Raw genomic sequence first — 144,179 nt, 5'->3', positions numbered from 1 at the left:
GACAGACAACATACTGGAAAATGAGAACTGGACAAGGAACTTAATCTTGTATAAAAGATTTGTAGACTACATATTTGTCCTTTGGAGAGGTACTGAAGAGAGCTTAAGAAAGGCTTTACTCAATTTGAACTCAATAAATGAGAGGATTCAATTCACATTCACCCTGAGTAAAAATGAATTATCATTTTTGGATGTGTTACTAACCAATAAAGATGGAAATATCACAACAAGTGTTTTTACAAAAAACACAGACAGGAATAATCTACTACATTATAACAGTTTCCACCAGGTTCCGTTGAAACATCATTTACCATTTTCTCAACTACTTAGAATAAAACGCATAGCGTCCACCAATGAACTATATGCGAAACACAAAAGGGAAACATTACAAAAATTCAAAAAGAGAGGATATCCGGAACCAATTTTGGAATCAGCAGCTGAGAGAGCAGATAAATTACAACGCCACCATTTATTGATACCCACAAACAAGCAAGAGGAACAAAGAAGTGTATTTGTATCTGAATACTCAACACGCAGTGCTAATATTAAGAGAACAATTAGAAATCATTGGCCATTATTGGCCCTAGAAGAAGACTTTAAGGGAATATTCAACAAACCACCAATCTTTGCGTATGAGAGAACAAGAAACTTGAAGGAACTACTCAAGCAATTTAACACGCAAGAACAAGCAAAATACACTGGTACATCACCGTGTTACAATTGTGGCAATTGTTCAGCCATCATCAGAAGCAACATCATCAATCACCCAACTAAAGAAACGCCAATAAACTTGAAAGTATCAGGCACATGTGATTCAAGTAATGTAATATACATGCTACGGTGCCCGTGCGGCCTATCCTATGTGGGTAAAACTCAAAGAAAAATAAAAACGTGCATTATTGAGCACAAAAGCAATGTCAGGCTCAAAAATCAAAAATCAACGGTGGCAATCCATTTTAATCAAGCTAACCACAATGTAAGTCAGTTGAAATTTTGCATTTTGGAAATGGTGGCAACCCTTCCAGGAAGAGACAACAATAACTATTTGCTAAGAAGAGAAGTATTCTGGATTAATTATCTGTGCACCATACAGCCAAAGGGTCTTAATGAGCGGATGGATTTAAATTGTTTCCTTTAACTTGTTTCCTATAAATTCAGACACAGATAATTCAGAGGACAGCATCAGCAATGATTCATGGACCGTTTTTTGATATGTCATATAAATTATAAATGCACTGATGATAATGTCAAAAGGTGTTACATACAAAGTATACCTGTTGGTTATATAATAAGATTACAATAGTGAGCACAATTAGAAATGGAAGACATCATCCACACAAGTAGGAACATAAACGCACCTACACAATTTCCACACATCGCAACTCATATTACAAAAAAACAGTAAACAAAGCACGCAACTGTCGTGGTCACGAGAGCAGGAGAAAACCATAGAGCTGGGGAGACAGCGCGTAGGGATAGAGCAACACACGCCGAGTTAGTGAGGAGATGAGAAGCACACCATCATCGGGTAAGGATACGGCTCCTAAAATATCTAAAATCAGTTAATTTAATACTGATCGAGACTACAGCGGTTTACCATATTGTTAATTTCTTCATTTACAGCCTGAAAGAAAAAGCAAATCTTTCAAGGTCAGTACGAAACGCGCGCACATATTAAATAATGGGTTATAAGGTGTAATAGCGAACCACGTTCACATAAACGGTACAGCGTGAACATCAGTTCCACTATATAACACACTGAGCACAACCATGGTATATAAGAGGCATACACACCAGTGAGAAAAAACGTATGACAAAAACATGCATGGATAAAATATGAGTATGAGTTGTTTGTTTATTAAGTACAACATGTTAGTATGGTTTACTATGTACTCAACAGGATGTATAATGTTTTCAGATAAAAGAAATACCCTGAGGAAGGGCTTTACACTTGAAATGCATTGGGTCTAAATAACCATGTGAAATGAAATGCATAGAAAATGACAAATGAAGAATGAAAAACTCTCTAATAAGCAACGTTTGGAAATGAAAATAAAGTTTGCAAACAGCAATTGAAAAAGTGGAGTAATATTTGAGTGAAAATGAAAAGGAGTGCAAGGAAGGAGTGGGCCCTGTGGTACAGGAAACACATGTCAGAGTATTGCTATTACTAACCCTAAAAGCTCAGCAGGGTAGCCTACCTATGCACCACCGACAATTGTGAAAAGTACACTACCAATTACAAAAACATTAAACAAAGAGTGCGTCACCACACCCCAAGGATTTGAAACTTTAGATGGGAACATTTTCTTCTGAACCAACCTGGTCCCTGTATCTGGCCTACTCTCCATCGCAATTGATAAACTCAAATGAGGTGAATTTTGGCTTCTGCTATGCAAAACTCAAATGTCAATACAGTTTTATACAGATTAACAAATAATGCAGTGCCCAAAATAGAGGGGATGCTCACCCAACATCCACATTCATAACCCTAAGATTCTACTTAAACATTACACAGCATTTGGCAGACATAAAGATTTGAAAGAACTTAGTCCTCAGTCATTGTTTTTAATCTTGACTCCTATTGCTTTATTCATGTGTAGCCAGCACATGTTTTATTGTAATCACGACTTCATTAGGGCTATAGATACCAAAAACATTTAAATCATAACCTAATATTATGACCTCAGTTATTTATACCATGTATAAAAAACATAAGCTCGTTATTAAAAAGTGAACATTTGGATGCATACGAACACAGTGAGCATTGTGTGAAAATCCTTGCTGCAGGAACCAATACCACAAGACTCGTCTGCCAGTAGAGCGCAGCAGAGAGCAGAGAGCTGCAATCTCCACGAGCCGCAGATCGGTGACCACTGGCCACGAGCAGCCGTGCAGCTGAGAGAGAAGGGGATTTGGCTCCGGAGGCTGTGGAGCCTAAGCGCCACAACTGTAGCCGGGTTTGTGCCGGAGTGTGGAAGCTGCCTGAAAACCGGCTCGGAGCATCACGGGTGGTAGCCACGATACCGGCTCCCCCGAGCTCCCCCGAGTACGGGGGGAAAACAGCGGCCATGGTGACCCTGAGCACCCTGTGAAAAGCAGGGATCAACCTGTGCTGCAGGGGTGCAACTAAAACTGCAACTGCCAAGCCGTGCCGCTTGTGTGACCCTCGTCGGCCGCGGCCCAGCAGGATGCCAAGCGAAAATAGCAAGAGATGTCTGGTCACAATGATAAATGTGTGTTGTTCTAAGACTAAATGCACAAAGGGATCATGAGACAACAACATGAAATTACACTAGGCTGAAAAACTCCCATCAGCCCACCATAGTGGCGGAATATCATCACGTGGGATACGGATGGTGGATCCAAATCTCGCCCAACCCATCTAGTGATGGTGCAGAGATGGATTTCCGAGATAGACCTTTAGCCACAGTGTATTTCAAGTGGTGCTGATGATGTGCAGTGCTGTGAAAAAGGTGAGTGATAAGATAAAATTAACTAGTAGAGCAGAAAATATGTTTAATAGGCACTGTTCTAGTGTCAAGATTAAAATAGCGCCTGATAGTCTGAGAATATGACTATATAATGGCGCAGTGCAGTAGGGTCAACATGTTTCAGCTGTATGGAATCAACTGTCCAGCTTTCTTCAGGACCGAGATCTAATAGCGACTGCAAAGTGATTAGTACCGTGAAAAAATAGTAATAATACTGTGCACTTTTAAATCAAAATACTCCTACCAGGAACTTGGATCTCCAATGTAAACTGGTGGAAAATGAATTATTTGTCCTTTCCTACAAAAGATGAAAATAGTGCACAGGATATGTGAAAAAAAATTGTCAACAATGATCCCTAAGTGACAAAGAAAACAGTACAGAAAACACATAGATAACGAAGAGCAAAGTCTCATCATTCCACAGAAGGCATTAGTCCTCCTGGCTTATATGACAATATTCACAGTGAAGTTGTTGACGTATCATACTCACCCAGCATTATGTGGGAAGTAACCTCACCTCACCCGGCACCCACTCTGGAAAAATGAGGCCCCGCTCTGTTAAAATGGAAAATAGAGAAATAGTTTGAGAACCACCGCAAAAAAGTTTTTTGCGGTGTATAGCTGAGTCGCTCCCTCATTTCCAAATAATTTAACTTAGCCCAGTTGTTTTACAATTCAACACTCCCTCACCAAACTGCTTGTCCAAGGCTACGCGTGTTTAGGAAGGGGGATTAAGCAAGAAGCAATTTAGCAAAAGTTATTGCAACCAGAGTAAATTCGCTAGACATAGCTTAATGCTGAATCCTAATAAACTCGGTGGAACATAGTTCACAAGTATTCTAGGTGACCAAATGGCGGGTCTATCAGAGGTCTGCAGGAGCCTACCTGTCCGTCGGTACCTCTCACCGGCTTCCGAGTGGGAGTGGAGGTACCGGAAGGCGAATCCTGGCGCCTTTTTGTACTATCATTAATTGTATAATTACCGTAACAGGCGCGCTGATTATGTAGTCAAATATCTACGCTGATGTTTATCGCGGTCGAGTAGTGCATGTGGCCGCTAGTCCCTTAACGCATGCGTCAATTATTCCTGCACCAGCGCATGCACGGTAGAGTGGTAGACTGATTTTCAGCGCATGTGCAGAGTGAAACCGCGTGTTGCGGTAGAATAGAGTGTAAGGCGGTTCCTCCGTGTGGTTATCAAACGTGGGCACAACCGAGCCCTGATCTCCGGGCTTGGGAATGATTCATGTTACTGGTTGTGGAGGAAAATAATGTTGCTAGTTTAACCTACGGAGCGCCACAGGACACAACCTTTAGATTGGAGTGTTTGCGAGATGTAGCCTAGTGATACATACTAGTTATGTTCACATCAAACAAAAGATGTTAATGTAATCTCAGATACCAGTAACTTCGAATGTACTGCCCCAAGGACAACCGTGGCCTGCGTATGCAAACGCCGTCACGTAGTACATTGTTGTGATTCACATTGTCAGGGCTCGCTCCACAGGATCCGATTGATGAATAAAGGGGTCCACCTCCTGATGTTACCAACGCCCTGAAATGGTACACAGGGGGTTCGAACCATCAGGTGAGGGATAAATAATGAAAATAGACCGGGGACGGGTAGGGGTCAGCAGGGACAAGGGATCTGAAATGACAGAGCATAAGATTTATAACACCAATCAAACTGCTGCTCTCTCAATAATTCTCGCTAGAACACTGAATACCTTAAGAGGCTGTACACATTCCTCCAACTTGCATAAAAGAATACCAGTCCAATTTCCTGCAATGAAACACACAGGTTATCACAAGAAACACCAAACAGTCTTATAAACTCAGAAAGAAAACCCTTTTAGGATACACACCATATAATGTGGAGGTGGACGTTGTAAATTGACCCATAACGAATGACAAGTTCCTCTTAATTATTCTTTAAGTAATTTCACTTGTTATTAGCTCAAAAAACCTTAAAAGAGTTTGTAGAGTAAATGCTCTGTTGGCACTCGATCAGGTAATGATCCTTTCACAGTTATTAATAGTAATTCATCTGCTCAAAACCGAGAAGAAACAACGTTGGTGTACACTTTTACTTTATCCTTGCTACTGAAGTAACGGTAATGTGTGGTTGCGACCACCTCTATGTTCCGCTACCTAAATATGTATTAAGCAATTCCTATCGCCGGTAATAGGTAGATGTGGCCACCACACTACTCCGGTCGTTGCAGCTACAGAAAGAACACACGGGGGTATTTCCTTATCCCCGTTCTCTGCAGTAGAGTGTTTCTAGATCTAACGAAGACCTGAACGGCAACTAGCAGCAGCCGCCGCGTAGTTCCGTGTAAACCGAAACCCATCTCAGCTGGTTTCGATAACGGCACGCATCAGCCGATGGGTTTCCTCCGAACAAAGACTCAAAATACAAAGCGAGAATGCGCGCGAGTATGATACTCCCAGCGGCTTTCTCATTTTACAGTACCTCATAAACAGCGGGCGTGCAGTCTTGGAAAGTTCCCGACAGCGAGCAGCAGCAGCACGACGCTAACAGCCCGGTCTTCCACAACACGAAGCAAAACCAAAAACGGACTCAGAATTACGTGCAACTTCCTTCCTGTCACCACCACCCATATACTTCCCCCAGCCAAGGTTCATGGGAGTTGTAGTACCTAACAGTTAGGTAGGCGCGGTGATGCAGAAACCTGACAGTATGCCCCCTCTCCTAGCGCCTCCTAGGCCCAGGCTTGGCAGGGAACCTACGATGAAACGATCTGACAGCAACAGGAGCATGCACATTCGTAGATGGTTCCCAGGAGTCGTCCTCCGCAGAGTAACCCTTCCAGGCCACTAGGTACCACAATGCGCCTCTGCGACGTTTAGAATCTTTTATGCAGCGTACCACATACTCCAGACCATCATCGCACTGCACCGGGGGAGGTGCCTTCCTTCGTGCAGCCAAAGCCGGTTTTAACAAACTGCAGTGAAACACAGGATGGATACGAAGAGAAACTGGAAGTTTCAGTTTATAGGCCACAGGGTTGACCTGTTTCAAAACAACATACGGACCAATGTATCTAGGATGGAACACCGAACGGAGTTTAAACCTGATGTTCTTGGTGGACAACCACACTCTGTCCCCCACCCGGTAAACAGGCCCCACACCTCGATGCTTGTCAGCCCATTTTTTGTAGTCTTGTTTAGCTTGGACCAAATGCTTAGACACCTTCTTTTGGATCGTATGTAAACGGCGGACCAGACACAATACAGAAGGCTGATTTCCCACATCCCCAGGAATGGTTATAGGCAGTGTTCGGGCATCAAATCCATAGTTGGCGTAAAAGGGAGACACCCCCAATGAACTATGCCACGTGTTATTGTAGGCAAATTCAGCCAGCCATAACAGGGACATCCAGGAGTCTTGAGCCTCAACAGCATAGCAACGTAGATATTTTTTCAGAGTCTGATTGAGCCGTTCAGTCTGGCCATCCGTCTGGGGATGGAAACTGGTTGACAAAGAGGCTTTGATGTTTAAGGCCAAACACCATGACTTCCAAAAGCTTGCAATGAACTGAGGACCCCTGTCCGATATGATGACTTCAGGGATTCCATGAAAACGGAAAACGTTAGACAAGAGCAGCTGTGCTGTTTGACCAGACGTGGGGAGATTTCTGCATGGTATAAAATGACCCATTTTCGTGAGGCTATCCACCACCACTAGCACAGCTGTATGGCCATGATCAGAAGGCAACCCTGTGATAAAATCCATGCTGATGCTTTGCCATGGCTTCTTCGGTGTGGGTAAATGCATAAGTTTCCCCTTGCTCTGACACTGTAAGGACTTTGCACGTGCACATACCTCACATTGACCCACCCATAGAGACACGTCTCTGGACAGAGTATCCCACCAGAATTGTCTCTGAACCAAAAGCACTGTTTTCTTTATACCTTGATGACCAGACATTGGCGAAGAGTGACACCACTCAAAAGCCTTTTTTCTGCTTTCAATGGTAGGCAAGAATAGTTTGTTCATTACAAAAGGCAGACCACGGACAAAGGATCGTCCTGTGTCTTTGCTACTCCACAGCCTCCAAGTCGCCTCGGTCTTTTGTCCTTTGATTGTCTCCAGGAATACATCCGCATTGAGCACACATATCACCTTGTTGAGTTCGATAATGGGATCCATTGGCGGATCAGCCTTTTACACCATTGTATCACCCAAGCGGGACAAAGTATCCACCTTTCTGTTTTCTGCGCCTGGACGGAAGGTAATGAGGAAATTGTATTCCGCAAAAAATAGCATCCACCTCATTTGCCTCTGAGACAAATGTCTAGCTGTTCGCATATATTGCAGATTACGGTGGCCTGAAAACACGGTCACAGGATACAAGGCCCCCCAAAGGTACTGTCTCCATTCCTGGAAGGCCTTTTTAATAGCAAGTAGTTCTTTTTCCGCTATCGTATAATTTCTTTCGGCCTGACTCAACTTTTTTGATAGGTACGCCACAGGGTGGAGTTCTCCTGTTTGTGTATGTCTCTGGGACAAGATAGCCCCTACTGCCTCATCCGAGGCGTCTGCCTCTACAATATACGGTAACTCCGGTTGCGGGTGTGCCAAAATGGGCGCGGTAACAAACGCGCTCTTGAGATGAACAAAAGTAGCTTCATGCGACCAGCAAAACCCCACCCCTTTTCAAAGAAGACGAGAAAGAGGTGCAGCTATATGCGAGAATCCATCTATAAATCTCCTGTAATAGTTCGCAAAACCCAGAAAACATTGGATGTCTTTCACTGTTTTAGGTGTGGGCCAGGACTGTACTGCTTGCACCTTTCGTTCAGTCATTTGTAACCCATCAGGACAGAGCATGACTCCTAAAAACTCCACAGTATTCACACCAAACTCGCATTTACTGAGCTTACAATACAATTTGTTCTCTCTCAGCTTTTGTAGAACCTGTGTTACATGTTCTTGATGGATAACTACATCACCAGAATAGATCAGGATATCATCAATGTAGACAACCACACTGATATCTACCAGGTCCCTCAACACATCATTTAGAAAGTATTGGAATGCTGCTGGGGCGTTACATAGTCCAAAAGGCATGACGGTATATTCGAACAATCCGTAACATGTTTTAAAAGCCGTCTTCCATTCATCACCTTCCCTCATTCTCACTAGGTGATATGCCCCCCGTAGATCCAACTTAGTATAAATGCAGGCCTTCCGTACTTGGTCTAGCAGCACAGGAATGAGGGGGAGAGGATACCTGTTACGAACAGTGTTTTTGTTCAGCATTCTATAATCAACACAAGCCCTCAATTCTCCATTTGCTTTAGCTATGAAAAATAAAGGAGAGGCTGCCGGGGACTTGGAAGGACGGATAAAGCCTATAGACTGGTAATTAGTCAAATACTCCTTGAGGTGCTTAGTTTCAGGCACTGACAATGCATATACACGACAGGTGGGCATCAGAGCTCCTTCAACCAAATCGATGCAACAGTCATATGTACGATGAGGAGGTATTTCGTTAGCTAGTTGTTCACTAAAGACATCTGCAAACGACTGGTATTCATATGGTAATGTTACCTCCTTTTCTGCAGCAGTAGCCACCTGAAAAGGAGTAGACAGCTCTCCCGCCTGAGTGACTTGATGTACTGACATGTGTGCTTGACATTCTGGTGATGGAAACCTTAGCCTTTTCTCCTTCCAATCAATATCGGGGTTATGATATGAAAGCCAGGGCATGCCCAGAATAACCTCATATTGTGGGGCCTCGATTATATTGAGGATCAAACTGTCTCGATGTTCCCCTTCTGGCAGTTCTGCAACCAGCAAAACCTCTTCTGTCTGTTCTGTAATCATCCCAGATTTCAAGGGTTTCCCATCTACCGCCCACACTTCTTCAGGGTGTTGTCTGGGTATGCGTTTCAGGTTTAGTAATGTCACCAACCCACTATCAATAAAATTGCCCGTGGGCCCTGAGTCAATCATCACCAACACCTGATGGACCAACCGCTGACTCTCCAGACACATGGACAATACGATGTGAGATACGGAATCCTGAAGAACTTCACAAACCAAGAAAGGGAGTTTCAACGGAGCTTGGTCACCCCTGTCTTCTTTTACTTCTCTGTCAAATTCGGTACTAGAGACCGCTAATCTTTTCTTAACCCAACTCCCTGCAGTTTTGGGCTTGGAAGGACATTCCCAACATAATGACCTTTTCTCCGCAAAATACATGCACATCCCCTGGTTTCTGCGGGTTTCTCTCTCTTCTCTGGTTTAGGGTGCCCTCACAGCTCCTATCTCCATAGGTTCATGGCTTTCACCTACTCCCGATGGCCCCCTCTTACTGATATACTCTGGCCTAGGAGGTCCTCTGTCCCATCTTCTCCTATCCCCTGATCTCTCTGACATCCTGCCATTGAGCCGTAAAGAAAGGCTGATCATCCCAGCACATGTAGTGGGTTGGGGATCTATTTGGGCTATGACATCTTTCATCCCATCCCGCAGCCCTTGGTAGTAAATGGACATCTGTTTTTCTTCTGGCCATGATGACTCTGCCACCAACCTGTTAAAGGACGTCAAATAGGTAATCAGTTCATTACGTCCCTGTCTTAACTCAAGCAATTCTTTGTCAGCACTGAATGCAGTGGCCCGCCTATCAAACACCCTCTCAAACTAGGCTCTAAAAGCCCCCCAATCTGAAAGTATAGCGTCATCTCTCCTTACCAACGGGACCGCCCAACTTGCGGCATCGCCTATCATGTAAGAGATGGCGAACGCTACCCTTGAATGGTGGTTGGGAAAAGATGCTGGTTTGCAAGAAAAATGCATCATTATCTGCGTAAGAAAAATCTGTGTCTTAGATGAATCCCCCGAATATCTCTCAGGGCTTGCCAAAGGTATAGGTGGGGGTACCGTAACTTTTATTCTGGGATTAGGCGTAGCAGCATCAAAGGGATTGCCAGTCAAACTATCTACTCTTTCTCTTAAAGCAGTAGCTTCTGCTCTAGAGGCTACCAACTCCTGTTGTACTAACACATGAGCCTGTAACACTTCCTCTAGGGTAGCCATGTTTATCCAACAATCGTATCAGGTGGAGCATTTAACATGGGCACGTAATTCTGTCAGGGCCCGCTCCACAGGATCCGATTGATGAATAAAGGGGTCCACCTCCTGATGTTACCAACGCCCTGAAATGGTACACAGGGGGTTCGAACCATCAGGTGAGGGATAAATAATGAAAAGAGACCGGGGACGGGTAGGGGTCAGCAGGGACAAGGGATCTGAAATGACAGAGCATAAGATTTATAACACCAATCAAACTGCTGCTCTCTCAATAATTCTCGCTAGACCACTGAATACCTTAAGAGGCTGTACACATTCCTCCAACTTGCATTTTAATGAATACCAATCCAATTTCCTGCAATGAAACACACAGGTTATCACAAGAAACACCAAACAGTCTTATAAACTCAGAAAGAAAACCCTTTTAGGATACTCACCATATAATGTGGAGGTGGACGTTGTAAATTGACCCCTAATGAATGACAAGTTCCTCTTAATTATTCTTTAAGTAATTTCACTTGTCATTAGCTCAAAAAACCTTAAAAGAGTTTGTAGAGTAAATGCTCTGTTGGCACTCGATCAGGTAATGATCCTTTCACAGTTATTAATAGTAATTCATCTGCTCAAAACCGAGAAGAAACAACGTTGGTGTACACTTTTACTTTATCCTTGCTACTGAAGTAACGGTAACGTGTGGTTGCGACCACCACTATGTTCCGCTACCTAAATATGTATTAAGCAATTCCTTTCGCCGGTAATAGGTAGATGTGGCCACCACACTACTCCGGTCGTTGCAGCTACAGAAAGAACACACGGGGGTATTTCCTTATCCCCGTTCTCTGCAGTAGAGTGTTTCTAGATCTAACGAAGACCTGAACGGCAACTAGCAGCAGCCGCCGCGTAGTTCCGTGTAAACCGAAACCCAGCTCAGCTGGTTTCGATAACGGCACGCATCAGCCGATGCGTTTCCTCCGAACAAAGACTCAAAATACAAAGCGAGAAAGCGCGCGAGTATGATACTCCCAGCGGCTTTCTCTTTTTACAGTACCTCATAAACAACGGGCGTGCAGTCTTGGAAAGTTCCCAACAGCGAGCAGCAGCAGCACGACGCTAACAGCCCGGTCTTCGACAACACAAAGCAAAACCAAAAAACGGACTCAGAGTTACGTGCAACTTCCTTCCTGTCACCACCACCCATATACTTCCCCCAGCCAAGGTTCATGGGAGTTGTAGTACCTAACAGTTAGGTAGGTGCGGTGATGCAGAAACCTGACACACATGGGGGCAGGAGTAGAGTACACATACGTGTGTGTACACAGAGCATGATTATAGTGATGTCCAGGGTATGTCGTCCTTTAATCCCTTACTGTCACTTTTGAGTGAAAAAATCCATTTCTGTTCTTTAATAAATAAGAACCTGGAAATGTCACTGATGATGGGTGGGATAAATGGCTGTCCTAAAATCACCCACCTTATATCTTCTGCAGTGTGTTTATGGGTCAAAAAGTGATCGGTCAATCTTGTCGATTGTTTGCAACACCGGATCGTGCTCTTGTGCTCTCCGATCCTCAATTTTATTTTACGGGTGGTGTATCCAATATACCTTAAGGAACAACGACAAGTAATCATGTAAATGACTCTCTCAGTGTTACAATTTGTATGTTTTTTGAGGAGCCACATTTTTCCCATTCCTAGATCGACCTTGTCAGTTCTGAACGTTTGAGGGCAGGCGCTACATGAACCACATGGGTAGTGGCCCTGGACCGGGAATAAGGTCCCAAAGTGTCGTTGGCCTGTCCCTCTCTTGTGTTCTTGGTCTTGTATGGACCAGGCTGTCACGCAGACTAGGTGCTATTTTGAAAGAGAACAGAGGTAATGGAACGTTAGTATCAGTTATGTTTAATATACTCCAATGTTTACATATTGTTTTCTGGATTTTGTTGGACAGAACGCTAAATGTACTCACAAATGTAAGTCTGTCCAGTGGTGGTTTTTGGGGTCGCCTTTCCAAAAGTGCCTCCCGGTTGTTGTTGGAGGCACGTTTCCATGCTTTCCTGACTAGATATTTGGGGCATTGACGTTCCTGTAATTGATGAGAAAGTTTGGTTGCATGTTTGTCAAACAGTTCTATAGATGAACAGTTTCTTCTGATTCGAAGAAACTGACCTACGGGTAAATTTGCCTGTAGTGCTCGTGGGTGATGACTATTGAACTCGAGAAGGGAGTTCCTCGCCATGGGTTTGGTGTAGAGCTCACATTGTAATCTCCCTGCCTCTGGAAAGATTAACACATCCAGGAAAGTGAGTCTCTCATGGCTGAACTCAACAGTAAACTTAATATATTGTTTTTGATCATTAAGCCATTGATGAAATGATTGAATCTCTGCAGGGGAACCTCGCCAAACCAACAGGATAGATATCATCAATATATCTCTTCTATAGCACCACTTGATGGAAATATGGGTTGCTATGGTTGAGAACGTGATCCTGTTCAAATTGGTGGACATAAAGGTTGGTGAGGCTCGGGGCAAAAATACTCCCCATAGAAGTTCCGGAGATTTGGAGAAAGAACTGGTCTTCAAATTTGAAAAACTTCTCCATCATGGCTAACTTGGCACATTCCAGAATGAAATTGACGGGAGTGATACTGTCCAAGTCTCGCAGGGACAGAAGTTGGATCCCAACCTGAGCCTGAATCGGCTGATCTGGAGAATCTGGCGCGGGAAGTCACGGTGCGGTGTAGAGCTTGGAAGCAGAGCTTGGAGTAGGAGTGGCCGAGTGGCGGAGGAGCGGAGCAGAGGTGCCAGCTGCATTGGCGAAGCATGGGAAGGTGAGCCGCCTTGACCCCTGCCGCAACCCCTGACTCGCGACCAGTGAGACTCGTGAGACTCGTGACTCGTGTCTCGTGTCCCTGCAGCAGCAGAGAGCAGCAGAGAGCCACTAGACCCACCAGAGTGACACCAAAACGCCGGCCACTAGCGGTAAAGCATAGGCCCATGGACGGAGGGTCGCTCCCTGCCCCTCACCATATTTACTGCCCTTCTGCCTGCTCAACAGTCAGCAGCTAATAGCCACAGCAGCTATAACAGCCACATTGGACATCAAATTAAATAGTCGATCCAGCCAGCCTGCCGTACTAGCCAGCAAGCTCAGCTAGTCAGTCAGTTCGTCTGTAGCCCCGCGGTGAGCAGAGAGACTGTGGTAAGGGTGCGACAGCACCACGAGGAAGGACTGGAAGAGGAGAAGGAAGGGAGGAAAAAGGCAAAAGGATCGACAGGAATAGGAGCACCACAAACACTGTGACCTTTTCATTCTCTCTGTGAACGGCGTGTGAGCATCCAAAATAACCCTGCCAAAATCAACCCAAATCTTTTGCAGCTGCTGTTACAACTGAGCTGATTAGAGCAGAGCGGAGCAGAGTGAATCGGAAGACCTGAAGAGAGAGGGCCAGTGGCACTGAGGCTTGAGGGCAGTGGGGGAGGTGATACCTAGAAACTGGTGCATTGGGAGACTGCGTCCCTTCCCCTGCACCTCGCTCTGTGATACCAGCCACTGAATAAGCTTTTTGGAGCAAAGCCTGCACAGCCAAGTGCGTTTCCTAACTTACTGGCTTAACTTATTGGCTTCAATTCAAAATGAGGTCAGGCAAGAAAAGGGTCCACCTCGAGAACAAGCCTAAAATCAAGGCGAAGGCAAAGCAGAACGCCGCAGTAATCGTCAACAAAAAGGAAAATGTAAATGAAGCCAGCGGGAGTTGGGATTCATCTCTAGGAGAAATCGGAGCATCTAGCGATCAAGCCCCACTGGCTGCGATTTCTCTCCCCAACCTTCGACAACCAAAAATCTCTTCAAATTCAACTTTCTGAAGGATCCATTCTCCACAATCTTTTTATCCACTGGATAGATCCTGGGCCTCCAGGACTCCTTCCACTATCCCCTTGTGAACTGCAAAAAGACCAATCCTTGGGTCAAGTAAGCGGTATCACGAACCGCTCTTCCACAGCAGATGGCCTACCTGTGAGGTTCCGTGACGATTTGAACCCGTGTTTTCAATATTGTCGGAAATACATAATATTGGTATCAGCGAACCGCAAATGATCCATTTAGCATATCCTGGTGTTTTCGCTACGCTACGAGCAAGAGTACTCCTGTAACAAACGCATTTCAGATCCACCCATGGCATCCATCTTAGAACATGGCAGCCATTTTGTGTTTCTTGCCCTCACATACGCAATAACCTCTGATCATTTCATTTCGATTAAGGACACGTAGCCTTAGCCGGAGATTCACCTCTCTAGTGACACGTGCACCTTAGACCAGATCACGCTGTAGCTGCATGACTCGACAAAGGCTGCCTCCTCTGCCCGAGGCCAGCCCTGCTGAACTGGTTCTCGTGTCCGTTGGCCTGATCACGATTAGGCGGCCGAAGCTGGTAGCCTTGCCCATTTACGACCCACAAACACCTCTTATCCTGCTTTTCTATCTTCTGCACCTGGCTCTGCTCCTTTCCTTCTGGGCCTTTATTAGGGGGAGGTAACGAAATTTACGATGAGGCGGTCCGGGTCCTGAATGAAAAGTTGACATGAGATTATGATGCAAAAGTGGGAACCTCTCATTCGTAATGTTGTAGCATCAGATATTGTCGACGATTCCTGTGCAACGCCAAATATTTATTGTTTAGGACACAAAGGTATGGGAATGTACTAACATGCGAAGAATTTGCCCGAAGCCCTATTTTTAGTATATAAGGAGCAACCCTCTTTGTACAAATCGAACAGGCTCCTAGATACTGCCCATGCGTAGTTTCTGTGACTTCTGTGTCCCTGCAGTAATAAACCTTTGGTCTTTGACGCCACCATCGAGAAGCCCGTGTTTCTGTTTATTTGTGCACCAAGGCAGGTGGAACTCCGGGGTCTTCGGGTGTTGTTCCCTGACACCTCTGGATGGAACCAAAAAGTCCAGAACTCCAATTGGCGCCCACGTGGGGCGACGTCATTCGGTACCGGTCCAAAAGCCTGAAGAGTTCGAGAAGCTTCGGTTGAAGATTCCTGAGGGAGGCGCCCCACTTCATCGATCCCGGCATATCGCAAAAGTGGCCCGAAGTTCTCTTCCACGAGGGTTCCCGTTCAGGACGGCTGCAGTGGGCCGTTGCCTTGACCGTCTCCCTGTCTTGGACCCGAAGTGCAGTCATTAGTACGGCGAAACGAGACGGGTTTCTCCTTGGTGACGTCTTCAGTGCCTCAGTTAAGTATTTAGTGGTTGCTAGTTGGCTAATTCGTGAGGGTTGTTAAAATCCTTTTTGGTTCTTGGTTTGGTTTGGTTTCGTAAGATTATCACTGGTTGTTCTGGTTACGATAATCTATTTGGTTTAGTTTGGGTATCGATACATCAGTTCGCTTTTGGTAGGCCTAAGTTCTTGGTTCAGGTGCGCATATCTGTTTCGTGTTTTGTTTGTTCTGTGTTCCGGATTGCAAAATGGTAAGTCGGAGAAATTGTATGTTGGCGTGTTTTGGTTGCAACAGTGATTCACGATTGGTGGACTCATGTCTGGTTCCTCCGATTGGGACTCCCTTATATGATCTGTACTGTAAGCATGGTGTGGGTCCTATATCTTATAATGAGGTGTGGGTTCGATACACTGAAAAGGACGGTGTCCTTAGTTGGCCACTGCATGGTAGTTTTGAGCCCGAAATCCTCGATAATTTAGAAGCGAAATTATTTAGGAAGAAAGCCCGGCCGGCAATGTTTGATTCTTTCCGTTACTGGCGAAAAGAATCTAAACAGAGAGAAATTAAAAGGTTGAAAAAAGAACAGAAAGAGCAAGAAGAGTTGACTTTGGAACAAGCGGCTAAACAGCTGCAAGTTAACGAGTCAGAGAAGGCCATAGAGGTGGCCATTAGAGAGCATAATTTAGCGATCGACAAGTGCTATCCTGCCTTGCCATCGAAAACAGCTAAGATACTGGAGGACCCCGAAAACGATCCTCTGTTGTCTTATCTGTTACGGTCACCTCCACCGTATGCACAAGGTTGCCGGTTGCTGGACAACCTGGTATTCCTGCTCCTGTCCCTCAGAATCAAGCTCCTGTACCTCCTGTGGTCAATGTGAATGTTCCTACGGCACCTCCTCTTCCTGGGTTGCCGACTTCTATACCCGTATCTGTGTCGCTTACCCCTACTGTTCCACAAACTATCTTCCTCGATACTCCTACTGTTCCGCTATCTATTCCAACTGCTACTGTGTTCTCTGCATCTGCCAGTATGTTGACTCCGCTTTCTGTTCGTCGAAGAATCACTGATTCTGTCTCTAGCATTCTGTCTCCACTCTATAAAACTTTAATCAAGACTCCTACTTCTGACTCTGTGCAGAGGCGTAGTCAGCTTCCGAGTACTGAGGAACGGGGAATATTAGATTCCACGGCTCTCAGATGGATTTCGAAGAGTAGGAGATATAGCACGAGAGATGTGCTAGATACATTTATGCAGTGGAATGAACCAACGCAACGATATGTTTTTGATGAGATGTGCTCTCTTTTACGTGATGAGTTAGAAGAAGATGACTCTGAATCAAATTTAGAAGACTTAATAAAGGTTCAGAAAGAGTTTGCTGCAGGAATGATAGTAGGTCAAAATATAAAAGAAGCGATGGAACTGATTTTAAGTTATAGGAATGGTCCATCACTTCGTTCACCGAGAGACTTAGAGAAAGGTAGTACGAAGCAGACTCGCCAATATCCAATGAGGGAGGTTCCTCCAATCTGGCGTGAAGCTTGTCAAGCTAATGCAAACCTTGGTATTGCAGCTGCTCCAGCGCAATTCCAGAGAGTGTGGATACACATTCCGTGGAAGCGAGCCGAAGTGTTAGCAGTGAAGCAGGCCTTGCCAGATCCGCGTAAAAATCCTGCTGGGTACTATAAGGAGTTAGCGCAGACAGTTGAAGCTTGTATAATGAACCTAGCGGACATCGATATGTTATTTGGGAATGTAGTTCCGCAACCAATTTGGGCTAAAATTCGTAAAGAGAATCATCCAGTTGCCCTAGGTGGTGATTGGGCAGCCATCATTGCAGCGGATGGTCAGCAAATAGGTGGTGCCAAACCTGAACCTCTAATTGCTAATCTTCCAGGCAGAATAATCGACTTAATGAAGACTCTGATGCCCGCATTACGTGTTAATTGGGACAAGTTATCCGCATGCAGGCAAAAGAAAGACGAAAGTGTCTCCGGCTTTTTCACGAGGTTCGAAGAGACTTTTGTAGATCATAGTGGTCAGGATATGAGCACAGAAGGAGGACAGAGACTGTTTGTCGATAAATTCATACATAATTTGTTACCTGAGTTATGCAATAAATTAAAGGATTCCGAGAGTGCGTGGGCTGTCTCTACAACTGCGCAAATACTTGCAACTGCACAGTATTATGAAAATAGGGATAAAGAGGAGAAAGAGAAATCAGATAAGAAAACGAAAGACTTAAAGACTAAAGTTCTCTTGCAACAGGCGTATCCGCCTCGCATGAATCAGACTAATACGCAGCAAGGGACATATCAAAGGACAGATTATAGTTCACCTAGACCTCAATATCAGTGGAACCAGTGTGCGTACTGTAAGAAAGAGAGTCACTACAAAAATGAGTGTCCAGTTTTAGCGCAAAATAACGCAGCAGCAGCTCAGAGAGGTCGTGGTGGTTTTGTGCAAAATTCTAGAGGTTGGGGACGAGGTGCTATGCCTCCACAGACAAATGATCGCCCTTCCAATCACTTTGATCAACGAAATGGACAGTCTGCCCAACAAAACAGATCTCAACAGTATCTTGTTGAAGACTATTGTGAAGCGGATGAGGGATTTCAGCAAAATGGGTACTAGGACGGCCATGGACAGAGAGAGGGAGTAGTATCAGTTCCAGTGGATCAGAGTGGGCCTTATGTCGCAGTAGCAACATCAGGTGTAGTCGAACCGTTTCTGTTGGATACTGGTGCAGCAAAAAGTTCTATCATTCATGCGAAACTCCCTGGCGCACCTTTGTCCGGCTCAACACATGTTTCTGTAGGTTTTTCAGGCGCCCCTGTTTACAACCCCATATCTGGTCCTTTGTCTATTTCTGTTGGACCGTGTCAATTGAAAGCACCCCTGATTTTGACGACAGGTTGTAATGAAAATCTGCTTGGTTTAGACTTGTTAAAACGCCTATATGCGACATTGTATTGTTCTCCGGAAGGAGTACAGCTTACATTGGGCAAAAGAATCACCTCTCCGATGTACTTGTCAATGGATGCACTCCCGCCAGAGCTGCGTTCACTCCCTGATACTCTTTGGGCGACTGGTCCTAACGATGTAGGCCTTTTAGAAATACCACCATATATAGTCACTTTGAAAGCAAATGTAAGATTTCCACGAATTCCTCAATACAAAATGTCTAGTGAAGGTGAACGAGCACTTTTATTGATTGTACAAGATTTGATTAAAAAAGGTGTGGTTGAAGAAACTAGAGGAAATGTCTGTAACAGTCCTATATTACCGATTTTGAAACGAACTGATCCTACAAAGCCTCCAGTGTATAGGTTTGTCATCAACCTCAGAGAAGTTAATAAGATTGTGATCCCGCAGTTTCCTGTAGTTCCAGACATTACTGCCTTGTTAACATTGATTCCTGCGACAGCCACATGGTTCTCAGTCATCGACTTGAAGAATGCCTTTTTCAGCATTCCGATAGCCGAAGAAAGCAGAGATATTTTCGGCTTCTGTCTAGGAGGTCGAAGTTTCAGATTTAAACGCGCTCCACAAGGCTATTGTGAGAGTCCATCTATTTACAGTCAAGCACTAAAAAGTCAGTTAGATTCCTTTGTCATTCCTCCAGGTTCGGCTTTAGTGCAGTATGTAGACGATCTTCTAGTGGCTGCCGATGACAAGGAAACTTGCAAAGCAGCTACGATTTCATTATTGCATCATTTGTCTAATTTAAATCATAAGGTATCACCTTCGAAAATGCAATACTGCTGCCAAGAAGTGACCTACCTAGGTCATCTCTTGTCAAAGGAGGGAAGGAAGTTGACCCCAGAAAGAATAAAAGCAATTACGCAGATGAGTGTTCCTCGCACGCAGAGAGAAGTGCGTGCCTTTTTAGGTATTACCTCTTACTGTAGGCAGTGGATCCCAAATTTTTCTCTTTTAGCAAAACCGTTGGTAGCTTTGACTGGGAAAAATGTTCCGAGTCCGGTGCCATGGTCTGATGAATGTCAGGAGAGTTTTTCTGAGTTACGAAAAGCATTTTGTTCAGCTCCTGTGTTGGGTACACCTGATTACAGCAAGCCATTCACGCTCTATGTGCACGAGAGAGAAGGTTGCGCGTTGAGTGTTCTGACGCAGACATTTGGTGATAAACAACGCCCTTGTGCGTATTTTTCATCAACATTAGATCCGGTAGCCAGAGCGTTACCTAGTTGTTTGAGAGCTACAGCGGCAGCTGCGGCTTCCATTCGACAATCTGCTGGTTTGGTGATGAACAACATGCTAGTGGTCATGGTTCCTCATGCAGTGGATACACTCATGAATCGAACCAAGACACAACACCTTACCAGTGCGAGATTATCTGGTTATGAGCTGACATTACTAGCAAGTCATATTCAGATCAAAAGATGTAATGTATTGAATCCAGCAACGTTGTTGCCGGCTAATCAAGAGTCGAGTGATTCCGAGCCCCATGATTGTTGTTTTAGAACGGAGGAAGAGACAAAAGGACGAATTGATTTAAAAGACACCCCATTGTCAGATCCAGATGGCACGTTGTATGTGGACGGGTCATGTTTTAAATTGGAGAATGGTGATGTGACTGCTGCCTATGCAGTAACGACTTTGAAGACGATTGTGGAGACTGCAAGAGTGAGTCAGAATTCTGCCCAAGCTGCAGAATTAATAGCTCTAACAAGAGCGTGTGTTTTAGCTAAGGGAAAGAGAGTGAATGTGTTTACAGATAGTCAGTACGCATTTGGCGTGGCCCATAGTTTTGGCCGTTTGTGGAAAGAAAGAGGTTTCATTACGTCCCATGGGACTAAGATTCAACATGGTCAGCTAGTTAACGATCTGTTGGAATCTCTAACCTTGCCGACTGAAGTTGCGATTGTAAAGTGCAGTGCTCATAAAGCAATCACGGATGATGTTGGTCGTGGGAATGCTTTTGCTGATGAGACCGCTAAACAGACAGCTAGAGATATGATGAGTAGAATGTATGTTGCTACGTCTGCAAGATGGATTTCCGAGTCTGGAATGTGTGAGGATACAGTGGAAAGTGTGAAAGAAATTCAGAAAGAGGCAACTGAGGAGGAAAAACGTGTATGGAGAGAAAGTACGGGCAAGTTGGATTCGAGTGGGTGTTGGATTGATTTGACAGAACAACAGCGTTGGATGTTGCCTGATGCGTATGTGCTTGCAGTGGTGATGATGGCGCATGGAGTAGCGCATATAAGTTCTAAAGGAATCTGTAAAATGTTGGCTCCAGTCTGGAAGAATGATGGGATCAGTAAATGTGCAGAGAGAGTGGTGAAAAATTGTATGGTATGCCTGATGCATAATCCTGGCAAGGGAACTCCAACTCCTGCTGGTCACTTCGCTCCACCTTCTTGCCCCTTTGAAGTATTCAGCTAGATTTCATACACATGGATCGGTGTAATAATTTGAAATACGTCTTGGTGGTAGTCTGTGCATTTTCCAGATGGATCGAAGCATATCCACTAAAGGACAATACTGCCCTATCAACTGCTAAAATTCTTCTCAAAGAATATTTCCCTAGGTTTGGAATGCCACGGATTGTATGGTCAGATAACGGAAGTGAGTTTATAGGGAAAGTTATGCAGAGTGTGTGTGTCGGTTTGGGCATCAAACAGAAGTTCCACAGTGCAAATCATCCCCAGTCTGCTGGTTTAGTTGAGGGTTACAATGGCACCCTCAAACTCAAACTAGCTAAAATACAAGCATCCACGGGTTTATCCTGGCCAGACGCACTACCCTTGGCTTTGTTATCAACTAGAGCAACTGTACATTCTAGAGTAGGGCTCAGTCCCTACGAAATTGTCTTTGGCCGCCCGGCAAATATTTGGGGTGTGCCTAGGCCAAAGGAGTTTTGTTCTCTAGAATATCCTATGTTGATCGATTACCTTTATGACTTGACTGCTAAATTGAGTCTTATTCACCAACAGGTTTTCGATGCATTGCCAAAGCCTCTGGAGAGTCCAGGACATCAGCTGAAACCCGGCGACCAAGTTGTGGTCAGAAACTTTGCGAGGACGAAGAACCTTCAACCAAGATTCGTCGGCCCCTTCCAAGTGCTGCTTGCGACAAGAACCGCTGTTCGTGTAGCTGGTCGCAAGCACTGGGTACATGCATCTCATGTCAAACGTGTACCTTTGCCACTTCCTTACGATGACTGGGTGAAGAAGGGAATTGGTGCCTCCGAATTTGAACAAACGCCAAAGTTCATCCCTTTCAGCGATGCCGAATTGATTACCGACACTCCGAACTCTGACTCTCCTCCTGAAAAGACTCCTCCGAACTCTGAACATTTGTCCTCTGCATCAGAAAAAACTCTGTCATCTGCGAACCTGAACACTGCAACAGCTACCAGTGATACGTTATTTGCCGATCAAACAGTTCCTGCAAAATCAAGATATAATTTACGATCTCGTAATATGGACAAATAAAGCAGGCAACTGCCTATTGTGATATTTTGATCTTTTGAACTTTTGCCTTCAGCCAGGAAGTTTGCTACTATTTTATTGTTTTTAAAAATTGCCTTGCCGTCTGGGTAGCCGTAGGGTCGTGGCTGTGTGCCTAGTTGAATCTGCGGGGGTCTGACACAAGGTCGATCTTTCTGTTGGTTCTGGGAACTCCCAGGGCTGATAGAGGCATTTTCATCTACGTACACATCATCAGTGGTCACGAGCGGATTGTAGAAGATGGAGCTTCCTGCGCTGCAACAAGAAAATGTGATATATGTTCGCAGAAATAGACTTTACAGAATTCTTCACAGCAAATGCTTTTTGATACAATGTGCCATTACATTTTTGATTGTTTTGATAACGTTGGTGGGTGGAATCGTCTTTGGTATGAGTTTGATTTTTGTACCAGTAACTACAGTACCTCCCCTTGATCCTGCTACTTCTACTGTTTCTTCCATACACTCTTTTCACTCGTTTCCTGAACATGAGCAAGCTCGACGATCTGAATTCATCAATAACACCTTTGTACAGCTCTTGCACCAACACCAAGTGGTAGTTAACACTACAGACTGCTGGGTGTGTGGCTTGATACCCCACACTATGGATAAAGGTATTCCCTATCTGGTTTTGCCTTTTAGCTATAATGGATCATTTCAGGCCTTTCAAACCATCTTTGCTTATGCCCTTGAAACCTATCCTCCGCGTCCACCACGTTCCACTAAATATAACTCTGCCAACAAAGCCTTAGTCCAGGGAATTATTGACATGATCAAGGACGTCAATAATACTCCATCTTACCCTAGAGACGAATTACGAGTATATTTAAGTTGGAACTCTTCAGAGTATCGCCTTAGTTTGGGAGAAAGCAAGCGTAAAAGCTCAACTCCAATCTGGGTCGTACCTCACCGGGGTCAAGTCTGCTTGCAAGGTAATGGGAGAAATCCGAGAGCTCAGCTAGGGAGGAGTGAATGCGTAGAGACTTACATGTTTCCGTCTAACTCTTCCCCTGCTTTTCTTACTGCTAGGGGTACCTACTTCATCTGTCGAGACAGAGCGTATACATGGTTGCCTGCTGACTTTTCAGGATCATGTTATATTGCTCGATTGTTACCTCCAACATACACTGCATCATCCGACTACCACAAGACCAGAGTAGCAAGAGGTGTCTTCAGCAAGGAAGATACTGCTGGTCAGGAAGCTGGAGACTTCTTCAAAGGTTTCCTTCCGTTCTGGGGGCCTATGGCCAATAGTAGAAACATACGTCAGCTAACACGGGTAGTTGAATCTACTATTACCGAAACTGCTGGTGCCCTTAGCAATTTGACAGCTGAGCTTCAGGCGGATAGACTCATGACGTTGCAGAACCGTATGGTTCTAGACGTTATACTTGCAGACCGAGGTGGGGTATGCAGAATGATCCAATCGAGCTGCTGTGTCTTTATTCCTAATAATGCTCCAACAGTCTATGAGGCGATCTCGAAGCTACACAAGATTTCCGACTCTATTCATGTAGACAAGGGAAACTGGTCCTTCATGGAGTGGTTTTGGACTCTGATATCAGCGTGGGGATGGAAGGTTCTAATGGTCATTGGTGTCATCTTAGTATTCCTATTCTCATGCTGCCTGATTATCCAGTGTGGTCCTGCTTTGTGTAGTCTCTGTGCTGCAACCTGTTTTAGGAAACCACCTGCGTTTGGAGAAAAGGCGCGAGAAAGGATGATGATACAACAGCATGTCACTGACCTGATGAGCATAGAATTAGACTCTGACATAGACTGAGTAATTGCCTATGTAAGGGCAAAAGGAGGGTCTGAGGTTCCGTGACGATTTGAACCCGTGTTTTCAATATTGTCGGAAATACATAATATTGGTATCAGCGAACCGCAAATGATCCATTTAGCATATCCTGGTGTTTTCGCTACGCTACGAGCAAGAGTACTCCTGTAACAAACGCATTTCAGATCTACCCATGGCATCCATCTTAGAACATGGCAGCCATTTTGTGTTTCTTGCCCTCACATACGCAATAACCTCTGATCATTTCATTTCGATTAAGGACACGTAGCCTTAGCCGGAGATTCACCTCTCTAGTGACACGTGCACCTTAGACCAGATCACGCTGTAGCTGCATGACTCGACAAAGGCTGCCTCCTCTGCCCGAGGCCAGCCCTGCTGAACTGGTTCCCGTGTCCGTTGGCCTGATCACGATTAGGCGGCCGAAGCTGGTAGCCTTGCCCATTTACGACCCACAAACACCTCTTATCCTGCTTTTCTATCTTCTGCACCTGGCTCTGCTCCTTTCCTTCTGGGCCTTTATTAGGGGGAGGTAACAAAATTTACGATGAGGCTGTCCGGGTCCTGAATGAAAAGTTGACATGAGATTATGATGGAAAAGTGGGAACCTCTCATTCGTAATGTTGTGGCATCAGATATTGTCGACGATTCCTGTGCAACGCCAAATATTTATTGTTTAGGACACAAAGGTTTGGGAATGTACTAACATGCGAAGAATTTGCCCGAAGCCCTATTTTTAGTATATAAGGAGCAACCCTCTTTGTACAAATCGAACAGGCTCCTAGATACTGCCCATGCGCAGTTTCTGTGACTTCTGTGTCCCTGCAGTAATAAACCTTTGGTCTTTGACGCCACCATCGAGAAGCCCGTGTTTCTGTTTATTTGTGCACCAAGGCAGGTGGAACTCCGGGGTCTTCGGGTGTTGTTCCCTGACACCTCTGGACGGAACCAAAAAGTCCAGAACTCCACCTGCATCGTGTCCACCTGCAGAGGAGAAAACAGGGCCTGTGGGTGAAGGTGAGCTTACAAACATGGCCATTTGTAGCCCACCAGCCCCCCGGTCAGGCGACAGGGGTGGTACGTCTTCCCCACACTTATCTTCCTCTCTCATGTACACCAACTCCCCACCGACACCAACTACTTTACCTTCACTTGAAACCAGTCAGAAACCAAAGCATTTTTCAAACAACCTCATTACCTGCAGCGGCAAGGACTTCTCTCAATGGCAAGAAGCCCTAAGCAGCGATAACCCAGACAATCCAAACAACTCACTGATCACGGACAGAAGCCTTCTGGACCAACTAATAGCTCAAAATCTCACCTACAGCCAACTGAAGAAACAGCAAAAGACCAGAGCTCCAATGACCATCGGAAGGAGGACGTGGTAAACATACCAAATCTTGGGAGCGACGGCCCTGCCAACTTAACCTACTTGGGTTCACAGGAGTGGGCCGAACTAGTTGCCTCTTACATTCCGAACACGCTGGCTAAACCATCTTCGCCTATAGAGGAAACAATCAACAAAACCCAGCCTACCAAAAGGGGCTCCGACCGGGAGGGCATCTTCTCAAATTCAACCACTTTACCGAATTCTTCCCTGTCATCAACACCCAACAAATTGACAAGCCAACAAAGGTCCCTACCCAGGACTCAAGCATCAGACGTGTCAAACACGTGGGACATCCTTCTAAACACCATGCAACGAACTGTAGACACTCTCCACTTCCAATCTGATAAAATGGATCTACAGCTGACTCTACTTGACACCTTGGCTATCTTTGTTGGGAGGATAGATGCAAAACTTGGCCAATTAAAACTCTCTAATCAGCAGAGCCCAGCAAGAGGCAAAGCTGGTATGCAGCTGCGGTCCAATCGTCGACAAACTGGCAGCACTTCCAGAAATAGTATCCTCTCTGATAGGAGGGTTCCCAAAAGAGCTCATCGCAAGGACCCAGCACATCAATCCAGGCGAAACAGCCTTCCTCGTACCACTAACAGTAGGGCCTATTATAGCCAGCACTGCAGACAAGGCTGCATTGGTGCCGCCATCGGGTTGTCAGGTGCCTCCATCGGGCCACCTGACAACATGCGCCTCTCCACCTCCTAAAGTTAACACGCCGCCCCTGAATGCGAAAGGGCGGCGGCAGCAAAGGAGGAAAGGTCGCAAAAAACGAACAACTATCAACACGCCAGAAGTTTACCCACTTTTTAAGCCAGGAAAAAGACAGGAGCAGCAAGACCTGGACCTAATTACAGTAAACAACGCCAGTGGAGAATTAATCTCTACAGGGCACAGATCTCCCTCTAATGGAGTACACACAGAAGCTACCATAGGGGCATCTACGCAGGAGGATGTGAGGGTTCCGCCTGGCAGTGACACTGGAAACCAAAACACGATGGATAACGGTGGCCCTGATAAAGAGAACGATGCTAGACCCGTCAAACTACTATCAACATTCGAACCAAGGGGGGTACAGCCAAACCATAGTACGGAAACGGCACGAGAAATTTCTATCATCACCCACTGTGAAAGATCCCGAGCTCAAGAACAGAGGGGAATAGGGCTCCCGTGCCCCCGTGGACGGAAATTCCACCATAGTGAGTTTCCCTACAGTTCCCTTTGCCCCCGCTTCCAAGAATCTCTCCTCCGGGGACACTCTCATAAGAATTTTACCTCAGTCCAACAACAGCGACCTAAGGACCCAAGTCTTTACCAACCTGCCAACAGCTCAGTCGAATGATCCAAATAGGAACTCTACCATTAACCTCTTCACTCCAGAGTACGAATCAAGGGGCCCATTCGATATACTGAATAGAGGCAACTTACTATGGCTACTTAGCACCATACCAGCGTTAAACGACTTATCCTCAGCCGACCTTCTTTCTATAGAATTCATAAAAACTGATGAAGCGACAAAAGCAACATGGATTTCATCCGAAATCGCAAATAAAATTTTAGAAGAGCAAAATCTCCTTAAAACATGGGGGATTAAATCTGCCTTACACCACAACATAGGATACCCGCTCCCCTTGCTCGAGAGACCTAAGCAGTGACTACCTACAACAACTTCGAAGACAAGGTCGGTGCTGAGGGGCGCACTGGGTCGATCACCTACAACCGCTCAGGAGACACTGATTAAAAACAGCCCAACAATCGCCAATTCGTACAGCGCAGTCGAACACCGGCTCTTCAGAATAAGCAACACACCAATCAATCCCCAATGACAAGGAAATCTAACGGAGTAAAGCCTGCGCTCGGCCGCGCCACACCTGGAACTATGCTCATGGAACCTAAATGGGCTCAACAACAAAGCAGCAGACACTGATTTCCCACAATACGTAAAATCATTCGATATCATCCTCCTCCAGGAAACATGGCTGGAGGAGCCGGTTCACATAGAGGGCTACACCTGCTACCACTTCCCAGCCACAAGTAAAAGCAAGTTCGGATGGCTGGCAGGCGGCCTAGCAACCTACATCAAAATTTCAACTGTTGGCAATGTGCAGGCACTCACCACCAACTCTCCGGCTATAAACACAGTTGGGATTTCATTAAACTTTGGGGGAAAGAAGAAAGAGGTGCAGCTGATTAACACCTACATAAATCCAAAAAAGAAGAAACAAGAGGTGAAACTCCTAATGGACCACCTATATTATGTCATGACTACGCAGACCTCATCCAATGTAATTCTTTCAGGAGACTTCAATCTATGTATCGTAGGGTCATTCTCAAACAGTGACATTCAGGCCCAGTCTTACCACTGGAATATTCCAATCCAATCATACAGCAGCCATGGTAAAATCCCCAAGCTTGCAAAGGAGCTGGTGGAAGATTTGGAACACACGGGCCTGAGGGTTCTAAATGGAAGATATCCTGAAGATTCTCCATCTGTGGCCTTGTTCAACTCAGGCAACGTAACCTCTACAATAGACTTCACGTTAGTCTCTCTTCCACTTTTTCATTACGTACTGGGCTTCAACCTAGGGGACAAGGGTGTTAGTGACCACCTCCCCCAAGAAGACTCTTTTTGTGCCCTTCCGGACCTAATCCTTTCAAACCCAACAGGACCACATGCCAGTTACACCATAAACCTTAAAAAAATTAAAACCTCGGTCGCAAACACAGTGGAGGTACTTCAAGCAGCAAAATTTCAATTAAACAGCTTAAACTATCCTTCAGGCAACCTAGTAGCAGGATGGGAAAAATTCATGGCCAATTTTGCAAACAAATACTCAACAACTGTACGGCATTTTCCATTTTCTGGCTCTGGTGTCACAAGGAAGACCTCAAGCACCCAGAAACTAGCCTTAAAAATCCACAAAAAAGCGATCAACAAATCCTTAAAACTGTTGAGAAAAAGCCCAGGGGACGGTGTTCTTCTTGCACAGCTTCACAAGCACCGGGCGGACCTCAAAAATCTGAAATGGGCAGTCAAAAGATCGAACGAAGATGACTTCTGGGTCAAACTTCACTACGACTCTAAGGGAAACAACGGCGCCCAGTTCTGGTCCACAATAAACAAAATGTTAAATCCGAAAAACAGCGGAATAACATCCTACACAACCAAATCTTCATTGGAATCTTTCTTAGACACACACTTTAACCAACAGGTCACTATAACAAGTAAGCCCCAGGCTGCTCTAGAGGGCCAAACCCCACAAATAACAACACCATGGGAAGAAGTCAAATTTGGAACTATTGCGGCTTTACTCAGGAAATTAATCTCCAAAGGAAGAAAAGATGGCGCAGCAGGGCCAAACGGAATTCCCCCGGCCCTTTTTAAACTTGAGCCGGAATACTGGGCAGAAACGCTGACCCCCCTCTACATGTCTGTTAGCCACTCCGGGAGCCTTCCTGCCTCATGGAGAGGCTCAATCATTTCACCAATAGATAAGGCGGGGGACAGATCACTACCAAAAAACTACCGCCTGAAAGCACTTTTGGACGTTGAGGCTAAGTACATCGCGGGGCTCTTACTGACCCAGCTGTGCGAATGGGCAACAAACCGCAACTTAATTCCATCTAGCCAAATGGGATTCTGCAGAGACACGGGAACAACAACAAATCTGCTGGCAATTTCACTACTTATCGACAAGGCAAGGGTGAATAAACAGGCTTTGCTTTGTGGATTTCAAGGCGGCATTTGACAATGTCATCCGGGGCAACCTTTGGAGAAAACTGGCCTCTTGGGGGATCCCGAGCCTCTACTAAACCTTTTGATCAAATTGCACACCAACACGTGGGTTCAGGTAAAGCTCGGGAATGGCATACACCTCTCTAGGCGCATTCTGACCACAAAAGGCCTAAAGCAAGTGTGCGTTTTAGCGGCAACCCTTTTTAATTTATTTACAGCCGGCCTGCCACCTGCTCTAGAGGCTTGCAACTCGCACGCACCCTGTTTGGGGGGCAAAATGCTGCCTAGCATAGCAGACGATGTGGTCCTGGTTAGCCACACGACAGTAGGTCTCCAGAATCTAATCAACACGCTGAAGAAAATCTACTAGAAGTAAACATCGACAAGACCGAAGTTTTGTCTATAACTGGGAATAAAAAGCCGCACACTTGGTTCCTTGGAACAAAGGTACTCGCAAATTGCTCGGAATACAAATATCTTGGAATCTTGGTCGACAAAGGAGGGCGCTACTCAAACCAACTAGAGGCCATAAAGAGGAAAGGTATGCTGATAGCTACGACACTTAAACAACTAAAGTCAAACTTGAACAGTCCCACTATTCTGCCACTGCTCCGCGTGGCTCAAGTGAAAATAGAGTCATCTATCACGTACGGCAGCGAGGCTCTAAGAGGTACAGACACGAAACTGCTCGACATAATCATTTCAAAGGCCTACATACTTCTCTTTAACCTGCCAACCTACACCTCACAAGCCTAGATCTGGTTAGAATTTGGACTGACCCGCCAAATGCTCGCATGAAGAGGGTCATATATAAAGTGGTGGCATAAAAAAAAACATTCACCTGAAAATACATTGAACCATCAGCTCTGGCAAGACTTGAGCAGCTTCTCCAAAATACCGGCAAAAATATACTTAGAGGAGTCCCTGACTGTCACAGGACTGGAAGAATTATGGAAAACTCCACTATCGCATGCGCAATTTAAGAATGTAGTAAATAAGTGCATAAAAAGACATTTGCCTGTGGAAGACAAAGCCACCTTTTCCCACAGGCGTCACGTCTGGATGACTCTGTGCACATACAAATCACCGGGGGTACAAGCATACTTTGGTCTGGGGTATGGCAGGAAAACTAAAGAATCCTTTTTAAAACATAGGCTAGGAATTCTACGAGCCATACCACATCTACAACCATGGCTGAGAAGGAACTGTGGGACAACATGTAGGCTGTGCGGTGCAGGGAACGAAGACTTTGAACATCTGCTATGCACCTGCCCGAGGCTAAAAGAGGAAAGAGCAGCCCTGCTAAAAACTGCCTTTAATAAACAAAGAATTTGCACATGCAGACAAGCAGTTCTCGCTTGTTTTGATCCAGGTCTTCCGCCACTAAATGGGAAGTTAGTGAAATTCCTGAAACTAGTGGAGCTGAAACTAACAAGCCATGAATTCGGCCCAGATTAGACCTAAGGAACTATGGCCAAGACCAGACTCAATGAACAGCGCTCACCTCCCATATCACACTGTTTTTAGCACTATTACTTTTATAACTAAAGTTTTCTTGTTTTTAAACTTTTTCTTTTAAATTTTACCTGAGGATACGTGCTTTCAATGTATTTTTTGTAATGGTTTTAATTAACCTGAAACAATAAAAGTTTACTTACTTACTTAATACCGCAATCTATTTCACAACATAACATTGACTAAGCAAAGTTCGAATATTAAACAAAGGTTTATACTTAATTATTCCAAACGGAAGGAAACTTGAACTATGCCACTTTAACACGCCAATGATCTGAGCTTATAATATACATCCAAATGCAATAACAAAGTTCTACCAGTTATCACTAGAAAACCAGACACATTGCTCCAACATCACAAGATCTTCCCTGTTTAAAATAACCATGATTCAACATGCATGTGTCAGAGTAAAAATCATATTTTGTGTCTGTTACCTCCACATTATCAAAAAAGCACTCTACAATCAGTCCTCTTGATAATATTCTGCTCCAATAAAACCAATATGATCCTGCAAAACATTACTATATCAGCTCAACTTTCCAAAGCCCATAACTTCAAGCCCATAAAAACAAAGATCTCATGTGACTCAAACAAATTTCCTTGCACTTTACTAGTGCTGTACATTTTTACCAATTCCTGTATTAGGGTCTGTGGATCATATCTAAAATAATATATAACAAACTAAGTACCACTGCTGTATTCAGATAACGTTATATGTGTACTTTACAAGCAAGACTGATCCATTACCTGGTACTCACCCAACATATCTTGATGTATCCCGCGGCGAGTGCGCTGCGGTAAATGGCATTCCTTTTAAGTGCCATCTTGGAATACCCTTTTATAGTGCAAGTTTCTAAACTATGACAACTCGCCCAACTATCACATGCACATATCACCTGACAAGAGGTTTCCACCACCAAGTAATATTATCATTCTGGAGTGTCCAAAACTTCATATAAACATTACATATATCTGCATTTTCAAGTTACTAAACATAACTAATCAAAACACGACGTTCTGTTTAAGTACCACCTTGGGATACCCTGTATGAAGTACACATTTTGGAACTCAAATTGAGCTAAATTACAACTTGCCCAACAGTCATATGCGCATTTCTCTAACATGTGATTCCCATTGTCCAGTAATACTGTCATGGACACCATTTTAGAGTGCCTAAAACTTCATATAGACATTAAGGGTATTCTGATGTTACAAATCAGCAAACACATCTAAACGAAACACTGAAACTGGTAATTACACGTTTGTTTCATCAGGCGTGAAAGGTGAGAATCATTACGATCATGAAACCTCTTGGACTATGTTTGTTGATAAATGCACAAACTATAATGAGCATGTGTGGGAAAGTGCCCCTTTTTGCATGGTTGCACCCCACTTTTTGTCTCATGTTGATGTACTTTGACTAAATGCGCCCTTGGATCCTGCCAACAAGTTACCCAGGGTCTATGTTCTTTCCCTAAACTGTACTGATGCAAAACCCAACTGGCACTGTCTGGCCACATGTAACTCCCTTGTAAAAAGTACCATGGGTACCAAGGGTACGGTGACCAGTGAAGGGCTGCAATACTTATTGTGCCACTGTTGTAGGCCCTGTAACTCTACACAAACACACCATTATTGCAGGTTGCGTGTTTGGTGTGGTACAAAGTGAAGAGTCAATATGGCTTAAATCCCTGTGTGCCATGACTGGAATCCACTGCCCTGGAATAGGTAAGCCACCCCTTTAGCTGGGTGCATTATACCAGTGGTGAGGGTACAGGTGCATGAGCCAAATACCCTTATAGTGTCTAAGTCAATTCTTAGACATGGCAGGTGCAATAATGCCATAAAGAGTATATGGTCTGGGAGTTTGTCATTATAAACTCCACAGCACCTTAATGGCTTTACTGAAAACTGGGAAGTTTGGTATCAAACTTCTCAGCATATTAAACCCACACTGATGCCAGTGTGGGATTTAATGAAAAATGCACTCAGAAGGCCTCTTAGAGATGCCCCCTGAAAAATGACCTAACTCTAATGTTCTGGCTGGGTGGCTGCTTGCCAGCTGCAACCAACGGACATGTTTCCGGACCCATGAGTTGAAAGCCTGCTGCTCTCGGGGTCCTGAAATAAAGCACATACTGGGAATAGGTGCCAAGCCTCCTCGCCCAGGATGGGCAGGATTCATGAAGGGGAAGCTTCAAAGGCTTGCTGTCTTTCTAAGCTACCCCAGCGATTTGCTGCTCCCAGCACCTGCCCTCCACCAGTTCTGACCCCCACTTTGGACAGTAGAATCAGCAGGAAAACTAAGTTAGGAAGAAAGGTGTGCCCATATTAGCCAACCGCACCACTCAGGTGGGGGAGGTGAGATGCAGCACAACTCTCAGTTCCCAACATCTTGCAGATGTGGTATCCAGCAAATCAGAGTGAGACTTATACCCCCCTAACACTGCAGGGTGACATAATAGGGTGTGTACTGACCCCAAGGAAGGGGTCCATTGGTCCTGACAATAAGAGAGAAGAAGAGGGACTGAAGAAGCAGTGCTGAAAGAAGAAGAGGAGGACACCAACTGACTTGGACCCAGCCCTACCAGCCTATCACAACCTCGAACTTTCTCTAGCGAAATCCTGATGTGTCCTGCCGCCAGCAGCCCCCAAGAACCTGGTGAACCTTCCCTGCCTTCCCAAATCAGATTTTGTCTCCTGTAAGCACTAGATTTGCTCACCAACAGATGCTGGTTTCAGCCAAATTTGCGAGTCTGCACCACTTAGCACCTGACGCTCACAGCCAGAGTTTGAGTGGACCAAAACCATGAGGAGGTCTCCCCGGCAATCCTGACCTGGGATTTGGGGATCGCTGACCTGCCTCAAGTCTCCAACTGACACCTGCAACCCCTTTTGGGGGATGCCCTGAATGGTAAGAAAAACCTGATGCAAAAATGCACCCCTGCACACGATGTTCCATGGCCTTGGGTGCCCCAACAAACAGTGTCTCAGCATCCCCAGGCATTACAACTTACCTCTCCAACTGGTGGTCACCTCCAGAAGATCTTCGTCTCAGAGCCTGCAGTGTTTTTTGCAACTGCTAATCCCCAATGAAATCAACAGTGCGCCCGATGCCAAACAGTACCCTGAACCCGAACGCCCATGTGCTGCTGTGGGTTCACCTTGTGTGCTAAATCGGATCCCCCTTTGCCCTGATCCTTACACCAGGTGCTTTGCTCCCACAACCTTGTGGCCTACTCGTGAGAAGCCACCAACCGAAGGTCCCAATTAGATAACATTGGGCCTCAGTACTCTGCACCCGGCCGCCCTAGTGCCGCTGAAGGTGCTCTGAGAGTAGAAAAAGTTACCTAAAATGTAACTAATAAAGTAATCTAAAAAGTAACTGTAAAGTCATTTTGACTGTTGACTCACGTGTAACCAACCCAATTTCATCCAATTGCATTTCAATTGTATTTCAACTGCAATATACTGACAAAGTATTATTTCACCTACCTGCTCTAGGTCTGGCTTGATTCTAGAAATAAAATAACTAAACAATATTTTTATACAAACAAATCGGTCTGAGTTCAGTCTTTGAACTTTGAGATTGTGAACATCATTTCTTGCCTGAGTGTGTACAGTAAATGCTTAACATTACCCTCTGATGAAGCCATACTGCTCGCCCACACTACCACAAAGAGAGAATAAGGTATTATCTCCTTTTCCCGCTGCCTACCTTTGGGGTTCCACTAGACTCTGTGCACACTATACCTTACTTTGGTATAGTATATACAGAGTCAGCTTCCTACAGCACGCCAATATTATTTACAGTTTTTCAATTATTATCGTGAAAATATTCTCTGTGACACTTGTGTGCCCACAACTTATTATATTCCAGCATACCAAATCTGAGACTTTAGCTGATCATATTTGCTATCAATTGAAACCAAGCGGGTCCAAATTCCAAATGTTTTACCTAGTTGATTATAAATCATTAAGTCATATACCGTAATACCAGGCCAACTGACCAACTCAACCAAATCCACTTTCTACCTTACCAGAAAATGGTTCAAGGGGAACATATTCCTAATGTTACACTGGTCACATATGGTTCAATGTCCACATCAATCAAACCCCAGTACAGTCTCACTCAACTGGTTATTCAAATCAATCATATATATATATATTCCCAATTAAAATAGCCCCTATTGAATATATGATCTTGTGGTGGGAAAGCAAGTTATACATATTCCACATAACATCAGTCCCCATAAAAATATTGTAATTCATGATCATTGTTGAGACCTTTTTCAACTGCCTGCAATCACTTCGAAGCTAATGGGGATATTGATAGAAAATGCAGGGAGGAAGGTTGCAAAATTATTTCAGGAAATCCAGGCATTGGAGAAGGAAATCATCGATTTAAATTTACCAGAGCCCATGTAATAAAATTATGATATTTTGAATGACATATTGTTTATACATCTGGAAGATATAAAACAGAAGAAGGTCAGAAAATTAAATTGAAGATAGACGAGGCGGACTATGATACTGGAAGGGTATTTACCTTTTAAAAAAAACATGATCAATTTGTAAGGAGGGCACTGACAATAACCAGAGCATCATTCTTCAATTAGCCATAGTTTTAAAACTGCAGAAACCAGGCTTTAGTGGTAGGCCTGGAGTCATGTTTATCTAGTCACACTGCTGGATGGCACAGTCATGCTATATTCCATAGGTGACTTTTAACTTTCCATGCCATGAGTATATTTTGTACCTCAGAATCAGGTGGGTAGGGATCACTTGTCCTGCATAACCTGGGTATGCAGGCGGCGTACGGATTTGTCCCAAATTAAAAACCCTCATACACGTGCTTGATCTTACTTTTTAACGGTATATCTTGATTCTCCATTACTTAATCACATGTTTGCATAATTACAGGGTTAGTAGTTATGCATCTTCGAGCCGGAGGTTTACCCCTGGTTAAAACAGTAGTGATCAGTGATGTGTGGGGTATGTCTTATTAAAAGTACTCGTACAGCCAGAAAAATGTCTTTAATGGGTCTGGATTCGAGTTGGTATTAAAAAGTTCGTTGGTGTGTGTTGGAGAGTGATTTGGGCTCTCACACACTATGATTAGTGATTAAAAAAGGTGTGAAGACAAATATACTAATCCTTCTCCTGATTAGGTCTCAAAGTACCTTTGTGGATTTAAATTCGTGCACGACTTGTGCTGACTCTAACCTCCCGGGCCCTGAATGGTAGAGTCAGCACAAGCCGTGCACGGAGGAAGATCGCAGTAGGCCTCCTCGACTCACTGAGGGACCTGTTGAGGCACAAATTTTAATCCACAAAGGTACTTTGAGACCTAATCAGGAAAAGGATTAGTATATCCGCCTTCCCACTTTTCCACATGAACCGCCAAAACTGTTTATAGGATATTACACTCACTGAGACGCCCTTGGTCTCTTTACACCCTTCACTTGGTCCTGAAGAAAGCCCACTTGACCACACCAGGCAACCAAGGGCTGAAACATGTCGACCTTTTTTAATCACTAATCATAGTGTGTGAGATCCCTAATCACTCTCCAACACACACCAACAAACTTTTTAATACCAACTCGAATCCAGACCCATTAAAGACATTTATCTGGCTGTACGAGTACTTTTAATAAGACATACCCCACACATCACTGATCACTACTGTTTTAACCAGGGGTAAACCTCCGGCTGATTAAGTAGCGTAGAATCAAGATATACCGCTCAAACCTGAGATCAAACACGTGTATGAGGGTTTTTAATTTGGGACAAATCGGTACGCGACCTGCATACCCGGTTATGCAGGACGGGTGATCCTTCCCCACCTGATTTTGAGATATTGAATATTAAGGAAGCTGAATGGATCACACCTTCCTTCTCCCTCCACAATTGATTTTCTGTATATTTTGGTACACCCTATACTATGGCCTTATATGAAAGTTAATTAGTTAAAATAGGTAGTAAGCCAATTGCTAAATGTTTTAGTAATCAGAGCACGTACAATGGAACATGGCCAGCAGTGTTCCAGTGCAGAGAGGCATGAAAATCAGTAGCAACAGTCAACAAATAAATGGGAGTGGCCATGCAAAAAGAGACACTTTCTCACACTTTCTCTTTTGTCTGGCTGTTGAACTTGTAAATACTGATTCAAATGGATTGTGTTTTCTCCTGATGACCCAAAATGCATTGAGCGTGAAATAATATAAGTATATTTTCCAAAGTGGACATTAATTTAGAAAATTGATTTGATGTTCAATTGTAAAATTAATACATACATTTCCATTGAAGTGTAATGCCTGGATAACAACTAAGGGGCATATTAGCAAGAAGCTCGTTAAAATTATAGCCGTTTTCGGGGTAGGAAACTGCCGCTAAAGCAGCGATAATGGGCTTGCTAATATGGCTTATAGAAGCCCAGGTTAGATGTGCAGGACATCTAACCTGGGCTTCCATTGGAGTTCTATAAAGCATATTAGCAAGCCCAATATCACCGCTTTAGCGGCAGTTTCCTGCCGCTAAAATGGCGATAATTTTAATAAGCTTCTTGCTAATATGCCCCTAAATGCATTAATACAATCGGGCAAAGGTTTCTTTGAAGCTATCAAATGTGAATATAAGAGATAACCGAACTTATGCAATTAGCTGTGTTCAAAAAGTCACACAAAATAATTTGTTGCATAAAAGCAGTTGGCCCTTGAGTCTGGTATCTGACAACCCTTGTGTAGTGAGACATGTAGACAAAAAGTATTGATGGACAAAATCTTCTAATGTTTATTGAAGTATTTCAACATTTTTTTATAGAATAAATAATGCATGCTTATAGAGTCTACAGCCAGTCTGGCCATTGCACAAATGTGACATATGACAATACTTCAGTATAAAGGCATGGCAAGATGCAAGCAACAATTGAGTCCAACCTAGGTGCATAACCACATAATACTTCAATTAGTTTCAGGTTTAGAACTGCAGCCCCTCTTGTTTCTTGTAGGCTAGGCTGGTGGTTCTGATCTCTCATTCAGTTCTCATGTGTTGATCACACTGCCATTGTCTATCAACCAGAAGTACATAGCATGTTGGGAAGTAATATCTATGTTTTCACATTATAACTGTAGCATTAGTGCAGGGTGTTAATAACACAAGGACTGGCTGAAATTACCCGTTGTGGCAGGGGGTTCGCTGAGCAGCTTTCTTCTAATGTTGGATGCATAATAGATGCATAATAGAATGTCAGTTCTTGCGGGAGATGGTCGCTGCAGTCGAATGTGCCAATTCTAAAGGCTTGTACTAATGTGAACATTGAAAAAGATAGGAAGGTGTAGTCGATCGCCGAGCTGGCCATGGTGTTGCGGAAAGTTGCCGCCTGGGGTCTGTCCCCCAGGGACCGGCCATTTATCGAAATCATAATAGAATGTCGAATTTCTCAATCTGTGACTTGCTTCAATAACGTTTCACAGGTGTGTGACTTCCTGATTGAAGAATACTTGGCATAATAATGAATACATTTTCTGCATAATTTCTGACTGTCGTGGATACTGAAAAGCTCACAATGCATGAGCTTTTAAGGTTGGAAAGCTTGTCCTCATTTTATGCTGCACGACTGAAAAGCACTCTCTGGAGTTCCTTACAGAGAGTGAAACAATGGCATCTAACAGGAAATGACACCATGCACTTTCTAAACCACATACATTACCTGCTGGCACATATTTGAGTGGAAAATGTAGGCCACGCATAGCACTTCAAAAAGAGGCATGGTAGTGTGCAGGAGGTGTCAGAACTGGAAACGGATGGATGTTGAGTCAGACATCTAAATTGTAATGGCTTACAGCTCTGTTGAAAACTCATTATGCTGCCATTTTCCCTTGATTTAAAATTTCCAGAAACAACAGCAACATGCTGCTGCTAGAAAACGGCCTTAATTGCTGTGCAACAGCACATTGCCTAATTGTAATGGATGCAGAAGTGTTAATCAATGCTTCCTGTGATCAGCTTCTCATTGCTGTGCCATTCTTAAGAAAAAAGGTTCTGAAATTCTTTGTTCTTCTACATGCTGTTCCTCCAAAGAAAAACGAGCAAGCTATTTACTGCAAACATTCATAAATTTAAATATTCTAATGGCAATGTAGTTTGATCTTCTTCCATTTAGAATAACATAAGATTTCCAATTTGCCTGATTCCAATCAATGAAATTTGTCTTGCAAGTTCAGAAGCTGATCAAGCTTTGGATATCTGATTCACTTCTTCCTGTATGATGTCAACATATTTACACCTGTGAAATCGGGTAATTAATGAACTTGAAAGATCCCTCAGAGAAGGCAGCTACTTGTTCATGGGTATTTATTACTTTTAGGTCATGTGAACCTTTAAAAAGGGAAATATTGTTATAATAAAGCAGGGCAACTATGCAAACAATTGATCACAGATGATGGCCCCTTTGCAACTGACCTATCAACTGTGGCAGTAGTTATATGAAGAGGTCCAAACTTTTTTGCTGGTTCGCCGAAATAACAGGTTTACACTACATCTCTATGATTCTCATATTCAGCCATAAGAGGGTCATGAAAGAGATCGGATTCGGGAATATGATCATATGTTTTAACCCTGATGGGGTACTCTAAAAGTTCTGATCCCCACCATACCTAATCCCAGGCATGGTCAGGAATAAGAAATGAGGGCTCACATTGGCAACTGCCTGCTCATAAGCCAGCCTTGCACAAATTAATTTGCTTTCCTTAATTTAGGGGTTACAGCTCCCGGCTTGTTCCATGCAACTCCTTGCACTGACATTATGGTCCCTTGCCTCAGTAGTTACAAAATCAGAACACAGGGGTAACAGAAACACTGGTTCCAGACGGGTACTGTGAAGAAGAATAAAAATATCAAGAGAGAAGTGAATGATTCAAGAAGCAGCCAATGTTACCTGGTTAGCATACAAAGCTTGTATTCAATTCCACCACCCCCCATCCTTTGTGCGTTATTGTCAATGCATTATCTTTTCTAGTATTTTTTCTATTTTTGTTTTCACATGACATGAGTAGCCATTTTGACAGCTCGCTGGCTTCCTGCTCACATATAGACCATTGCTGTTGGATGCCGAACTATGTGGCGGTTCAATACTGAATGACGTACAGCCTTGTAAGAACATCTGGCAATCCTATTGCCTTGTAGTGCTTTTTGTTCTGTGCAAGTGCAGTTTGAATGGGTTTCTACCTAATTCTAGGAGTTCCTGATTAGTTGGTACTTTCTGAATGGACCATTCATGTTGTGCTTTTTGGTATCCGGCTATTTTCAGAGTACAGTAAGGGGCATATTTTCAAGACCATTGCGCCTCTGTTGCATGACATTTTGAAGTGCATTGGCGGAGCACTGCCAAATCATATTTATGAGACTGTGAAAAACCACTTTGCGTGGCTTTGAATGGCCTGGTAGATATAGAGTAAGGCCTGGCAGTGCAAATTGCTGTGTTGGCTTACTCTGCATCAGGGAGGCATTCCATGGACATTGCGGTGGGTATTCTCAGGCAACACCCATGGATTTGTATGCATCCCCAAATTTACAAGACCATGTAAATCTGGGGATGCGCCAAAACCTTACGCCTCCCCAACGGAGGCGCAACACGAAGAAATAACTCCCAGTTTTTTCCTCTTTCTATGAGTGCTAGATTCTGTTTTGGCCTTTCTGCACAAAAACAATTCTGCATGCAAAGCAGGTACCCTTGCACCTTGGTGCAGGGAGGCCTGGAATGAGAATAGGCTGCTAATTAAGGGTAGCACAGCAGGAAAGCTCAGAAATGTACTATATGTCATAGATATAGCACAGTCCTGCCCTTTCACTTTGATGCAGGGCAGCGCAGCAAGGTGACTTGCTGCGCTGTCCTGCTCCAAATTCCCATAAATATGCTCTTTGACTTAGGCTCTTGGGTGTGGTTTCCCCACTATCCACTGACACATGGGTTGCACTTTTTCTTGATTTCTTGTCCACACGCATTCCTGGTCAGTTATTAAAGATTCACTGTAATGTGGTTCCTTCTTTAAATTTTGTAGCTTGTTCCTCAGGACCTTTACCTATATGAGCAATTCCATTCTTGGGTGAGAATTGTTGTTCGTCACTTGTGCAGGCTGTTATATGATTTTTAATTCATGGTCCTTCATCTTTCCTCCCATTCCCTAACCCCCTTTTACAGATTTCCATTCTTTCTTCAGTTATCTCCTGTCCTGATGATGACCCGCCAGTTACTCTGGGTCGAAACACCGTCAACAACTTAGGCTATGAGAAAAACATCAACAAGTTGCAGTGGTGTCTGATTGTTAGGGACCCATTCTTTGTGGCAACTCATGTACTCTGTTGCACGTACATTGTTCTATTATTGCCTTGTATTATGTAATGTACACACTGGCTCATGGCCTTTCACAGTTTGCTCAATTGAGCCCATGCACTGAGCACGTATTTATGGAAGCTATAACTTTGTTTGAATTGAATAAAATCTTTGTATATTGACCAGGACTTGTTGCCTGCTTTTTGAATCATTCATTACTCTCTCCATAGTTGTTTTTCTTCTTCTCAGTACCAATCTTGAACCATTGTTTAAGTTATTCAGATACCCCCTGTTCCAGGTGGTTAATAGGCTGCACCTGTTTATGACAAAAGAACAAAGGGGAGGTACGATCATCTGTTATTACACCAATAGTGAATATTATTCCGTTATTCACTAATAATGTAATACAAATTAGAGCACCGGAGCTGGAAAAGGGCATTCTCTGGAAACTAAGGTACCTAAGAAAATGCATTAAATGAATATTGTGTGTAGTTGCTTGTGCATGAGAGAGTGTTTGTGTAAGATCTGTGATTTCTGGTCTATGGGGCATATTACCAACAAATAACGATATTTATCGCTAAGTAGGGTTAGCAGCAATATTTTTATCGCTGCGCATCACCAGTTTTTATCGCTGAGATAACTTGCTATTAGCAAGGTTTATCTCAAAAGCGATAAAAATCAGGCGAAATGTGTGTATATCGCTTAGAATACAGCGATATTCATGCATTAGCGACGAAATGCTCTTAGCCATGTTATCCACCTCCCATTGGATAACATGGCTAAGAACTGGTCAGAGCAGGCGTTGATTTTTGGCGATAGAGGGAAAATTGCCATCGCTACACCTGCCTTGGTAACAGGCGATAGCGACATTAGCAACTGCTTTCAGTCGCTAACAGGTTGGGTACGCCCACTTTGCATGTCATAAGTGATAAATATCGCTGACATGCAAAGCGGGCCCCAAACCGTTCGCTATCGCCTAAAAGCTGTCGCTAACATCAGTTAGCGATAGCTTGCTAATAGAGCGATAGAATTATTGCCACTTTGCGGCCGCTAACCTGGCGATAATTGCCTATCGCCACCCTTGGTAATATGCCCCTATATTCCAGAAGTCTGTCTGAGATAGGCTTTCTAGACTCACCAACACTAAAGACTTTGGCGATGTACCAATGCGACACAGAAAGACAGTTGAAATGGAACCACAGCACAACCACTGAACACCACTATATGGGTGACATGCATTTCACTTACCAATCAATTCTTTGAGATATCAAAGAGATGATTAGTGGAACCCAGACTCTTTTCACAAGAGAAAGGCATACTCAAGAACACACATGAAACAATAAATATATTTTAAAGATTCATTAATAAAATTAAAATCTTATCTTTTTATACAGAAAGAATAGTAACTACAATAAAAGCAAACAGAATACTGGGTGCAATGTTTATGAGCAGTGCAAAGAGCAGAAACTATTGCAACATTTGTTAATGCATGGAGTTTTCTTTGTGCTAATATTTACCATCCCTGCCTTCAATTTTTAGTTAACTAGGCTAATATCAGCACCAAAGCAAGACCCTAACTCACATTTCAAAAATTAATAACAATCACATTTTTATTTTCAACAAATACACTAATGTTCAATGCAATAGCATTGTCTGCTATTCTCATCTGCGTTGGCATGCAGGCTGATAAGACCAGCAAGCGAAGGCTAAGTATGCCTTCCAATTGCCTTCAGCAAACCTAGCAGATATGATTTAGCATGGCCTGTCTCAACCTTCTGTGAAGAAGTTCCTCTCTAATCAATCACCCTCTGGTTTTAGGTTAAATAACATAATTGATAAACCATTTAAAATAAACAATTAACTGAAAAAGCCCCTGCTAACATGTACTTATTTTCTTTCAATGAAACTGTGTCAGAATAACAATAACAATAGCAATAATAATAACAATAATAATAATAATAATAACAATAATATTAATATTACTACTACTACTAATAATATTAATAATAATATTAACACCGTAGCTGCTTCGGACGTTCTGCGCCAGTGCGGAACGTCGAAGAAACGGGCGGGGCCGCGTCAGCCGTTGGCCGTTCGCAGCACCAGCCAGGTAGTGCACGCAACGGCCAATGGCCGACGGGAGCACTTAATGGAATAATAATAATAATTAACTTTCATTGAACTCTTGTTCATAACTAAAGGCAATTATTTCTAGTGAAAATCTCAATTCAGATTAAATATTGTGAATAAATATAAGAAGATTTGATTATCACTTACAATGAAAAATTATGTGAATAGATATTCATTTCATATTTGACATTTGTATCTAAATATTCACCATACTTAGTTCAGAAAAGGGCGTACCTAAAAAGGAAAAAAAAACTTTGTAATTATGAGAGAGTATGTGTCAGCTTGTGTGTGTGAGTGAAAATGAATAACAGTGACAGGTCTTGAGTGAGAATGAGTAAGACTGATATTCACTAAGTAAGCATGAGTGATTCAGACTGGGCGAGATTGAGTGATTCAGAGTACCTGTAGGAAGCTGGCTCTCTATATAGTGTACTAAAGTGAAGTACACTGTGCAGAAAGTCCAGTGAATTCCTTATTGTTTATTCAGAGGCAAAGGTAAATAATACTAACACTCTATTTGTCGGTGAGTAGTTAGGCTTATCAGAGTGTAGTGCTAAGCATTTATTGTACTTACAGAGGCAGTAAATGAGGCACACACTCAAGAATCAATCCAAAACCAATTAAGAAAAATAATATACATTTTTATATAATTTTTCAGAAAGTACTTTTAAAGTTATTAATTTTGTGATTTCGCAAAATCAACTACATTTGTGTGTAATTGCACGCCATTAAAATTGAGAGGGAAAAAGACAAAACCGCATGTATCATCAGACATTCGATTTTTAAGGTTCACCTCTTAGACTTCGGTAGTTAGGAAGCCCAGGTACAAAGTTCCACCTGCGGATTCTCAGGAGCATCCTGGATTCGGCCGGGAGCAGGGTGCTGAGATCGTTTATAGGTGGTGCGCTATAGGAGAGGGGAAAATTTAAAAAACACTGCCCAAGAAGACTTACAGGTAATTTGGAGGGGCAGTGTTGAGGGTATAGGTTACAAGGGCCATGGGAGCACAGTTGGGTCATCGTTACTGGGGCAGTTTGGGCTTGGTGCAGAGTAGATAGGTCAACCAGGAGGCATGCGTCAAGAGAGATATGGAGAGGTGATTTCAGGATAGCTAGGCCACTCAAGATGTGGGTCTTAGGGGTCTCGACATCCTTCGATGGGTTCTTTCTTCCGGGGTAGTTGGAGTCTTGATGGGACTCTTCTTCTCCATGGGGGTTGCAGGAGATCTGGTACCCTGGGTACTGATGCAACACGGCTCTGATAGAACCTAGTGTCCCCAAACTTGGTTGGGGGACAGATGTGACGTTTCAGAGCTGATGTACCACTTTTGGTTTGGGTGCTGCGTTCGGTTTAAGGGAGAGTAGAAAGTCGGTAAGTAAAGAGTCCGCGGTTCGGTAACTGCTGTCGCAGGGGAGCAGAGCTTTTGCTCCAAGGGAAATTCTTTGGCAATTTGTCAAAGATAGTAAGTACTTTGGGGTTCCTGTAATCCTCACAGTGGCAAGGCGAGGTAGCAAACCATAATTGTCAAGTCCTTCAGGAAGCACACAATGGGGTCCAGTGGATACTAAATGACACAAGCACTTACAGTGCATCTGTACACATATCACTGTTTTTCATTCCTTGCTTTTCTTCACTTCTTAGATACTTGGACACTGTTTTCTTTCTTTATGGTCATAAAAGTCACCGATGATGATAATGTGGGCAAACTGGTGAGTATCAAACAGCAGTTCAAGTGGTGATGCTTACGTGAGGTATTTTCTGACCTCTCACCCACTTTTCTAATTTTTTTCTCTTGATTTTCACAAGATAAAATGTAATGTGGTGTATTGACGAATATTTAAAATTGAACAATTGGACTGGGAGGTGAATAATAGTGAGTCCATCCCGTGAGCAAATTTTAATGTTTTAAACTGCTCCTGCTATCCTAAAAGGTAATTGTTCATAACTAATCAGGTCTTATTGGATTTATAAGTCATTGAGTGGGGGGCAACCTGATTTGTAACTCCCTTGTGCTCCTTTTTTTGTAAATGTGACTTCTCATTGCAACAATGACTTAAAAGATACTCTTTCACATTTAAATTGTAAAGCCCTTGGGGGGGCGCTAGAGGGCGCGCTTGCGGAATGGCTGCCTAGACCTGCAGCTCCCGCTCCTTGGACACTAATCCTGCCTTAATCCTACACCACGGGGTGCCGTGTTGCCTCCAGGATTCCGGATCCTGCATCCAGAGAGTGCTCCCTACACTCGTCCCAGGTTTGAAGTGGCTGCGATCCTCAGGGCCGGAGATACGGGCTCCCGAAAACTGCCGACACCCGCCCTGGAGCTGCATGAGGAGGGCGCTCGGCCGCCACAGCTACGCGACCCCGGGGCCTGCCACGAGGCGCCCAGGCCGCACTGAGACCTCGCCTGCCTCACCCATCTGAGCCGGCGTGCGGTGGGAGCTGAGCGGGTAAGCGACTGCTGCAATATTGCGCTGGGTCTCCTCTCGGACGACGCCTCACCGGTACAGAGAGAGAACTGCTCCTGCCGGGACGCCTGCTGCCACGGCCCCGCCAGATCGCCGTGCCTGTCCTCCATAGCACCGCAAGCCCGGATCTGCCCGGCGCTGCCCACCAGCCTCATCGACCGGGGACCGGGGCGGCCCCATCTATGCAGGATCCCCCTGTCGTTTCCCGCTCTGCCTGCCTGCACGGCGCTGCGCGACCTTCAAGCGCTGGAAGCACTGACGGCTGCAATCGAGGTGACTGGCTGCCATACCTCAAAGGTGCTACCCGGTGAGTCGCGTTACACCCGATGGTGTCTAGTGGGGCACGCTTCCCTGGATTTGACCCTGCAACTCGTCGAAGTGACCGGCGCCTCGACTTTCACCTTACCTGGCAGGTTCCTGAGGCTACGGCTGGGTGCCCAAGACAGAACGGGCGGCCGCTATCATTGTGCATCCGGTGGACATGTGGCGCTACCGGTGGTACCGTCCATATTGCGTGACACTGCAGCGCTCCGAGCCTGAGGCCCTTCTGACCTGCAACTGGCTGCTTCTCACCCGCATTGCTCTTTCAACCTTCCATATTCTGCCTGAACTCTCACTTGCCTCTGGTCACTACCATGGGACGTCCTGACACTCGCCAGCCTAAGCTGAGCTTTGACAACTCACGCAAGGGCACTACATCGACGCAGATGAGCCCGGGGCCCAGCGTGCCGCCCCCACGACCTGCCCCACCTATTGCCCCTGCTGCGGACATTGCCAACCTGATACAGGAAATGCGTCAAGGATTCGCTACCGTGGTGGAGAAGGTGGACGGCGTCACGGCCCGACTGGACGCCCTGGTCCATAGAGTGGACCGCCATGAGGAACGCCTCACAACTGCGGAACAAAGAATCTCCGACAACAAAGACGCCGCCGCGTCCCACACGACACAGTTAGCGAGAATGGATAACCTCCTCCGCATTATTGCGGCAAAGAATGAGGACTTGGAAGCGCGAAGCCGCCGGAACAACATTCGCATTACTAACGTGCCGGAGTCCACTGCCACGGGCAGAATGGAGCTCTATGTGGAGAAATTGCTCAAGGGCTCAATCGGAGAGGAAGCTTTCTCATCCCAGTTCATAGTGGAGAGGGCCCATCGCTCGCTGGCGCCTATGCCCCAACCTGGCCTACCACCGAGACCTATAATTGCTCATCTTCTGAATTATCGTGATCGCGACACGGCCCTCCGAGCAGCCCGGACACAAAGATCACTGAGGTTTGAGGGCATCACATTCTCCATCTATCCTGATTTCACGCCGATGGTTCAGGATGAGCGGCGCAAATTCCTTCCAGTGAAAAAGAAACTGCGGGAGGCTCAAATAGACTATGCACTCTTGTACCCGGCGAAGCTGGGAGTTACTCACCAGGGCAAGCAACGCTTTTTCACCAACCCGCAGAAAGCCGAGGATTACCTTAAGTCGATCCGGAGAGCACGCAGGGACGACCAGGCACCTGTGGACGACCACGACCACTCTCTCGGCCCTAGCCTCCACCGAGGGCGGTACAGATTGGAGCTATGGGCCGGATAGTGGCAGCGCGCACTTTCAGATGTACCCCTGTCGGGTATTCTCCGCTGACTTATTGTTTGTTTGGCTGTTTGCCACTCTGAAGTTGGGGGGGAGGGGAAGGAGGGGGGGTCGTTTTTGGGGGTTTCATGGCTGCTGGCATGTTTGGGATGCTGGGGTGGGTGGGGGGAGGTTGGACTACATGAGGTTTCCATTGCATGGACTGTGCATATATTTCCTGGCCTGGTGTGTGACTTGGCTCTTCGGGTGAGGGTGTGGATTCATGGTTTGGCCCGCTTGGGCGCTTTCTTCTTTACTGTCGCTATGCCCATGGCCGCTGTGAACTTGACTGCGCGATTGACATGTCTTTCATGGAATGTTCGGGGGTTGAACGATGCTAGGAAATGCAGGAATGTTATTGCCTATTTAAATAGACATCATATACAAGTAGCTATGCTGCAAGAGACACACATGCCCATACGCAGAAACACCCCATTTGGACTGAAATGGGCAGGGACCCGCGCATTTTCCTCCTATTCGTCATATGCAAGGGGTGTGGCAATTCTTGTCGCCCGTGGCGTACCTTTCCGCCGCTTTGGTGAGGAGGTGGACAGGGAAGGGCGGTATGTTTTGCTGTGGGGCAGGGTGGGGCGTGACACTTATCTATTTGTCTCAATGTATGCACCGAATATTGACTCACCTGTCTTTTTTTCCACACTGTGGGGTAAAATTGTTTCAATCGGAGCACGACATGTCATCTGGGGTGGTGATTTTAATCTGGCGCTGGCGCCCTCCCTGGACAGAGCGGATGGTGTTAGTTCCTACAAGCCCCGAGCTAGGGAGGTTTTGGAGGGAGTGATGGAGGAGGGTGGTCTGTTTGATGCCTGGCGACAGCTGCATCCCCATGGACGGGAGGGCACGCACTTCACACCTCACACCGGGACATGGGCGCGCTTGGATTACTTTTTGGTAAATCGAGACATCACTAAGGAACTACTGGGAGTTGACCATTTGCCCAGAACCTATTCGGATCACAGCCCTGTTAGACTGCAGTTCCGGACTCCTGGATGGGACAGCCCGAGACCACAGTGGAGGCTAGGCCCAGATATGCTTCTCGATGAGCTTTTTCGCACAGAGTTGGGTGAGGAGATTAGGGATTTCTTCCCTAGGAACAGGGGCTCAGTGGAGTCAGTGGACCACATATGGGAGGCTTTCAAGGTCACTATAAGGGGTTTCTGCATTTCTAAAAGCCACGGGGTCCTGCGAGATATCCTACGCACCATCACCACACTAGAGGGAGAGCTGCGTACACTAGAGGTCCAAATGGCGGCGCGGGACGACCCACACCTACAGATAGCCTTTAGAGACACACTGTCCAAATATGAGGAGGAGGCTGCCAGGGAGGCGAAATACCGGGGCAAACACTGGGTGGCCCGGAAATACTGTGAAGGAGATAGGCCTGGTAAAGTGCTGGCCTCACTCACACGTACACCACGAGGACACAACACCATCTTAGAGCTCACTGATGAGACTGGCGCTGTCACTAGAGAATCGGATGAGATACTTACTGCCTTCACGACACACTACTCAACACTATACACATCCAAGGCGGAGGCGGATGCTCCATACGCTGACTATTTGAACGACGTAGCGCTGTGCTGGCTCAGCGATGGCGATAGGGAGTTCCTTGCAGCGCCTTTCGAGCTCGATGAGGTTTGCGAGGCTATTATGTCCCTCCAAAATGGAAAGGCCCCGGGGCTCGATGGCATCCCAGCCGAATTCTACAAAGCTTATATTGATATCATGGCACCCGTGCTTAGCGAAGTCTTCACCGAATCGTTAGCTGATGGGATGTTACCCCGCTCTATGCGCGAGGTGGTTATCACCTCTCTCCTGAAACCTGGTAAGGAACCTACCTCCTGTGACTCTTACCGTCCACTCTCCCTTCTAAACTGTGATTTGAAGATCCTCGCCAAGGTTCTTGCCACGAGACTCTCCCTGCTCATGACTAGAATTGTCCTGCCCGACCAATCTGGCTTCGTGGCGGGTAGATCTACTTCCCATAATCTCCGCACCCTTTTCTCCCTACTTCGCTCGGTCCATCCTGATGTCCCCGTGGCGGCTGTTTTCCTAGACGCTACCAAGGCGTTCAACTCTGTCGAATGGCCCTACCTCTTCTCGTCCTGGCCCGCATGGGTTTCCCTAAACTGTTCTTAGCCTGGGTGCGCCTCCTATACACGGATCCCACGGCGAGAGTACTGATAAATGGGAAACTGTCGCCATCCATCAGCCTTACGAGAGGCACCCGCCAGGGATGCCCGCTCTTGCCTCTATTATTCGCTATTGCGGTTGAACCACTAGCATGCCGCTTGCGCCAGTTACACCGAGCGGGAGCGGTACAATGCTTGCAGCGGCAAATCGATGTGTCCCTCTATGCGGATGACATCACACTATACGTCAAGTTCCCCGATCTACACCTTAACCCCCTTCTTCGTGAGTTCGTCCTTTTTGGAGGAATGTCGGGTGTTCACATCAACTGGTCTAAATCGCAATTTTTTCCCCTCACGAATGCGATACGCGACTTCCCACTAGATTACCCGTTGGTGTGGTGCCGAGATGATCTCCGCTACTTGAGGATCCGTGTGGCAGGAGATATGGATAATACACTCCGCTCCAATTATGGAGTAGCCATAACCAAATTGGCTGCCTCCGTCGATAGGTGGATCACGTTGCCACTCTCCATGGCTGGCAGGGCCTCCCTCATAAAAATGGTAATATTGCCCCGCTTCTTGTACTTTTTCCTCAATATCCCCTACTACCCTGGTGCCTTTTTTTTCAAGACACTCCGCGCGGAACTGCGCAGACTCTTTTGGGGTGGCAAATCTCCCCGATTAAAATGGTCCACATTGACCCTTCCCTATGACCAAGGCGGATTCGACATCCCTGATTTCGAAGCATACTACCTGTGCGCGCAAGCGCATTTTGCCTACCACTGGATGGCTCTTACTCCCTTCATGCCACACATAGCAGTGGAAGACTGGATAGCGTACCCACTTCCGTTGAACGGCCTGATACACTGTCCCGAGACTTCCATCACTACTTCGAATACCTCGGTCTCCTGCACACTGGATGCGTGGCGACGCATCGCTCGGCGGCTGCTCTGCACGCTGCACTACTCCCCTAGACTTCCTCTTGCTTATCACCCACAGCTTGCCTTGTTATCGGAACTGGGGTTCAGGCAGCTCTGTGACAAGCTCCATATCACCTGCTGGGGAGATCTGTTTCACAACCGACTTTTTAAATCGGCGGATCTTTTTTTCAAAATGCAAGCACACACGCCCCTTGAACTCTTTTACTATATTCGACTGCGCGCTGGGATGCAGGACATCCTTCCCGATTACTCTACTGAACCCGCGACCTTGCCACCGCTACACTACCTTTTGGAGTCACAAGATGGGACCCATTTGGTCTCTGGGCTCTACCGCCAATATCGCGGAGCTGCTCCTTTACCGAACTCTGCTGCCCAATTGCATTGGTCAGCGGAACTCGACACTGAGGTCTCGGACGACCAATGGAAGTACTGCTGTACATTGACTTCCCGCATTTCTGCCAGCTGCAGGTTGAAAATTATACATTATAAATTCCTGCAGAGGATTTATTACACACCGGTCCGGAAATACAGGTTCGGGCTGGCCGATAGTGACCGCTGTGAACGATGTCGAACCGAGCATGCTGACTTTCTCCACTTGGCATGGTCCTGCCCCCAGATTGCTGGCTACTGGCGACAGGTCATCGAGGCTGTTGCGGAGATGGTGGATGAGGAGATTCCTGCGGACCCTCTGGTAGCCATCCTTGGATATACGAAGCACTTATCTAAGGGATGCAGAAAATTTGCCGACATAGCATTCCTCTTGGCCAAGCGACGTGTAGCTTGCCGTTGGAGCAGAGGCAGAGCGCCCAAGTTCAAAGACTGGCTAACTGACTTAACATATTGCCAGGATCAACATACCACCTTTTCTGAGTTGTTGCCTCTCACAAGTAGACCTAGGAACATTTGGGATTCACTGGTACACTACTTGCTTAAATGCTCAGACGATGATGCGCTATCGGGCGATGAACCTACCATTTCCCAATCGCAATGACATTTTTCACTACATTTTGATTCTTGACTATGGAGGACGAGTGCTGCCTTCCTCCACTTGACGGCCTTCTCTGCCCCTGCTGTCTTCTCGTGGAGCGAATGGCCCCTGCCACCACAGTGCTGCCCCCTCGTCCCTCCCTGCGCCTATGCTCCCTCCCTGCCATGTAGACGCCCCCCCCCCCTCTGGGGAGAACTATCCTGCATACCCCTGTAGATTCTGGCACTGTCACCCCACGGACTGCCGCTATACTAGGAATTTGAGCCTGGGACATTCACCTCCCCACGCAGTGGCACCTAGCGAAGCCACCACACTACACCACTACCATACATTATCGTCACACAGTCATACACTACCGCTTAGTTGTAACCTCGTTGGGATGTTCTTTTGGTTCTTATTTTCCATGCTAAAAAAAAAAGGAGTGAGACTCTTCTCTCGCTCACAAAAAACCTGTTCGACCGCTGCACATCCTTACTTGGCCTGCTTCACCGGACGCTGCTGAGACGCTATTTATCTCTGTAATGTGCCGCCGGGCCCCCGGGATGCCGGCTACAAGGCTGTGTAATGTTACTCCTCTATTGCTGCCGGCCTCCGGGTTGTGGGCGCCTCAAGCTGTGTATCCTACTGTACTTTTATCAATAAAGCAGATTTGAACACCAAAAAAAAATTAAAAAATTAAAAAAAAAAAAATTGTAAAGCCCTTTATAGTCATACACATTGTTACCTGTTAACCAACCACCCAGTGTTTTCAGTGAAAGGTCAACAAATTCTACCCAGGACTGACTTTGAGCTTTTCGAGTCCCTCAGAAATGTATCCTGTATTCTTCAGTGGTGAGTTCAAAGCCTTCATTCAGGGCACCCTTCATAAGGTCATAAAACTCAACATCTTTCTCATTCATGTCAGGAGTCCCCCCTCGGCCCAACACTGTTCAACATATACCTGGCTCCTCTCGCCTACGTTGCCCATCCGCACAACCTCAACATCATCTTCTACGCCTACGACACCCAGCTGATCATCTCCCCCACCAACAACCCTCACACCGCCAAAACCAACCTCCACGAAGGAATTAAGGCCGTCGCCGAATGGATGAGGAACAGCTGACTGAAGCTGAACTCGGACAAGATGGAGGTCCTCATCCTCTGCTCCACCCTTTCAGCCTGGGACAACTCCTGGTGGCCGACATCACTGGGAACAGCCCCGAAACCCACTAACCACGTATGCAACCTGTGGTTCATCCTCGACTCCACCCTCTCCATGATCAAACAGGTAAACGCCGTCTCCTCATCCTGCTTCAACACCCTACGAATGCTCCGCAGGATCTTCAAGTGGATCCCCACTGAAACTAGAAGAACAGTAACCCAGGCCCTCGTCTCCAGTAGGCTGGACAACGGAAATGCCCTCTATGCAGGAGCATCAAAAAGGCTCATGAGACGGCTGCAACGCATCCAGAACGCCTCGGCACGACTGATCCTCGACATCCCCTGCCGCAGCCACATCACACCCCACCTGAGAAACCTACACTGGCTCCCCGTCAACAAGAGGATAACCTTCAAACTCCTCATCCACGCACACAAGGCCCTCCACAACGCCGGCCCAGTGTACCTCAACAAACGACTCATCTTCTACGCCCCTACCCGCAAGCTCTGCTCATCTGGCCTCGCCCTCGCCACAGGGCTGAGCATCCGAAGAGCAACTGCCAGCGGCAGATCCTTCTTCCACATCGCCGCCAAGACCTGGAACACCCTCCACACCAACCTACGGCAGAACCAAGACCTCCTGAACTTCAGATGACTTCTCAATTCCTCTATTCTAAACTTTCAATCTGTTATGCTTCACATCAGGGACTGGATGAACCACAACCACCTTAAACTCAACCCTGACAAAACCGAGTTGGTGTTGACAGGTGGTACATCCAGCCCCTGGTCCCCTCTTTTCTGGCCCCCCTCTCTTGGCCCTCCTCCTACTCCCGCTTCCTCAGTTAAAACACTTGGCATAAAACTTAATTCTCAACTCACCCTTCACTCCCAGGTTAGCTCTGTGGTATCTTCTTCCTTTCTTTCACTGCGCACTGTTCGTAGGGTGTCCCGTTTCTTCACTTTCTCTGCTCTAAAGCTCATCATCCTGGCCATGGTGGTATCCCGCCTGGACTACGGCAACGCCCTGTATGCCGGCATCCCCGCCTACAGTCTGCGTCGCCTGCAACAGATCCAAAACCAGGCGGCCCGCCTGGTCTTTAAACTCCCCAAATTTCACCACTCTACCCCGCTCCTGAAATCACTTCACTGGCTCCCTGTGCGAGCCAGAATTGAATTCAAGCTTGCTTCCATCACCTTCCGGGCCCGACACGGACTCGCACCTGAATTCATCTCCTCCGAGATTGTTTCCTATGTCCCCACTAGGGAACTTCGTTCGTCCTCCCAGTCCCTCCTCACCATCCCACGCTATCGGACAAAGAAGTGGGGAGGCTCGAAATTTGCCACCCTCGCCCCTACCCTCTGGAACTCTCTTCCCCTTGAACTCCGCACCATCACTCTTTACCCACAATTCCGTAAACAACTTAAGACCTATCTATTCACGAAATCTTTCGAATAACTACTCTCCTGTTCCCCCAGCTTTTTAACTAGGATCCGGTCAGTAATAGCGCCAAGAAACCGCAGGTATATGAGCGCTCTATAAGAAATTTTAAATTCAAATTCAAATTCAAGACCTGCTGGCTCTTCGATCAGTAGCAGCACCCCCCCCCCCCCCCCCACCACACACACAGTACCTTGCCTTGAGACCCTCATGGGTATGTGGCACACTTAACAAATGTCCTGATTGATTGATCCCTGCATTTTCCTGAGAACAGTTCCCGCAAGAGAGAGCCCCAGTTCTTCTTCTTGGCTACCTTCCTGGCTATGCAGGCTCTCCCAAAAGCAGTAAACCATTTGGTGATGTCATTACCATCTGACTATGTATGACAATCTATTTAGGGAGTTTTGAGTCAAAAGAATCTTCTCTCTCCCTAGTTATAAAATTGCTGCCACAGGAGATAGGTCCTAGACCCATATCTTTTCTTTATCTTTCTATGTCCAGAAGCTAAGCTTCTAAGTTCAGTCTCCTGGACAGCCTTTCCAGCATGAGTCCCTCCTCTGAGGGATTCTCATCAGTATCTGAGTGGAGGGACCTAGCATGAGTTCCAGTTTTGATACCATAACCTCTATAGAGCGGCCTGCAGATGGCATAGGCCAGGTTCATATACGGGGTCAGTTTGAGCTCTTAAACCTGGTTATCATAATCACCCATTATTGTTGACTAAAGTTAGGATTTTTTTATAAAGTTAAAAAAGTTAACACCTTTCATTGTCCTAAGTGTAATAAGATTTTTAAAATCTAATAACTGGATACAGGGACTTAACCAAGGTCCCAACAGTTAATTTACAAATTTAGAAAATTAGTCCAATCAAAAAATCTAACTTTCTGAAGGCAATTTATGGATTTATTTATGTGCCCACTTATTGACAGAATGTTAACAGCAAACGCAAAGTCATAGACCCCACCGCTGATCCAGGAATGTAGGAATCTGGTTCTCTATATAGTGTACTAAAATAAAGTACACTGTGTAGAGAGTCTAGTGGAACCATTATTGGTTTACAGAGGCATAGAGTAGATAATACAAACTTTTTATTTGTGGTAGTGTGGGTGAGCAGTTAGGCTTATCAGAGGGTAGCGGTAAGCATTTGTTGAACTCACAGAGGCAATATATGAGACACAGACTCAAGAATAAATATGAGACCAATTTGCAAAAATTATATTGATTTTTATGTAATTTTTGAGACTATGAATTTCGATAAACAGTACGTCCTTTTAAACTTACAAATTTTTCAAGTTTGCAAAATAAATCATTTTTGTGATCAATTGCGCACTATACAAGTCAATGGAAAAAAACACAAAAATGCATATCAAATCTACATTTGACTTTCAAGATTCAACTCTTGAATCTCGATAGGTAGCAAGGCATGGTCCAATGTTGCACCAGCGGAAAGAGTGGTTGGCATCCTCCACTATCTGGAGCCACTTGGGTTGCATTTCAAAGGTGGCACCACCTTTGATGCTTCCTGCTCTGGAAGGCCATTACGGCATGGAGGAGGTGTGAAGCACTTCCGACCAGAGCAGGCTTTGTTCCTGGCCTCTGAGAGCCCGAGCTCTCACCCCGTGAGGTCAGACACATGTCTGGTGGTGTCAGGTTGGCTAAGACCAATTAGAGACCACACCAATGCTTGGTAGGTTTTCAGAGGACACTCTGAAGTGTCCCCTGTGTGCATTTATTAATAAATACATTACTGGCATCAGTAAGGATTTATTAAGATTATATGCTTGATACCAAACGTCTTAGGGTATAGTGAAGCCATCATGGAGCTAGCAAACTTGAAGTGACAAGTACCCAGCCCATGCACTCTCATTGGCTTCACTCTGTTCTTACAAAATCCAATAAAGAACTATATACTGCAGGGTCATAACTGCTCTTGCAGATATGTATCCACATGGACTATAGTGTACTCTGCCTTAGGGCCATAAGTCCTGCAGTAGAGGTGACTTACCTATATTTCATGCAGTGTCTGTGGGTATGACACATACTGCTCTGTGGCATCTTCACTTTTCGTATTTCTCTGCACTAAGACACGCAGCCTGCAATGGCAGTGTGCATGGTCTTGGTGAGGGGTCCCTAGGTTGGCACCATTTATTCTGCCTAGAGGACCCTCTCCAGTACTAATGCCCTAAGTACCAAGAGTACCATTTACTATGAACTTATAGAGATGAGGGAAGTGGTTCCAACTGCGGTTTAGTTATGGAAAGAGATCTGGCACTCGGAGCCTGGTTAGCAGGAACCCAGTGCACTTACAGTTCAAAATCCCATCAAGGATTAAGTGAAATGAGGGGGTAACCATGCCAAAAGAGGCACTTTCCTACAAGTACTACTTGTTGGGGCTTTGTTTAAGAATAGAGGATGTCTTAGGAGACAAGTATGAAGGTAAACACGTATTTATTTAACAACTTGAAAGTTTCTGGTTGAGTGGGGCAGGAAAATTCCTCTTGGGTTTTTCTGGTTAGCATGCCAACACAATAGGGATTCGGATAGATGCACAGCGGGTTGTTTAAGTAATGAATAAAGTTTTGTTGAAATCTTATAGTGCACCGAAAGGTGACGTCGAGGATCCAACGGCGTCTTAAACATAAGTTGAGAAGTGAAACTAGAGGGTCTCTAGGATCATCCCTTTACAGGCACACATGTTCTTGTCTTTCCATCAAAAAAGACTTCCACATGTTGGTTTTACGTGTTGTTTTTATTTCATTAGAATTTATCGTTATTCAATTTCATAACATGGTTTCATATCCTCTAGGGTTATCAAACTTATTAGCTTCAGGCAATGTGATTATAACGGATCCAATGCATTTCGGGCATTATGGTCATGCCCTTCATCAGGGAATCAACACTGTAAGCAATAATATAATACCATTACTGTGGTGTAAATCAATATATAAAGCACATTATTTTGTAACATCATACCATCTTCAACATGAGCATATAAACTGTAAATACAACACTGTGAACTGAAAATAGTCATTGAAATGTCCTGTTTACATGTGCGGTGGTGGTGTGTTTAAAAAGTGGTCAATAACGGTAAAGGCGAAGATTCACTTACATGCCTTTCTCTAGGTGGATACTGAGATCTGTCAAAGGAAGTGAGTAAAGTGCAGATTAGAATAAGGTTGACGAGTGCTAAGTCAAAGCGCTCATGAGTTGAAATGCTGTCCCGTATCCCGAACTAACCTGAAAAGAGGATTAAGGCGGGTTCAAGTCCGTTGCTTGTCTTCGGAAGCGCCGGCACGGAAATGTCCGGCCGCACTTTGGTGTTTTGAAAAAGTTCCGATCATGTGCTGTGTCACGTGGTAGTAACCACGGAAGATAGACTATGACGATCTATGTTTAGTAACCCTGGGATCGGGGTAAAATGGAAAAATCACCAGCGGGTGAAATAGTAGAGGAATGAGTGTTAATATGTTGTGCTGTGAGGAATAGTGAAAAAGATAATAAAAATGCGGTGGATAAAAGGCTAACTCGTAATAAATAGCGGGATGGAGGTAGTTTATGTGTGCATGTCCAGGAGAGAACCCCTGGTGAGAGTATAATCAAGCGGTCTTGCTTAGGAGGTAAAGCCATTGGTGATTTTTCCATTTTACCCCGATCCCAGGGTTACTAAACATAGATCGTCATAGTCTATCTTCCGTGGTTGCTACCACGTGACACAGCACATGATCGGAACTTTTTCAAAACACCAAAGCGCGGCCGGACATTTCCGTGCCGGCGCTTCCGAAGACAAGCAACGGACTTGAACCCGCCTTAATCCTCTTTTCAGGTTAGTTCGGGATACGGGACAGCATTTCAACTCACGAGCGCTTTGACTTAGCACTCGTCAACCTTATTCTAATCTGCACTTTACTCACTTCCTTTGACAGATCTCAGTATCCACCTAGAGAAAGGCATGTAAGTGAATCTTCGCCTTTACCGTTATTGACCACTTTTTAAACACACCGCCACCGCACATGTAAACAGGACATTTCAATGACTATTTTCAGTTCACAGTGTTGTATTTACAGTTTATATGCTCATGTTGAAGATGGTATGATGTTACGAAATATTGTGCTTTATATATTGATTTACACCACAGTAATGGTATTATATTGAAGTAGTGTGGCTCACTGGTTAGAGGCGGCAGACCCAAGAGCAGAGGACGGCCCGGGACCAGGGTTCGATTCCCGGCGCGGCAGGTTTCTGGACCAGGGTCAGCGGACTCGATAATTCTCTCGCCTCGGTGCCCACTCTGATCAGCGATCACACTCGGCAACTCTGGGCATTAGCTTGCCTCATCTTCACTAACGGCCCCACAAGACCGCCGGGGATGCCTGGTCTCACCCTGGAGATACCCATTAAGGGACCATCTCTCAGGGAAGCCAGGAAGGGTTTCGCAGCGGTCGAAGCGCCTTGGGACCCTACGGGTAAGTAGTGCGCTATATAAATGCCAATACATACAATACATACATACATATTATTGCTTACAGTGTTGATTCCCTGATGAAGGGCATGACCATAATGCCCGAAATGCATTGGATCCGTTATAATCACATTGCCTGAAGCTAATAAGTTTGATAACCCTAGAGGATATGAAACCATGTTATGAAATTGAATAACGATAAACTCTAATGAAATAAAAACAACACGTAAAACCAACATATGGAAGTCTTTTTTGATGGAAAGACAAGAACATGTGTGCCTGTAAAGGGATGATCCTAGAGACCCTCTAGCATGCCAACACGACATTTGTTGGATTTGGGGGGATCAGAAGGCGTTGAACACATCTCATGGAAGTCGGGGATATGTTCAAGGAGCAAATGAATGGATTGGCCAAAGGTAACTAGGTGTGTTTATTGTGACATCAGTGGGTACAAGAGTTGTGTCACAGGTTTGGAGGTGAAGGGGAGAGTTTAGAGAGAGAGGCAGGGAGATTTGATAATGGCAGGTGGGTTAGGAAGCTACAATGTATTAGTAAGGTTGTTTTAGTTTTGTAAGGCATTTTGCCTAGGGATTTTGATATTACAATGTGTTGCCAGATCTGTTCTTGTAAAGCAGCCTCTTACTCTTAGTTGGTGTGGAGTGTCCTCTATGCCCGTCATCTCATCCAATTTCCCCTGTTGCCCAGCAATAGGGACACAATATTTCAATACTCCTGAGAGACCACTGGCATCACGTATTGGACCGGTGGTCTTGACAACAGAAAGGGCCGTGCTTCTCCCAGGAGAGCTATACCTGCATTAAAAATTTTAAAACAATAGTGTATCCACAAAGTGTAAGAAGCTGCCCCACTGAACATTCATCTCCACCATAGGAGTTTAGAAAGGAGAATACACTGCTGATGGTTGAACCAAGGCGTAGCCTTTTATTGGATAGTAAGCAGAGTGACGTAGTCCTTGCTCAGCAGACAAGTTGTCATAAACATACAGGATTCAACACAGAAACACACTCAAGTATTGAACATCATCTACCATATTTGGGACACTTTACTTGTTATTGGCCCACAAGATATGCTGAATACATTGTGTAAGAAGGCCCTAATAGAGATACATCTCCCCGGTCCTTTACCAAGGACATCTGTAAACTATTTGGTGAAGGAAAGATTTAGTTTGCAGACTTTAAAATGAACATCAGCATACCCCCTCAATCCCAGAGGGGTACCATTCTTACCATTGCAAACATACACCATGGCACTGCACAGCACACTGGCCCTTCTAGGGACCTGTCCACAGTCAAAGCACCCAAAAGCTCCACTTAAGGCATCGTGGGGTAGGGCAGAAGTGTCCAGGACCACCAGCAGGTCAGTCCCCCCTCCCTCAGAACGGTGCCCAGACAAACATTACCCGCCAAGATCCAGTAAAAAAGTCTGTTTCTCTGCTGCCAGTACCTCTGCCATAATGCGTCAAAGAATTCATCTGTGTGGATCTTTTACATGATTTTTGCTGCACCAATCCGCATGATCACCGAAGAAGGGGCCAGAGTGGGTAACTGTACGCTGAAGAGCATGTGACTGATGGAGAGAGCTGGCTGACCTGTGCTGCAAACACTAGTGAAAGTAGAGATCGCCAGTTGCTCCTAGACTTGAGGGGGGGGGGTACCGCTGTGCCCACACTCCAAGGGTACCTTATCCTGTGCAGTTGCAAGTGTGGATACTACACCAATCCCCCTTAAAGGAGCAGATGAACCTATGGGTGGGCGAATTGCCATGGCCATTGGAGAAGTGGAAGGCTGCAGTGATAGGGACACCAATGCTGCTTGTGAAATAGTAGGGGCTCAGTCAGCCAAGGGGAGACCATCACCTTGGGATGCTGGAAAAATGACAAGGTTACACTTCCCCACTGCTTCCACATTGGCACTATAGACAGGCTCAATGGAACCCGGCTCTCAATGGCAGGGAAAAGGGAGTTGCACCCTTAACTTACCCTCCACTGTGGAGGCAATCAGTGACTGAGAACTGTCTTTGCTCCCCGGCATAGGGAGGGCGTCCTTGTACCATGCTGTCACTTTTCTCTGGCACTTGAGGAGTGGCGTTGTTGGCTGCTGATCCTTGAAAAAACCTTCCGACACTGTTTTGTGGGCCCAATTGATGCTATGAGCTTTTGCTTCCTTCCACAGCTCGCTGAAGGAACATGAGCTTTTCCTGCATAGCGGGGCCATCCATGGACATGAGTGCAAGCTTTGGGGCCTTGCTGCTGATCCACCGAACCAAGGGGTATTATGAAGAGCAACAAATTAGTATGCTGGCAATGGTCAAGGGAAGACCACCATGATTACTAAATATCTGTCTAGATATAAAAACAGGTTAGAGTGGGCTAGCATTGCCAAAAATAATCAGAGTAACATTACCCTGCCCTGTACAAACCGAGATGTACCTAATGACCCCCTGGGTACCTAGATCCAACATGAGCACAGCACCTCCTCATGGACTTAATAGACGTGAGGACCCTGTGACATGACGGGTGAACCGTACCAAAATAAAGTCTAACACTTTATTCGGCCTCTGGGCGAACAGGGAACCAAAGTACATGTTGATGCTCCCCCCTACAATGGTCCTGCAGCGTTATGGAGGCTGACCAAGAAAACAAAAAGGGGTTTGAGAACGTTACCCTGGGAGCTGCAGGAGTTGTAGCAAAAATTAACAACTGCCATTAAAATATACAAAAAAGTAGCTCATGTCACATGGGATAAGAACGAAATAGGGAGAAGTAGCCAAGAAGGTCAGCCTAGAATGAATGCCAACTCATCGCTGCTCTGATGATCGTTTTATAAGGCAGCACAGTTATAAAAGCACAATACCGTAAGGCAGACATAAAATAGCATATTGCTCCTTTATAAATGTTGGTTAATGAGATTTAGGCTTTGTTCAAATACGATTTTTGAAATCAGGAATACGTGCAAAGGACTTATGTTGAAAATATCGAGTTGCATCATACTTTAAATAATGCAAGACATAACTTACAGTAAGAGAATGGCAGCAAACCCATGAACAAATGTTAAATGTTTGCTGCAACCCACTGAGTCTTACCACCTCACGGTTGCTGTTGTGGAGAAAAACCCATGCAAAGCCACACTAGCTGTTTGCGATGCAGCCCTGCACAATGCAGCCGTTAAACACAAAACACACTGTGCCTGGTGAGAATCTCTAGTTCAGTGATACTCAAAGCACGGCCCTAGGGCCGCATGCGGCCCTCCTGACCTTTACATGCAGCCCCCTGGGCAGCAGCAGCCGTGGGCTGCCGTTGCCTCGACTCAGCACTAACATGAAAAAAAGTTAAATATATAGCAAAGGTTAATTGCAGCTAGAGAAAGGGAGAAACTAGGCACTTGCCATTAGGAAAACCGTCATTTGTATTTTTATTTGTATTGTATTTGTAAAGACAGCCACTAGATATATGCCTTGCTTCCCCTACACTCGCTTTACACCCCGCTGGCATCATTGCGGCTGATCCAGCGTAACTATAGATATTCCGTCTCTACAGCACCATTTACTATGCACCATTCACTACCTAATACTCACCTTACTAATTAACAACAAGGCCCATATAACTGAGACAGAAAATCTTGTAGCTGAATCATGTGGCCTAATTATTCACACTAACCTAACAAAATAGGTACATTATATACAACTGCAGTATAACATTTTAATTATAGGTATTATAAAGAAATCATTTAATTAGACCACTATGGCCAATGGATTAACTGATGGTAACGACTAAATTAATCAAGACCAGCTTGATGTTTAAGTCTTTTATTTAAAGGTTCAAAGTTTCGGTTTCAATCATTTTATTAGCTCTTTTAATATTAGCAATCATTTTTATTAAATCAGTAACATCTATCAGTTTATTGGCACAAAGGTCTGGCACTCTAAGAATTGCTCAAAAACAATGTATTATAATAAACATTTACCCTAATTCCCTAAATTAAGCTTTCTGACCTGTAGAGAAAAAGACATACAGAAAAACATTTATATACTTACGTGACATAGCAATCATTTACATTCATTACTTTAACATATTCAGATAAAAGCCTAGAAAATGAATTGCTAGAAAAATCTCCAACAGATCTATCCGTGACAAACGCGGCAAGCTAGGCTGCGGTTGTGTGTATGCTCTTGATGCTGTTTATATTTTAAAACTGCTGATTTTAATAGCACTTTTGAAACTTTATTTTTAAAATCCTCAATTTTGCATTTATGTCGTGCATACTGTAGCGCTATATACTTACTTGCATTTGACACGCTCGTGGCCCCGTTCCGCCCCGGCATTGTGCCGTTTGTGCGGAGGGTCATCTAGAGGAGCGTCACTTCCTGCACCTTCTCATCGCAGGTTAGCGGTCTAGTGTTGCCGAGCCTGCCTCTATTTATTTCACGAATCCAGCACCCGCCCAGTGACAAACGCGGCGAGCTAGGCTGCGGTTGTGTGTATGCTCTTGATGCTGTTTATATTTTAAAACTGCTGATTTTAATAGCACTTTTGAAACTTTATTTTTAAAATCCTCAATTTTGCATTTATGTCGTGCATACTGTAGCGCTATATACTTACTTGCATTTGACACGCTCGTGGCCCCGTTCCGCCCCGGCATTGTGCCGTTTGTGCGGAGGGTCATCGAGAGGAGCGTCACTTCCTGCTTGTGACACTACTTCCGCCCTGCACCTACTCATCGCAGGTTAGCGGTCTAGTGCTCCCTCACCTCTATAATAAAATGGCGGTCTGGCGGAAGCACAGCGGACGAGCGCAGCGGGAGCGCCGACTTCGCGCCGAAGTCGCGCATAAGTCAAGCCCGTCTGCGCCCGTCCGCGACTGACCGGGCCCAGGCCTCAGTCGTAATGCCCAAATCATTACATATTCCTCCGCCGATCTCCAAAGACTCAAATGCCCAGGGCCTCTTTTTGCTCGTGCTGCCAGGTTAGCCCAGGATTGTGGTATCTTTGTCCCTTCCGATATTCCTGTCCTGGAAACCCCTTCCTACCATGATGAACCCTCGCCATCCCCCCCTCTTCCACGTCCCTGAAACCTGTTCCTTTGATGGTGTCATATCTTAATACCCGCTCCCTAGGGAGCCATCAGTTAGAAATTTTCCAATTATTGCACGAGAGTGCCATCGATAATCTCCTCTTAGCCTAAACGTGGCTAACCGAGGATTCAGCCCCTGACATCCTTGCAGCAATCCCTGTTGGTTATTACATCATGCAAGTTAACCGCCCTGCTGGGAAGATCGGTGGCGGGTGGCGGCCATTATTCGTTCCGAACATAAATTTACAGAGTTGACTATGACCCCTATTCCCAAAATTGACTGTCTTACTCTTCAATTTTCTTCACTCAAGTCCGCCTTTGTTTGTGTCCTTGTTTACAGGCCCCCTGACTACATGCCCCTCTTCTCCCAACTCTTCGGTGAGCTCATCTCCCAACTCACGATCAATCATGCTAATATCTTGATCATTGGAGATTTCAATTACTGGCCATCTGACGCCCGCGAAAGTCATCTTTCTGCGGAGTTCACTGACCTTTTAGCAGGTATGAATTTTCACCAGCACATCAATATTCCAACTCACTGTAAGGGTCACATTCTAGACCAAGTCTGGACGGCCAATCTTGATATCTCCCCTCCCTCCGTACTTCCCTGTCCTTGGTCCGACCATTGCTTTATATCTTTCTTTCTTTATCTTTCTATATCCCGTCCCCCCCTCCTACAAACAACCTCTCCGCTCGTAATTGGAAGAAAGCCAACATGACTGATTTTCATGCCTTATTGGCCTCCACCGTTCCCACACCTTCGATTTCGGTGGCTGACCAGGCTGTCCATCTCGAAGAATGGCTGTTATCCGCCTGTGACAAAGTTGCCCCTTACAAAACTATTAAAGCCAAGCGTCCTCATGACGCTCAGCTGTGGTTTTCCGATCAGCTTAAGGTGGATAAACTTGCTCTCCGGCAGGCAGAGCGCCGTTGGAGGCGCAATTATGACCCCCAGCTAAGACTTGTTTATGCAGAATCTTTGAACACCTACAAAAAATCCATCTTATCAGCTAAAACAGCCTACTTCTCCCAAAAAATACTGGACTCCAACACTAAAGCAAAATATATTTTCTCCATTGTTAACGAGCTTTCCCTGCCTGATAGGGTCACGCCTCAACCCCAACCGACCCAAATTTTGTGCGATTCCCTTAATTCTTACTTTGTGGACAAAATTACTACCATCAAAAATAACATCCCTTCCCCTTCATCCCCTTTTCCTCCCCCTCTTCCTTCTATGAACCCTAGCCGATTTGTAGAGTTCCCTCCAATCTCTCCAAAAGAATTCCCTTCGCTACTCCACAAAGTTAGATCAGGTTCCCCTAATGACTGCTGCCCCCCTCAGATTCTGAGGGAGGCCTTTCTGGCATGCCCTGACCCCCCATTAGCTCTGCTCAATAACTCTCTAGCCACTGGGGAGGTCCCGCGCTCCTTTAAACAGGCAGCTGTAATACCTATCCTTAAAAAAACTAATGCCGATCCCACTACCTTAAGTAATTACTGGCCTATCTCCCTTCTTCCCTATCTGGGAAAAATCTTGGAGACATATGTCACCCACTGTCTGAGCACCTTTATTGAGGATTCCTCCTTCCTGGATGCCCAACAAGCGGGCTTCAGACCCCTCCACTCCACCGAGGCGGTCATTGTGGCCGTCATGGATGCCCTTAGGAAAGGTGCCGATAATAACATCTCACAGGCCCTTGTCCTTCTGGACGTGTCGGCGGCCTTTGACACGGTCGATCATACAATTTTGATAGACCGTGTCAACAATGCCGGCATCCAGGGGGTGGCCCTCGATTGGCTCAGATCCTTCCTGGACCACCGGACTCAGGCGGTGCACCTGTCTACTTTCTCTGCACCCTACTCGTCTTTATCCTGCGAGGTCCCTCAGGGCTCCGCGCTATCACCCTTACTGTTTAATTTGTATCTACAGCCCCTTTTAGCCTCTCTCCGCAATACCCCGGTCACTATTTTCAACTATGCGGACGATCTTCAGGTAATTTTTCCCATTGATCCACTTCCCTCCTCCCGTTCCAACTTTCAGTCTACCATGCTTGGCATCGCAGAGTGGATGTTTCATAGCCAACTGAAACTGAACCCCACAAAAACAGAGCTTGTACTGGTGGGGGGTTCTACTAACCCGTGGAATTCCACTTTCTGGCCTTCATCACTGGGGGCGCCACCTAGTCCTGTTAGCACTGTGAAGAGTCTGGGGGTGGTCATCTCTGACGACCTCTCCATGAGGCCACAAATCAACGCAATCACCTGATCCTGTTTTTTCCAACTAAGGAGGATCCGTAAAATCAGTAGGTTCCTCACCAGAGATGCCTTGATTCTTGTCATCCTAGCTCTTATTACCTCCAGACTCGACTATGCTAACTCTCTGTATGTCGGGATTCCAGCATTCCATCTTCACAGGCTACAACTGGTGCAGAATCAGGCAGCCCGCCTGATCTTCCACCAGCCGAAACATCAGCACGTCACTCCCCTTCTGCGTAGCCTCCATTGGCTCCCTGTTACCAAACACTGCACCTTCAAGCTTGGATGCACTATCTTCAAAGCCTTATCAGATCTAGCCCCTGCCTTTATCTCCCCTTGCCTGACACGTTATGTCCCCCACAGAGATCTCCGCTCAGCATCACTTAATTTACTTGTCGTCCCCAAAACCAGACGGAAAAAACATGGAGGTCTGAGTTTCTCTGTCATGGCCCCCACCACTTGGAACTCCCTACCAACTGCACTTCGTCACTGACCCAGCTATGATTGTTTTCGCAGTCTGTTAAAAACCCTCCTGTTTCATTCAGCATTTGAGTAAAACCTCCGCCCAAGCTTTCCGTCTTTGTCAGGAGCGCCATGAAACCGCTTGGTGAACGTGCGCGGTAAAAATGCTTTTAACATAACATAACATAACATGAACGTGTGTTTTCCAGCTAACACAATTTCTTCGACCTTGTGTTTCCTAACACATTTTCTTTAGCCTTATGCCAGGAATATAAAAACCCTTATCTAAAAATTAAACAATTTCAATCATTGTCACTAGCTTCTTCCAAATCTTCTTCACTGCTGCTTCCTACCTCAACAATTGGCGGGATTATAATATATGTCCACTCTGGGAACTTATATTTTTGATTCAGCTTTATCACTCTCTTTGTCTTACGAGTTATTACTTCAATTTTCTTATTTTTCTCGATTTTCTTATCAGAATCACCTCCCTGACTAGAGATCTCGTTGATTTGTTCTTTAGATTTCTTTACTAATTTGAATTTCAGGTTATCTTCTGGCCAAATATCTCCTTTTCTCAAGATCTTTTTCGTTGGCACTATTTCATTGGATTCAGTTTTCCTAGATCTTTTCCTGAAATTTCTCACTTCAGATTCTTCATCACTTCCCTCTGTATCTGTTTCTGAGACTTCAAATCTGTACCTAGGAACTCCTTTACTCGGCAGCTTCACTCCATTAGGAACATCATCCTTACAGCTGGTAATTCTTCCTCTTCTTCAGGGATCACCTTTAGCTTCCCAGTTTCAGAATTTTCTGCTTCTGAATCTTCCTTTTCTTTTTGAGATTATTTTTCTAATAGATTTTCATCAACATCTTGATCTTCTGTCACGATTTCCAGATCTTTTTAATTCAAGACCTGAATCGCATCTAGATTCTCCAGATGTTGATTTTCTTGCTGCTCATCCAATTCTGGATCTTCAGGATCTATTTCTGAATCTGAGTCAGTTGTTGTCTCACTTTCTTCATCACAATTATCAGGAGGCGGTACACGAATGGTGTGACTTGCATGCACCCACCTTTTCAAACCTCTACACTTTATAGCATTCGTTGTTACAAGAGTTACTTGTCTTGCCTTCTGCCATCTAGGTACTAAACAGTTTCTCCTTCGATGTACTTTCGTTCTGACCCAATCTCCGGGTAACAGATCATGAGCTTGTTCTTTCTCTTTAGTAATCACATCTGTTCCCACCTGGTGAAATACAGAATTAACTACATCAGAAAGATTCTGACAGTATTCAATGATTGCACCATCATTAATACTCAAAAGCATGCCAACTGGTACAAATGCTTGACTCATTACTCTACCCATTAAGATATCATGAGGACTGAGGCCTGTCTTTTTCTCTGGAGTACTTCTCAAAGACATTAGAACAAGTGGAAGGGCATCCGTCCATTTCACTCCTGTGGCTGGACACATTTTTGAAATTCTGTTTTTGATTGTTCCATTTATCTGCTCTACAACACCTGATGCTTCATGTCTGTATGCACAATGCAGCTTCTGTTCAATGTTTAAAGCTTCACAAATCAGTTTTAACAATCTGTTTTCAAAATGCGTTCCACGATCACTTTCAATAGTTACCGGAAAACCATATCTAGTTATGATCTCCCTTAAAAGTAATTTTGCCACAGTGACTGAGTCATTATGACGCGTTGGGAAAGCTTCCACCCATCTTGAAAACGACAAACAAACACAAGCACATACTTGAGCTTGTTGTGCTTTGGAATGTCAATGAAATCCATCTGTATCCTGGTAAAAGGACCACCCTCCCGTCCTATGGTTCCCAAACTTACAACAGTTTTTCTGTTTGGATTCATTTGTTGACAGGTCAAACATCTTTGGCAAAGTGACTCTGCTATTATTCTGAATTTTGGACTGAACCTTGTTTCTCTGAATAATCTGATCATGGAATCTCTTCCTAAATGCCCTGGACCATGGTACATCCGTGCCATGTCCGCAATCATGCAATTTGGCATTACTGGTCTGCAATCTTTGTAGACCCAAACTCCATCTTCCTCTCGCTGTCTGCACTCTGCTTTTAACCATGTGTTTTTCTCTTCTTCATCTGCCTCATCTTGTAATTCTTTTACTCTCTGCCATGTTTCAACTACAGATATTAGCATGAGAGAGTTCAACATGTGACTTTTGTCTTTTTCCCGATTGATTGAATAATTATTCTTTGCACAATACCTTGCAATCTCATCTGCGTAAGCGTTACCTTTGGTAATGTAATCCTCACCCTTTTTATGAGCTGCACATTTCACGACAGCAATTTGTTCTGGTAACTGAATGCCATCGATCAGTCTTTTGATCAATTTTGCATTCCTGATTGGCGTTCAAGCAGAGGTCAAATAACCCCTTTGAGACCAGAGCTGACCATAGTCATGAACTACGCCATATCCATACTGACTTTCAGTCACTATGGTTACCTTTTTACCAGCTGCTTTTTCACAAGCTCGAATTAAACCAATTAATTCTGCAATTTGGGCTGAACGAATTCCATCAAGAGGTGAACCCTCTACAACATCTGAAACTGTACATACTGAGTATGCTGCTCTCAGAATTCCTTCGTCGGTTCTTAGACAGGAACCATCAACAAAGTAAACCAAATCAGATTCAGGTAAAGGAACATCTTTTATGTCCTGTCGAGGTTTAGTGCAGTAATCTACAACATCCAGGCACTCATGATCAATGTCAGTTTCATTATTAGCCTCAGTAACAACACCGTCTGGCAACTATGTGGATGGATTTAAATTCACACATCTTGCAATAGAAACATTATCTGATCCCAGAATTGTCTTCTCATATTTTGTCAGTCTGCTACTGGTTAGGTGCTGAGTTTTACTTCTGGTAAGAAGAATTTCAACCGAATGAGGTACATATACTTTTACAGGAAATCCCATAATGATACCCTCACTCTGTTAAAGACTTACACTTGTTGCAGCCACTGCTTTTAAGCAACCTGGCAAAGCTTTTGCAACTGGGTCCAAAACAGCTGAGAAATAAGCTATTGGCTTTCTCAGTTTTCCATGTCTCTGGATCAGAACTGACAGTGCACAACCTTCCCTTTCACTGCAGTACAACTCAAACTCTTTCTCATAGTCTGGCATACCCAAAGCTGGAGTTTCACATAAGCTTCTTTTTAATTGTTCAAAAGCTTCTAATTCAATTTTTGACAATTTAATTGGATCTTTTATGTCTGCTTTTGTCAGTCTTTGTAGTGGTTTTGCAATTACCGAAAATCCACTAATCCACTGACGACAGTATCCGACCATTCCCAGAAACATTCTGACCTGTCTTTGTGTTGTCAGAGGCTGTATTGCTCGAATCATTTTAATTCTTTCAATAGTCACTTGTCTGATTCCTTTTGCAATTCTGTGACCAAGATACTTTACCTCTTGTCTGCAAAATTGTAATTTCGCAGGTGACACTTTATGTCCCTCATCTGCCAATCGATTTAAAAGAGTAATCGTGTCATTTACACAATGTTCTCGTGTCTTTGCTGCTATGAGCAAGTCATCAATGTACTGGACCAATGTTGAGTTTCCAGGTAAAATCAGATCTTCCAGGGATTTCTTTAACAACTGATTAAAGATAGATGGACTCTCAGTATACCCCTGTGGGATACGACACCATGCTAAAATGCGGTTCTGGAACCTAAATGCAAAAATGTGTTGGCTCTCTGGATGCAGTGGAACTGTAAAGAAGGCATTACATAGGTCAATGACCGTATATCATTCTGCATCATGCAGAATCTGATAAAGAATTACCGCAGGGTTTGGAACAATTGGGCAACATGGAACAACAATTTGGTTAACTTTTCTTAAATCTTGAACAATTCTGTAAGTTCCGTTTGGCTTTTTGATACCCATAATCAGTGAATTACATGGGCTACTCTCAATTTCTTTTAGCACACCCTGACTTATGAATTTTTCAATCACTGGAATGACAACTTCAATTGTCTTAGCTTTCATTTTATATTGAGGAACATTTGGGAAATCTATTCCATGTTTTACAGTAATTTTTACTGGATCCACATTTTTCATAAGACCCATATAATTTCCAGTTAGGTCCCACATTTCTGGTTTCACTGGCTTTTTGAGCTCTTCTGGCAAATCATTTTCGTCAAAGACAGGAAATAATAATTTCTTTTCCTCTTCGACCGTTATCATTGTCAATTTGTAAAGACCATCTACTTCTGATGTTTGTAACTCAATGCCATCTGGTGAGCAATATATCCTGCAATTCATCTTGCACAATATATCACGACCCAACAGATTTACAGGACTACTGTCACAAACCAGAAACCTGTGATTATCCTTGTAATTTCCAATCTCAATTTTTACAGGCTCTGTCAGATTTGTTTTAATTTACTGATTTGCTACACCTACAACTTGGATGGACTCACCAGAGAGAGGATGGTTTTCAATTTCTGCTGATCTAACAGTAGAACGGGTAGCACCTGTGTCCACAAGAAAAGTGACATCAACATCATTCACTTTACCATTAACAAATGGACCAGACTGATCTACCTCAAGAGTGGGTCCAAGCACACACTCTTCCTCCTCTCTCAGGCACCGTCATGAATAATCTTCTGATGAATCATTCTCTTCCTTATTTTTCAACCAAAACTGCTGAGAAGCATTTGACATATTCACTCTTGACACATTATTTACCTGATTACCTCCACAGAAACCTGTTTCTGGTGAAAACCTTTGAGCATTCACACTGTTTGGTGCTTGTGGTATCTGGCTCTGCTGAATTTGGCTCTGCTGAATCTGGCTCTGCTGATTCGCTACCTGTCGCTGTAGCTGTCGCTGCTGACTTAACTCGTTTAACTGCTGCTGTAGCTGTTGCTGTTGCTGCTGATTTAACTCACTCTGCATCTGTGCATTCAATGAGGTATTTTTTAAATTTCTGGGCGGGTTTTTACACTCGCGCTTCCAGTGTCCAATTTCGCCGCAATTAAAACATGGGAGCTTCTGTTTTAGCTCTTCAACATTTACATTAAATTTAGGTTTATTATTAAAATTATTTTTAAATTTACCTTGATTCTGTTGCACATTTTTATTTTCAAAGGCCATTTGCTGTTGCTCAGCTACTTTCACTTGTGCCTACATTGCCTTCTCCTTAAGATTTTTCTGCTTGGCATCTATCTCGTCACTGCAATATTTTGCCTTTCTCAGGATGTCATCTACTGTAAGTGATTGCCAACCACCAATTCCATTTTTAATCATCTCACTAATTTCAGGTCTCAGGCCGTAGACAAATCTGTAAATAAAGTGACTCATGTCCTTTTCACTTAATTTTTCATAGCCACTGTATTGTTTAAAAACTAACAGCAACCTTTCATAAAATGGATGTACTGATTCTTTTGGCTCTTGATTTGTTCTGTCAATTTTAACCCAGTCTACTTCTTTCGGGGGAATTTTTCCTTTCAGCCAATAAATTACTTTATTGTACATTTCCATAACATCTTTCGATGGAGCACCTGTAATTGTGTCTCGAGCAGGTTCTTCTTTCGGCCAACTCACAGAAACTTTGCATTCTGTCCAAAGATCTGATGGGACAACAATGTCAAAGAATCCATCCAGATCAATCCACAGAACTTTTGACGCTTTAATGAATCTGTCTACCTGTCGATACCATTCAACAGGCTTTTCTCTCAGCCGAGGAAAATCGTTGGTGAACAACAGAATATCTTGTCTTATCCAAGGGACATGCACATATCCTCCACCTGCTATTTCCCTCATCGGAAATTCTGAAACTGTTTCACCTCTGACCCTTTTATCCTGTTCTTTATTCTCAGCCCATTTTATTCTCCATTTGCCTAATTCACCTAATCTTTTAAGAAAAACTATCAATTCTTTAATATGGGTCATTCTTCCAGCAATATTGTGATTATCAATATCCTTCTCAGTAAAATCCACTCTATAATGTTTCTGCAAATGTTTATGTTTGCTCAAATCAAGTTCTAATTCAGCAGCCATTTCTTCCAGTTGCTCATACCTGTTTTTCGTTTTCCACTGGATACTCTTGCAAATAAAAAGGAGTTCATCATCCTGATACAATTTCAGATTGTCATTACCAATTGTGCCAATAATTAATTCCTACAAATCAGCATTTAACTTTGCAACATCAAGCTTTTTAAATTCAGGAGCTTCTGGTGACAAAGCATTTTGCGTTAAATCTATTCTATTTAAGCTTCTTTCTGAAGGACCTGAATCTGATTCTGCAACAGATGGTGTCTGAGAAATTGTCAAACTTCGATTTAAAGTTAAATTTGGCATCATAGAATTTCAGCCACTTTTTGAATTTCTGCATTCAATGGAACTGTCAAGGCAGAACGTCTATTTTCTCCCTGATCAAAAACCGGTACAACAGGACCAATTGTTACTGGTACTGTCACCGCTTCCATGCTTTTTGTTAATTGTTGAATTAAATCTTCTTTTGCTCTGTTATAACTGGTAATTTCTTGCATATCAGCAAGAGTTCTTTCTTGATTACTTGGAAAATTATTTCATTGTTCTGGAATTCTATTTTCTCTGGATGTACTAAAATTATTTATTGACCCTACCCTTTCAGGTAATTTTAAAAATCTGGGTGAACCTTCATCAACTTCCCTAGGAGGTGCACTTGGAGAAGTTCCTGTAGAAACACTCGGGGTAGATTGAGAATCTACCTGATAAGGTGGCGGTTTGTGTTTAGTAGAATAAATGTCCTCTAAAATTGCATCATCTAATTCCTCATCAAGTCCACTTTTCTGTTGAACTTTCTTTTGACCTGGATCTTTAGTGATCATTATTCTCACTGGATACAGACCATCATACATGCCAGCTTTTCTCCAACGTCTCACTTTGTCCTCATGTGTTTCTCTATTTAGAATCTGCTTTGAATTTCTGGGAGCTGAGCATTTGCTTTCACGTTCAAGTTCCATCATCTCAACTTCCCATTCAACTAAAGCCTCAAATTGTGTAGGTCTAGGCTTCGGCACAAGATCCATTATTTTTTCTCTCAGGTTTCTCAAAACTTTCATATTAAATTACTCATCCTCCGGCCATGCTTATACACCATCCTTTTGTGTATAATGCATCCAATTTTCAAACCAAATTACAGTATGATAACCATATTCGCCTTCCATATAGGCTGCGGGTATTTTGTACTTATGAAGTAATTTACCACCCCGCGTTTCAATTTTCTTGTCCGGTTTAAATACATTTTTTATTTTCTGAAACAATGAAGGCTTCGTTTTCTCTTTATCGTACCAATAACTCATGTTTTTAATTAAAATCACTTATTCCGAAAAGTTCAAAATGTTTTCTTGGTGTTCCGCTACTCCAGCCAATCCGTGCGCGAAAGACACCAACAAGCCAATCAGGTTAAGCTACGTCACTACTTTGCTCAACCAATAGAAATACAGTATTCAGAACTGACCAATCTGGTATCAGCTCGTCACTACCACGTGAGCCAATCAGTGCGCTTGCTGTGACGTATGTTAGCCAATCACAGCGCGAACCGAAATGACGTACACTGCCGCTGCAGCTTCACTGTGTGTTACTCTGTAAACTCACCGCTCCTTCACAAAAAATGTTCACAGTGCCATTTTAAACAATGCTTTTCCAATGAATCTCAATTAGTAACTACCAATAAACAAACCACTTGTCTGCTTTGCTAAATAAAGTAATAGTTTTACAAACATTCAGAATTCTTTTCGCATAAAATAGACAACGCTATTTTCACAAATCATTCACACATTCAAACGGAAAATCCCTAATCAAGCACACACGAAAACTTGGCAGGACTTTAACCAACCACAGAAATCATCAAACGTTAATAAGAATAGACTACGCCATCTTACCCTTCACTCAAGCTCGAATAATTCTATTACTCTTTTCACAAAAAGTTTTAAAACGGGCTCACCAGGTCCCTATGCTTAATGCTACAATTTCATAGACAATCCTCACTATACATTTAACCAGTCACTTCTAAGGTCCCTAAACTTGTGTTGTACGTCCACAACACTTTGCGATATATTCTATACCACAATTTTGAAACAGAACAAATGCACTGTGTAACTTTTCTAGTGACACTACTCTTTTGCCGGCAATCAACCAGGAATTTTTCACACTGCTGGAAAAAATCCTTTCGACTACATACAACAAATGAACAAACTTAACAACATGATTTAGACATGTATCCTATGTAATTAACATGTAACATGTCAGTTACCATAGTAACTGAACTCTGCTACCAGAGAATGGATCCAGCGTAACAATAGATATTCCGTCTCTACAGCACCATTTACTATGCACCATTCACTACCTAATATTCACCTTACTAATTAACAACAAGGCCCATATAACTGAGACAGACAATCTTGTAGCTGAATCATGTGGCCTAATTATTCACACTAACCTAAGAAAATATGTACATTATATGCAACTGCAGTATAACATTTTAATCATAGGTATTATAAAGAAATCATTTAATTAGACCACTATGGCCAATGGACTAACTGATGGTAACGACTAAATTAATCAAGACCAGCTTGACGTTTAAGTCTTTTATTTAAAGGTTCAAAGTTTCGATTTCAAACATTTTATTAGCTCTTTTAATAATAGCAATCATTTTTATTAAATCAGTAACATCTATTAGTTTATTGGCACAAAGGTCTGGCACTCTAAAAATTGCTCAAAAACAATGTATTATAATAAACATTTACCCTAATTCCCTAAATTAAGCTTTCTGACCTGTAGAGAAGAAGACATACAGAAAAACATTTATATTCTTACGTGTCCAAGGAAAAACGGACAGCACTACGCCCTCAGGAACAGTCAGCCCCGCTCCCCTCAACCTCAATGGGCTAAGCTTTTATACCTTTCAAACTCACTAATCTAACTAAAAAGTAATATTTCAAGAGTCTTTCGGCAACCTGATTGGCTGCTGACCATCAGGCCATCGAGAACCACCGCTTCAGAATACCATAACGTCACTTGTCATTGTTCTTTAACGTGAAGCGACACCAGCTTCCGAAGATTTGAAACATTATACTAAAAAGTTCACAATTTCCTCCAGAGCTAGGCCAAACTGCCTCTGGTCACTTCCTTAGCCTTGGAATAATATCTTTTCAGAGCACATCACGCACAAATGTCCTTGTTTGAGCTTCAGTTTACTTCAGAGAAATGTTTCTGTGAAAAAGCTTCAACATGGCTGTGCTCGGCTCCTCTCAGTCAGGCTAAGCAACGCTCTCCAAAATTTCACAGGCCTCAAGCCTTTAACACGGGCTAGTATTTAAACAAACACAAAAGAGTAATTAATTCTAGTAATGAAAATCATTCTGTTACCCACCCTCCATTGCTAATGTTAACCCATTAGTATAAGTCACCTAGCAGAAGCACATAGAAAAGCAGCACATTTAAAATCTACCATTCTTCATAATGTCCAGCAGGATTCTTTGTATATCTGAAAAAGATAAAAAGATAAACAGACACAACATAAACAACAACATATCATAGACAATAGCACATATGAACTAAGCACATGCCATTAATTAATCAGCCGCATTAATGTTGACAAAGACAATAGGACAGACAAAACAACATTACTTATGTATTAAAAAACGTACTTGCAAATGCAACCTGAGCACATTATCATTAGTCCTGCGTGTAATGCAATGATGAATTTTTAATCTAGATTGATTTAGTACAACAAACGTGCAATAACACACTAATATATTAGTTCATGTTACAAGGGATTAACTTCACGAGCCAGAATAAAATTATTTCTGAAGCTCGCTCCATCACGGCCCTTGGGCACACCACTGACCAAAGTTAGCGGCCCTCTGGAAAACGTTTGTGAATACCCATTCTCTAGCTCATGTTTCCAGGCAGCAAATATCGGAAAACAAAAGAACTCCAAAATTGAGATAGGCCTGAAGATTCTTACCACCTCCGAGATCCAACAAACATTAGCCGGACACGAAGCATGCTGCGAATGTCGAGACTGAACGGCTCCCAGTTTCGGCAACCTGCATTTGAAAATAAAGGTATTACTAATTGAAAAGAGCCCAGGGAGTCTTCCTGCCTCACAGTACCAAGGGACATGTGAAGGACACGAAACACAAAACATCGACAAAAAGGATGATAAAGCATGGAGATACAATGGACCCAAAAAACAATGCAACTGGTGAGACGCACCCTATTGCGAGCCAGGCAAACAACATAAATCATGCACGATATAGAGACCGCAACACAATAAGGAAAGGGTACGCGACTAACGGACCCTCCACCATCCACTGAACTCTCATCTTTTGACACGCAGCACCTAGTAGCCCCAGTCACATAAATCTGGGTTTAATCAATTGCTCTTTTGCTCATCATGCCGCCCTAGTTTGGACCCAGCCATATGTAAATCAGTCTTGACCCTGTTCCTAATGGGAACAGTACAACCCGAACTGCTAAGCCTGGTCCTCCCTGGACTGGAAGTAAACATCGCTTGACTGATTTTGGGGCATCACCCACTCATCAGCCAGGCTAGCTTGAATCCAGTGGCACAGTGAGCACGGGAACCACGTCTGAACATACCCTTCTCTCTTAGGGTACCATAAGCAAAAGCATCAATTGATGGATGGAATGCTGAACAATACAAACATTCACCCCCACAGCCACAAAGATCCGAGTTTTATCCATCATTCTTTTGCTCACTACACCACCCAGTTCGGACCAAGCCATATGCAAATCAGTCTTGACCCTGTTCCTCATGGAAACAGTACAGCCAGAACTACCAAGCCAGGTCCTACCTGGACCAGAAACAAACATCCGGGGACCGGTTTCGGGACATCACCTCTCATCAGCCAGGCTAGCTTGAATCCAGTGGTGCAGTGAGCACATAACCCACGTCTTGGCATGCCCTTCTCTCTTAGAGTAACAAAAGCAAAATGAACAATTGATGCACGGAATGCTGAACAATGCAACTATACAGGCACAGTCACAAAGATCTAGGTTAAATCGATCGCTAAACTGAACAATTGAAAACACGCAATAACTAATACATAATATGGGTATAAAATGTATAGGTGCCGACTGCGACATTTATCGACGATGTGACACAAATTAAAAAAAAGTAAAACCAGTAGAGCAAACTTTGCGATACGTTATCATTTGACATTTATTCCAGCCGAACTCCTGATTTTTGCAATAAAGTTTGACTTAGTCGAAGTAGAGCTGATGTCCTTCCTTGAAAGTCTGAGACGAAAGAAAGATAGATTGAAATCGTCAAAGCCCTTCATTCTGTAAGATTTGAGCATGACAAATGACAATCAAACTTGAATGAAACAATCACACGAAACACGCTCCCTGTAAGCTGAAAGCTTTCAGTGCAAAACTGAACAAAATGACCTTTTGCATTCGAAAGCAAAGAAATCGGAGTGCCCCAGTTCTCCAAGGAATACGTTACATTTTATTTTGCTGCGAGTCAAGGGCTTTATGGAGACTGGCAGGGACCGAAACACCTCAGAGATTGCTGTTTGTTCCGGTTGAATTGTCATTGTCACTTCACAATCTGCGCGCTGCCTGGACTTTCTGACTAAAGTTCTCTCATAATTACCACTACTATTGAGTTGTGTGTCTGTCAATATAGTCATAAAGGGGAACGTCCTGCTTGTCCAGCTGGCAAATTAACTATGCCGAAACGTGTCACATTGTGTTAGGATTCGCTGTCAGTAATAACGGGGCACACGCGTGAGGTGATGCAGGCGAGGCTTACAATATGCAAAGGACATATTTATATTCTCGCTGAAAAGTGGCATTTTAACAAAGATATGAATTCACAATTTTATCAAGGGTGTTGAATACACATATCCTTCATAACTCCGTTCAAAGAACATTGCGCATTTTAATTGAAATAACCTGCACTGATTCATCTCCCTTAAAAATTAATCATGATGTGATATTTCTTTGAAATATTCACAAAAAAGCCTCAATATATTTTGCTAAAAAGATATGACCTCCTTGCGGAGTTTGGCCTTGACATATTGCGACGGTCGCGTGTCATTCTCTGTTCCCGCTCCCCGCTGGGAGTCGGTGGACTGTGTCAAATGCCAGCTGCTGGTGTGTGGCGACCGTGCTCTCATTTTTCTGTTTCACTAGATCAAGTGCTGCCATTTACTGACATTCTTGGGATATTGCCACCTGTATGTCAGATGTAAGCAGCAGTCGCCTCGGCGCAGAGATAATATCACGCTGGAAGCAGGCAGCTCGCCAGACAGGAGATAATTGAGCAGGTCGAGCTGGACTGGATAAAGTAAATGGAAGTATAAGAAAAGGTCAAATGTTGCATATTTTGTACAGGTTTTTTTAAATCAGTATTTAAATAAATGTTTTGCCATCAGACCATGGTTGCATTAGAATAACATATGCACTGATTTCAACGTCTTACATAGCTCCTCAGTTGGCAACCAAGGCACTATTTCCTTCACTGAAGGGAAAATGCGGAAATGCAGATGTTCTAATCAAGAATAATCGAATATGTTACAAAAGCTATGAGAAATGCTAGTCCAATACAACACAGAAAAGCTGTAGCGCCACATTTTCATGCGATGAGATTGAAAAACAAACCAAAGGATGCTTCTAAATCTGTTCACTTTTCGAGTATCCTCTTTGGAGAGCAGCTTTTTGTACAACCTTAAAGCCATTCCTGCCTTATAATGTTTTGAAACATAAATACTTTTCATTTTCTGCAGTAATCCCAAAACTACTCCATGTTAATGTTTTTGAGTCTCTCTTCAACCGTAATATGGGCGTTTTGAAACAAATGCTGCTTCAACTGTTTAGACTGATCAAAGTGTGATTCCATGTCCGTTTTGAAACTCCTTGTGGCGTTATTTCGGACTAGACTTTACGGATTACTTTTATTACCATTCCCAGACTTCTTGCCTGGTGTATGTTTTATTATTGAAAATACGCCTGATCTTGTATCTGCCACGGAAGAAATACTTTACATGACAAAATCTTCCACAAGCCTTTTTCACCTCAATGCTGAGCCTTTTTGGGATATTTGGGGTACTTTGTGCGTAGGCCTCCATAACATTTTTTGCACAAAAGTTATCAACACAAAATGTGCTCCTTTTTTCACAAAATCATGGGGATTCTTAATATACTCGGGGTTTGTTGATTACCTTGATGGAGATCGGGAAAGTAGCCAAAATATATATCAATATTTTACTTTGTTTGGTAGAAAATTGATAAAAGTGATCCAAAAATAAATTCTTTTTTTTTTCTCTAAAAATTGCATCAATGAAAGAGTTGCTGTGCTAAAGTCACCATGGGGCATATTAGCAAGAACCTCGTTAAAATTATTGCAGTTTTAGCGGCAGGTAACTGCCGCTAAAACGGCGATAATGGGCTTGCTAATATGCGTTATAGAATTCCAATAGAAGCCCAGGTTAGATGTGCAGGACATCTAACCTGGGCTTCTATTGGAATTCTATAACGCATATTAGCAAGCCCATTATCGCCGTTTTGGCGGCAGTTTCCTGCTGCTAAAACGGCGATAATTTTACCGAGGTTCTTGCCAATATGCCCCCATCTTCCCAGCGTTAAGGAACATGGAGAGCTGAATGAAAACACATTTTTTTACCACAGTTTTGAAATTTTTCAATGAGGTAGCCCATTTTCCCTAGTTTTGTGCTTTCAACCTATTTCCAGTTTGCAGTGGAAACAGGTGTGAAATCCATGGGAGATCAAGGAAAGCTATGGAGATCGGATGTATGTCATTACAACGCATGCTTTTACAACGCATGCCATTACGACACAACTTTTACAACGCAAGTCGCTACAACGACTTGCGTTGGGGGCGCTGGATAATGAATAGTTTAATTTGCTATTCCATCTCCAGTCCCCGTGAATAGAAGGGAAGGTGTTGGATAGTAATTAAACTCGTCCCTATTCTAGAGCGCCCTCCAGCGCAATTAGTTGTAATGACTTGCGTTGTAAAAGTTGCGTCGTAATGGTAGTGCGTTGTAAAAGTTGCGTTGTAAAGGATGTTTCCCATGGAGATCGCATAGGTAGACAACATTTTGAATACTACAGATGGTCATATGTCTAGATCGCTGAAGATGTTCCTTAAGTAACTGTAACACCGAGGGGTCATCACGAAGAAATGACTATAAACATCATGCAAATAGACAATTGACAAATACTACCTCTTCCTCCCCACAGAACGTTGAAACCGAGGTAGACACGCAATCGACACAGTGGCCCTTTAATTCCGACTGGAACTTGGAATGGGAGGAGTCTCGTCAGGACACGGAGACCTCTTATGCCGGAATTGACGAATCAAGGGTGTGCTTGTTCACCCGGAGGGAGGAAAGAGACGACGAGGAAGACGGAAGCGGAGCGGAGCTAAGGAGGACCGCGTATGAGGAGAGACAACGGAGAGACGACGAGGAAGACGGAAGCGGAGCGGAGCGAAGGAGGACCGCGTATGAGGAGAGACAGCGGAGAGACGAACAGGAGGACGTTGAGCCGGAGAAGCCAGGAGGCCACCGACACTACGAGCCGCCCAGCCATACACCCGGGGGAGGTGTATGGCTTAACCAGGTGTGTGATAAACTCAAGGGTTGGGTTACTCGTAAAATAGCCACAACGGATTAAACCCGGGATAGCCTCCTTCCTGGTATTTCCCTACCCCGAGCACTAAACCCTTCACCACGGCAATAGCTACAGAGTGCATCACGTGTGTTTGATCCCTCACTCCCCTCCCTGTATCAAGTAAGAGACATAGAACGGGTACTGATACACCGTTTTGCCTTTTTCCCTGTTTATTTACTTGAGGGGCAACACAGAAACCGACGGAGACCTACCTCGACGGACACCCGATCGAGGACGTAGAGCTGCATCTACGGAATCAGGGATCCGGAAGGCTGCGAGGAGCCGTTCCCCAAGACTTTCCCAAAACACGAGGAAGAAAAGCTCAGACTTGCTATATACTAAAATAAAACCTAGAACTACTAGAATCAGCGTACTGCCTATTCTTCCCGGGCCTGCTACAGTGGTGGAGAATGCGGGCATAGGCACCATCTGTGGAGTCAAGATGGAGACAGTTGTAGAACAATTAGTAAAGGGTCAAGGACGAATTGAGTGGGTGTTAGAACAACATCTAGTATCTGCACAAGCCGATAGAGAGATAATAAAGAAAGCAATTGAGGATAAGAACGAACAACCTTGGGTGGACTCGGTACAGAGGGGTGGGACAACTGAAAGAACCTTAACCCATGGAACGCCAGCCGTCTCCCTGCAAAAGTATAGAAACGGAGAAGATCCCAATGCGTTTCTATTAAATTTTGAAAGAGCAGCAAGGGCCTGTGGCTGGCCAGTATCAAAATGGCCATTTTTTTGGGCACCCCTCTTAGGCGGAGAAGCCCAGGCTGCTTACCAAGTAGCAAACCCAAGGGGTGACACCACATATGCTGAAATCAAAAAAATAATACTAGATCATTTAGGGTTAGATCCCGAGGCATATCGCCTAAAATTCAGAAAAGAGAGGGGGTCTGTAGGCGAAAATCCCAAAACTTTATTCATAAGATTAAAAATGGCTGCGGACAAATGGCTAACACCCAATACCAGCACTAAAGAGGAAATACTTGACCGAATATACTTGGAGCAATTTCTTGAGGCTCTTCCATACGCCACACAAAAGTGGCTTCGCCAACATAATAACTTAACAACTACACAAGCAGTGGAAATGGCCCCATCCTTTACCCGGGCTCCACCTAAAAGTTTCCCTTTTGAGATGGAAAGAAAGATAGTAGTACGACCTGAGAAAACTGTTGTACGAGGGAGAGAAACTACACGTCCCCGCACATGGAGGACTGAGAACAGTGCCAATACAGGGCCACAATGCTTCGATTGTGGTCAATGGGGACACATTGCCCGGATGTGTCCAAGGAAAAGGAACGAGGAAGAACCGATGGAGGTCGGGTACCTCCCCAAGGCTGTGCTATTTTCCGCAGAGATGGGAGGATCCTTTCGAGTAAGTGTGAAAGTCAATGGACACTCATTATCAGCTTTATTAGATTCAGGCTGCCGACAATCAGTAGTCCAAACTCCCTATGTAAGCACAGGACAATATATTTCCCAGGGGGTAGTAAACATTAAATGTGTTCATGGGGATATCCGGCCCTACCCCATTGCTGACATTGTAATTGAACCGACTGGGGGACCCCCACAAACTGTAAGAGTGGGCGTAATGTCTAACCTACCCGAAGACTTAATAATTGGGACAGACAACCCTAGTTTCCTGAACATGTTTAAGGATAAACTAAAAACGGTGTGCCACACAGGGGAGGAGGGTAATCCCCAAATTGAACGTCCGCTTATAACTAGCCTCCAAGTTGTAAAGTTGACTGAAAATGCGACATCCCCCACTAAAGGTTTTGCAAAAGCGGCTGGATATGACCTCTACAGTGCATATGATTATGTGGTACCCGCCCAGGGAAAGTCCCTAGTCAAAACTGACCTGCAAATTGCAGTCCCTCCCGGGTGCTATGGTAGAATAGCTCCACGATCAGGGATAGCAGCGAAGCACTTTATTGACGTTGGGGCTGGCGTTATTGATGAGGATTATAGAGGTAACGTTGTAATCCTCCTGTTTAATTTTGGTCCAGAGGCCTTCCAAGTGAGAAAAGGGGATAGAGTGGCGCAACTAATTTGTGAGTGTATAGCTGAGACTAGGCTGAAAGTAGTCCGCCGGCTAGAAGACACTGAGAGAGGTTCTAATGGTTTTGGCTCTTCAGATACACGTAACCGGCCAGTGAACTCGCTTCTTGCACATGATCCCTGGGTTATGGATAAGAGCTTTAAATTTGCGCAAATTAGTGATCCCACTCTGCTTAATGCGTGGGAACAAGCACATCAGAGAGCAGAAAACTCCAAAATTTTTCCCGGGTTCATTATTGATGATGAACTGTTGTATAGAATAGGTAGAGAGGGGGAACCCGCTCAATTATTGGTGCCTGTCTCCTTCAGAGAGCAGGTCCTTTTCTTTGCACACAGTCATCTCGTCGCCGGTCACTCCGGCGCCGAAAAGACAACTCAGAATATCCTCAGGCAATTTTTTTGGCCCGGTATTTATAAAGGTACTGAATCCTACTGCAAGTCCTGTGAGATCTGTCAAAAGATGAATATTGTTTGACCACCGGCGGTACCTTTACAACCATTGCCGGTCATTGGCAAGCCTTTTGAGAGTGTCGGCATGGACCTTATTGGACCGCTGCCTAAAACTAAGAAGGGGTTTCAACACATTTTGGTGGTTGTCGACTATGCCACACGGTTCCCCGAGGCTTTTCCCTTATCTGCGGCTAATTCCAGATAGGTCGGGGACAAAATGATTGAGTTGTTTAGTCGGGTTGGATTCCCGAAAGAGATTTTGACCGACCAGGGCACGCCATTCATTTCAAAACTAATGAAAGAAATATGTGACACGTTGAACGTCCACCAGATCCGTACCTCAGTTTACCATCCTCAGACGGACGGACTGGTGGAACGTTACAACCGTACCCTAAAATCCACCCTTCGTAAGAGGATGGAAGTTAGTGGGGAAGATTGGGATCGGATGTTACCTTTGGCGTTATACGCCATCAGGGCGCAGAAACAGAGTAGTCTGTGGGTATCAGCTTTTGAAATGCTATATGGCCGTCAACCACGCTCACTGTTGGAAATGACCAGGGATGCCTGGATCAATGAACAGGCGGAGGAGGCGAAAGCTACTCTTGATTACGCCAGGGCCCTTAAGGCTAAATTGGGAAAACTGAGGGAATTGGCGTTTGACCATCTTGAGCTTAGTCAGCATAGGCAGCAGACTAGTTACGACAAGGGAAAAAAATGGAGCCTTGATCTCGGGGACTGGGCTTTAGTTCTTCTGCCTTCCTCATCTCATAAATTCAAGGCAGAATGGATGGGTCCCTATAAAGTGGTGGAGGTCATTGGGAGTACTAGCTATAAGTTACAGGTGTCCCCACGGAAACAACAGGTGTCTCATATAAATCTGTTGAAAAGGTGGTTAGGTCCTCCTCCCGCTGACGTCCATGTGGCTACTGCGCCAGGCTTAGAGGGCTCAACTATTGACATGCTTGTTCATAATGAGGAACTGAAGGCCCGACAACAGGTAGAGCTGAGAAAGACTTTGGAACATTATGGGGATGTGTTTTCCAACAGGCCTGGGAGGACCTCCCTAGCAGAACATTGTATTGACACACCGGCCAACAAAAAGGTTAGGATTAAACCCTACAGAGTCCCCGAAGCCAGGAGGGCTGCGATTAAATCAGAAGTAGACGAAATGCTGCGATTGGGGGTGATTCGCCAATCGAAAAGCGATTGGTCTAGTCCTATCGTCATGGTCCCTAAACCCGATGGCAGTAGAAGGTTTTGCATGGACTTTCGTGCTCTTAATGACATTTCACTCTTCGACGCATATCCCATCCCTAGAGTGGAGGAGTTAATTGAGCGACTGGGCCAGGCCAAATACATTTCTACCCTTGACTTAACTAAAGGGTATTGGCAGGTGCCTCTACGACCGGAAGACATAAAAAAAAACAGCATTCTCGACGGATGAGGGGCATTTTGAGTTTACGGTGCTTCCATTTGGCCTTCATGGCGCGCCGGCTACATTTCAGCGCCTAATGAACACTGTCCTCGCGGGATTGTCGGATTTCACATCGGCATATCTAGATGACATTGTGATTTACAGTCCAGATTGGCAATCTCATCTCCAACACCTGTCTGTGGTTTTGATGGCGCTGAGGAAGGCTGGGCTCACTGTAAATGCTAAGAAGTGCAAGCTAGCTTTCCATAAAGTTAAATACCTTGGATATGTTTTGGGTCATGGTTTAATAGAACCACAAATTGAGAAAGTAAGGGCCATTGCTGACACTCCATTCCCATCCACGAGACGGGAACTGCGTTCTTTTTTAGGCCTAGTGGGCTACTATCGACGGTTTATTCTGCAGTTTGCGGACATTGCCGCCCCTCTCACTGACGCTTTGAAAAACGCTGGGCGAGCATCTTCTCCGGTACGTCCTACCGTACCAATGCAGGAAGCCTTTAGGGTATTGAAGTCCGTGATAACATCTACGCCAGTTTTGACTTCCCCAGATTTCTCTCGCCCGTTCTCATTGCACACTGATGCTTCGGACTATGGGATTGGGGCGGTGCTTTCCCAAGTTGGTCAGGATGGCCTCGATCACCCAATTTTATATGTCAGCAGGAAATTATTCCCTCGGGAGTTAAAGTATGCAATTGTCGAAAAAGAATGTCTTGCAATTAAATGGGCCATTGAAAAACAGGCATATTACCTGGAAGGTCGGTGTTTTGAACTGTTTACAGATCACGCTCCTTTGCTCTGGATGGCACGCAATAAAGCTAACAATGCGAGAGTTTTGCGTTAGTTCCTCTCACTGCAACCGTACTCCTTTTCTATACACCACCGCAAGGGCTGTGAGAATGTTGGGGCGGATTTCTTATCCCGTCACCCACTCCCCGATCGTGAGTGTCCGGAGGGGGAGGTGTGTAACACCGCAGGGTCATCACGAAGAAATGACTATAAACATCATGCAAATAGACAATTGACAAATACTACCTCTTCCTCCCCACAGAACGTTGAAACCGAGGTAGACACGCAATTGACACAGTGGCCCTTTAATTCCGACTGGAACTCGGAATGGGAGGAGTCTCGTCAGGACACAGAGACCTCTTATGCCGGAATTGACGAATCAAGGGTGTGCTTGTTCACCCGGAGGGAGGAAAGAGACGACGAGGAAGACGGAAGCGGAGCGGAGCTAAGGAGGACCGCGTATGAGGAGAGACAACGGAGAGACGACGAGGAAGACGGAAGCGGAGCGGAGCGAAGGAGGACCGCGTATGAGGAGAGACAGTGGAGAGACGAAGAGGAGGACGTTGAGCCGGAGAAGCCAGGAGGCCACCGACACTATGAGCCGCCCAGCCATACACCCGGGGGAGGTGTCTGGCTTAACCAGGTGCGTGATAAACTCAAGGGTTGGGTTACTCGTAAAATAGCCACGACGGATTAAACCCGGGATAGCCTCCTTCCTGGTATTTCCCTACCCCGAGCACTAAACCCTTCACCACGGCAATAGCTACAGAGTGTATCACGTGTGTTTGATCCCTCACTCCCCTCCCTGTATCAAGTAAAGACATAGAACGGGTACTGGTACACCGTTTTGCCTTTTTCCCTGTTTATTTACTTGAGGGGCAACACGGAAACCGACGGAGACCTACCTCGACGGTCACCCGATCGAGGACGTAGAGCTGCATCTACGGAATCAGGGATCCGGAAGGCTGCGAGGAGCCGTTCCCCAAGACTTTCCCAAAACACGAGGAAGAAAAGCTCAGACTCGCTATATACTAAAATAAAACCTAGAACTACTAGAATCAGCGTACTGCCTATTCTTCCCGGGCCTGCTACAGTAACTAACTGCAAATAAAAGCAGGCGCTTGTGAAACGCAAGCTTGAAATCAGACAGGAAGCCTGGGAACAACTGCATATAGCCTGCCAGAGCAGAGATTCTAAACTTTTTGGGCAAACCGTAAACCTGGATTATTTGAATGGGTTTAATAGTGGTAAAACTGATGCAGCCATCATGCCAGAAATCGGTAGTGATCCTGCTTTTAATTCTAATATTAATTATGGGGCAACTACTATGGCTCCCCCGACACTAGATGAGGTTGAAAGGGCCTTAACCCAGATGGTGAGGAATAAGGACCCGGGCCCTGACGGTATCCCTACGGATTTATTCTTGTCCAATCCAGCCCTTTGGCTTCTGCTTCTAACGAATATTTTAAGTTGCTATGTAGCTCAAGAACCTCCTGACTCCTGGGGAACCGTGCCAATAGTCACCATCTTCAAAAAGCTCTGGGAGAAGATGTTGGTGATGGGCAAAGAACCAGCGATAGTGCATTCTATAGCAGCTATGCATCGGGATGTCACTGGGAAGGTTCGCTACGGAGCAGGCGGGGAACTTACTGAGCCAATCAAAATGAGCCGCGGGGTTCGCCAGGGCTGTGTGCTTGCCCCTTTTTTATTCTGCCTGTAAATAAATAATTTAGAAACTGCTATTACAAATGGGCATGTGGATGCCCCTCGGATAGGCCAAAGGTCGCTACCGGCTTTATTATATGCAGACGATTGTGTTTTAATGTCCTGAACCTGGGTGGGGTTGCAACAGCTTTTAACTAGTTTTAGCAATTTTATGAATGACCTCGGCCTTAAGACCAATGTAGACAAATCCCACGTTATGGTGGTGGGCAAACATCCTGCAACTGCAAAGACATGGTTTGTAGGCAGTGAGAAACTGCATCACGTGTTTTCATTCAAAAAGCTCAAGGTGTCATTTAATCGAAGCAAGGACCAGGGGTTTTAATCAAAATCTGGAGGCCATTTTTAGATTTGCTAAAAAACTAGGATCACACCCATTGATTGTAATCATTGAAATCTACAAGGCACGCACGTGTTCTGCCACTCTGTGCGGTGCTTGAGTTTGGGTTTTTTGCAACTCTTTAGGCCTACGGATAGCTAAAAACATGTTTTTGAAACGCCTGTTGACTGTTCCAACAAGTACTTCTACCACTATGTGTCAAAGCGAACTTGGCATGATTCCCCTGTCTTTTTGCTTACAATTAGAGCCTCTTTTAATGTGGTATACTATTTGGGCAAAAGATGAAACAATCTTGAACAGTTCAGTTATCACTGATTGTTTAAAATTAGAGTGGGTAAATAAAATCCCTTGGAGCTCCTATGTTAGAGCCCAATGGATGAATTTTGGAATGTCGGATTGTTTCGACAATCCAGGAAATATTGCAAAAACCTCAAGGGCTAATTTGAAGAAAGATTTTCTGGCATACTCTTATTTGAAAAGAGGTACGCAGGAGATAGGGAAAAAAGGGTTATTGCTCACTCACTTCTAGTTTGTTCTTTAGGTACTAAGCTTTACCTTGCTTTTTAGTTTAGCCATGCTAAATTAAATTGTCTTATAAGGTTTAGGTTTGGAACCTCTCATCTACTGGTCTTGTATCCATGTAATGCATTTTCTGATGCCAGATTGGATGTATGTCCAAGTGAATCACAATGTAGGCAGAGCATGTGGCATTTTATGACCTTTTGCAGACTTTATACCAACCCAAGGCATGCTTTTTTAATACCACTTTTAAAATTCCTAAATATAAGAAAATGTCGGTCTGCATTGTATTATCTCCAGCTTTTAAAGGATGAATTTATTTGTCTAATTGTCTATAAATATATCTCCTCTGTAGTCCGACTCTGGAATATAGTTAGAAAATGACGATGATGTTTGAAATTGTTGCTATCAAGTTTTGTCTTTTGTATATTTGTAAATTTTTCCTTTTTACCTTCACCCACGCTGGTGACCGAACCGTTCCTTCACGCCCCTCGGGTGGGCTGTGCTGGTGATGGAACGGTTCCATCACTGCCCCCTCGCCGCGCCTGCGCGGCACTGATTTCGCGCCTGCACGGCACGTTCTATTGATCGGGCGGGCCTGTGACGGACCCATTCTGTCACAAGCACAGCTCACCCAAGGGGCTGGACAGAGCGGTTCCATCACCAGCGTTGGAGCGCCGCACGGCCCCCCCCACCCCTCAGCACTGCGGCGGAATAGCCGCCGCAGCGAAAGGGTTAAGGAATATTAATTGTATTGTGTTCTCTTAAATCAGAAATTCTTTTTGATAATTTACTCTTTTATGGTTTGGAATATAGCTGAATAAAGATTTCTGGCTGACTGCATTCTATTGATCGGGCGGGGCTGTGACGGAACCGTTCCGTCACAAGCACAGCTCACCCGAGGGGCGGGACGGAGCGGTTGCGTCACCAGCATTGGAGTGCCGCGCGCCCCCCCTGCCCCTCAGCACTGCGGCGGAATAGCCGCCGCAGCGAAAGGGTTAAGGAATATTAATTGTATTGTGTTCTCTTGAATCAGAAATTCTTTTTTATATTGTACTCTTTTATGGTTTGGAATATAGCTGAATAAAGATTTCTGGCTAACTGACTGACTGACTAACTGTTGAGGTAAAGAAATATTGAAATTGAGTAGGAAGAAATGGCAACATTTTCAGCTGTACCTTTTTGTCACGATGGCTGATTTACAAAAGAAATATGCCACTACTTTTGATCTACCCTTCTGGCTGTGCGGATATATACGTTTTGTAGGTTGTCTTTTAACCTGAGGTACCTAGAGCCAACATCTGAGCTGCACCTAACATTGGCTGTTCATTGTGTACCAAGTATAGAACAATTCATGTGGTGAAATTTGTAGACGGAAAAATAGGTATCAAGGATACCCATATGAGCATGTGATTCAGAGAGAATTTTTCAAAATGTCTTCTTTCTTGCACATTGGCTTTCATTTGGAAGGCCCTAATGTAGGTGAATCCAATTGGTAATAACAAATGTTCTATGTTTCCAAGTCTTCCAATAAAAATGCTACACCACTCGTGTGCGATATAGAGAGGAAGAATCTAATCCGTTCCTCTAATGTTAACAAGAGTCCTGGCCCCAGTGGCGTAACGAAACTTGAGGTGGCCCCAGTGAAATGTATATGGAGGGGGCCTCCCTCCAGACTCACTCAGGAGCTGTCAGGCTAGGTTACTGTGCTGAGGGGTCCCCATAGAGCTTGGGGGCTCCCCCTCACTGCATGTGCTGAGGGGGCCTTTGTTACGCCACTGCCTGGCCCACATGGCATCCTGGTGGCCATTAAAAAACTTAATCCAGATAAGTGGAGGCTCATTGTACTTCCAATGTTTCATATAGCTGTACTTTCGATGGTAGTAATACCATCACGGAAAGGGTTGATTCTTCATCCTATCCATTAGAAAGGTCCAAAATATAACCCCAATATCTATCGCATCATAGTCCTACTGGATGCAGATGGTAATTATTTCTGAAGCCAATACTAACTCCCTTGCAAATATGGACAGAACAACCCAATAGATTATCCTTCCACCAGACATGATTTTGAACTAAATGTAGTACATTGAAGAATATTCTGACCTTAACTTTGATGAGACAGAAGGTCTGTGCACACAAACAGAAGTTGTATGCATGCTTTATTGACTACTCTACGGCTCTCGAGAAGTTGGATCAAAATAGGCTGTGGGGGAAGCTGCGTGAGAGGGGTATCCCCCTGGTCTTCTATAGCTTATCACTGCATTATATAGTAACTTTTGGGTGAGAGTAAAGCTATCAGATGGCAATGGTTTATTCAGAAAATGTTCAAATACAATGGGCTGAAACAAAGGGGTATCCTGGCTCTGCTTCTTTGTAGCCTATACATATTTGACTTAGCGGATACTTTAGTACATTCCTTGGGTGCCTAAAAGCTAGCAGGAACAAAATATTTCGGGGCATATTACCAATGTTTAGCGATATTTACCGCTAACGATGCTTAGCAACACATTTTTTAACGCTAAGCATCGCCAGAAATTATCGCAGAGATAACTTGCTATTAGCAAGGTTTGTCTCAGAAGTGATAAAAATCCTCACGCTAACTGCCAAATGAGAGATTATGGATTGAAAACCAACAATAATCTCTCGAAGTTTGGCGTTAGCTTAACGATAGGGGCTCACAAACTTAGCCACGATATCCACCTTCCGTAGGGTATCATGGCTAAGTCAGGAAAATACCAGGTGTAAAAAAAGCAGTGCTAACCGCGGTTAGCGCTGCTTTTTTTTATCACTAACAGGGATAGCGAAATCCTTGATAATAGGAGAAATGTCGCTTAACAACATTTCTCCTATTATTTTTTTCTGGAACGCCCCCTTTGCATCTCATTAGAGATGCAAGGGGAAGCGTAGAGAAAAAGGGTGCTAACATGCGAATTTGCGAGTTAGCACCCTGTTGCTGATAGGGAGATAATTTTATCTCCACTTTCTTGGCTTTTAAAGCCAAAAAAGCGGAGATAAATCCCTTGGTAATATGCCCCTTCATTTTTAGCATACACAGATGATTGAGATATCCTGGTCAACAACACAGATATGATTACTAAGGCAGCTGAGCAGATCGCAATCTTTAATACAGTAAATAATCTTTGCACTAGTTTTAATAAAACCAAGGGAATGTCCTTTGGATGGTGAAAATCCAAATACACCTGGATAATACAATGCCCTACGCTGGAATAGGTTTCAGAAGGCACATACCTAGGAGTGACGAGTGACAAAAACTTGAAATGTGAATATCATATAGAGAATTTTGTGTGTGATTGGAGCAATGAAAAGGTTTACTGCAGTATAAGGAGTAGATGCAATGGGTCCTGAATTAGATGTCTCAATGGCCAAGAGTATTCCGGGTCTTTTATATGGGGCTTTCATGTAGAATTGCAAATTTATCAAAACATTAGATACATGTTTTGCACTCATTCAGAAGGTTACTTAATTTAAGACAGTCTACTCCCCTGTGCCACATATGGCTGGAATTTGATGGCTGTGCCGGCTATTTGGTGGCTGTGGCAGCTATTAATAAAATTAATAACTATTTAGACTGTAATTCTGCAGGCGTTAATATCTTAAATATATATATTCTTATAAGGCCTTGAGACTTATATGCCCCAGGCAGCATTGTTTGAATGCTCAGTTATACAGTAGTTGGATAAATATAAACTCCCACCGGTAGGGGATCTTACAAATATGCCTAGATTAGCACGAAAGGAAGTAATAATAAAAAGAATGAAAGAGCAAGCCTTGCTTGATGATTTGGAGTCTGCAAGAAGATACAGACATAATAAGTACATTATAGAAATCAATCTTTTTTAAGACAAGGTTGTATCGATTCTATTATGCAAGCATGAGAGAAGAAGGTTTCTATGCACTCTAGGTTTCTGTAGCTTCCCTTTAAAGACGTTGAGGGCTCTTGGTACTCAAAGGGGCAAACCTATAGCCTGCGCAGGATGTGTAAATTGGCCTATGATCCATTGGATTTGTTATATTTCTATGTCAATCATTGTCACAAGCTCAGAAAAAATACCCATATTTAAGGCTGAAGGTATTAGAACTATATTAGAAGCACTGTCATTCTGTTTAAAGGCAATACATGAAAAATTGTGGCACAATTGGTAAGATATTTAAGCCTAGCATACAGGATGTGGGAGAAATGTTTTCAGACAGCTGATGATGGCAGGATTTAATGCAGTAGCTTCTTCTTTTTAACTAACATTTGGGTGTTTATGATCGTATTACTTAGCAAGAAATATGCTTTAATACATAAAAATATTGTATAGAGTATTTTAATTAAATGTAAAGAATAAAGTTATATAACTCTAACTCTAACACAAGTGTGGTAGGCCTGGTGCACATGACAGGAAATGGGTAAAGACGCAACATGAACACATCACAATTTTCCACCGAAAACTGACCCTTTTTATGCAATATTGGTAACTGTGGAATTTGGGCCCTGGCTCTGCCGGCGCCCAGGGACACCTAACAAACCTCTTCATTTTTTAAAATTAGACCCTTAGGGGATTCCCGGGTGGGCCACTTGTATGACTCTCACTAGTTTTGCATACCCAGAAACCTTAACTAATTTCAACATTTGCCTATAAAAACACATTTTCTGCAGTTTTCTGTGATGGAAAGTTCTGGAATCAATGAGGAAGCGCATATTCCTACCATCCAGCATTCCCCCAAGTCTCACATTAAAAATGTAACTCACTTGTGTGGGAAGGGCTAGTACACATGACAGGAAAAGGCCCAAAATGCAACATGGACACATCACATTTGTCCAGTGAAACTTGCGGCCCTCATTTGCAATATTTTGATGAAAGGCAGCTCAGCAAGCCTTCCTACTGTGCTGGTGTGTATCAAAATAAAAAGGCAGGAAAGTGCCATATCTACAAGATAGGTGTCATGTCCACGCAGTGGGCACCATGCAGCACAATGACCAACAGGACACAGGTTGGTGCACTTACAAATCTTTATTGTATTCTATATGCAGCTGGCTATACACACGTCCGTCCCCGTGGTCATCCAGGTCAGATCTGTCGCCTTCCTGTCCCCTGACCGGATGTGGTGTCCGGTGACCTGGTCACCTCCCTCATGACCCACAGGGTCCTAGTGTCCTCGGTCCCTACTTGTCAGGTCACCACATCTCCCCCTTTTTTGCAAACAAATGTTCATGATGCTGTTTTCCTGATCATTTCCGCCCCTTCAGCCCTTGACTGCATTTGCCTGTTGTTTTGGTGAGAAAAGAAAAAGGGAGAGAGAGAGAGAGAGATAGAGAGAGAGAGAGAGAGAGAGAGAGAGAGAGAGAGAGAGAGAGAGAGAGAGAGAGAGAGAGAGAGAGAGAGAGAGAGTCTGTCACTCTCGTCGACCCTTCTCCCCAGTCTCTGTTTCCTACATTTTTCTACGTAGTTTCTTTGTCCCCTTGCACCCCCTCTTTGGTCGTCGTTTTCTGCCATCATCTTTGTTTCTGCTTTTCAGTTGTCCTCCGTCTGCTCTCAGTTTGTCAGCCGCTCTTTCTCTTTCTCTTTGCTCTCTCCTCTTGGCCTTGTTTCTGTTCTTCCGTTGTCCTCCTTCTGCTCCCTTTTTGCCAGCCTCTCGTCGTCTTGATCGTTGTTCTCTGCCCTCCGTTTTGCTTCTTGCTCCTTTCTTTCTACAGCCGCCCTTTGTTGTATTTGTTCCCTCAATGATTCTTTTTTGTTCTCTTCCTCTTTCTTTGTTCCCTGAGTCTTCTCTTCGCTTGCTCTCAGCATGTCTGTTGTCTTTTTTATATGTCATCGTTATAAGGCCCCTCGTTTGGGCTGTGCTGTTGCTCATCAGGCATGGCCCTGGGCCATTGCCTTGTAGAACATGAATGTCCTCCTTGTTTATTTTGTCCTTGTACCTCAGTTCCTCTGTGAACTTTCCCAAGTTGGTTACTTGTTTCCTTGCTCCCCAGGTAAAAACCTTTACCTGGGACGCTCTCAGTGTCGGCTTTACTTCCATTCTCTCATACTCCAATACACACATGACGTTGCATGTTGCACCACTGTCCAGTACAAAGTCTGTTTCATGCGCTCCTACTCTTATCTTTGCATAGTCCGTCTTTGCTCTGGTGCTTCTGTCTGCTGGCTGTGTTGTTTCTCCTGCTTCTTCTTCCTCGCCCCGCTCGGTGTGCCCCTCCGACATGTGGTATAGTCTCTCCGACATTTGGTATAGTCTTTCCACTTTCTCTTCTTCCTCTTCTTCGCCTGACCCTCGTGATGAACTTCTCCTTTCGTTGTCGACATACCTGACATATCTTGTTCTTGATTCCTGTTGTCTTCCTGTTCTCCCCTTGTAGTCTCTGAATTGTGCACCTTGGCACATACTGGCGTAGTGATTTCTTCCACCACATCTTCTGCACGTCTGTCCAAATGCTGGGCATGGACCTCTGTGTGGAAATTCCATTCCACACTTCTATCATGTTCCTTCAGGCGGTCTCCTCTCTTTTTGTTCCCTCCAGTCATTCTTCCATCGGTCTGTGCGATATCTGTTTGTCGTAAAGTGTGCGTTTTCGATTTCAACGCTCTTCCCTCTTTCCATTTCCTTGGCATATTCTGTTGCTCTCGCCTCTGCTCTCGCTAGTGACAGGATGTTCTCCAATGAGGTCGGTTCCTTGAGTATTCTTGCTCTGAATCCTGTGTCACGACAGCCTTCTATGATCTGTAGCCTTATTGCTTGCTCGTTATCAAATTTGTCAAACTCACACTGTGTCACCAATTTTCTCAGCCTTGTCGCGAAGTCGTCTAGTGTTTCGCCGACTTGTTGACATGCAATGGTAAAAGTATATTGTTCGAAGTCAATGTTTCGTTGTGGGTCGAATTTGGCTGTTAGACATTTCTTTAGTTGTTCATATGTTTTTGTTTCTTCGGTAGGCAGTGTCACCAGGAGTTCTTCAACGTCATCCCCTGCTAAGTTCAACAGTAATCCTAGTTTCTTTCCATCTGCTACATCTGTATCTTCTACATATCTTTCAAACCGTCTGATCCACTTCTCCCACCTTATTCCTGTTTGTGGCTCCGATAAGTTGAACAGTAGTGGTCTCCTGTATTGTGCGCAGGGCTTTGGATCTGCCATTCTTTCCTTCTTCCTTTTATCTGCTCTTTCTTCTTTTATTTCCTTTTTCTTCTTCTTCTTCTGTTCTTTTACTTTATTTTCTTTTCTCTTTTGTCTCTTTTATTTCCCTTCTTCTTCTTCTTCTGTTTTGTTTTGTTTTAACCTTTTCTAGTTTCCTTTTTCCTTTTTGTCTCTTTTATTATTTTCCTTTCTCTTTCTTCTTTTATTTCCCTTTTTCTTCTTATTCTTCTATTACTTTACTTTTGTTTTAGCCTTTTCTAGGCTTTCCTTGTCTTTTCCTTATGTTCTTCTGCCTTTTCTCTTCTTCGCCTGACTCTGTAATGGCCGCTCTCTTTATTCCTATGGCTCTTTTTCTATTGTCCTTTTCTTAAAATGGCCGCCGCTCTTCTCGCGAGATTTCGCGATCGAAATCTCGCTCGCCTGGCCCAAAGATGGCCGCTTCCCCGATCTCGCCTCTGATTGGCCCAGCCGCCTGATCCCAAAATGGCCGCCGAGACTCTCACGAGAGCTCGCGCCTCTATTTTGAGATTGCGCGCGTTCCTTCGCGCTTACCGCAGTTTGCCTGTGATTCTTCAGAGGCGGTCGGGTAGGCTCCGATGTCGCTTCTTTTCTTTCTTCTTTTCTTGCACATCCAGGGTGGGCACCTGGTCCTTCAGATGACGTGTCGATGGCGTCGAGATGCACGTCGGCTCGTCTCTCACCCTTCGTCGCCAGTTGTCGTGTCCACGCAGTGGGCACCATGCAGCACTTCGACCAACAGGACACAGGTTTGTGCACTTACAAATCTTTATTGTATTCTATATGCAGCTGGCTATACACACGTTGTCCCCGTGGTCGTCCTGGTCAGATCTGTCCTCTTCCTGTCCCCTGACCTGACCTGGTCACCTCCCTCATGACCCACAGGGTCCTAGTGTCCTCGGTCCCTACTTGACAGGTCACCACAATAGGGTTCATTCCTGTCCTTCTCCCCTGCACTGGCGCACAAACAGCAAATGTGCTCCAGCACAGATACCATTGCGTAATTTTGCATGGGTGCCTGAACTAAGGGGATGTTTATTTTTGTGCAGGAAGGAACATAGTGTGAATTTAGGCAGAGTTTAAAGTATGCAGCGCATTGTGGGTAAGAAAACATCATGGGATCCCCACAAGGCATAACACCCTGGAGTCCTCTTGTTTTCCAAAATGTCTGGGTATGGTAGCTTTCCCAAGTGGTGGCCTACCCAAACTTAAAAAGTGCAGCCATTCAAAATTGCAAGTGTAACTATATTGGGATTTGCCCCATTCCCCTGGGCCATATGTTAAAACAACACTGAAAAGTATCAAATGTCGGGTGGAGGGAGGGCTGATCTCAGAATTTTTAGATGTTATTTCTTTACAAGCTCCATGCACAACATTCGGTGGCTTCTCACCACTTGCCACACTTTCCTCACATTGCTCCACGACACAAATGACTACAGCACCTAATTTAGTGGACCACACAAATCTGACTCTCATCACCTGGAACGTTAGGGGATTCAACAACCCCAAAAAAGGTAAACACGTACACATTGTTTTTTTACAGGAGACTCACTTGCCCAGGTCAGACACCACAAAATGTCCGGCTAGCTGTGGTGCTCACCGTTTTTTTTCCAACTATAGTACCTATGCCCGTGGTATGGCTATTTTAATCCACAAGCGACTCCCCTTCTCCTTGGCCCGCTGCCACAATGAAAAAAAGGGCGGATAGACAATTGGAGTGGGCAGGCAGATGGGCCCCACTGCTACTCTGATATGGATTTACACCCCCAACACAGACAGCCCTGACTTTTTTCAAGAGCTGGATGCCATAATACTACGCATGAGCACAGGCAGCTTGCTATAGGGGGGGATTTTAACTTGCTTCTTAACCGTACACTCCAAACCATGTGTGAGCCAGGTGCTATTAGACGCATGCTCGGCGCTCCAACTTTCTGGTGTTTGGAGAGCCCGCAACTCAACGAACCCAGGATTCACGCACTATTCAGACCAACACAACACCTGAACCAGACTAGATTTCTGGCTACTCACCCCGTACCCACTCATATAGTACATATCCATTGTGTTACTCCCTAGGACCTACTCCGATCATGCTCCATTCCTGCTTTGGCTATGTATTCCCGGACCAGAAGGAAATGAGTGTCAGTGGCGATTCCTGGGCAGGGTGTTAAATGACAAACTGTTTGACTTCGAAATTAGAGAAGCACTTGAGGAGTATTTTGATTTAAATAAGGGGTCAGTGGACACATGGGCAACACTTTGGGAGGCCTTTAAGGCCTATTTTAGCGGTATGGCCATTTCCAAACATGCTGGGGTACTGAAAGATCTGAGAAAAACTCTGGCCACCATCAAACAGCAGCTGACGGATTTAGATGCCTCTATGCCTCTCTCCCCAGACACGGCTGTAGTGGGACGACTCGGGTTGATATTACTGACAGAATATCGGGATGTTGCAGAGAGGGAAACTCATTTTATCAGCAAATATGCAGTAGCACGTATGTATGGCGAGGGCGAGAGGCTGGGGCGCACATTAGCACAACTACTGCGACCCCCATACTGCAAATCATATATCACAGAACTGCTGACTGACTCTGGGCAAATCTTAACAAAAACGTTGGATATCCATGACACATTCTTGGGGCATTAAGAAACACTGTACTCATCAAAACTAGTGCACACCACAGCGGAACAAGACAAATATTTTGCTGAGATTGCACTATATATGGAAAAATATATGCAGGACTTCTTTGCCGAGCTGTTTCCCATGGACAAAATAATCAGTGCGATTGATGCTTTGAACGGATCCACTACTCCAAGCTTTGATGGCTTCACAGGGGACTTTTATAAACAATACAAAGGCTTACTGGCTCCTAAGCTACTAGAAGTTTATCACAAATCTTTAGAGCGGAATCAGTTACCTCCCACCCTAAGAGAACCTGTGATCATCTTATTGCCAAAACCTGGCAAAGATCCCCTGCAGTGTGGGTCGTATAGACCACTGTCACTTCCAAATTTGGATTATAAAATACTGATGAAAATGATTGCTATGTGCCTTGCCCTACTTCTGGACAAACTAATATCCTCATTCCAGTCGGGGATGGTACCCCACAGATCTACTTCTCTGAACCTGCCCACACTCTTCACAGAACTGCACCGAAACAACTCTGCAACACCAGCAGCGGCAGTTCTACTGGACGTGGAGAAAGCATTTGACTCCCTGGAGTGGCCACTCTTATGGACAGTTATACGCTGGTTGGGAATGCCCTTTGGGTTAGTCAACCTTACAGCACTGCTATACTTGGCCCCCACTGCCAGACTGAGTCTAAACGGTACGCTCGCCAGCTCCTTCACATTATCCCTCGGCACCAGATAGGGATGCCCCCTGTCACCGCTTCTTTTCATAGTAGGAATGGACTGACTCATTCGACATTTCCAGGAGTGTCATCTACCGAGGGGACTCTAATTTAACACTGGGCCTCTATTAGTGTCCCTATACTCAGATGATGTTATATTGTATGTCAGGGACCCCCAAAACAATTTAGAACCCCTAATCAGAGAGATGATCAGGTGTGGCAGCTTCTCCCACCTTGGTATCAATTGGCACTAGTCAGTGATATTTCCCCTCACCACTGGCACGGCCAGATGGAATTGCAAAGCCCACTAACCTGGTTTAAGGATTCCGTAAAGTACCTGGGGATAAACATACATTTAAACAACACCGATATCATACTGTCAAACTATGGCATGGTGGTCTATACATTGGAAAAGCAAGTAGACAGGTGGCCCAGACTTCCACTCTCGCTCGCTGGGCGTGTTGCGCTGATTAAAATGATTGTCCTGTCTAAATTCTTGTATCTTTTTAACAATATTCCTATCCCGTTACCGTGTCGATTAATCAGAACAATATACACTCCTCTTATTTGTGTGACCTGAGGGGGTAAAATACCCAGGGTTCGCTACGAAGTTATGATGCTCCTATGTCATAGAGGTGGTTTTGAAGTCCCCAATTTTCAGCGTTACTATTTGGTCACTGAATGCAGCTATGCTCACTCCTGGCTCCACCCTGACGCTAGAATTCCTTATTTACGACCTGAGGTAAAACTGGTCCTGCTGGACACATTGTATAGGGTACTTCCCCTGGGCTACTCATGTGACCCAACATATATTTAGACAGTTTCCACCACCAGCTGGGCTTGGCAAAAACTGGTCAGAGTACTGGGATCGCCGGTACCGTATTCCACAAGCTTACTGATTCCTAATAAACTGTGGATACCCATTACTGGGGAAAGAATAGTGCAGCACACTCTTTCTCAGTTCAACAGGACTACTATTGATTGCCAGTCTTTCTCCGTCTCTGATGGAGATAGATTTATTGAGGAATCCTTCATGGACAAATTTGTGCTTACTCGCCTCTGCGCAACCTTGAGAGCTAAGATCCCTGGTTTTCCCATCGAACCCGACCCATTCACCCCACTTTCCACTGTTCTAGACAGTACCAGTGGTGAACATTTCCAAACTATATAGAGCCTGTGTTGAGATAATCTCAGGGTGTGATGCCAAATTTAGAGCCGATTGGGAGGCTGACATACGACACCCTATTACTGACGAGCAGTGGGCTGCATGCTGCCTATAAAACAAGGAGGTTTCATTAAATAGCCGCCATAAACTTATCCATTTCAAATTCTTGCACAGAATATACATTACCCCTGAGCTGACACATTAAATTGACCCAGACAGACACCATAGTTGCTAAAATGTGAATTCCTGCACGCAGATTTTGCGCACCTTATTTGGACCTGTTGCAAAATAAGCAGGTGTTGGGTCGAAATATGTTATGTTATGTTATGTTATGTTAATGGTCATTTGTTGAGCGCGCTGTCACCGTGAGTTTCCTGGCGCTGATAGGACACTGAGACTAAACATGAGGGATTTTAGTGGGGATGTGAAAAAAGCAAAGTTTTTAGGGACTTCCTGAATGATACCAAAGAGTGTGAGAGTTTAAGTGAGAGTGGGAAAGAGTTCCATAATTTGGGGGCCAGGTGAGAGAAACTGCGACCACCTAATTTGGTAAGTTTGATACCGTACTCTTGTGGAAAGGGTTGGCTTAAGCCTCGACCCCACTCCAGAAGTAGCATTACTGGGATACGTAACTAACATCCCAAAGGTGGTCTGAAATTTCACTGCTGTAGTGTTGTTGTTGGCCAAAAGAGAAATAGCATTCAAATGGGGAGGAAGGCCTCCCGACATTCAAGGAATGGCTAAACAGTCTGGCATAATGCAACACCAAAAAAACAGGAGAAAAAAAGTATCAAATGTTGTCTTGCTTGCCATTGAGCTGATATGTTTTGATCTGCACGGTAGCAGAAAGACTGTTGAGGCTTTAGGGGTAAGTGTGGGATTTAATATCAGTACTGACCAGACCCCCATAATTTGATTTAAAAAAAAAACAGTGCTGCCATCCAGTGGATTTTCAGCCTCCCAGGGCAATTGGGGGAAAACTCCATCTCTGTTCTCTGATGTGGCTCAAATACTGGTTTATCTCTATTGGGGTCTGGCCAATGCCAGAGTGCAATGCACTCACCCCTTTCTTTTTCCCCATATGCGAAATCCCTGGGATGGGCTTTCTACTTCCCTGGGGGGAAGATTTGGGGCAATCTCCCCTATTGAGAAGAACTTCCTATCTGCCTCCAAGTGGGCAGAAAGACACTATTGACCCTTTTGTGGTGAGGCTACAGCTCGATGTCTGAGCAGATCTAGTGGGCTTTCTGCCCTCCACAGGGACAATTTACAGAAAACCACATTGCCTGCCCCGGGAGGGGGGGGGGGCAGAAGGCTGGTTTATCCTTTTTGGTGCGGGATGTAGCCAAATTGTAGAGTGCAATACCTGGCCCCTATATTTTTTCCTAGATGCACAATCTCTGCTCTCTAGTGGGCTTTCACCCTGACCCCCAGGGGACATATTGGGTCAGACTCTCTAATTGGGACAAACTTCCTACCTGCCCCCATGGTAGATCCTTGAATCCTTCTGTAGTCTGCCACTCAGATAGGCATAGAGCAGAGGTCTTCAATCTGTGGGGCGCAACCCCCAGGGGGGTCGTGGAGTCCTGGGAAGGGGGTCGCAGATTCTGTCAGAGCAGTTCCTTGAAACGCGTGGTTTGCCTTAGTGGCGTCGGGCTGATTGAGGGTGCTCGCGGCGGAGGCCTAATTCACACCGAGGGGTGAAAAACATCAAAGCCTCATTAACAAATAAAAGGTATTTTAAAGACCTGTGGAGTACTCTGGTGTGGCTTTGTGTGTGTCCAAGCTGTTTCAGCTGGGCTCACATACACAAGGGGGGAGCGGGGTGGGGTGGCTCGGGGAGGAGGCTGTAGCACAGTTGTTCCCAATGTGTGCGCCACTGAAAGTAGCCAGGGGCGCCGCAAAAAGATGTGCACCAAGCACACAGTTTGGAAATTAATATGGACTGATACACAATAATAATGGTAATACCAGGGGTGGAGGGCATCATGCTGCAGACAGGGATTTATAATCCGAGGCAGCTTTATTCTTGCAGTTTAAAAGCTGGCGTTCCAGAGGCTGAAAAAGAGCAAGCAGTGTAGCACATTTATTAGCAGTTCAGGCAGAGCCTTTCTGGGGAAGAGGATGGGGCCTATGGGGGAAATACAAGATAAGCAAGCAGGTAGAGGGGACTGCCGGGATGTAGGTCAGTGTGCCTGGAATGACACTCGGAAGTGATACTGAATAAGGAAAACAAACATCCTGCAGCGATTAAAGTAAAAGTAAACAGCCTGATTTTACACACAACTGCCCTTGATAATGATTTATAGCGCCTGGGAGCCACCTCCAGTTCAGCGCTGCTGGCACAAGTGGGCAGGTGAAAACTCATGGCTAATAGCCGCGTTCTCTAAGTTACACACATTATGGGAAAATATTTGAGTACGTTAATGTGCCTGCTGCTAAGAGTTGTATAACACATGTAGGTTAGAGCTATTTTGGAAAGACTAACCCTGGATTAAAATGCAAACGGTGTGTATTTGCTTCCTGCTTTATGGTTTGAGCACAATACTTGCCTATGTCTGCTGCTATTAGTCATTAACATGAAATTTTCTATTTGTTTTATTCATGTCCTCCTTGCATGGACCAAGTAGTGTGTGCTCCCCTCTGGGTATAGACCCCACCACCCACTCACTCATCTTCATTTCCTGACATGCCCGTGACTACTGAACTTTGTCTTTGTCTTCCGAATTTTCTATTTTGCAAATTTTAAACACAACGGGGCTGTGCAAGCAGTGATTGCTTTTCAGACTTTTATCTAGTCCTGTACACTCAGACACATCCAGCAGCTCCCTCCTTATGTGCACCACAGATTGTTGTGAACCAAACCTCTTGTTAGAGTTTGCACAGTGTCACCCAATAGTCCATGGATAGTGTTGTCTAATATGTGTCACTGCTATGAATGTCCTGTTTGAACAAGCCAGGTTTTTTGTGCGTCCCGGACTAGAATGATGCAAAACAAATGGACTGCTGAAGCATCATAAATTGAAATGTACATTAATTAATACAGTGCAGTTCACCTATTGAATCATAAGATAGTTTGCACCATTGAAATCAGCCTCTCCAATCATGCAGCTGTTGGTCCTGGGTTGGACTCGAAGCAGGCAGCACTGTGCTCACATGAATATCGAGGTCGATCTTTGATTGGCTTAAGCTGCCTGCTCTGTATTCTCAGTGGAAATGATTTAGCAATGCTCATTGTGCAGTGAAGGACACAGGGCATGGTGGGACACTGATAGCAGGACATGATTGCCGCAATAATCAGAACAGCAAAACTTTAAGTACTAAGGCAGCAGGCAGAAGCCTGCTCCAGATATCAGGTCTGTCCGTGCACATCATAATGCTGCCAATGCACATTTCAGATCTGCCAATACATATCACAGGGCTTCCAGTGCACATTTCTGGGATGGCAGTGCCAATCATAGTGGTATCAGAGCCAATGCATGCCAAAGAGCCCTTAGTGCGCAATCCAGTTCTTCTTGTGCGTCCAAGGAATATAAGGGTTTCTTTGCCCTGCTCTCTGCATTATCTGAGTGCCCCTTGTTTAGTAAAGTGCAGCCATGTGCCACTTCATTCTACACATATCCATTGTGCTTTACCGCCACAAATAATGAAACACACAATAGCTGCACTCTTAAATCTAGAGATCTTGAGAAAGATGCCAACGATAATTATTTCTTTCAGCCTCGCCCATCTCCCCCTCCATTTGGTTCACAGGAATGAGTCCCACATCTATGATTATTATACCTTCATCGGTGCCATCTCAATTATTCTCTGGGAGAGAAATGGAAGTTCTCCAGTGGCTTGGCTTGCATCCTCCCACCCTCCAAAAAAAAGGGACATAATGGGGAGCCGAGGCCAATGGGCAATAGATCAAGGGAGCCGCAAGTCATAAAAGTTTGGGAACCACTGCTGTAGCCCTTTGAGTTCAATGGAGTTGCGCGCCTGGAGCTGTGGGTCCCGCCAGTAATTGCACGTGAAAGGTCCTCTTCCCTCCTCTGACACGTCCCATAAATCATTGGTTCAAGTCCCATGAGCCCTCATACCTTGCGCTATTCTTCACAGTGAGATGTTGTTACACCCTGTCTGCCCTCCCCCCTCGCCCCCAGCAGGGAGGCACAGAGATGCCCTCCCATGTGAGAGGAAGAAGGAAGAACACACAGAGAGATACTGACCCCCCTCGCCCCATGAGAGAGGCACAGAAAAGGTGGGGGGAAGAATGATGGGTGGATGGATGGATGAAAGGGTGGATGGATGAAGGATGAATGTATGGATGGAAGGATGAAAGGGTGGATGGATGGAAGGATGAAAGGGTGGACGGATGGGTGTAAGGATGAAAGGGTGGATGGATGTGTGAAAAGGTGGGTGGATGAATGATAAGTGGATGGATGGATGGATGAAAGGGTGGATGGATGAAGGATGGATGGATGAAAGGAAGAAGGATGAATGTATAGATGAAAGGGTGGATGGATGGATGGATGGAAGGAAGGATGAAAGGGCGGATGGATGTAGGATAAAAGGGTGGATAGATGAAGGATGGATGTGTGAAAAGGTGGGTGGATGAATGATAAGTGGATGGGTAGATGGATGGTTGGATGAAAGGGTGGATGGATGAAGGATGGATGGATGGATGAAAGGGTGGATGGAAGGATGAAGGATGTATGTATGGATGGAAGGATGAAAGGGTGGATGGATGAAGGATGGATGTATGGATGGATAAAAGGTTGCATGGATGAATGATGTATGGAAGGATGTGTGAAAAGGTGGGGGATGAATGATGGGTGGATGGATGGATGGATGGATGAAAGGGTGGGTGGATGAAGGATGGATGTTTGGATGAAAGGGTGGATGGATGAAGGATGGATAAATGGATGGAAGGATGAAAGGGTGGATGGACGAAGGATGGATGTATGGATGGATAAAAGGTTGCATGGAGGAATGATGGATCGGTGGATGTGTGAAAAGATCAGTGGATGAATGATGGATGGATGGAAAAGTGAATGGGTAAAGGATGGATGTATGGAAGGATGAAAGGGAGGATGGATGTATGAATGGAAGGATAAAAGGGTGGATGGATAAAGGATGGATGGATGGGATGAGGTCTAACAGGCGCATTTATGGTGTTGATAGTTGTTGATAATGAGGAGTACCAGTTTCTAGAAACTTTTGTTGGAAGGGGGTCCTTACGCCTAAAAAGGTTTTACAAGGGGGTCTCGGCATAAAAAAGTATGAAGACCTCTGGCATAGAGTCACAGCTTTTGGGGTGACCTCACAGACATAAGATTACTGTGCTGCTTATAGATGGGTAACACCTAGGCAGCACACGTGACAACTACAATCTTGGGTATCCTGACTCTCATCATGCAGTAATGTCCTTGGCATGATGTAGAAGGGGAGGCCAATAATAATCCCAGGACCAGAGGTGCACCTGTGAGAAGGCAGGACAATATTTGACCACTCATTTTTTACAGAAAAATCTTGAATTCCAGATTGACAAGATATTTTGGTTGTATCAAAGTTAGGGGTGTGCGGAGTGCTTCACTCTACCCACAGATTGGTGGAACTTGGCGACAAGAGTAACATAGAATTCCGGCCAAATTCAACCAATCACATGGTGCACATTTATTCCTGTGAAGCTGTGGGTGAGATTTAGTTTCCACTAGTGCCATTTTCTGATGTGGGTGGATGCTGGCAGTCATACCGAGTAGCCGCTGTCGATTAGAGTTGTTGCCGCTCGAGTAGATTTTGTACTCAAGCAGCAGCAAAATCGAATGGTGCGAATGGAGTGGTTCGCACAGATTTTTCAGCGCTTCTTGTGTTACTGCTGATAAATAGCATTGCAAGCAGTGCAACAAGCATATTTTCCTCAATCTTTGTAGTATGCCCATGAATCTCGCAGAGTTTTTATGTAACTCCGCAGATTACTGTGAAGCTCAGCCTGTTCCACCTGCCCCTAATCAAACTGTATGTTTCGTTGGCGATCTGTGGCACCTCATTGATTGTGAGGATAGCTAAGCCTGCTATTTTTAAGTAAGATTTTGGGTGATTTCTTCCATTTTATTCAGTAGTCATTTTTAAGAATGGTACCAGGGCCTCAGTTACAGTTGCATCAGGGGCACATATGAGTCGTTTACTTTAAGTGCTTGCACAACCTCTTGAAATACCCAAGTTTGTTTCCAGCACTGCAAAATCTAATCATCTCTTGATGTTCCTTACTTGATAATTGGGAAAACAGTGGCAAAGCCTGATGCCACAATATTTCTGGAAAACTGTTCCAAGGACAATCAGATGTACTTCAGTGGCAGATTGCTAAGCATGCAATATTACCAGAGTGCACAAAAATCTCATAATCATTTTTTTTGTAATACATTTCTGTAAGTGAGTCAAGTTTAACAGATACAAAATGAAGTAAACAAGTGTTTTATAGGTTTAGGGCCAGGTATAGCTATTCCTAATTTGTGAATTATAAAGAATCGCAAATTGGAAATCACTATTTCCTTTTTATTGCGGAATCTTTTTTTATTAAACATGCTCATCACATAGTAGAAGAATTAAAAACATATGGCAGTTGCAGGAAAACGGAACAGGATACTGTTATCATAAAAGGAAATTTTTTGCTTAACACACTGGGTCCGGTGGTCATTCTACAATCAGAATACATACCCTTTTCCCTGCCCAAACTATTTTTATGAGCTCCTCTACCATGTATCACCCTTTCCTAATGTTCCTTTTTGTAAAAATAGCATTCCAGCCCATTGATTACACTTTATCCGGCCTGAGCCGGAGATTACAGTTCGAACCGGGGATTACCGCCCTATACGGAGAGTACGGCCCGGGTGCAGAGATTCCGGCCCAACTGCGGGCGTAAAGTTAGGCGTCATAAGTGATTTCTGTGAGTACCAAAAAACGTAGCTGCCTTCTGTGAATACCAGAAATAGTAAATTTAGGATTTTGGCTCAGATTAGTACTGTGAATCGTCCCCTTCAACACCAGCCTCAACTAAGTGATGATCATAAAATATTCATCATGTTAAGGCAAAGACAAAAGTACAATATTATAAAAGCCTTTACAGAAAAATAAAATAAATGAATTGGCGTATATCATAAAATACAATTAAATTTACATTAAATTGTACATTAAGAGCCTACCCAAACTGTATCCCTGCCTAATCAATAAAGCAATTTGTATGAAGTTAATTAAGGAGTGACATACCTCAGTGCTCCATAGATGCTGTAAAAAGGCAAAAACCATCTTGTAAGCTCTCGTATTGAATTTGCACAAAATTGGGACTAAAAAGTGTTTGCTTTGTACAATGTAAAGTGATCAGAATAGTATAAAGTGCAGTGTGTTTTGTGGCGAGGTACCATCACATGAGAAGTGATGCGAACCACTAGTAAATTAAGTCATCACCTTGTGAGTAAATATTGGTGCCACTTATTAATATTGTACTGCGATAAAATACTGGCATGGAGTTCACAGTTAAATTCCAGGAGGTTGTACCAGAGTCCCTTATATGTGAATTTGCCACCAGCACAGAAACATAGCCCATGGAAAAGTTATTTAACTGCAGAGGGGGTCAGATGCAAAGAATTCTCTGGTTCTGAAAAAATCTCCGGTATCCTAAATCATTAAAACTTTTTTTTAACATAAAACAGCCATGGGATGTCTGTTGCATTATCTAAAGAAAGGCACTCCAAAAATATGACTCTAGAAAAGTACGCTTCAGGTTTCCTTCATAATCTAAGAAATAGTAGCAATGGTTGTTATTTAATGTAATCTTCTGCAACAATGAGACTCATCTTGGTATGACAGAAGATTGTAGGTGCTGATGTGGGAGAGGGCAGCCAGAGTCTTTGTGTAAATTTGTTTTCCACTTTCTGCAAGAGGCACTTTCAATGTAGCCCCATATTCCTGCTCTAAAAGTGCTAATTGGGAGGCACTTATTTGAAAAAATATGGACTTGTTCTTTAACAAGGTTGTGTCCAAGTTTTTTAGCAAATCAAAAGATTGAGTTGATATATCTCTGAAATTGTAGGGCTTTAATTTTTAACAAAAACTTCGAAATAAAAGTGGAACCAAACAGGATTTCCAAATAAGTAGAATGTGGGACTTTAATTATCTCTTCACCAGAAAGCCTTCATTTTCAGGATTTAGGAGCCTGGATTCACAATTAATTATAAATGACTTTGCTACAAATTTGTCTAAAACCCAAGTTCATCCATAAAGTAGTTGAAGGCATCCAAAAGATTCTGCAACTCATCTTATGGTTCTAGCTATGAGTACTGTGTCATCTGCGTACAAAAATACTGGTACTAGGCAGGAGCCAATCTTCGACAGATTCTTGCCTTTAGATCTTAGGGACTCTTCTAAACCATTAATATATTCTAAAAAAAATGGAGGTAATCAACAGCCCTGATGTACCCCAACTTTCAAACTAATTTTCGGTGAAAGATCACCCTTCCTACTATAACGAATCTTGTCTGAGGTATATACATGTCATCGGCAGAGTAAATCAACCAGGTTTCTGTCTATTCCCTTCTATAATGCCCTAACGTTTGGAACTTCGGACCATGTCAAAAGCACAAGTTAGGTCCATAAAGGTCAAGTGTATGGATCTCTTCTTTGCCTTAACGTATTTTTGGGTAATAAGATAAAAGTTAATGCTGTTTTTCCCAACCCTGGGTGAAACCCAAACTGTGCCTCAGACGGTACTAGTTTTTCAGAAACAATATGACCCTTTTGTCCAGTTTAGACAATACGGCCCAGCCCAATATTTTTACAGTACTATCTAGTAACAAAATAGGGTGATAACAGCAAGGTTGTCTTTTGTCCCCTCTTGTAAATATAGGTATAATTATTGCCTCATGCCAGGTTCGAACCAGTGAGCCTACAATGGCTGTTATTATAACATTTGAAATGAGTATGTCTCAAAATTGAGGTTGTTCCTTAAATAAATCTGAGGGAATTCCATCCTGCCCTGGTGCTTTTTCTGAAGGACAACTTTCAATGGCCAAAATAAAATCTATCAATTCAATTAAATGACTCAAGCTAATAGCAGTTTTTAGATCATAATCAATTTCTTCCACCAGACGAGGTGTCTGGTTTGAATCACTGGGGTCAATTTGGGTCAGCAATCTTTGAAAAGTCCACTACCCAGGCATCCTTAGAGATGATAGCATTTATCTGCAGCCTTTAATAGCCAGTTTAACACTTCACAAAATGCATCAGGGTCTTTAAGATGACCTGAAGCCTCCAGATCTTCCCATTCCTCAGTACTGATTTCAGACTTTGTGACTAAGATGGCTGTTTTGGATGCTTCCCTAGCAATGGCAATTTTGGGCTTATCGCGCAGACTTTTCCCGAGGGTTATCTTCAAACTTTTATGGGCATTACAGTAGGCTTGGTTAAAATAACATGGACTAGGTAGCCTAACAGCTTTGTTGCAATACATATGCTTTGGGACATAAATGCCTGCCTAATGTTTCCTTCCTGTAAAGTGGAGTTAATTGATGCCTGGTTGTTTATCACTAAATCCCTCAAAAATTGATCCGTATTAACCTGGTTCTTCCTGAAACAAATTCCCATGTTCTTAGTGTATTTTATGGTGTTATGTGAGGCCTGAATATCTTTATTAATGAGATCTAATAACAACTACAGAGTAAGTGGGTTATGGTCGCTAATGCAACTTATTATCACCTCACACTTCTAAAAAAAATTAAAACTAAGGGGCATATTACCAACAACTAGCGATAATTTTTGTCTCTAACTTGTTTAGAGACAAAAGTTATCGCCTCACATCGCCGATTTTTATCGCAGATAAACCTTGCTATTAGCAAGGTTTATCGCAAATGCGATAAAAAACGGCCGCAATGCATGAATATCGCTGAAAAGTCAGCGATATTCATGCATTATCGAGCAAATGCTCTTAGCCATGTTATCCACCTCCCATTGGATAACATGGCTAAGAACTGCTAGGGGCAGGTGTTAGCTTTTGGAGATATTCGCGCTTAGCGCGAATATCTCCAAAAGTTGGTAATAGGAGATAGCGATGTTAGGGACTGTTTCCAGTCGCTAGCATCTTGGCACGCCCACTTTGCATGTCATTAGTGATAAATATCACTGACATGCAAAGCGGGGCCCAAGATGGTCGCTATCTCCTATTAGCTGTCACTAACTGGTGTTAGCGACAGCTTGATAATAGGTAGATAATTTTATCTCCGCTTTCTTGGCTTTTAAAGCCAAAAAAGCGGAGATAAACCCCCTTGATAATATGCCCCCCAATCTGTTGAAAGCCACACATGATAAAGTGTACTAAATAAACCTATGCCACTGAAGGCCAGGGCTAGGTCATTACTGAGGGAGTTAAAATCCTGAGTAAAAGTCCTTTTGTGGGATATAATGATTCTATTCAAAGCATCTCCATAAGGGGTGTGTCTATAGTGTGATATTTGATTGTGGGTTATACAGACCAAATCCCAAAAAGTCAGGATAACAAGTTTAACAGTAACAAATATTATCAAACCACCCTTCAGCTCCTGGTACTGCAGGGCTACTAAAAGTGGATAACAAGTAATATATCAGGGGTCTTTTCTACTGTACTACTTGACTAATTGGAGTCAATCAGGACTATGCAATTTGGACAGCAGACGCGCCACATTCTATGACATTACATTTAAACACCCCATAGTACCCACAGGTAATTCCAGAAAGAGCAGTGCCCTTGGATGGTCTATTGGGGGCCATGAAAGAAACCTAGGGGATGTGGTTTTATGTTCCATGGCAGAACTTATAGCAGATGTAAATGGTGTAGCATTGCTAGTGTGAAATTAGGCCTTTTAAAATTGATTATTATGCTCTCACCTGGTACAGATTTTACATGTAGGCTGACCCAGGCGACTTGTCTGAAGGAAATAATCTATGCATACAAATTGCAGGTCCATACCGAGTGCTTCCTAAGCTAGTGAATAACTTTGTTTAATAGGGAGTTTTGTTCAGTGTGAAAGTTTGCGGACTTGGGGACATTTTCCAAAACAATTGTTGTAAGGGGTGCACTCTCGTGTAATCTGAGGGTAAATAGCATGTCCTTGATTTAATCGGTATGTTGAGAGCTAATTAGTAGACTTAAAATAATGTCCCTAGATCTCCCTGGGTTTCATAATTACAACCCTTTCCAACTTTGTCTCATGAGCTCCTACAAGGAATGAAATGTTTGTGCCCCAATGTGTTATGGTTCTTCTGCTGATCTATATTTATTTATTTATTTGGACATTTTTAAAGCGCCTGGTGACGCCAGAAGGCGTGTCCCCGCGCTATGATAAGTGAGCAGTTGCCATCCCCCCCTCCCCCAGGAGCTACCTTCTAAAAAGGTAAGTTTTTAATTTTTTCCTAAACAGGGCCTCTGATGGCTCAAGACGCAAGTCTGGGGGCAAGACATTCCAGCACTTGGGAGCAAGGTATCTGAAAGATCTCCCCCCCATCCGCGCCTTCCTAACTCTGGGCACCACAAGTAGTCCCGTCTGAGAGGACCGTAAATTGCGGGTAGGCTCATAGTGGGACACCAAACTCTGAAGTGGCACAGGGGCTTTGCCGCTCAGAATGCGATGGCACGTTGAGAGGGCCTTAAACTCAACTCTCTTCTCCATCGGAAGCCAATGGAGAGCTTGGAGAGCGGGTTTAGAGGGAGACCTTCTCGGGAGTCTTAGCACGAGCCGTGCTGCGGCATTTTGGAGCACCTGAAGGCGTTATGAGTTAGGGAAATACTTGCAACCAAGTAAATTTGTCTTTGGAGTTGCAATGGTCTACTAAAACAACTAGATTGACCAGTGGGAGCTAGATTCTGGCTATTTACAGCTTAATTCTAAACACTGATATGAGATATACAAAAATTAGGCAATTTCTCACCCAAATCTTTTAACTTTGCTAAGACAAAGGAGCAAAAACTGCTAATCTGATTTATCGAATGCATCTAATTTACCTACACATCTGCCACTAAAATCTTTGAAACTGTTCCCAAATCAAAAGGTCTAATGTGTGTGTATTACCTACTGGCGATAGCCAGTAGGTATATATAGTTAGAATTTTTTCTCTATGGGACTTTTGAAAATTCTATGTCTAATAACTTTGGCGTTTGTGGACGGAATCGGCTGAAATTTTCAGGAAAATGGCACATTTTGTTTCTGAGCAGCCCCTGAAAATTTGGGGGGGTTTCGTCAAGGGGGGGCCGAGAAAAAGGGGGGGTCCCAAAACGCGTTTTTCCCATGTTAATTTCCATAGGGCGGTTGGACTCACTTTTAGCTCGAACGGCTGAATGGATTTGCACGAAACTTGGCAAAATTGTAGGGACTGTTAGCCCGATGTGCCTTTGCTAGGTCTCAATATATGTGCTCCAGTAGTTTTTGAGAAATTAACGTTCAAACCAAGATATATATCTGTAACAGCGCTCTGGGCAGCGATCCGGTCCGCTTACTTTTCGCTTATCGGAACTTTGCGCGCAGAAAGCTGATTGGCTCTCCGGTGTCTGTCAACATTCTAAACAGTCCGGAGCGGACGCCATCTTGTCTCTCGGTAGGATCGAGAGAGAAGAAGAGGTGGAAAACGAAAGGGGAATTTAATGAAAGGGGGCAAGGTATCCCCCTCTTGACCCCCTAGGAATGTTGTTGGGGTTATTAAAGGGTCCCGTGGGGAAAATAAAAAAAAAATGATTTTTCACGGTAGAAGCGCGGCCGCGAACTGGTAGCGAAACGGGAATTCGCTATTTTGTGGTTCGTTAATTAAATTACTAGTTATAAGTGGGTGCGGGAGACGTATCCTAATCCCCTATGTTTTCTGAGGGTGGCTGAGGAGGCTGATATATGTTGATACATCTCTTCCAGCGGCTGTGCGTGAGCTTTTTTTTTTTTTTGCTGCGTGACAGTCCGGAGCGGCCGCCATCTTGTCTCTCGGTAGGATCGAGAGAGAAGAAAAGGTGAAAAACGAAGGGGGAATTTAATGAAAGGGGGCAAGGTATCCCCCTCTTGACCCCCTAGGAATGTTGTTGGGGTTATTAAAGGGTCCCGTGGGGAAAATAAAAAAAAAATGATTTTTCACGGTAGAAGCGCTTCACGGGCCGCGAACTGGGCCGCAAACTGGTAGCGAAACGGGAATTCGCCATTTTGTGCTTCGTTAATTAAAGTACTAGGTATAAGGGGGTGCGGGAGACGTATCCTAATCCCTTATGTTTCCTGAGGGTGGCTGATATATGTTGATACATCTCTTCCAGCGGCTGCGCCATCTGGCCTTTTTTCGAATGCCACAATTTTGTCGTGCACGGCAGCCATTTTAGATGCCAGGCTGGTCCCAGGCTATCACCTAATTCTGCGGATGTAGTTTATGGCCCCAGCTGTAGAGAATTCAGACATGCCAATCCTCCTGATTCAGGCGTGTGACTACTGATTTCAGTGCTAGTCTCCCGCCTCCCGATTTCTGCAAGCAAAAACCCGGGGGCATATTACGAACAACTAGCGATAATTTTTGTCTCTAACTTGTTTAGAGACAAAAATTATCGCCGCACATCGGCGATTTTTATCGCAGATAAACCTTGCTATTATCGCAGAAAAGTCAGCGATATTCATGTATTATCGAGCAAATGCTCTTAGCCATGTTATCCACCTCCCATTGGATAACATGGCTAAGAACTGCTCAGGGCAGGTGTTAGCTTTTGGAGATATTCGCGCTTAGCGCGAATATCTCCAAAAGTTGGTAATAGGAGATAGCGATGTTAGGGACTGTTTCCAGTTGCTAACATCTTGGCACGCCCACTTTGCATGTCATTAGTGATAAGTATCACTCACATGCAAAGCGGGGCCCAAGATGGTCGCTATCTCCTTTTAGCTGTCACTAACTGGTGTTAGCGACAGCTTGGTAATAGGGAGATAATTTTATCTCCGCTTTCATGGCTTTTAAAGCCAAAAAAGCGGCGATAAACCCCCTTGATAATATGCCCCACGATTCCTCGGGGGTTTCAGCTGACAGGGCTTGGTATTGTGTTGCGTGGTAATTTTTCCAGGAAACGTCAGAGGGTCGATGCAGGGGTTATAAACCATTTAAGCCTCATGAACAAGCGCATGGTCTTTAAAAGATTTGTGAAGTACTCGGGGCGGCGGTGTGTGTGTGCTCTCTTTCAGGAGCGGGTGGGGGGGCACTGCCAGCAACTTGCCAGGTCAGGTAGTGTTCAACACGTGCATCACCCTTTCTCTGCCTGCTATTGCGCTCCATGCTTCGGAAAGGTAAGAAAAAGAACGTGCATTTGAGTTTGAAATGTCCGATCCTGCAGCAGCACACTTCCAAAGCCCACACATGACAATAACCCGATTCAAGGCCCCATTCACCCGTTTCTAAAAAAAATATATAACACTCCAACCAAAGTAAGATTATAAAACTTTATTAACTTTTAAATATAATGAACGGAACAAAAACTGTAAAAACATTTAAACATTTTTCACCCAAAAAAGCAACATTGGTCAGAAGCTGTTTTTTGTGCGAATAGTCCCAAGGCAGCACAACGTGCTGAGTTCTGGACGGCACCCAGGTGATGTCGCCTGGGTGCCGCACTGGTTTTGGGATCCTACAATGCTGCTCCGAAAATTGGCGTGGGGCGTCCCGGGTGGTGCGGGGGGAGGCCTCGTCAGTAGCGGTCTGTTGTGCGAATAGTCCCAAGGCAGCAGAACGCGCTGAGATGTTGATGGCACCCAGGTGATGTCCAGTAAACTGCCGCACTGGTTTTGGTATCCTACAATGCTGCTCCGAAAATTGGCGTGGGGCGGCCCGGGGGGGGGGGGGGGCGTGGGGGAGGCGGCGTGAACGGGCCTCCCCAGGTGGCGGCCATCCATCTGAGTTGCGCCCGCTCTTGCGGCTACAGCGTCTCGCTCACCATGTTGTTGAGTTGCTCCCACTCTTGCAGTGCAGCGATAGGCGGCTGCCACATGACTCTTAAAATGGCGGACGTCTCTTCGGTTTTGGGCCTGGTCCACTGAAATGGCCCTGGGACACCTTGGAACTCGGACGCTTGCCTGCTAGGGCTTTGGTTCCATTCTCGAAAAGCGTCCCCTCAGCCGTGAAGATTCTACAAAAGTCTTGGGGGCCCCCGACTCCCGCAGGCTTCCGGTGGGGAGCGGCTGCCATGATTGCTCACGGAATGACCACGACGGAGCCACGAGATGGTGGTGCTCTCATGCTGACGCTAGCTTCAGTCTGAATGATCCAGAAACAAGGTGGGGCTTTCATCGTTTGGGAAAAAAAAATGTTCTAAACCAATGAAAAGTGTTATTTTTAGGTCATATGACCAAGCCTTCCATCTTTAGGAAACCAAAAGTAAAATGAACCAATGAAAAGTTTTATAAACAAGTCACATGACCTGTTATGCGGCATAGGGCTACAAAAACCGTAGAAAATCCGTTGGCACGTGAGGCGGCGTTAGTAGCGGACCGATGTGCGAATAGGCCGAAGGCAGCACAACGCGCTGAGATCCGGATGGCACCGAGGTGGTGTCAAGCAAATTGCCGTACTGGTGTGGTCATCCTACAATGCTGCGCCGAAAGACGGCGTGTCCAGCTGAGTTCCGGTCACTCTTGCGGTACAGTGAGTCGAACGCGCCGAGATCCGGATGGCACCGAGGTTGTGTCCAGCAAGTTGCTGCACTGGTGTGGCCATCCTACAATGCTGTGCCGAAAGTCGGCGTGGGGTGCCCCGTTGGCTTATGAGGTGATGTCAGTAGTGGACCGATGTGTGAATAGGTCGGAACCAGCACAAGGCGCCAAGATCCGAATGGCAAGTCCTGGATATTGAGTGCCATAGTTGAGAGTTCTGAGCTGTGCTTGTAAGACTATCTGAAGCTTATTTGCACCTGCTGCAGTTTCACTGTTGCCCAAGGTGGTGTCCAGCAAATTGCTGCAGTGGTGTGGCCATCCTACAATGCTGCGCCGAAAGACGGCGTGTCCAGCTGAGTTCCGGTCACTCTTGCGGTACAGTGAGTCGAACGCGCCGAGATCCGGATGGCACCGAGGTTGTGTCCAGCAAGTTGCCGCACTGGTGTGGCCATCCTACAATGCTGCGCCGAAAGACGGTGTGACCAGCTGAGTTCCGGTCACTCTTGCGGTACAGTGACTCGAACGCTCCGAGATCCGGATGGCACCGAGGTGGTGTCCAGCAAGTTGCCGCACTGGTGTGGCCATCCTACAATGCTGCGCCGAAAGTCAGTGTGGGGTGCCCCGTTGGCCTATGAGGTGATGTCAGTAGTGGACCGATGTGTGAATAGGTCGGAAGCAGCACAAGGCGCCCTGCACTGTTGAGCTTTTTTCAATGCCTGTTTTTTGTTGTTTCCCCTCCATCAAAAACAAAAAAAAATATATAAAACTGTGCAAAAATACAAAAAAATGTTTAGAAAAGCAGTGCTTGTAAGACTGTCTGAAGCTCCTTTGCACCTGCTGCAGCTTCACTATTGCCCTGGTGTGGACAAAGATCGCCCATGACTTAGGCTGATTGAGAGTTTGTAGAAAAATGGCTTCAGATTTTCCACATATTACTCTTCAACATTCTTCCTAAATGTAACAATGTGAGACTCACTAGGAGAACGGCTGTTTATCTTTCCTTTCAAAATGCTGCCAACAATATTTTCTGAATGGAAGACACCATCTTGTAGCATAAAGGGCCGAAAGGGGTTCTGGTCTTGTCGATTGTTGGTGAAGACATTTTGACTATATCTTGGACCTGCCCGGCCTCGCCCAAAATGGCGCCGGTATAAATGGGACTCGTAACTCCTTGCCCGCAAATGTATATCTAGAAAATGTTATTGTAAGTGGCCCTGACTTATTTTAATTACAAAATGTACGTCCACCGATTCCGCAACTGTTAGACACCTTAGTTCTTGCAACCTAATGGCCCGCTCGTTACGTTCCTCTACAGTGTAAATGTCTCCTCATCATATACGATTTCAGTTTGCTCCGTGGCCGGCCCACGTGGTTATAGGCCCGTATTTGTATACTGATATTTTCACAATAAAGGTTTTTAAAACAAAACACGGTAGTAGTATTTACATTGGTAAAGTTTTTACTTTTAGTCACTGTTTTCGAATCAGTAAAAGGCAAGTGAAATAAAGCAGTCCAATTACATGACGGATAAAAGGTATAATACGCAGGAACGCAGTAAAGATAAATGGTCAAGGGCAGTTGTGTTTTTCATTTCTGCAACATAAAGTGATCGATAAGAATCTGATAATCAGGCGTATCGGCGACTAAGACAGCAGGCCGAGTCTCTCTTACTCAACGGCTCCGTCATGGAACGAAGAAACGCCCTTTTTGTCGAAAAAGGAATATATTTTACTTGCAAGACAGTTGTAAATTTTCCGGGTAAGTACATTAGCCTGGAATATTATAACATATGTTTGAAAAAAAAATATTGTTCGAAAATAATAAAAAGCGTAATTTTTAGGTCATATGACCAAGCTTTTCATCATTAAATTAACAAAAGTAAAATGAACCAATGAAAAGTTTTATTAACAAGTCCCATGACCTGTTATGCTTACGTTACACGCTGCGCGCCGCGCCTCGGATCACTTCCGGGTGCGGTAACGCGGCGTGTCATATAACGCATTACGCGACAACGTGGGTCAAGAATATAGTCAAAATGTCTCCACCAACCAGCGTTCGGAACACAACTCCTTTCAGCAGTCCAAAAAGTTCTGTTAAATGACAACAGAGGGGACAGGCAACAAGAACCATCAGTCAAAGAGGGGAGGGCAAGTTCTTCTCTTCCGGGTCATGTTGGGGCGCTACCGGAACTGATCGAATTGGTAGTCTATAGTGTTTCTGGATGTTTCAGACTAAAGCTGGCGTCAGCATGAGACCACTACCATCTCGTAGCTCCGTCGTGGCCATTCCACGAGCAATCATGGCAGCCGCTCCCCACCAGAAGCCTGCGGGAGTCGGAGGCCCCCAAGACTTTTGTAGAATCTTCACGGCTGAGGGGACGCTTTTCGAGAATGGGACCCAAGCCCTAGCAGACAAGCGTCCGAGTTCCAAGGTGTCCCAGGGCCATTTTAGTGGACCAGGCCCAAAACCGAAGAGCCGGCCGCCATTTTGAGAGTCCTGTGGCAGCCGTCTATCGCTGCACCGCAAGAGCGGGCGCATCTCAACTACATGGTGAGCGAGACGCTGTAGTCGCAAGAGCGGGCGGTAAACAGCTGAATGGCGGAAGAGGCACAGTGTAGCAAAAGCGGGCGGAATGGCAACTAAAACGATAAAGGGGCGCCCCACTACAGCTTGTCTTCAGGTCAAACGGATTGTGGGACAAGGTCCAGAATTGAAGAGTCATCAAAAGGCAAAAAGTTCCGCCGGACCCCGGGAGCCGGCCGCCTATGTCGGGGGCGATCTCAGGCTACACCAGTGCTATAAGACTTGGGGAGGGTGTCGGAGCCAAGCGTCTTCTCCGAGTCCATGGCCATCAAACCGCCCCTCGGGGGCCTCCGTCAAGCGGTTTAGGGAGGTACCATATAACATTGTTTTCAAATGCAGTCAGGTCCACAAACGACCCTCACTTACTTTGGAATAGTGAAGCTGCAGTAGGTGGAAATAAGCTTCAGACAGTCTTACAAGCACTGCTTTTGTAAACTTTTTATTTTTTTTTGTATTTTTGCACAGTTTTATATATTTTTTTTTGTTTTTGATGGAGGGGAAACAACAAAGCACAGGCATTGAAAAAGGCTCAAACTCAGAACTCTGAACTATGGCACCCAATATCCAGGACTTTCCATCCGGATCTTGGCGCCTTGTGCTGCTTCCGACCTATTCACACATCGGTCCACTACTGACATTATCTTATAAACCAACGTTATTTAAATAGTTATTTAATAAAATGTTTTACCCTGTTTCTTTGCTGGTGTGTTGTCTATATTTTTAATATTTGCATAGGGTTTGTCGTTATTTTGGGCGGGGTGGGTGACGGAGCCGAGCTGTCTTGCAGCCCTCATGGTGTGGAGCTCAGTTCATCTCACTATTTTCGTATTTCTCATGAAGGGTTGTTTATAATATTTCTATTTTAGCGAGGTCAAAAAGAGATCCAATTAGTGGCCTACTGATTTTGCTCGATTACTTTTATTTTTTTACACGATTTTTCACGATCTGCAAAGACTAAACAGAGTATTGCGACTTTGTGCTTGTTTGTAAATAGAGAATGAACCAAAGAGAATCAATTGAAAAACAGTAAATGCTTGGATAATAATCAATCAAATGGAGAGACAAGCAGGCAGGACGGATTACAACGGGGGTAAAGGCCTGCGTTAACTACTCTTCACTATCTGCAAAGAGAGAGTACTACTAAGAGAAAAGAGGGGAGGGGGGCAGCGTTCAAAGCACATCAGCGTGCATAAATACGAAAATGTTTTTATCTATCACGTACTTTACATTTTAATGCTTTTCATATTTGCTATTAAAAAACCAATGAAATTCACAGAAAAAACCATAGGTTATAGTGGATATATAGTTAGGAATTTGCATTTACAAAACCTTGAAAATTCAATGAAAAAACCATTGGTTTTAGGCCATATATAGTTAGAAATTAGCATTTACAAAACCTTATTTTACTCGCATAAAACCATTGAAATTCCATATATAGTTAGAAGCGCTAACTATATATCGCGCACCCGCAATCCACTGCTGATGATGTCACATATTACATCATTCATGACATGGTCAGTGACATCACTGATGACATCACTGATGACATCTCAAATGACATCACTGATGACATCACTGATGACAACTCAAATGACATCACTGATGACATCACTGATGACATCACTGATGACAACTCAAATGACATCACTGATGACATCTCATTTGTCATCACTGATCACATCACTCATGTGATAATACAATGAACCTCTTCAGACTCTAATATAACCTTACAAACACTCAGTATAAACAGACACTCACAGACTGTCACTCATCCCTGGAGTTACTCACACACCTAGTCAGTCATGCAAAGAATCAATCACACCTCCATTTCCTCAACTATACAGTTATACACATCTTACTTATTCAAACATATAATAACACATATTTACTCTCTTATATAATCCCTGATACAAGCTCACAGTGATCGATACAGCCACTCACACATTCACTGGCTCTTATGTTCAGTTATTTATATATCTCAACTCTCACATGTATTGTGTTTTACATACGTACTTACTTGCACATGTAGCAATGAGAAATCCATTCACTCACCAACACACCCATGCACAGTCAACCGCCCATATAGCTGTTTCCACATGCACTCTTGAACTCATACTCCTAGTGAATCAACTGCTTACACATCTATGCACAGAGTCACGCACCTCCCAGCCACCCACACACACACTCAGCCTCCCATTGAAATACTTGGGCAACCAATCAATAACCCATATGGCCATTCTTATAGCTACTGATCAACACATGCAGCAGCTTACACAACAACAAACATACTGATGCACAAATTAAGACAGTTTAGTCACTAACCCATGCACTCAGTGAGACACATTTAATCACTCTTTCATACAGTCAGTCATGCACCTACTAAGTTCTTCATCCAGACACTTATACATCCACTCATTCTTCAATATGTAAAACATATTTAAACTTTATAGACACATACAATCACTGGATGTTGTGATCAGTGATGTCATCAGTGATGTCATTTGAGATGTCATCAGTGATGTCATCAGTGATGTCACTGACCATGTCATGAATGATGTAATATGTGACATCATCAGCAGTGGATTGCGGGTGCGCGATATATAGTTAGCGCTTCTAACTATATATGGAATTTCAATGGTTTTATGCGAGTAAAATAAGGTTTTGTAAATGCTAATTTCTAACTATATATGGCCTAAAACCAATGGTTTTTTCATTGAATATATATATATATATAAGAATTCACAATCCTGAGGTGCCAGTAACAGCGCACGGACACAGACCAGGTACAGACCACAAGACGAGGAGTTAAAGGTGAATGAAGTGCTTTATTCCATCGATGGGGACGGCAACATGACGCGTTTCGTCCGGGGAACCCGGACTTGATCACATGACAAACCCAGAGATTCACGTGGTTAAATACTGGTTATAATGAGACTCCTCCCATAATTCAAACAACATAGAAGAAATATCCTTCATAATCAACTATGGTCAACCAATATACAGTTTAAAACACAAAATTATGTGTAAAATGCAAAACATTAAACATACAATTTAAATTGAAATAAACTATTTAGTAAATAAAGGGCAAGTGCCCAAATAAAGTCAACCACAGTAAAAACTATGCATCATAACTAAACGATGTGAACTGATATCATGGGGTCATAGTATCAAACCAGTAAATAAAAGTTGAAACCACATAAGGAATTAGTGCATAAGATTAGTGCAAAATACATTATCCCAAAGTTTCGGAGAGAGCAATGTATATAAAGGTAAAAACCTAGAGCAAGATGTAAACGAGTGTGAGAAAGTGCGTAGTGCAAAAAAGTGCAAAATATGGCAGTACATTTATATGTAAGGGGGAAAGATTATCCACATTTAGATACAGAAAAATGCAACATTTCTGAAAAGATTAAAGTGACCAGTGACCTTTAGCAGCAAGAAAACGGGCGAACCGTGAGAATCATAACAGCACAGCTAGAATATAAATAATGTGTGTATAAATCCATTAAATATAATCCAATCACAGAGATTTAACAATTCATTCAATCTTAAACCATCCTCAACATGAATATAATAGATTAAAATCATATAAATAGGTGTAAAATCCATATAAAATGTCATGCATATGATGGAATAAAATATTTACAAAAAGTTATTAAGATCTTCCCCCATATTGAGGCCATTCGGAATCTTGCTATTTAACCTCAGTCTCTTTTCTCTGTCTCCACCTCTTTTGTGTGGGGGGACTGCATCAATAACAAAATATTGTAAGTCATTTAGGTTATTGTTGTGTACCAACTTGAAATGACGCGCCACAGGGTAGTTGGGGTCAGAATTTACTATGGCACGAAGATGCTGTAAAATGCGGTTGTATACTTGCAACTTTGTGCTGCCAACGTATTGCAACTCGCACGTACACTTTAAAACATAGACCGCATGGTCAGTTTTACAAGTATACAAGTTATTGATTTTGATCACAGCATCCGTCAAGCCCTCAACGAATTCGGTGGTATTAACACCGAACTTACAAGCCCTGCACAAACTGCACTTTCGAAAACCTGTTTTGTTTGAAAACCAGTTAGGTTTTATACTGGTCTCAGGACTAGTTCTTACTAGAGCATCCCTCATCGAGGGTGCTCGACGGAAAGTGATGCTGGGCATATCTTCCAACAATGGGCCTAAGACAATATCAGTTTTCAAGATGGGCCAATTGGACTTAATGATTTGTTTGATCTTCTTTTCTTGATTATTAAAAGTGGTAATGAGACGAATGGTAGGTTTCTCAGATTTAACAGCAACCTCCTCTGATGTTTCCATGGTGGGTTGCTCTGCTATTACCACTGTCTGATTAGACAAAGACCTTTTAAGAGAGTTGGTGAGGGTATTAACATCATAGCCTCTGCGTAAGAATCTCTGATAAGATCCATTGAGACAATTCATGAGGTCAATCTCGTTGTTACATATGCGTCTAATTCTTAAAAACTCCCCATAAGGGATGCTTTTGATAAGATGATGTGGATGGTTACTCTGTGCATGTAAAATAGAATTTCCAGCTGTGGACTTTCTGTACATTCCGGTCATGATCTTATTATCTCTAATGTAAACCTCCACATCTAGAAAGTTAACACTTACATTGTTGATGTTGGTAGAAAATTCTAGGTTTAAAGAATTGTTATTGATGTTACTAACAAATTTTTCGGCTGATGATTTACAACCTTGCCAAATTATGAAAACATCGTCAATGAAGCGCCACATTTTCACAATGACTGTTTCATCTTCCTCCAAACAGTCGCGGATCCCACCTAGGACGTGCCTCTCCCACCAGCCCACGTGTAAACATGCGTAGCTGGGGGAGAAGCACGCACCCATGGCAACACCACGCATCTGCTGAAAGATCTCATTGTTGAAAAGGAAAATGTTATTTTTAAGGCACAAATCAATCATACTGATAAGCATTTTGCTGTGTTCAAAATACCCGATGTCTCTTGTAGACAAAAAGTATTCAATTGCATTCAAACCATCAACATGATTAATAGAGGTATACAGAGATGTAATGTTCATGACTAGAAATAAATAGTTAGGTTTCCACACAACTTCTGTCAATTTCATCAGGAAGTCACCATATATATGTATATATTATTATTTTTTAACTACTGGCGGTCGCCAGTGGTTAGGACCTTGTTCCTATTCAAAAAACTTTTTTTCTTTTGCCAACATCTTTGGCGCCGTTTGACAAATCTTCACAACATTTTCCAAACTAATGACATGCTCCTATCAGCTCCTGTCTTTAAAGTTTGGGGGTGTTGGGGGTGATTCATCCAGCAGAGGCCAAGAAAAAAGGGGGTTCCCAAAACGCGTTTTCCCCATGTTCATTTCCATAGGAATTTTGGAACAGGCTACAGCCCAAACTGCTGAACGGAATAATACCAAATTTGGAAAAAAGGTAGTTCTTTGTTCAGAAAGCTCCTTTTTTTAAATGGTGTGAATCTGTTCAGTAGTTGCTGAGAAAATCAAAAAATAAAAATATAGATATCTGAGTACCGAGGAGGATTTGCTAATCTTTTGATTGGCTGCCAACACTTAAAACCAGGAAGTGTTGGCAGCCACCTTGTGATCCGCTAATCGAGTCACAAGAAAACAGTAAAACAAATGATTAAAAACAAGAAAAGGGGGCAGGGTAGAAACAACCTGACCCCCTAGGCATGCTCAGGGGGTCCCACAAGGACCCCCAGGACCCCAAAAAACATTATTTTTTTTAAACAAATCAGCCAAAAAAGCATGGCCTTGTGCGCTTTCTCTTCTATAAGCCCCCAGTTGGCCAGGGAGTTAGTGCAATATCCGATAAATTAGCGGGGACTGCCACCTCATCAGGGCTTCATCCATTATGTGTGGGGCTTGCAACCCCCGCAGCCCCAAGGGAAGACAACCTCACCGGGGCTGGGCCAGGATGCACGTTTGCAGAATGGTATAAAAAGGGTGTGTGGCTTTGGACCACTATCAGCAATCCAGCTGTGTGGGACTTACTGGAGGCACCTAGTGGGCTAGAGGGCCCCTAGAGACCCTCAGGATTCAAGGGAACTTAATCCCCTAACCCAGAATGTGCCTAGAGGTGCAGTTGCTGAGTGGTTGAGAAAGGGGGCATGGCCTGTGTCCACCTTTCAGCAATCCCACTATCTAGAACATACTGGAGGTATCAGGTAGAGCATGCCAAGAAGTGCATTTGCAGAATGGTGGGGAAAGGGGGCGTGGGCTGCTATGAGAATTTAGCAATCCTGCTGTGTGGGACTTACTGGAGGTAATAGGAGGGTTAGTTGGCCCCGAAGGTTCACATTGGGGGCAACTACCCCACCTGTTACCTCCAGTAAGTCCTACACAGTGGAATTGCTGAGAGTTTGTCGGAGGCCACGCTCAGCTTTCTCTTTCACTCTGAAAATTCGCCTCCTGGGGCAGTACTTGTTGGGGGATGAAGTCCACTTATCTCCGGATGGACTTTTTCCGGCCAAGTAGCCCTCCTGGTACCTACTGTAAGGCCTATGCAGCAGAATTCCTGAGAGCTGGTTGGAGGCCTAGCCTCTTTCTCCACCACTCTGCTAACTTGACTACCAGTTAAAGAAGCATTTGTAACGTATTAGGTCTCGCATTTGCAAGAGTTAGAACTATTGGAATTGTAAATCTAAAAGTTTTTTACTAATGTTTTTTGGAGTGGAGTGGATGTACTTTGTGTGTTGCAGAATTATGTGGTATTTTGTGCAGTGACATTATGTGGATGGAAAGTATGTGGTATTTAGAGTAAAGGAATTATGTAGAGTGGGATTATGTGTTATTGAGAGTAAATATGTGGAATGGTAGTCTGTGTTGTGGAGTGGTAACCTCAGGTTTAGTCTTCCACGTTTCCATGGATGCTAAATTATGAACTCAATGAGACAAATAGAAGAAGGAATCACTGAGGAGCACTTTTGGACCTAGTCAGAGGTATGAGAAGGGCCACTAGAATTATGCGACTGTTTGACTGCACTGACTTTCGCACAATTATACATTGTCCGCATTAGCCACATAATTCATCATCTGCGGCCTAATCCGCAGATTTGAACAATAAAAACCCTTGTTTCTAGCTCAAACGGCTCAAACGTTACCAAAAATGCAGTGAAAACTGTTACAGCATGGTGGAAGGCCCTTTGCAAACCTAGAATGGTCACTTGTTACTTATTGCTAAATGTGGGTGTTAAATTGGTACTAATGGTGTGCAAACCACTGTTGCTTCTTTCTGCGCCTCCCTTGCCACTTTCTGCATTTCTGTTGCTCCTTTCTGCAACTTTCTTTTTTTCTGCACTTCTTTTGCCTCTTTCTGCTCATCTCTTGCAATTTCGGTACCTCTCTTGCCTCTATTTCTTTACCTCTCCTGCCTCTTTCTGTACCCCTCTTGCCTCTTTCTGCACCTCATTTGCTTCTTCCTGTAATTCTCTTACCTCCTTCTGCACCCCATTTCTTCTTTCAACACCTCTCCTGCTTGTTTATGCACCTCTCTTGCCTCTTTCTATACTTCGCTAACCTCTTTCTGTGCCTCTGTTGTTTCTTTCAGCACTTCTCTTGCCTCTTTCTGCACCCCCTTGCTTCTTTCTGCATCTCTGTTGCTTCCATCTGTACTTCTCTTGCTTCTTTCTGCACCTCTGTTGCTTCTTCCTGCACCCCTATTTCTGCAACCCTCTTCCCTCTTTCTGTACCTCTCTTGCCTCAGTCTGCCTACCTGTTCCCTGTTTCTGCACCCCTTTTGTGCACCTCTCCTAACCCTTTCTGTACCCCTCTTGCCTATTTTTACATCTCTTTTGGTTCTAAATGCAACTCTTTTGCTTTGTTCTGCACTTCACTCTTTGTGCACTGCTCTTGCTTCTTTCTGTACCTCTGTTCCAAATTTCTGCATCCATCATGCCTTTCCCCGCACCCCTCTTCTCTTTTCTGTACCTGTCTTGACTCAGTTTGCTCACCAATTCCCTCTTTCTGCACCCCTGTTGCCTGTTTCTGCAACTCTCTTGCCTCTTTCTGCTGTTCTCTTGCCTCTTTCTGCACTTCACTTGCTTCTTTCTGCATTCATGTTGCCTCTTTCTGTACCCCTCTTGCCTCTTTCTGCACTCTGTTGTTTCTTTGTGTACTTCTCTTGCTTCTTTCTATACTTCTTCTGCATCTCACTTGCCTCTTTTTGAACCTCTGTTAGTTCTTTGCACTCTTTTTGCTTCTTTCTGTACTTCTCTTGCAAATTTCTGTACCCCTCTGACCTGTTTCTGTACCTCACTTGCCGTTGTCTGCACCCCTGTTCCCTCTTTCTGTACCTCTTTTGCCTGTTTCTGCAATTCTCTTGCCTCGTTCTGCAGTTTTATTGCCTCCTTCTGCACCCCTGTTGCTTCCTTCTGCACTTCTGGCTTTTCTACACCCCTGTTGGTTCATTCTGCACTTCCCATGCTTCTTTCTGCACCTGTCTTGCTTCTTTCTGCACACCTGCTGTCTCTTTCTGCACTCAGCTTCCCTCTTTCTGCTCTTCTTTTGCCAAATCCTTCATCTCACTTGCCTCTTCCTGCACCTCTCTTGCCTCTTCGAGCACTTCTATTGCCTGTTTCTGCACATCTCTTGCCTCTTTATGCACCTCTCTTACATCTTTTTGTACCTCACTTGCTTTTTTCTGCACCCCTGTTGCCTCTTTCTGCAGCCCTCTTCCTTCTCTCTGCATCCCTTTTGCGGATTTCTGCAACACTGTTGGTTCTTTCTGCGCTGCTCTTGCTTCTTTCTACCCCTTTGTTGTTTCTTTCTGTACTTCTCTTGATTCTTTCTACACCTCTCTTGCTTCTTTCTGCTTCACACTTGCCTCTTTCTGTACCCTTCTTTCCTCTTTGTGTACCTCTCTTGCCTCTTTCTGTACATCTTTTACCTCTTTCTGCACCACTTTAGCCTCTATGTATCTCTTTTGCTTGTTTCTGCTCTTTTTCTGCCTCTTTCTGTACCCCTCTTGCCTCCTTCTGCACCTCTGTTGTTTTTCACTGCACTGCTCTTCCTTCTTTCTGCACCTCTCTTACAACTTTCTGCACCCCTCTTGCCTATTTTGGCACCCCTCTTCTCTCTTTCCACACTCCTGTTCCCTGTTTCTGCACCTCTGCTGCCTCTTTCTGAACTTATCTTGCCTCTTTCTGTACCCCTGTTGCTTCTTTCTGCACTTCTCTTGCCTCTTTCTGCTACCCTCTTCCTTCTTACTGTACCTCTTTAGCTTATTTCTGTACTTCTCTGTAACACTTTTGCCTCTTTCTGCACACACAGGGCTACTTTTAAACTGACCTCAGGCTCAGCAGCGCACACATGCAAGTGCAGAAAAGAGCTGCTGGCTTCTAAACTGCCATGCCCTATTATATGCTAGGGACTTAGAGGTAGTTTTAATCCATCCGCTCCATTAGGTACTAGGGCCTTACAGGGGAGGACATGCCAATCAAAGGGGTACCCCAACCCAGAGTGTACCCTAGTGTATGTAAGTGTTTCCACCGTATTCTAAGTGTATTTCAGCATAGCACTGGCTCCGGGCCTGGTTAGGCAGAGCCTAGGGTCGGTCAGAATCAGTTACCACCAGTACAGGTCAGCAAAATTTGGGGGTGGCGAGGGCACAGGATCACTTTGCAACATGACCTCTTTCTGCACCTCTGTTGGTTCTTTCTGCACAAATCGTGCTTCTTTCTGCATCTTTCTTCCGCTTTCTGGACTTCTGTTGCGCCTTTCTTTCTCTTTCTGCACATGTCCTACCTACATATGTATAGTTGGAAATGAGCATTTAAAAAATCTACGAAATTCACTGAAAAAACATATGTTTCAGGGACGTTATACTTACTAATTAGCATTAAAAAAAACTTTGAAATCCACAGAAAAAAACACAGGTTTAAGCGACGTTATAGTAAGTTGAACATTTCACTCGTACAAAACCAGAGATAGTTAGTTGAGCTAAGTATAACTCGCACCCCCGCAATGCACTGCTGATGACATCACATATTACATCACTCATGACATGGTCAGTGACATCACTGATGACATCTCAAATGACATTACTGATAGCATCACTGATGACATCATCCAGTGACTGTGTGTTTCTGTAAAGTTTAAATATATATATGTATATATAGGCCAAGGTGTATTGAAGAATGAGTGGGTGTATGAGTGTCTGAATGGATGATTTAGTAGGTACGTGATCGACTGTATAAGTGAGTGATTAAACATGTCTTACTGAATGCATGGGTTAGTGGCAAACTGTGTTAATGTCTGTATCAGTCTGTCAGTTGGTGTGTAAGCACCCACTACTTATCGGCAATCCTGCCTCTGGTAAAGCTTCTGGTTCCTAGACCTCTGATTCTTTCATCCTGATGTTAAAAAGGAAATGGCTTTGGATTATGTGTTACTTTTTGCTCACAAACTTTGAAAATCCCTCTTAGTGCTTTATTAGCTGCTTCTTTGTTAATGAGAGCTGCCAATTAATTAGTTAAATCAGTTAATTCAAAATGTTAGCACCTTTTAAAAGCAAAATCGAAGTCCTTCTTTGATGTTTGTAAAATGTTCTGCTTTTGTGGTTTTAGTTAGGTCACCAAAACAATAATAGTGTGAAAAATATGCTAATAAATAAATAACACAAAAACAACAAAAATCCAATCAGTAGAACCCGAATTTTGAATTTTAAAGTTTAACGTTCAAAATAGTGCCAAAATATGCATAGTGCCGACTGGGGGTATCTGGCCGTGTCGGACTAGGGCAAAGTCACAAGGTCAAGCCGACCACAACAGAGCATGGGCCAGCAAAATGACCAGGTTCTTTCAGCTGAAAGTTTTACCTTCTGACTTCCATGTGAAGAGTCTGCATTGCTCTATTTTTGATCAGGTGAGACTTTTACTCTCGAGCTATGCAGCTCTGTTGAGCTCTCCATGGCTCACTATAGGAGTTGGTGAAGGCATTAGGGAGGAGTTGCATAGTGCAGCTCTGCAGGGCTCTGTATCGCTCTGAGCCAATCTGCTTTACATCCGGCGAGGTTTCTATTTGTGTGGCACAGCTTTGCAAGTGCAGGATCCTGTGATACATTCAGTGAGGAGCTGTGGAGCTTTGAATCTCTCTGCCTTGGATCCGGTGAACCCTTCATTTAGACAGGGAGAAGTTGGATACAAGAAGTGTATTGGGCCGTGTCAACGTTTACCTTCAGATTTTCAATGGGGTAAAGCTACAGGAATGTGTCCAAGAAGGAAGTGTTGTTGTCCAGGAGCCATGGGTCGAAGCTGCAGGGACGATTTCTATGTTCGGACTTAGTTTATTTTTTGGAAGTCGACAATCTCCAGTGGGGTGAGGCAAGAGGCTACAGCCGAAGACAGTACATAGGGGTTGGATACCACTTTGCAAAGGATTGCTGAACAGGATTGGATGCAGAGAAGAACATTGCAGGAGCAGCCTCAATGTCAGTCCAACCAGCGATGCACCTTGGGAGGATAGACAAGCAGGTTTGTCCCGGTGTCCCCTTCTCATAGCAGTTTATAGCCAAAAGTCCTCACTTTTGGAGGTTAGCTATCTGGGCATATTTAGCACCCCGTCCAAGGGTCCAAGACAGGTGGCATGCCTCTTGGGGGGTCAGGACTCACTGACGCTGGATCAAGGTGTGGGTTTAAGATGATGGTAGCCTTTTTATGTTACTACAGTTCTGAACAGGAGGCCAACAAACTAGCCTATGTAGTCACTCTAGTAGTACTGGGTTCAGGTGAAGATGTAGAGCTCAACCAGCAGGGCTGGTCTCTGAGGGTTTAAGGGAGGCTCCAGGCAGCAGAACAGTCCTTCCAGGTGCAGCAAAGCAGTCTTGTAGAGTGTGAGGCAGGTCACAGCAGCAGCAGTCCTCTGAGTGTCCTTCCCCAGGTCCAGAAAGTGAATTGTAGTCACAGGGCCCTTTTTTATACCCAGTGTCTCCTTTGAAGTTTGGGAGATATTTCAAGAGGTTTTTTCTTTGAAGTGCATGGAACTTCCTGACTCACCTGCCCTGGCATCAAGGTGGCTGCAGTGACAATGTAGAAGTGATAAGCCCTTTGTGTGAAGACAGAGCACAGTCTATCCAGTTGCAAGTGGGGCTGTGCTCAGCTCCACCCTTCTCACCCCCATCCTGCCAGCAGATGGCCCTTTCAGGCATACCTAACCGCTCTTTTGTATGACTGTCTGGGAGGAATTCACAGCATAACTGTCAGTTACACCCAGTCATGTGACCCAGGAGAGGATGCAAATTGCTAAGGTACAGGAAAATGCCAAATTTCTAAAAGTGACATGTTCAACACTGTACCAATAAAGAGGATAGTTCATTACAATTTCATAGCTACCATACATGATCTGGTTAACTGGTCAAATGCTAGCATGTATTAAATGTAATAGGGCAACCCGTTGTTATCCTATGGGACAGGTAGGCCTAACAGCAGTGAAAAATGGATGTAGGAGTTTTTCACCAACGGTACACCAAAAACCTAAAAAAACATGTCTAATCTTTTAATTACAATGCACGTTCAGCTATGAGCTGCCTAGAAGCTACCTTAGGGATGACTTTTATACAATTCAAGGGGAGATTAAGGCTTGGCATGGGGTATACATTGCCAAGTCTAACTGGCAGTTTTAACTGCAATTAGGATGCAATGGCAGATCTGGAACATGTTTTAAGGGACTATTGAAATGGGTGGCAGCATAAGTGATGCAGGCTCACTAGCAGCATATAATTTACCTGCACTGGGTATATTTTATGCCACTCTATAAGAGACGTGTAAGCCAATTAAATCATGTTTAGGGGAGGGAGCACATGCACTTTACCACTGGTCAGCAGTGGTAACCTGCAAAGAGTTCTAAGGCCAACAAAAATGAACTACAGCAACAAAAATTGAGATAAGTAGGCAAAGAGTGTCGGGGAGAACCACCCCAAAGCTGACAGGTCTGACACTCCCAAACTAAAATAATGTATTATAAGGAATTTTGATGTAAGCCACTCATTTTCTAAGCGAGAGCCAGCCCTACTGCAGTGAAAAATTACTTTTACTGCCAAGACATGTAAAACTTCAAGTATACATTGCCTGTTTTTTAAATATCATGAACGTGCTGCATGGGCATTTAAAGTCTACCTTAGGGGAGACTTATCAGTATCACAAAAGAATGTTTATGCCTATCAAAACTTAATTTTGCTCTTTTGAAACAACAGTTTAAAACTTTACGCACAGGTTGCAGGGCACAATGAGTACACCAGCTCAGTAGTAGCATTTAACATACAGATACTAGGGGTGGGATGTACAAGGAAGTGCCGCAGAGCGACAACGCAAGCCCTTTGGCGGCGCCAAGCTGCGGCACTTCCGAAGCACAGGAATGCAACATATTTACAATAATATATCGCATTCCTGTGCTCTTTCCTGCACTGGCACCCAAACTGCAGCCATGCGCCGGCGCAGGCACCCTTGCACCATGGTGCCAGGATGCCTGCCTCATGGGGAGATTGTTTTTGTGCAGGAAGGGGCACCTTTCTGCGCAAAAACAATCACCACAGGCATTTTCCTCTTTCAATGCGTGCTGCAGCATGCTTTGAAAGAGGAACAATGAGGCGAAATGGAAACATTTCTCCTCGTTGCGCCTGGCTACGCCTCCCCCTGGGAGGTGTAGTATTGACACACATTTCGAGATTCATGATTCCTCGTAAATCTGAAAATGTGTCTCGTTCCATGGGTGTTGCATGGTAACACCCACAGCAACACCCATGGAACTCCCCTTCCACGCAAAGTGCTTTGTGTGAAGGGGCCATATGTACAAGGAGAGGAAAAGTCACGCAGGGTGGCTTTTCCTCCCCTTGTAAATATGGAGAAGTGAAATGCGCCTCCAGTACATCACAAAAAGTGACGTACTGGTGTGGCAGGGGGATCGTAAATCTGCCCCTTGGTACATGTAATTATATGTAAATGAAATGTTCCAATTAAGTGTATATAAATTTTACCATATCTTGAATAGGTAACACAAACACTTTACCACTGGTTAGCAGGTGTAAAGTGCACGGAGTTCTAAAGACAACAAAAACTGGTTCATCTAAAGTCAAACTCTGGGGTGACCCTGCAGAAAGGGAATATTTGCAACAGTGTATGTTTGTGTTTTGTTAAGACAGGGTCAGCAAATTCAAAAACAAGGGGCAGCTGCTCAGGTTTCGCTTTTGTGCTAATATTAAATCAGCTACTACGAATTTTAGTCACTGAAATAGTAGGTTTCCTGCACTGTTAGTATTATTGAGCTATTTTCTAATTATAAATGAGAATACTAAACCAATATTTAACAAATAACTCAGGTTAAAAATACACCTCTTTTGTAACGTATGTATCAGCAGTGCTGCATTATTACAGACGTGCCATCAAATTAAGGGAAATAGGCTGAAGCACAGGGAGTGGACATCATGATACAGATTCAGAAAGTGATGACACCAATAAACACCCCCACCAGTACCTCAAGTGCACAATTTGGAGAAGAAAAAACGATGCCAAGATGTGTTCCTTGCTCACTCAAAGTTGCAGATGCTCTACAGCATGCACGATTTCAAAACTGAATCAGACAGCGGTGCAGGGGCGGTGCATCATTATGGGCATTAGGGGTCCACCCCTTTTGATTCAGTGGCGGCTGGTGACTTTTTATAGTGGTAAGTCGTAAAAGTTGTGGTTGAGTTTGACTTACAAGTTTGCCTGACTGACATGCATACTGATGATAGAGGCCAAATAATGTGACTTAAGCTTTGTGACAATACCACAGAACTGCAGAAGTATCAAGTGATAGGAAACATTTGAAAGCCTAAAAAAACATAAAATCTTTTGTCATAAAGCTTCTCATCCTGGTATGCTCAAGCTACCAGGTACTATTATATCTGAGCTGGCAAGTCAAACTATGCAGTTCACTCAGGCTCTCAGAAAAAACTCTGTTAGAGCAGTGCTGCTGAAAAGCCTGTTGGATTGGAAAATAGTTAGTCATGCAGCAGGTGGTTGCTTGACATGTGATGGCCTGTGCTCCCCACCCTACTGAACTTTTAGAGACCCTATGTCCTGGATAGTTGAGCATTCGGCAGATGCATAAAAAGTATGGTTTTCCTGAGTACAATGTAGGTGGGGTTAGAGATGCGGGTAATAATAAACTATTTTCTTGACCTTTCCACCTGAAAGGTAAATGCTGCACACTTTAAATGAAAAAAATGCAAATTAAAGTAATCAATTGCAAATTCGCTTGTTTACATGCATTAAGTTAATGCGATCACTGCAGATGCATGTGTATACCCAGAGAGTCATAGACCTGTTTGCTGCAGTGGGGAATAGTGAAATGACCCCCGACAGCAACTGTACTGCAATTATGTAAGTCCTACATTTATTACAATGATAAGCTGCTAAAATGTGAAAAAATATTCAGCATTTGAGATAAAAGTGCTTCAAAAACATATATTTTAATAAGAAAAATGCAATCAGATTGCACCTAGTGCAAACCTTTTTAAAATAACTTTTATAAGAGTGACGCACTCCACAACTCAGACTTAAATAACATAATCCATTCAAGGCAAATACTGGCTCCATACCCAAGGAGCCTATAGAATTGGTAACTAACCAATTGCACACATTTACATGTATTTCATGTAGCAGGCAGACTCTCTGCTTGCCTCTACCTTGGTTTATCAGTAAAGAAGCCCCTCTGCCATTTCCCAACTTCCTTTCACCCAAAGACACACCATGTTCCATACTAACCATTCAAGAAGTTGTTTATTTACAAAGAATATGGGAATGACCTGGCAGGAATCTCAAAAGCTGGCAAGTTATTCTTCCCTGGCCCTACTATCCTTTTCTGGTGTCTCATACCTAAATTGCCTACTGCTGAGTATAATACAGTAAAATGAATAATACATTTTTGTTTTTTTCAAAACAAAACAGTGAATCGTTCCATTTGCAAGTTAATTTGCAATTGATTACTTTAATTGGTATTTTTTCATTTAAAGTGTGCAGCATGGGTCTCTAAAAGTTCAGTAGGGTGGAGAACACAGGCCGTCACATGTCAAGCAACCACCTGCTGCATGACAAAACTCTTTTCCAATACCATAGTCTTTTTAGCAGCACTGCTCTAACTGATTTTTTTACTGACAGCCTGACGGCAGTTCATTGTTTGACTTGTTAGCTCAGATATATTATCGCCGAGCAACTCGAGCATACAAGGAGGAGGAGCTTTATGACAAAAGATTATTGGGGCATATTTACAATATCTGGCGCATCCCTGCATATCAGCAGGGATGCACCAGTTATTGTGCGCCACAGCTCCGCCATCATGGATGCGCCGCATTTACAATGCGGCGCACCATGGGGCAAAAACGGCACAGATGCGTGACGCATCTGTGCTGTAAAAGTGGTGCATTGCTGGAGTGGCGTCGCAAGCGCAACGCAGCTCCAGCAATGTTCTGGGGGGCCCTATCTAGTTAATGCTGCGTCAATCCTTACGCCTGCTTCAGGCAGGCGCAGGGTTTTGACGCAGCATGGGCCTAAAAGTGACTGAGTGAAATCCTGTAGATTTCACTTAGCCTCTTTTAGGAGGGCCTGTGCCGGAACGCCCCCACCCACCCCCACCACCCTGCACAGGAACGCCTACATGTGGTGCTGGGCTTTACAACGTGACGCATCTCCCAGATGCGTCATGTTGTAAGTACCCCGCACCATGGCGTAGGATTTGCGACGCCACTGCGTCACAAAAGTTACGCAACGGCGGCATAAATGAGGCGCAAGAGGCTTGTAAATCTGCCCCTTTGTTTTTTTAGGCTGTGGATGGTGGTGTTAACACAACCCTGGTATTTTTGCTCCCTATTATGGTACTTGCAGTGCTGTGTTCCATGAAATATCAAGGACTCATAAATGTACAACAAAAAGAATAAGAATATTTGAAAACCTAACAAAAGACAAGTAGAGAGCTCTTTGAGTATTTGTGCACCAGGAAACAAGAGAAATCTTGCTAAAAATCATGTGAATATTTCAAATGTTTCCTATCAGTTCATGCTTCATCAGTTCTGTGGTACTATCACAAAGCTTAAGTGACATTATTTGGACTCTATTGTCCATATGCATGTAAGTCAGGCAAACTTGTAAGTCAAACTCAACCACAACTTTTACGCCTCACCACTATAAAAAGTCATCAGCCACTACTACAGCAGTGAGGCCAAAACAGCAAAGAAATAGGGGTGTCATGCACAAGTAAAGTCACATGCCAATAGGGATAGTCCCACTGATTTATGGGTCTGAACACTGCAACATTTCCGTGCACTAATGTCACTAATTTAAAACGTTCATCACCTTCAAAATAAATCAATGACATCCATATGCAGCAAATTATATGTCATAGAACAATCTATACAAAAAGGTGCCCAGAGGCTTGTAAGAAAACAGAGAAGGGCAATAGATTTCTAAGTAAAAAACGTAGGAGATTACGATTGGGGCAATTATCAATCTTTGCTGTGATGCAGGTATAATCTATTCTGCAAAAAGCATAATGAATATCTGTACCTTTCCTGCTTAGAAACCTTATGCAGAACCTTCAACCACCTTGCACACGCCACTGCATAGCTGGCAAGGTGTACAGTCAATTTGTAAGTGGATGGGGGTCCTATAGTGATGATGTTGCATAGGGCCTGGTTCAGGTGACCACAGTCCTTAAAGAAATGCTAACTACACGGATTGCAGGTGGGGACAAGGTGTCCAATCAAGAAATGAGACTTCCAACTATAGTAGTGGTTCCATACTAGAAAACATTATGGCCAGTGTAGTGGATGCAGTGTTACTTTTGGTAGTGGGTTTGTAGCAAAATGCGGAACAACATCAGAGCGCTAGCACAGACTAAGAGGAGAGAACATATTATTTCTATATATTTTTCTTTTACAACCTTGCTATATAGTTTGTTTTCCTTTTCCTTTTATTATCTTCATTTCTAAATCTGGCTGTATACATGCCAGGTCTCACTTATGTTAAGTTTTGTTTTTTTGATATATGTGAAATTATATTACAAAATAAATTGAAAGTATTGACTGCTTCTTTGGTTATTATTAAGATTCATATGAAAAACTTATCCTAAAAATAAGAGTTGGTAATATATGCGCATGATGCCTTTACTTCTGCTGCTATCCCAGCTTGTCCCTGCCATGAAGGGTGTAGGGGATCATTATCATTTGAATCAGGATCTTCAATAATATTTGTAAATCCTATTGTGGTGCAATGATGTGTAAAATTGCATGTGCAGATATTGATTTCCAAGATAATTCTGGATTATATTGGAATGTTCCACCACTTTGAACAAGAAATGTAAATCTTCTTTTCAGGAGCCAAGATGTACACTCATAACAAATTGTGTCCGCTTGTGTGTGTTTTATATTTGTTCTGTTCGTTTGCTGGGATTTTGGCATTAAGTATCAAGGGCAGAGGGCATATGCACTATTGCCTACAATACATACATATTTAGCTCTGATTTCTTTATTTCATGAACCATGAGAATCAAATAAAATATTTTTCACTTTTTACACACCGAATAAAAAATGCATAACCAAAGTTTCAACTTGTTTGACAGTTGATTTAAGCACCGGAAACCACCAGCTTAAATTAGGCACTGAAGATAAGCCCATGTTGGACTGGTCATCCTGCAAGAGATGAGGCAGTTGACACTCTTCCATTGGAAACTCTGGGTTCGTCCACCTCCAAAAGAAGTGCTTGCCATTGTTTGGCAGATGCCCCATGTTAGACCCCGCCCTTTTGGCAGGTTTATCCCCACACCTTTTGCCTTTTGCCTCCTATTTGTCTGACCCTGTTTGTGTTGACTATAGAATTCTGGGCACTTTACCACTGCTGATCAGTGTTAAAGTTCATATGCTCTCTGTATAAATTATGACAATGATGGGTTATCCATGATTGCCATATTTGATTTATTGCTAAGTGCCTAGCAAAGAGCACGATGTGTGCCAGGGACTGTAAATCAAATGCTACTTGTGGGCTTGCAGCACTGGTTGTGCCACCCACATGAGTAGCCCTGTAAAATGTATCTCAGACCTACCACTGTAGTGTCTGCACTCTCTGAACTCAGAATGTATTAACACACCTTTTGGTAAAGGTGGTTTTCTGTGTTTTCTGTGTTTGAAAATGCCACTTTTAGAGTGGTGGGAAGAGTTTTGCTTGCACCTAAATAGGCTGTGTCTCTTTTTTCACAATGCTGGCTCTGCCCCCGCTGGCCATGCTGCACCAGAGAGGACAGGACTGGTTTGGACTTGGTACAGTGGCCCTTACAGCAAAGAGAACAATGACAAAATGAGGTATAAGTACTACACCTGAATCCCTCGGATTTTACATTAATTCCAGGAACTAGAGGACCCTGCCAAGAAGAGTGGAAGGACTGTGTGAAGAGTGCTGCCTTTTCTAAGTGAGGGGTCGGTTGGCATGCAGTTGCTGTCTGTGGTGGAGGAAAATGACTGACTTTTTTTCTCTGATGTGGTATCCTGCTTGGAAAGGAAATCTTCAAGTGCTTGTGTGTGCTGGCCTCCTGTTGGAAATCTCAGAGAGATAAAAGATTTCAAGAAAGATCCTTGCTGTATCTTAAAGTAACCTGCCTGGAAGGAGGTCTGGGAGCTGTGCGAGGAGAGATGCCACTGATGTGTGTGGGGTGGGCCTGCCTGCAGTTGCTGTTTCTGCCTGGAGAAGAAGAAGGACTGGACTGTGCTTCACCCTTGTGTTTTGAAGTAAAATTGCATTGAGCATTTCTGTGGGGCATCAGCGTGAAGAGCACTTACCTTTTCTCCCAGGAGCACTCTAAAAGAAAAAGCGCATGTGAAGCACTTTATCCTGCTGCCCGGAGAGTGCTATCTGCAATATCTTGCACTGGAGCGCATGCAGAGCTGCACTGTCCCTGGTAAGGGAGAGTGCAGTGGGAGAGAACATGGAGGTGGAAGCGCTCTCCCCTTTCTCCACCGAGTGTGTTTGCCGCCGCTGCCACAGAGATGCTAAAGAAAGCCATGGGCTGTATCTCCGGAGTTGCTGGGCAATGCAGACACATTCAGTGGGCGGGACCCGGCAGCCTGAGTGGACAAAGCAGCAGAGTGCGGCCCCAACAGAGAGATGTTGTGCACCTTCCCACTGGGGAGAGAAGGAGATCCCTCAGGTGCTTCCGGCAGTGGCTGGAATGATAGGAGAGGTACCCAGCTGTCATCTCAGTCGACACCCAGGTCTGACGAGACTTTAAGGCTGGCCCAACTCTTGCATGAAGCTGAGGGACAGCAGCTGCACTGCTTGTTCGCAGGAAGCTGCTCACCCTGAACAACCTTCATATGAGGGCCTTAGAGAGCGGTCTCCCCACCTCAGTACCAGATTATTCAGAGCTGTGCTATGAAGGAGGCTGCATGGTGGGGCTAGCAGCCGTACATCGTGGTTGAGTGCCACTGCATTGTGTACTTCTGTATCCCTTTCTACGGGAGACCATGTGAGGTCTTCCCCTGTCCATTTGCTGGGTTAATGCCCCTCGCTCCATCATGTAAGCACCTATCAAGAGAGCATTCCTGAACAGGTCAAGTCTTCGGTGGAGTCCCCCGCTACCTTCCTGCAGGGAAACCAGGGCTACCGTAGGGTTTCAAATGGGAGGGCAGGTGTTCCTGAACTGCGGTGAATCTGGGCTTACCGTAACACTGGCAGTAGGGGTGCAAAGGCGCTGCCCCAAAGGCTATCAGCAATGTTAGGGGGTTTCTCCTACGTGGGTATTGTGAGAAGTTGGCCTGATATATGATGTTCACTAGTTCCAGTGACCACCTTGTATCAGTCCAAACAACCCTTATGATGATTGGTTGTAAGTCAACCTTATTGACCAGCTATCCTAGGGGTAGCATGGACAAAGCCGTCTTAGGCTAAACTCTGTAAAGACATGTGAAGCAAGCTGTTTTACCATATACACTCTCCTTGAATACCAAATGAAAGGACACCACACAGATATATATTGAAAATATATATATATTTATTTACTACAAGTATCCCCTATACTCTTTATGAACACAGAAGCAAATGCGTTAAAACAAAACAGTGTTTAAATATACAAAAGTTGCACAATATGGATAGGCCCTGGTGGCCACTCAAACCATATACTAAAATAGTGGTATAAGAACCAGGTATCTGAAAAGAAGAAGGCCTAGGGCCTTGAGAATCGCTGGTACTGCAAGGAGCTAACAAAAGTTAGTGACCAGGAGGCCCACGGAATGCGTGTGCAGTGCTGAAAGTTACACGCGGGCGCCTACTTCAATGGGTGAGTAAAAGTCACAAAGTTAAAGAAAAGGGAACCTTCCGGATGACCTAGAACCTAGCAACTTGGAACATAGACACTAGAGGTGTATTTCTACACAGGAGCACCGGAGTGCCAGAGTTACCTCACTCACAGGAAGCGGGTGCATATGTCTCAAAGCGTGTCGGGTTTCGTCGTGCTGTTCTATGGAGCCTGGAGATGAAGATGCTGCAGGCGGGTCGTCGAGGAGAGTTCCGGTGGATCCAAGGGTGGATCTGAATAGGAGAAGACCTAAAAGCAGAGGGGACAATGTTCAAAGTCACTAGCCAGTGACCGGCGAGGAACCAGGAAGGAACGAGGCGTTGTTGGGTGCAAACAGGTGAACAGGTGTAGCTTGTCTCTGCAGCCACGTGGACACAAAGAAGTCGAGGATGTCTAGGAGTTGATCACAAGCTGTCCCACAAAGGCTCTAGCTGATGGCAGTGTCGGCGACTTGATTAAAGCAAACAGGCCTTGGCTAATGCAAGCCATGCAGGAGTCAAAGAAAGCTTGTTACTCGGACCAGCAAGGTCAGAGGGGCTCCTCCTTTTTACAGGAGCGAGGGTCAGTCTAGAGCAACCAGACCAGCAGTGTTGATTGTAGATTTCATCGCCAAGATGACCACGAGCTAATGGACCAGTGATCGGGATGACGCGTCAAGTGGCAAAATGCACAAGGGCCGCACGCAGATTGTGGAGAGGCTGGAGGGCTGTTTTTCGGTGCAGATGCTGCTCGGTGGTGGATCTTGTCAAACCCCAAAGCACAGCATTGAAGATGCCTTGGGTGCTGCGCAGTCAGCTTCTCATGGATCTTCCAAGATGGCCGGTCCCACGTCTCTCGGTGCCTCCACGGGTCTCTTCTTTTCAGGGACTGTGGATCGGGCTCTGAGATGTCTGGGAATTCAGGTCTTGTTGGGCTCTGGGCTCCGGCGCCGGCAGGAGGCGGCGGCAAAGCAGACGTCGAGTTGCTGGATGGTGCCTGTGTTCACAAGGTGGTCACTCCTTGGCCACAAGGGAGATGCTCTTCAATCTTCTGTGCAGCAGAACGTCGAAGTCCAGTATTCTTCTTATTTTCAAGTCGAGTTCAGGATGATCTGCAGTCTTAGGACACAGCTCCTACTCTTAAACCAAATCTAGGGGCCGGATCACCTGCTAGGTCCCTCCTCTGGGTGGGACCAGGAAGGGGGGTGGTTACACTCCCTTTCCTTTGTCCAGTTTCACGCCAGGACTGGGGCTGGAAATCCCCAGCTCCGGTTTGAACTGGCATATGCACAGGGACACCTTGTGTGCCCCAGGCATGTTTCATTCTATTCAGCCCTCCCTAACCGACTACACAAAATCCTGTCTGGGGTGGTGCAAGCACCTCCCCTGATAGGAAACCCTTTGTCCAGGCCTCCCAAGCTGGAAGGAATCCCAGCAGCAGGAGGTCAGACTTGTGTCTTTGTGGCAGGATCCATTTTGTGATGCTGAGGCTCATGTTTAACTTTACCCGGGTTACAGGTTAGGTACATGTCGTCTTCCTCTAGAAGGGTGGAATGCTACCCCCCATGACCAGAACTGGTGAGGGGGTAGTATTCCAAGTGGTATGACACCTTACTCCACATGTTTTGATAAAGCCAAACCAAAGATAGCATTTAACCGCGAGGTTCATAATGCACTTAAGAGTATATGGTATGGCAATATCATGAAACAGCTAAAGGACGTTGTTCCGAAAGCTGCAGACAGGCTCAGCTCATGCCAGAGCACCATCTCACATGAAACCAAGCACTCTGCCTCCAGGATTGTCGAGGCCTGCCATAGGAGTGACTAACAGGTTACCATGTGTCCATATATGTTAGATATAAATATACTATATCTAAGTAAGACGTGGTGACACCAACTTACCCCAGCTGAGTGATCAGCCAGTTGTGTCAAATAGCTAGGCCAGGCCAGGGGTGGCACAATACATGCTGCAGCCCCTGGTAGGCCTTGGATACACATATGCCCTGGGTACCTAAGGTACACTGTTACAGGGGCCTATAAGGTGAACCAGTTCCAATTGGTAATGCACCTAGAGTGCATTGGCAATAATTTAGAGAGAGAACAGCAGGCTGTGGGTCTGATTAGCAGGCCCACAGCCACATTAAGTCAGAAACCAGAGAAGAAAAAAGCAAACATTTGGGGTGACCATAGGATAGCAGACCCTACTCTCCTACAGGTATGGTAATGTTCCTGTGGTGATTTATATGGTACTTTCCCCAAATGTATGCACCATCTAACTGCTCTCTTACCTGACCTAGGTGTGTTTGTATACATCGCTGTGCATTGCTCTGTCAGGGTAACGAGAACTATTACAGTTAGACGCACAGTAAGAATGTTCTTATGACGTGCAATTTATGAGCCTAATTGGTACAACTGATTATTATATGCTTTACTGCACCACATGTAATGTCGTGATGACTGCCTAGTTGGCAAGATTGTTTATGAAGTATATGATATTACGACAATTGCCCAGTGGCAAAGTGAATATTGATTAATGTGAATGTGGTCCATGTGTTTTATATGCATTTTGATGACAAGTGCCTAGTGGCACATGATTTATGTTATTCTTGGTCTTATGTATAATACAAAGGATATTTCATATAACCTTGTGTGGAGTCTCTTTTTGTGGTGTACCCAGTGTGTCACTGGTGCATATGTGTTGCGCAGGTGGTTTACACATTGCCTCTGGGATAAGCCTGACTGCTCTGCCAAGCTACCAAGGGGGTGAGCAGGCATTATCTTGGGTGTGTAACTCGCTTAACCTGACAAGAGTGGTGGGTTCTGCCTGGCTTAGGTGTATAACTTAGCCAACCAGAAACTCAATTTCTAACACCCCACATGTGTCAAACTCTAAATAACCTCTTTAGTGCTCAATCACTATGGTGCTACTTGCCACCCTGGACTGTCCTTCACCCTTGTGTTTTGAAGTAAAATTGCATACCTAGATAGTTTTGAATCTTATTTTTTAGTACATATGTCATCTTAGACTCCATAACCTAGATACTATTGTAAGGTCAAGTATATAATGAGAGTAACTCTGTCACCAAGTTAAAGTGGAATAGTATCCTAGGATACTAGTGATGAACACTGAAACATCATTACCCCTCTCTGTATCACTGAAATACCCTTATTAGAAAGAATGAAACACACATTAAACGCTATTGGGGACCTTTAATGAGATAGTTTCCTATGTCATTGTCATAAGCTAGATCAAGTTGGAGTTGAGTTAGTAGGGTACTAAATAATTGCAACAATGCTTGTCCACTGTGACATAGTTCCTCCCCACACCCTCTTACATCCTCTTTAGTTCTAGCCATTTATAAAACTGCTGACTAGGACAGCTGAACCTAGAAGAAAACTGTATTTTTAGACTGGGAATGAGGGGTGCCACACATTATGTAGGGGGGTTCATGGAATTCTACCTAAAAATGATCTTTTCTGGTCTATTGTTTCAATGTATTCCTTGAATCAACTTCCAGTGATACCAGTATCGATCACTCACAACGTAAGGGAGTCCCCAATTGGTTTCTCTGGTGGACAGTGGTCGGGTTTTGTGTGCATTTTATAGTGGAGGGAAAGGACAGTGGGCAGATTGTAAGAGAGAGAACAACATTGAAAAATCTTAGTCTAATTAGACGCAAGATCAGGAGAGCTCAAAGAAACTTGGTGTCAAGTGCAAATGGTAAAAGAGAAGGGTCTTACACAACCAATAGATACATCTAATGGACTAAGGCAAGATTGCCTGTTGGCCCCCTCCTCTTTTCGTTATACCTTAATGACCTACCAGCACGTTTTTCGCAGGTCACTAATTTTCCTCCAAAGATAGCTTCTTGTAAAATTTATATCATGCTGTATTCTAGAGTTCTTCAAACTGTGAGGAGTGCCCCCCTGGGGGGGCACAACACCATCCTAGGGGGGGCGCACACTCCACTCTAATTTTACCTTTGTTCCCTGTGGCAAGTCAAGGGAGGAGGGAGGGAAAATCGACGGGCCACGAAGTGCCCTGCTTTTATTATGTTCACCATCCCAGGAGGGGGTTAATTCAGTCAGCTTCAGCTGCAGTGAGGAGGTAGGAAGTCTCCTCTGCTAAATTCGAAGGTAAACAAACAGTCAGGCCTGTTCCTTTGCATTCGATATTATAGTAGAGGAGACCAGGTCCGGCTCTAGGGCGGTGCAATCGGTGCCACCGCACCGGGCGCTGAATAGGGGTGGGGGTGTCATTTTTTGCCAGTATATCATCATTTTTAAAACACCTGCTGTGCATTCCTGGCATCAATTAAAATTTCAAGATAACTCAGCTGATTAATAATATTCCTTGAACGAGACCTGAGGTTTGTCAAGTGGAAGTTCTGAAAAAGCGCATTATTATTTGTTGTATTTTTTACTCTATCGCCGCAGATGTGCACATTCTTCACAAGAAAGAAGCAAGAAGACGGCCATTTTTCCACAATAAGAATTTATGTTTATGCGGGCTTAAGTGCTATACTTTGGGTAATATTAACAGATGTTACAGCGCTTAGAAAACGGCACTCGTGCGGTATGGAGCGCTATGTTGAAACATGTTGTTGTTTATTAATATTGGGAATGTGTTTGTTTGCCTTGGTCTTCTAAGTGCAATTGATCATTTACTGTTTTTGTTTTGCTTCCGCCCTGTGCATCTTAGATCCCCTCAAATGGGATGAAAAAGGTGGATGGTC

The sequence above is a fragment of the Lissotriton vulgaris genome, chromosome 4_1 (assembly GCF_964263255.1).
Source record: "Lissotriton vulgaris chromosome 4_1, aLisVul1.2, whole genome shotgun sequence".
NCBI lineage: Eukaryota > Metazoa > Chordata > Amphibia > Caudata > Salamandridae > Lissotriton > Lissotriton vulgaris.
The sequence above is the reverse complement of the archived record's forward strand: the minus strand, read 5'-3'. Positions refer to the sequence as shown.